We start from the raw sequence: 144,179 nt of genomic DNA, 5'->3' as shown, positions 1-144,179 counted from the left end.
TGAGATTTTGGCCTTCTGAAGTGCTTATCTCGCCGAAATAAGCAATTCAGTGAAACCAGCATCGAAATTTGAGTGGTTTTGTGAAGTTGAGATTTTGGCCTTCTGAAGTGCTTATCTCGCCGAAATAAGCAATTCAGTGAAACCAGCATCGAAATTTGAGTGGTTTTGTGAAGTTGAGATTTTGGCCTTCTGAAGTGCTTATCTCGCCGAAATAAGCAATTCAGTGAAACCAGCATCAAAAGTTGAGTCGTTTGGTGAGGTTGGGATTTTGGCCTTCTGAAGAGCTTATCTCGCTGAAATAAGCACTTCAGTGAGCCCAACATCGAAAGTTGAGTGGTTTTGTGAAGTTGGGATTTTGGCATTCTGAAGTGCTTATCTCACTGAAATAAGCAATTCAGTGAAACCAGCATCAAAAGTTGAGTGGTTATAAGCACTTCATTGAAAACAACATCGAAATTTGAGTGGTTTCCTGAAGTTGAGATTTTGGTCTTCTGACGTGCTTATCTCACTGAAATCAGCATTTGGGTAAATCCAGCATCGAAAGTTGAGTGGTTTGGTGAAGCTGAGATTTTGGCCTTCTGAAGTGCTTATCTGACTGAAATAAGCACTTCAGTGAACACAGCATCGAAAGTTGATTGGTTTGTTGAAGTTGAGATTTTGTCCTTCTGAACTGCTTATCTGACTGAAATAAGGATTTCAATGAATCCAGCATCAAAAGTTGAGTCGTTTGGTGAGGTTGGGATTTTTGCCTTCTGAAGTGCTTATCTCACTGAAATAAGCTCTTCAGTGAAAGCAGCATCGAAAGTTGTGTTGTTTTGTGAAGTTGGGATTTTGGCCTTCTGAAGAGCTTATCTCACAGAGGTAAGCACTTCATTGAAAACAACATCGAAATTTGAGTGGTTTTGTGAAGTTGAGATTTTGGCCTTCTGAAGTGCTTATCTCGCCGAAATAAGCAATTCAGTGAAACCAGCATCAAAAGTTGAGTCGTTTGGTGAGGTTGGGATTTTGGCCTTCTGAAGAGCTTATCTCGCTGAAATAAGCACTTCAGTGAGCCCAACATCGAAAGTTGAGTGGTTTTGTGAAGTTGGGATTTTGGCATTCTGAAGTGCTTATCTCACTGAAATAAGCAATTCAGTGAAACCAGCATCAAAAGTTGAGTGGTTATAAGCACTTCATTGAAAACAACATCGAAATTTGAGTGGTTTCCTGAAGTTGAGATTTTGGTCTTCTGACGTGCTTATCTCACTGAAATCAGCATTTGGGTAAATCCAGCATCGAAAGTTGAGTGGTTTGGTGAAGCTGAGATTTTGGCCTTCTGAAGTGCTTATCTGACTGAAATAAGCACTTCAGTGAACACAGCATCGAAAGTTGATTGGTTTGTTGAAGTTGAGATTTTGTCCTTCTGAACTGCTTATCTGACTGAAATAAGGATTTCAATGAATCCAGCATCAAAAGTTGAGTCGTTTGGTGAGGTTGGGATTTTTGCCTTCTGAAGTGCTTATCTCACTGAAATAAGCTCTTCAGTGAAAGCAGCATCGAAAGTTGTGTTGTTTTGTGAAGTTGGGATTTTGGCCTTCTGAAGAGCTTATCTCACAGAGGTAAGCACTTCATTGAAAACAACATCGAAATTTGAGTGGTTTGCTGAAGTTTAGATTTTGGTCTTCTGAAGTGCTTATCTCACTGAAATAAGCATTTGGTAAATCCAGGATCAAAAGTAGGGTGGTTTGGTAAATTTCAGATTTTTGTCTTCTGAAGTCCTTCTTTCAATGAAAGAAACATTTCAGTGAAACCAGCATCAAAAGTTGAGTCGTTTGGTGAGGTTGGAAATTTGTCTTTCTGAAGAGCTTCATCTCCCAGACATAAGCACTTCATTGAAACCAACATCGAAATTTGAATGGTTTGCTGAAGTTGAGATATTGATGTGCTGATGTGCTTATCACACTGAAATGAGCAATTCAGTGAAACCAGCATCAAAAGTTGAGTCGTTTGGAGAGGTTGAGATTTTGTCCTCATAAAGTGCTTATCTCGCTGAAACAAGCACTTCAGCGAACCCAGCGTCGAAAGTTGAGTGGTTTGGTGAAGTTCAGATTTTGGTCTTCTGAAGTGCTTATTTCACTGAAAGAAACATTTCAGTGAAACCAGCATCAAAAGTTGAGTCGTATGCTGAGGTTGGCATTTTGGCCTTCTGAGGAGCTTATCTCATAGAGATAACCACTTCATTGAAAACAACATCGAAATTTGAGTGGTTTGGTGAGGTTTAGATTTTGGTCTTCTGAAGTGCTTATCTGACTGAAAGGAACATTTTAGTGAAACCAGCATCAAAAGTTGAGTCGTTTGGTGAGGTTGGGATTTTGGCCTTCTGAAAGGCTTATCTCACAGAAGTGTACACTTCATTGAAAACAACATCGAAATTTGAGTGGTTTGGTGAAGTTTAGATTTTGGCTTTCTGAAGTGCTTGTCTCACTGAAATAAGCATTTGGGTAAATCCAGCATCAAAAGTTGAGTCGTTCAGTGAAGTTTAAATTTTGGCCTTCTGAAGTGCTTATCTCACTGAAATAAGCATTTGGGTAAATCCAGCATCGAAAGTTGAGTGGTTTGGTGAAGTTGAAATTTTGGTCTTCTGAAGTGCGTATCTCACTGAAATAATCATTTGGGTAAATCCAACATCAAAAGTTGAGTCGTGCAGTGAAGTTCAGATTTTGGTCTTCTGAAGTGCTTATCTCACTAAAATAAGCATTTGGGTAAATCCAGCATCGAAAGTTGAGTGGTTTGGTGAAGTTGAGTTTTTGGCCTTCTGAAGTGCTTATCTGACTGAAAGAAGCATTTCAGTGAAACCAGCATCAAAAGTTGAGTCGTTTGGTGAGGTTGGGATTTTTGCCTTCTGAAGTGCTTATCTCACTGAAATAAGCTCTTCAGTGAAAGCAGTATCGAAAGTTGTGTTGTTTTGTGAAGTTGGGATTTTGGCCTTCTGAAGAGCTTATCTCACAGAAGTAAGCACTTCATTGAAACCACATCGAAATTTGAGTGGTTTGCTGAAGTTTAGATTTTGGTCTTCTGAAGTCCTTATCTCACTGAAATAAGCATTTGGGTAAATCCAGGATCAAAAGTAGGGTGGTTTAGTGAAGATGAGATATTGGACTTCTGATGTGCTTATCACACTGGAATGAGCAATTCAGTGAAACCAGCATCAAAAGTTGCGTCGTTTGGTGAAGTTGGGATTTTGGCATTCTGAAGTGGTTATCTCTCTGAAATAAGCACTTCAGTCAACCCAGCATCGAAAGTTGGGTGTTTTGGTGAAGTTGAGATTTTGGCCTTCTGAAGTGCTTATCTGACTGAAAGAAGCATTTCAGTGAAACCAGCATCAAAATTTGAGTCGTTTGGTGTGGTTGGGATTTTGGCATTCTGAAGTGCTTATCTTGCTGAAATACGGACTTCAATGAGCCCAGCATCGAAATTTGAGTGGTTTTGTGAAGTTGAGATTTTGGCCTTCTGAAGTGCTTATCTCGCCGAAATAAGCAATTCAGTGAAACCAGCATCGAAATTTGAGTGGTTTTGTGAAGTTGAGATTTTGGCCTTCTGAAGTGCTTATCTCGCCGAAATAAGCAATTCAGTGAAACCAGCATCGAAATTTGAGTGGTTTTGTGAAGTTGAGATTTTGGCCTTCTGAAGTGCTTATCTCGCCGAAATAAGCAATTCAGTGAAACCAGCATCAAAAGTTGAGTCGTTTGGTGAGGTTGGGATTTTGGCCTTCTGAAGAGCTTATCTCGCTGAAATAAGCACTTCAGTGAGCCCAACATCGAAAGTTGAGTGGTTTTGTGAAGTTGGGATTTTGGCATTCTGAAGTGCTTATCTCACTGAAATAAGCAATTCAGTGAAACCAGCATCAAAAGTTGAGTGGTTATAAGCACTTCATTGAAAACAACATCGAAATTTGAGTGGTTTCCTGAAGTTGAGATTTTGGTCTTCTGACGTGCTTATCTCACTGAAATCAGCATTTGGGTAAATCCAGCATCGAAAGTTGAGTGGTTTGGTGAAGCTGAGATTTTGGCCTTCTGAAGTGCTTATCTGACTGAAATAAGCACTTCAGTGAACACAGCATCGAAAGTTGATTGGTTTGTTGAAGTTGAGATTTTGTCCTTCTGAACTGCTTATCTGACTGAAATAAGGATTTCAATGAATCCAGCATCAAAAGTTGAGTCGTTTGGTGAGGTTGGGATTTTTGCCTTCTGAAGTGCTTATCTCACTGAAATAAGCTCTTCAGTGAAAGCAGCATCGAAAGTTGTGTTGTTTTGTGAAGTTGGGATTTTGGCCTTCTGAAGAGCTTATCTCACAGAGGTAAGCACTTCATTGAAAACAACATCGAAATTTGAGTGGTTTGCTGAAGTTTAGATTTTGGTCTTCTGAAGTGCTTATCTCACTGAAATAAGCATTTGGTAAATCCAGGATCAAAAGTAGGGTGGTTTGGTAAATTTCAGATTTTTGTCTTCTGAAGTCCTTCTTTCAATGAAAGAAACATTTCAGTGAAACCAGCATCAAAAGTTGAGTCGTTTGGTGAGGTTGGAAATTTGTCTTTCTGAAGAGCTTCATCTCCCAGACATAAGCACTTCATTGAAACCAACATCGAAATTTGAATGGTTTGCTGAAGTTGAGATATTGATGTGCTGATGTGCTTATCACACTGAAATGAGCAATTCAGTGAAACCAGCATCAAAAGTTGAGTCGTTTGGAGAGGTTGAGATTTTGTCCTCATAAAGTGCTTATCTCGCTGAAACAAGCACTTCAGCGAACCCAGCGTCGAAAGTTGAGTGGTTTTGTGAATTTCAGATTTTGGTCTTCTGAAGTGCTTATTTCACTGAAAGAAACATTTCAGTGAAACCAGCATCAAAAGTTGAGTCGTATGCTGAGGTTGGCATTTTGGCCTTCTGAGGAGCTTATCTCATAGAGATAACCACTTCATTGAAAACAACATCGAAATTTGAGTGGTTTGGTGAGGTTTAGATTTTGGTCTTCTGAAGTGCTTATCTGACTGAAAGGAACATTTTAGTGAAACCAGCATCAAAAGTTGAGTCGTTTGGTGAGGTTGGGATTTTGGCCTTCTGAAAGGCTTATCTCACAGAAGTGTACACTTCATTGAAAACAACATCGAAATTTGAGTGGTTTGGTGAAGTTTAGATTTTGGCTTTCTGAAGTGCTTGTCTCACTGAAATAAGCATTTGGGTAAATCCAGCATCAAAAGTTGAGTCGTTCAGTGAAGTTTAAATTTTGGCCTTCTGAAGTGCTTATCTCACTGAAATAAGCATTTGGGTAAATCCAGCATCGAAAGTTGAGTGGTTTGGTGAAGTTGAAATTTTGGTCTTCTGAAGTGCGTATCTCACTGAAATAATCATTTGGGTAAATCCAACATCAAAAGTTGAGTCGTGCAGTGAAGTTCAGATTTTGGTCTTCTGAAGTGCTTATCTCACTAAAATAAGCATTTGGGTAAATCCAGCATCGAAAGTTGAGTGGTTTGGTGAAGTTGAGTTTTTGGCCTTCTGAAGTGCTTATCTGACTGAAAGAAGCATTTCAGTGAAACCAGCATCAAAAGTTGAGTCGTTTGGTGAGGTTGGGATTTTTGCCTTCTGAAGTGCTTATCTCACTGAAATAAGCTCTTCAGTGAAAGCAGTATCGAAAGTTGTGTTGTTTTGTGAAGTTGGGATTTTGGCCTTCTGAAGAGCTTATCTCACAGAAGTAAGCACTTCATTGAAACCACATCGAAATTTGAGTGGTTTGCTGAAGTTTAGATTTTGGTCTTCTGAAGTCCTTATCTCACTGAAATAAGCATTTGGGTAAATCCAGGATCAAAAGTAGGGTGGTTTAGTGAAGATGAGATATTGGACTTCTGATGTGCTTATCACACTGGAATGAGCAATTCAGTGAAACCAGCATCAAAAGTTGCGTCGTTTGGTGAAGTTGGGATTTTGGCATTCTGAAGTGGTTATCTCTCTGAAATAAGCACTTCAGTCAACCCAGCATCGAAAGTTGGGTGTTTTGGTGAAGTTGAGATTTTGGCCTTCTGAAGTGCTTATCTGACTGAAAGAAGCATTTCAGTGAAACCAGCATCAAAATTTGAGTCGTTTGGTGTGGTTGGGATTTTGGCATTCTGAAGTGCTTATCTTGCTGAAATACGGACTTCAATGAGCCCAGCATCGAAATTTGAGTGGTTTTGTGAAGTTGAGATTTTGGCCTTCTGAAGTGCTTATCTCGCCGAAATAAGCAATTCAGTGAAACCAGCATCGAAATTTGAGTGGTTTTGTGAAGTTGAGATTTTGGCCTTCTGAAGTGCTTATCTCGCCGAAATAAGCAATTCAGTGAAACCAGCATCGAAATTTGAGTGGTTTTGTGAAGTTGAGATTTTGGCCTTCTGAAGTGCTTATCTCGCCGAAATAAGCAATTCAGTGAAACCAGCATCAAAAGTTGAGTCGTTTGGTGAGGTTGGGATTTTGGCCTTCTGAAGAGCTTATCTCGCTGAAATAAGCACTTCAGTGAGCCCAACATCGAAAGTTGAGTGGTTTTGTGAAGTTGGGATTTTGGCATTCTGAAGTGCTTATCTCACTGAAATAAGCAATTCAGTGAAACCAGCATCAAAAGTTGAGTGGTTATAAGCACTTCATTGAAAACAACATCGAAATTTGAGTGGTTTCCTGAAGTTGAGATTTTGGTCTTCTGACGTGCTTATCTCACTGAAATCAGCATTTGGGTAAATCCAGCATCGAAAGTTGAGTGGTTTGGTGAAGCTGAGATTTTGGCCTTCTGAAGTGCTTATCTGACTGAAATAAGCACTTCAGTGAACACAGCATCGAAAGTTGATTGGTTTGTTGAAGTTGAGATTTTGTCCTTCTGAACTGCTTATCTGACTGAAATAAGGATTTCAATGAATCCAGCATCAAAAGTTGAGTCGTTTGGTGAGGTTGGGATTTTTGCCTTCTGAAGTGCTTATCTCACTGAAATAAGCTCTTCAGTGAAAGCAGCATCGAAAGTTGTGTTGTTTTGTGAAGTTGGGATTTTGGCCTTCTGAAGAGCTTATCTCACAGAGGTAAGCACTTCATTGAAAACAACATCGAAATTTGAGTGGTTTGCTGAAGTTTAGATTTTGGTCTTCTGAAGTGCTTATCTCACTGAAATAAGCATTTGGTAAATCCAGGATCAAAAGTAGGGTGGTTTGGTAAATTTCAGATTTTTGTCTTCTGAAGTCCTTCTTTCAATGAAAGAAACATTTCAGTGAAACCAGCATCAAAAGTTGAGTCGTTTGGTGAGGTTGGAAATTTGTCTTTCTGAAGAGCTTCATCTCCCAGACATAAGCACTTCATTGAAACCAACATCGAAATTTGAATGGTTTGCTGAAGTTGAGATATTGATGTGCTGATGTGCTTATCACACTGAAATGAGCAATTCAGTGAAACCAGCATCAAAAGTTGAGTCGTTTGGAGAGGTTGAGATTTTGTCCTCATAAAGTGCTTATCTCGCTGAAACAAGCACTTCAGCGAACCCAGCGTCGAAAGTTGAGTGGTTTTGTGAATTTCAGATTTTGGTCTTCTGAAGTGCTTATTTCACTGAAAGAAACATTTCAGTGAAACCAGCATCAAAAGTTGAGTCGTATGCTGAGGTTGGCATTTTGGCCTTCTGAGGAGCTTATCTCATAGAGATAACCACTTCATTGAAAACAACATCGAAATTTGAGTGGTTTGGTGAGGTTTAGATTTTGGTCTTCTGAAGTGCTTATCTGACTGAAAGGAACATTTTAGTGAAACCAGCATCAAAAGTTGAGTCGTTTGGTGAGGTTGGGATTTTGGCCTTCTGAAAGGCTTATCTCACAGAAGTGTACACTTCATTGAAAACAACATCGAAATTTGAGTGGTTTGGTGAAGTTTAGATTTTGGCTTTCTGAAGTGCTTGTCTCACTGAAATAAGCATTTGGGTAAATCCAGCATCAAAAGTTGAGTCGTTCAGTGAAGTTTAAATTTTGGCCTTCTGAAGTGCTTATCTCACTGAAATAAGCATTTGGGTAAATCCAGCATCGAAAGTTGAGTGGTTTGGTGAAGTTGAAATTTTGGTCTTCTGAAGTGCGTATCTCACTGAAATAATCATTTGGGTAAATCCAACATCAAAAGTTGAGTCGTGCAGTGAAGTTCAGATTTTGGTCTTCTGAAGTGCTTATCTCACTAAAATAAGCATTTGGGTAAATCCAGCATCGAAAGTTGAGTGGTTTGGTGAAGTTGAGTTTTTGGCCTTCTGAAGTGCTTATCTGACTGAAAGAAGCATTTCAGTGAAACCAGCATCAAAAGTTGAGTCGTTTGGTGAGGTTGGGATTTTTGCCTTCTGAAGTGCTTATCTCACTGAAATAAGCTCTTCAGTGAAAGCAGTATCGAAAGTTGTGTTGTTTTGTGAAGTTGGGATTTTGGCCTTCTGAAGAGCTTATCTCACAGAAGTAAGCACTTCATTGAAACCACATCGAAATTTGAGTGGTTTGCTGAAGTTTAGATTTTGGTCTTCTGAAGTCCTTATCTCACTGAAATAAGCATTTGGGTAAATCCAGGATCAAAAGTAGGGTGGTTTAGTGAAGATGAGATATTGGACTTCTGATGTGCTTATCACACTGGAATGAGCAATTCAGTGAAACCAGCATCAAAAGTTGCGTCGTTTGGTGAAGTTGGGATTTTGGCATTCTGAAGTGGTTATCTCTCTGAAATAAGCACTTCAGTCAACCCAGCATCGAAAGTTGGGTGTTTTGGTGAAGTTGAGATTTTGGCCTTCTGAAGTGCTTATCTGACTGAAAGAAGCATTTCAGTGAAACCAGCATCAAAATTTGAGTCGTTTGGTGTGGTTGGGATTTTGGCATTCTGAAGTGCTTATCTTGCTGAAATACGGACTTCAATGAGCCCAGCATCGAAATTTGAGTGGTTTTGTGAAGTTGAGATTTTGGCCTTCTGAAGTGCTTATCTCGCCGAAATAAGCAATTCAGTGAAACCAGCATCGAAATTTGAGTGGTTTTGTGAAGTTGAGATTTTGGCCTTCTGAAGTGCTTATCTCGCCGAAATAAGCAATTCAGTGAAACCAGCATCGAAATTTGAGTGGTTTTGTGAAGTTGAGATTTTGGCCTTCTGAAGTGCTTATCTCGCCGAAATAAGCAATTCAGTGAAACCAGCATCAAAAGTTGAGTCGTTTGGTGAGGTTGGGATTTTGGCCTTCTGAAGAGCTTATCTCGCTGAAATAAGCACTTCAGTGAGCCCAACATCGAAAGTTGAGTGGTTTTGTGAAGTTGGGATTTTGGCATTCTGAAGTGCTTATCTCACTGAAATAAGCAATTCAGTGAAACCAGCATCAAAAGTTGAGTGGTTATAAGCACTTCATTGAAAACAACATCGAAATTTGAGTGGTTTCCTGAAGTTGAGATTTTGGTCTTCTGACGTGCTTATCTCACTGAAATCAGCATTTGGGTAAATCCAGCATCGAAAGTTGAGTGGTTTGGTGAAGCTGAGATTTTGGCCTTCTGAAGTGCTTATCTGACTGAAATAAGCACTTCAGTGAACACAGCATCGAAAGTTGATTGGTTTGTTGAAGTTGAGATTTTGTCCTTCTGAACTGCTTATCTGACTGAAATAAGGATTTCAATGAATCCAGCATCAAAAGTTGAGTCGTTTGGTGAGGTTGGGATTTTTGCCTTCTGAAGTGCTTATCTCACTGAAATAAGCTCTTCAGTGAAAGCAGCATCGAAAGTTGTGTTGTTTTGTGAAGTTGGGATTTTGGCCTTCTGAAGAGCTTATCTCACAGAGGTAAGCACTTCATTGAAAACAACATCGAAATTTGAGTGGTTTGCTGAAGTTTAGATTTTGGTCTTCTGAAGTGCTTATCTCACTGAAATAAGCATTTGGTAAATCCAGGATCAAAAGTAGGGTGGTTTGGTAAATTTCAGATTTTTGTCTTCTGAAGTCCTTCTTTCAATGAAAGAAACATTTCAGTGAAACCAGCATCAAAAGTTGAGTCGTTTGGTGAGGTTGGAAATTTGTCTTTCTGAAGAGCTTCATCTCCCAGACATAAGCACTTCATTGAAACCAACATCGAAATTTGAATGGTTTGCTGAAGTTGAGATATTGATGTGCTGATGTGCTTATCACACTGAAATGAGCAATTCAGTGAAACCAGCATCAAAAGTTGAGTCGTTTGGAGAGGTTGAGATTTTGTCCTCATAAAGTGCTTATCTCGCTGAAACAAGCACTTCAGCGAACCCAGCGTCGAAAGTTGAGTGGTTTTGTGAATTTCAGATTTTGGTCTTCTGAAGTGCTTATTTCACTGAAAGAAACATTTCAGTGAAACCAGCATCAAAAGTTGAGTCGTATGCTGAGGTTGGCATTTTGGCCTTCTGAGGAGCTTATCTCATAGAGATAACCACTTCATTGAAAACAACATCGAAATTTGAGTGGTTTGGTGAGGTTTAGATTTTGGTCTTCTGAAGTGCTTATCTGACTGAAAGGAACATTTTAGTGAAACCAGCATCAAAAGTTGAGTCGTTTGGTGAGGTTGGGATTTTGGCCTTCTGAAAGGCTTATCTCACAGAAGTGTACACTTCATTGAAAACAACATCGAAATTTGAGTGGTTTGGTGAAGTTTAGATTTTGGCTTTCTGAAGTGCTTGTCTCACTGAAATAAGCATTTGGGTAAATCCAGCATCAAAAGTTGAGTCGTTCAGTGAAGTTTAAATTTTGGCCTTCTGAAGTGCTTATCTCACTGAAATAAGCATTTGGGTAAATCCAGCATCGAAAGTTGAGTGGTTTGGTGAAGTTGAAATTTTGGTCTTCTGAAGTGCGTATCTCACTGAAATAATCATTTGGGTAAATCCAACATCAAAAGTTGAGTCGTGCAGTGAAGTTCAGATTTTGGTCTTCTGAAGTGCTTATCTCACTAAAATAAGCATTTGGGTAAATCCAGCATCGAAAGTTGAGTGGTTTGGTGAAGTTGAGTTTTTGGCCTTCTGAAGTGCTTATCTGACTGAAAGAAGCATTTCAGTGAAACCAGCATCAAAAGTTGAGTCGTTTGGTGAGGTTGGGATTTTTGCCTTCTGAAGTGCTTATCTCACTGAAATAAGCTCTTCAGTGAAAGCAGTATCGAAAGTTGTGTTGTTTTGTGAAGTTGGGATTTTGGCCTTCTGAAGAGCTTATCTCACAGAAGTAAGCACTTCATTGAAACCACATCGAAATTTGAGTGGTTTGCTGAAGTTTAGATTTTGGTCTTCTGAAGTCCTTATCTCACTGAAATAAGCATTTGGGTAAATCCAGGATCAAAAGTAGGGTGGTTTAGTGAAGATGAGATATTGGACTTCTGATGTGCTTATCACACTGGAATGAGCAATTCAGTGAAACCAGCATCAAAAGTTGCGTCGTTTGGTGAAGTTGGGATTTTGGCATTCTGAAGTGGTTATCTCTCTGAAATAAGCACTTCAGTCAACCCAGCATCGAAAGTTGGGTGTTTTGGTGAAGTTGAGATTTTGGCCTTCTGAAGTGCTTATCTGACTGAAAGAAGCATTTCAGTGAAACCAGCATCAAAATTTGAGTCGTTTGGTGTGGTTGGGATTTTGGCATTCTGAAGTGCTTATCTTGCTGAAATACGGACTTCAATGAGCCCAGCATCGAAATTTGAGTGGTTTTGTGAAGTTGAGATTTTGGCCTTCTGAAGTGCTTATCTCGCCGAAATAAGCAATTCAGTGAAACCAGCATCGAAATTTGAGTGGTTTTGTGAAGTTGAGATTTTGGCCTTCTGAAGTGCTTATCTCGCCGAAATAAGCAATTCAGTGAAACCAGCATCGAAATTTGAGTGGTTTTGTGAAGTTGAGATTTTGGCCTTCTGAAGTGCTTATCTCGCCGAAATAAGCAATTCAGTGAAACCAGCATCAAAAGTTGAGTCGTTTGGTGAGGTTGGGATTTTGGCCTTCTGAAGAGCTTATCTCGCTGAAATAAGCACTTCAGTGAGCCCAACATCGAAAGTTGAGTGGTTTTGTGAAGTTGGGATTTTGGCATTCTGAAGTGCTTATCTCACTGAAATAAGCAATTCAGTGAAACCAGCATCAAAAGTTGAGTGGTTATAAGCACTTCATTGAAAACAACATCGAAATTTGAGTGGTTTCCTGAAGTTGAGATTTTGGTCTTCTGACGTGCTTATCTCACTGAAATCAGCATTTGGGTAAATCCAGCATCGAAAGTTGAGTGGTTTGGTGAAGCTGAGATTTTGGCCTTCTGAAGTGCTTATCTGACTGAAATAAGCACTTCAGTGAACACAGCATCGAAAGTTGATTGGTTTGTTGAAGTTGAGATTTTGTCCTTCTGAACTGCTTATCTGACTGAAATAAGGATTTCAATGAATCCAGCATCAAAAGTTGAGTCGTTTGGTGAGGTTGGGATTTTTGCCTTCTGAAGTGCTTATCTCACTGAAATAAGCTCTTCAGTGAAAGCAGCATCGAAAGTTGTGTTGTTTTGTGAAGTTGGGATTTTGGCCTTCTGAAGAGCTTATCTCACAGAGGTAAGCACTTCATTGAAAACAACATCGAAATTTGAGTGGTTTTGTGAAGTTGAGATTTTGGCCTTCTGAAGTGCTTATCTCGCCGAAATAAGCAATTCAGTGAAACCAGCATCAAAAGTTGAGTCGTTTGGTGAGGTTGGGATTTTGGCCTTCTGAAGAGCTTATCTCGCTGAAATAAGCACTTCAGTGAGCCCAACATCGAAAGTTGAGTGGTTTTGTGAAGTTGGGATTTTGGCATTCTGAAGTGCTTATCTCACTGAAATAAGCAATTCAGTGAAACCAGCATCAAAAGTTGAGTGGTTATAAGCACTTCATTGAAAACAACATCGAAATTTGAGTGGTTTCCTGAAGTTGAGATTTTGGTCTTCTGACGTGCTTATCTCACTGAAATCAGCATTTGGGTAAATCCAGCATCGAAAGTTGAGTGGTTTGGTGAAGCTGAGATTTTGGCCTTCTGAAGTGCTTATCTGACTGAAATAAGCACTTCAGTGAACACAGCATCGAAAGTTGATTGGTTTGTTGAAGTTGAGATTTTGTCCTTCTGAACTGCTTATCTGACTGAAATAAGGATTTCAATGAATCCAGCATCAAAAGTTGAGTCGTTTGGTGAGGTTGGGATTTTTGCCTTCTGAAGTGCTTATCTCACTGAAATAAGCTCTTCAGTGAAAGCAGCATCGAAAGTTGTGTTGTTTTGTGAAGTTGGGATTTTGGCCTTCTGAAGAGCTTATCTCACAGAGGTAAGCACTTCATTGAAAACAACATCGAAATTTGAGTGGTTTGCTGAAGTTTAGATTTTGGTCTTCTGAAGTGCTTATCTCACTGAAATAAGCATTTGGTAAATCCAGGATCAAAAGTAGGGTGGTTTGGTAAATTTCAGATTTTTGTCTTCTGAAGTCCTTCTTTCAATGAAAGAAACATTTCAGTGAAACCAGCATCAAAAGTTGAGTCGTTTGGTGAGGTTGGAAATTTGTCTTTCTGAAGAGCTTCATCTCCCAGACATAAGCACTTCATTGAAACCAACATCGAAATTTGAATGGTTTGCTGAAGTTGAGATATTGATGTGCTGATGTGCTTATCACACTGAAATGAGCAATTCAGTGAAACCAGCATCAAAAGTTGAGTCGTTTGGAGAGGTTGAGATTTTGTCCTCATAAAGTGCTTATCTCGCTGAAACAAGCACTTCAGCGAACCCAGCGTCGAAAGTTGAGTGGTTTTGTGAATTTCAGATTTTGGTCTTCTGAAGTGCTTATTTCACTGAAAGAAACATTTCAGTGAAACCAGCATCAAAAGTTGAGTCGTATGCTGAGGTTGGCATTTTGGCCTTCTGAGGAGCTTATCTCATAGAGATAACCACTTCATTGAAAACAACATCGAAATTTGAGTGGTTTGGTGAGGTTTAGATTTTGGTCTTCTGAAGTGCTTATCTGACTGAAAGGAACATTTTAGTGAAACCAGCATCAAAAGTTGAGTCGTTTGGTGAGGTTGGGATTTTGGCCTTCTGAAAGGCTTATCTCACAGAAGTGTACACTTCATTGAAAACAACATCGAAATTTGAGTGGTTTGGTGAAGTTTAGATTTTGGCTTTCTGAAGTGCTTGTCTCACTGAAATAAGCATTTGGGTAAATCCAGCATCAAAAGTTGAGTCGTTCAGTGAAGTTTAAATTTTGGCCTTCTGAAGTGCTTATCTCACTGAAATAAGCATTTGGGTAAATCCAGCATCGAAAGTTGAGTGGTTTGGTGAAGTTGAAATTTTGGTCTTCTGAAGTGCGTATCTCACTGAAATAATCATTTGGGTAAATCCAACATCAAAAGTTGAGTCGTGCAGTGAAGTTCAGATTTTGGTCTTCTGAAGTGCTTATCTCACTAAAATAAGCATTTGGGTAAATCCAGCATCGAAAGTTGAGTGGTTTGGTGAAGTTGAGTTTTTGGCCTTCTGAAGTGCTTATCTGACTGAAAGAAGCATTTCAGTGAAACCAGCATCAAAAGTTGAGTCGTTTGGTGAGGTTGGGATTTTTGCCTTCTGAAGTGCTTATCTCACTGAAATAAGCTCTTCAGTGAAAGCAGTATCGAAAGTTGTGTTGTTTTGTGAAGTTGGGATTTTGGCCTTCTGAAGAGCTTATCTCACAGAAGTAAGCACTTCATTGAAACCACATCGAAATTTGAGTGGTTTGCTGAAGTTTAGATTTTGGTCTTCTGAAGTCCTTATCTCACTGAAATAAGCATTTGGGTAAATCCAGGATCAAAAGTAGGGTGGTTTAGTGAAGATGAGATATTGGACTTCTGATGTGCTTATCACACTGGAATGAGCAATTCAGTGAAACCAGCATCAAAAGTTGCGTCGTTTGGTGAAGTTGGGATTTTGGCATTCTGAAGTGGTTATCTCTCTGAAATAAGCACTTCAGTCAACCCAGCATCGAAAGTTGGGTGTTTTGGTGAAGTTGAGATTTTGGCCTTCTGAAGTGCTTATCTGACTGAAAGAAGCATTTCAGTGAAACCAGCATCAAAATTTGAGTCGTTTGGTGTGGTTGGGATTTTGGCATTCTGAAGTGCTTATCTTGCTGAAATACGGACTTCAATGAGCCCAGCATCGAAATTTGAGTGGTTTTGTGAAGTTGAGATTTTGGCCTTCTGAAGTGCTTATCTCGCCGAAATAAGCAATTCAGTGAAACCAGCATCGAAATTTGAGTGGTTTTGTGAAGTTGAGATTTTGGCCTTCTGAAGTGCTTATCTCGCCGAAATAAGCAATTCAGTGAAACCAGCATCGAAATTTGAGTGGTTTTGTGAAGTTGAGATTTTGGCCTTCTGAAGTGCTTATCTCGCCGAAATAAGCAATTCAGTGAAACCAGCATCAAAAGTTGAGTCGTTTGGTGAGGTTGGGATTTTGGCCTTCTGAAGAGCTTATCTCGCTGAAATAAGCACTTCAGTGAGCCCAACATCGAAAGTTGAGTGGTTTTGTGAAGTTGGGATTTTGGCATTCTGAAGTGCTTATCTCACTGAAATAAGCAATTCAGTGAAACCAGCATCAAAAGTTGAGTGGTTATAAGCACTTCATTGAAAACAACATCGAAATTTGAGTGGTTTCCTGAAGTTGAGATTTTGGTCTTCTGACGTGCTTATCTCACTGAAATCAGCATTTGGGTAAATCCAGCATCGAAAGTTGAGTGGTTTGGTGAAGCTGAGATTTTGGCCTTCTGAAGTGCTTATCTGACTGAAATAAGCACTTCAGTGAACACAGCATCGAAAGTTGATTGGTTTGTTGAAGTTGAGATTTTGTCCTTCTGAACTGCTTATCTGACTGAAATAAGGATTTCAATGAATCCAGCATCAAAAGTTGAGTCGTTTGGTGAGGTTGGGATTTTTGCCTTCTGAAGTGCTTATCTCACTGAAATAAGCTCTTCAGTGAAAGCAGCATCGAAAGTTGTGTTGTTTTGTGAAGTTGGGATTTTGGCCTTCTGAAGAGCTTATCTCACAGAGGTAAGCACTTCATTGAAAACAACATCGAAATTTGAGTGGTTTTGTGAAGTTGAGATTTTGGCCTTCTGAAGTGCTTATCTCGCCGAAATAAGCAATTCAGTGAAACCAGCATCAAAAGTTGAGTCGTTTGGTGAGGTTGGGATTTTGGCCTTCTGAAGAGCTTATCTCGCTGAAATAAGCACTTCAGTGAGCCCAACATCGAAAGTTGAGTGGTTTTGTGAAGTTGGGATTTTGGCATTCTGAAGTGCTTATCTCACTGAAATAAGCAATTCAGTGAAACCAGCATCAAAAGTTGAGTGGTTATAAGCACTTCATTGAAAACAACATCGAAATTTGAGTGGTTTCCTGAAGTTGAGATTTTGGTCTTCTGACGTGCTTATCTCACTGAAATCAGCATTTGGGTAAATCCAGCATCGAAAGTTGAGTGGTTTGGTGAAGCTGAGATTTTGGCCTTCTGAAGTGCTTATCTGACTGAAATAAGCACTTCAGTGAACACAGCATCGAAAGTTGATTGGTTTGTTGAAGTTGAGATTTTGTCCTTCTGAACTGCTTATCTGACTGAAATAAGGATTTCAATGAATCCAGCATCAAAAGTTGAGTCGTTTGGTGAGGTTGGGATTTTTGCCTTCTGAAGTGCTTATCTCACTGAAATAAGCTCTTCAGTGAAAGCAGCATCGAAAGTTGTGTTGTTTTGTGAAGTTGGGATTTTGGCCTTCTGAAGAGCTTATCTCACAGAGGTAAGCACTTCATTGAAAACAACATCGAAATTTGAGTGGTTTGCTGAAGTTTAGATTTTGGTCTTCTGAAGTGCTTATCTCACTGAAATAAGCATTTGGTAAATCCAGGATCAAAAGTAGGGTGGTTTGGTAAATTTCAGATTTTTGTCTTCTGAAGTCCTTCTTTCAATGAAAGAAACATTTCAGTGAAACCAGCATCAAAAGTTGAGTCGTTTGGTGAGGTTGGAAATTTGTCTTTCTGAAGAGCTTCATCTCCCAGACATAAGCACTTCATTGAAACCAACATCGAAATTTGAATGGTTTGCTGAAGTTGAGATATTGATGTGCTGATGTGCTTATCACACTGAAATGAGCAATTCAGTGAAACCAGCATCAAAAGTTGAGTCGTTTGGAGAGGTTGAGATTTTGTCCTCATAAAGTGCTTATCTCGCTGAAACAAGCACTTCAGCGAACCCAGCGTCGAAAGTTGAGTGGTTTTGTGAATTTCAGATTTTGGTCTTCTGAAGTGCTTATTTCACTGAAAGAAACATTTCAGTGAAACCAGCATCAAAAGTTGAGTCGTATGCTGAGGTTGGCATTTTGGCCTTCTGAGGAGCTTATCTCATAGAGATAACCACTTCATTGAAAACAACATCGAAATTTGAGTGGTTTGGTGAGGTTTAGATTTTGGTCTTCTGAAGTGCTTATCTGACTGAAAGGAACATTTTAGTGAAACCAGCATCAAAAGTTGAGTCGTTTGGTGAGGTTGGGATTTTGGCCTTCTGAAAGGCTTATCTCACAGAAGTGTACACTTCATTGAAAACAACATCGAAATTTGAGTGGTTTGGTGAAGTTTAGATTTTGGCTTTCTGAAGTGCTTGTCTCACTGAAATAAGCATTTGGGTAAATCCAGCATCAAAAGTTGAGTCGTTCAGTGAAGTTTAAATTTTGGCCTTCTGAAGTGCTTATCTCACTGAAATAAGCATTTGGGTAAATCCAGCATCGAAAGTTGAGTGGTTTGGTGAAGTTGAAATTTTGGTCTTCTGAAGTGCGTATCTCACTGAAATAATCATTTGGGTAAATCCAACATCAAAAGTTGAGTCGTGCAGTGAAGTTCAGATTTTGGTCTTCTGAAGTGCTTATCTCACTAAAATAAGCATTTGGGTAAATCCAGCATCGAAAGTTGAGTGGTTTGGTGAAGTTGAGTTTTTGGCCTTCTGAAGTGCTTATCTGACTGAAAGAAGCATTTCAGTGAAACCAGCATCAAAAGTTGAGTCGTTTGGTGAGGTTGGGATTTTTGCCTTCTGAAGTGCTTATCTCACTGAAATAAGCTCTTCAGTGAAAGCAGTATCGAAAGTTGTGTTGTTTTGTGAAGTTGGGATTTTGGCCTTCTGAAGAGCTTATCTCACAGAAGTAAGCACTTCATTGAAACCACATCGAAATTTGAGTGGTTTGCTGAAGTTTAGATTTTGGTCTTCTGAAGTCCTTATCTCACTGAAATAAGCATTTGGGTAAATCCAGGATCAAAAGTAGGGTGGTTTAGTGAAGATGAGATATTGGACTTCTGATGTGCTTATCACACTGGAATGAGCAATTCAGTGAAACCAGCATCAAAAGTTGCGTCGTTTGGTGAAGTTGGGATTTTGGCATTCTGAAGTGGTTATCTCTCTGAAATAAGCACTTCAGTCAACCCAGCATCGAAAGTTGGGTGTTTTGGTGAAGTTGAGATTTTGGCCTTCTGAAGTGCTTATCTGACTGAAAGAAGCATTTCAGTGAAACCAGCATCAAAATTTGAGTCGTTTGGTGTGGTTGGGATTTTGGCATTCTGAAGTGCTTATCTTGCTGAAATACGGACTTCAATGAGCCCAGCATCGAAATTTGAGTGGTTTTGTGAAGTTGAGATTTTGGCCTTCTGAAGTGCTTATCTCGCCGAAATAAGCAATTCAGTGAAACCAGCATCGAAATTTGAGTGGTTTTGTGAAGTTGAGATTTTGGCCTTCTGAAGTGCTTATCTCGCCGAAATAAGCAATTCAGTGAAACCAGCATCGAAATTTGAGTGGTTTTGTGAAGTTGAGATTTTGGCCTTCTGAAGTGCTTATCTCGCCGAAATAAGCAATTCAGTGAAACCAGCATCAAAAGTTGAGTCGTTTGGTGAGGTTGGGATTTTGGCCTTCTGAAGAGCTTATCTCGCTGAAATAAGCACTTCAGTGAGCCCAACATCGAAAGTTGAGTGGTTTTGTGAAGTTGGGATTTTGGCATTCTGAAGTGCTTATCTCACTGAAATAAGCAATTCAGTGAAACCAGCATCAAAAGTTGAGTGGTTATAAGCACTTCATTGAAAACAACATCGAAATTTGAGTGGTTTCCTGAAGTTGAGATTTTGGTCTTCTGACGTGCTTATCTCACTGAAATCAGCATTTGGGTAAATCCAGCATCGAAAGTTGAGTGGTTTGGTGAAGCTGAGATTTTGGCCTTCTGAAGTGCTTATCTGACTGAAATAAGCACTTCAGTGAACACAGCATCGAAAGTTGATTGGTTTGTTGAAGTTGAGATTTTGTCCTTCTGAACTGCTTATCTGACTGAAATAAGGATTTCAATGAATCCAGCATCAAAAGTTGAGTCGTTTGGTGAGGTTGGGATTTTTGCCTTCTGAAGTGCTTATCTCACTGAAATAAGCTCTTCAGTGAAAGCAGCATCGAAAGTTGTGTTGTTTTGTGAAGTTGGGATTTTGGCCTTCTGAAGAGCTTATCTCACAGAGGTAAGCACTTCATTGAAAACAACATCGAAATTTGAGTGGTTTGCTGAAGTTTAGATTTTGGTCTTCTGAAGTGCTTATCTCACTGAAATAAGCATTTGGTAAATCCAGGATCAAAAGTAGGGTGGTTTGGTAAATTTCAGATTTTTGTCTTCTGAAGTCCTTCTTTCAATGAAAGAAACATTTCAGTGAAACCAGCATCAAAAGTTGAGTCGTTTGGTGAGGTTGGAAATTTGTCTTTCTGAAGAGCTTCATCTCCCAGACATAAGCACTTCATTGAAACCAACATCGAAATTTGAATGGTTTGCTGAAGTTGAGATATTGATGTGCTGATGTGCTTATCACACTGAAATGAGCAATTCAGTGAAACCAGCATCAAAAGTTGAGTCGTTTGGAGAGGTTGAGATTTTGTCCTCATAAAGTGCTTATCTCGCTGAAACAAGCACTTCAGCGAACCCAGCGTCGAAAGTTGAGTGGTTTGGTGAAGTTTAGATTTTGGTCTTCTGAAGTGCTTATTTCACTGAAAGAAACATTTCAGTGAAACCAGCATCAAAAGTTGAGTCGTATGCTGAGGTTGGCATTTTGGCCTTCTGAGGAGCTTATCTCATAGAGATAACCACTTCATTGAAAACAACATCGAAATTTGAGTGGTTTGGTGAGGTTTAGATTTTGGTCTTCTGAAGTGCTTATCTGACTGAAAGGAACATTTTAGTGAAACCAGCATCAAAAGTTGAGTCGTTTGGTGAGGTTGGGATTTTGGCCTTCTGAAAGGCTTATCTCACAGAAGTGTACACTTCATTGAAAACAACATCGAAATTTGAGTGGTTTGGTGAAGTTTAGATTTTGGCTTTCTGAAGTGCTTGTCTCACTGAAATAAGCATTTGGGTAAATCCAGCATCAAAAGTTGAGTCGTTCAGTGAAGTTTAAATTTTGGCCTTCTGAAGTGCTTATCTCACTGAAATAAGCATTTGGGTAAATCCAGCATCGAAAGTTGAGTGGTTTGGTGAAGTTGAAATTTTGGTCTTCTGAAGTGCGTATCTCACTGAAATAATCATTTGGGTAAATCCAACATCAAAAGTTGAGTCGTGCAGTGAAGTTCAGATTTTGGTCTTCTGAAGTGCTTATCTCACTAAAATAAGCATTTGGGTAAATCCAGCATCGAAAGTTGAGTGGTTTGGTGAAGTTGAGTTTTTGGCCTTCTGAAGTGCTTATCTGACTGAAAGAAGCATTTCAGTGAAACCAGCATCAAAAGTTGAGTCGTTTGGTGAGGTTGGGATTTTTGCCTTCTGAAGTGCTTATCTCACTGAAATAAGCTCTTCAGTGAAAGCAGTATCGAAAGTTGTGTTGTTTTGTGAAGTTGGGATTTTGGCCTTCTGAAGAGCTTATCTCACAGAAGTAAGCACTTCATTGAAACCACATCGAAATTTGAGTGGTTTGCTGAAGTTTAGATTTTGGTCTTCTGAAGTCCTTATCTCACTGAAATAAGCATTTGGGTAAATCCAGGATCAAAAGTAGGGTGGTTTAGTGAAGATGAGATATTGGACTTCTGATGTGCTTATCACACTGGAATGAGCAATTCAGTGAAACCAGCATCAAAAGTTGCGTCGTTTGGTGAAGTTGGGATTTTGGCATTCTGAAGTGGTTATCTCTCTGAAATAAGCACTTCAGTCAACCCAGCATCGAAAGTTGGGTGTTTTGGTGAAGTTGAGATTTTGGCCTTCTGAAGTGCTTATCTGACTGAAAGAAGCATTTCAGTGAAACCAGCATCAAAATTTGAGTCGTTTGGTGTGGTTGGGATTTTGGCATTCTGAAGTGCTTATCTTGCTGAAATACGGACTTCAATGAGCCCAGCATCGAAATTTGAGTGGTTTTGTGAAGTTGAGATTTTGGCCTTCTGAAGTGCTTATCTCGCCGAAATAAGCAATTCAGTGAAACCAGCATCGAAATTTGAGTGGTTTTGTGAAGTTGAGATTTTGGCCTTCTGAAGTGCTTATCTCGCCGAAATAAGCAATTCAGTGAAACCAGCATCGAAATTTGAGTGGTTTTGTGAAGTTGAGATTTTGGCCTTCTGAAGTGCTTATCTCGCCGAAATAAGCAATTCAGTGAAACCAGCATCAAAAGTTGAGTCGTTTGGTGAGGTTGGGATTTTGGCCTTCTGAAGAGCTTATCTCGCTGAAATAAGCACTTCAGTGAGCCCAACATCGAAAGTTGAGTGGTTTTGTGAAGTTGGGATTTTGGCATTCTGAAGTGCTTATCTCACTGAAATAAGCAATTCAGTGAAACCAGCATCAAAAGTTGAGTGGTTATAAGCACTTCATTGAAAACAACATCGAAATTTGAGTGGTTTCCTGAAGTTGAGATTTTGGTCTTCTGACGTGCTTATCTCACTGAAATCAGCATTTGGGTAAATCCAGCATCGAAAGTTGAGTGGTTTGGTGAAGCTGAGATTTTGGCCTTCTGAAGTGCTTATCTGACTGAAATAAGCACTTCAGTGAACACAGCATCGAAAGTTGATTGGTTTGTTGAAGTTGAGATTTTGTCCTTCTGAACTGCTTATCTGACTGAAATAAGGATTTCAATGAATCCAGCATCAAAAGTTGAGTCGTTTGGTGAGGTTGGGATTTTTGCCTTCTGAAGTGCTTATCTCACTGAAATAAGCTCTTCAGTGAAAGCAGCATCGAAAGTTGTGTTGTTTTGTGAAGTTGGGATTTTGGCCTTCTGAAGAGCTTATCTCACAGAGGTAAGCACTTCATTGAAAACAACATCGAAATTTGAGTGGTTTTGTGAAGTTGAGATTTTGGCCTTCTGAAGTGCTTATCTCGCCGAAATAAGCAATTCAGTGAAACCAGCATCAAAAGTTGAGTCGTTTGGTGAGGTTGGGATTTTGGCCTTCTGAAGAGCTTATCTCGCTGAAATAAGCACTTCAGTGAGCCCAACATCGAAAGTTGAGTGGTTTTGTGAAGTTGGGATTTTGGCATTCTGAAGTGCTTATCTCACTGAAATAAGCAATTCAGTGAAACCAGCATCAAAAGTTGAGTGGTTATAAGCACTTCATTGAAAACAACATCGAAATTTGAGTGGTTTCCTGAAGTTGAGATTTTGGTCTTCTGACGTGCTTATCTCACTGAAATCAGCATTTGGGTAAATCCAGCATCGAAAGTTGAGTGGTTTGGTGAAGCTGAGATTTTGGCCTTCTGAAGTGCTTATCTGACTGAAATAAGCACTTCAGTGAACACAGCATCGAAAGTTGATTGGTTTGTTGAAGTTGAGATTTTGTCCTTCTGAACTGCTTATCTGACTGAAATAAGGATTTCAATGAATCCAGCATCAAAAGTTGAGTCGTTTGGTGAGGTTGGGATTTTTGCCTTCTGAAGTGCTTATCTCACTGAAATAAGCTCTTCAGTGAAAGCAGCATCGAAAGTTGTGTTGTTTTGTGAAGTTGGGATTTTGGCCTTCTGAAGAGCTTATCTCACAGAGGTAAGCACTTCATTGAAAACAACATCGAAATTTGAGTGGTTTGCTGAAGTTTAGATTTTGGTCTTCTGAAGTGCTTATCTCACTGAAATAAGCATTTGGTAAATCCAGGATCAAAAGTAGGGTGGTTTGGTAAATTTCAGATTTTTGTCTTCTGAAGTCCTTCTTTCAATGAAAGAAACATTTCAGTGAAACCAGCATCAAAAGTTGAGTCGTTTGGTGAGGTTGGAAATTTGTCTTTCTGAAGAGCTTCATCTCCCAGACATAAGCACTTCATTGAAACCAACATCGAAATTTGAATGGTTTGCTGAAGTTGAGATATTGATGTGCTGATGTGCTTATCACACTGAAATGAGCAATTCAGTGAAACCAGCATCAAAAGTTGAGTCGTTTGGAGAGGTTGAGATTTTGTCCTCATAAAGTGCTTATCTCGCTGAAACAAGCACTTCAGCGAACCCAGCGTCGAAAGTTGAGTGGTTTGGTGAAGTTTAGATTTTGGTCTTCTGAAGTGCTTATTTCACTGAAAGAAACATTTCAGTGAAACCAGCATCAAAAGTTGAGTCGTATGCTGAGGTTGGCATTTTGGCCTTCTGAGGAGCTTATCTCATAGAGATAACCACTTCATTGAAAACAACATCGAAATTTGAGTGGTTTGGTGAGGTTTAGATTTTGGTCTTCTGAAGTGCTTATCTGACTGAAAGGAACATTTTAGTGAAACCAGCATCAAAAGTTGAGTCGTTTGGTGAGGTTGGGATTTTGGCCTTCTGAAAGGCTTATCTCACAGAAGTGTACACTTCATTGAAAACAACATCGAAATTTGAGTGGTTTGGTGAAGTTTAGATTTTGGCTTTCTGAAGTGCTTGTCTCACTGAAATAAGCATTTGGGTAAATCCAGCATCAAAAGTTGAGTCGTTCAGTGAAGTTTAAATTTTGGCCTTCTGAAGTGCTTATCTCACTGAAATAAGCATTTGGGTAAATCCAGCATCGAAAGTTGAGTGGTTTGGTGAAGTTGAAATTTTGGTCTTCTGAAGTGCGTATCTCACTGAAATAATCATTTGGGTAAATCCAACATCAAAAGTTGAGTCGTGCAGTGAAGTTCAGATTTTGGTCTTCTGAAGTGCTTATCTCACTAAAATAAGCATTTGGGTAAATCCAGCATCGAAAGTTGAGTGGTTTGGTGAAGTTGAGTTTTTGGCCTTCTGAAGTGCTTATCTGACTGAAAGAAGCATTTCAGTGAAACCAGCATCAAAAGTTGAGTCGTTTGGTGAGGTTGGGATTTTTGCCTTCTGAAGTGCTTATCTCACTGAAATAAGCTCTTCAGTGAAAGCAGTATCGAAAGTTGTGTTGTTTTGTGAAGTTGGGATTTTGGCCTTCTGAAGAGCTTATCTCACAGAAGTAAGCACTTCATTGAAACCACATCGAAATTTGAGTGGTTTGCTGAAGTTTAGATTTTGGTCTTCTGAAGTCCTTATCTCACTGAAATAAGCATTTGGGTAAATCCAGGATCAAAAGTAGGGTGGTTTAGTGAAGATGAGATATTGGACTTCTGATGTGCTTATCACACTGGAATGAGCAATTCAGTGAAACCAGCATCAAAAGTTGCGTCGTTTGGTGAAGTTGGGATTTTGGCATTCTGAAGTGGTTATCTCTCTGAAATAAGCACTTCAGTCAACCCAGCATCGAAAGTTGGGTGTTTTGGTGAAGTTGAGATTTTGGCCTTCTGAAGTGCTTATCTGACTGAAAGAAGCATTTCAGTGAAACCAGCATCAAAATTTGAGTCGTTTGGTGTGGTTGGGATTTTGGCATTCTGAAGTGCTTATCTTGCTGAAATACGGACTTCAATGAGCCCAGCATCGAAATTTGAGTGGTTTTGTGAAGTTGAGATTTTGGCCTTCTGAAGTGCTTATCTCGCCGAAATAAGCAATTCAGTGAAACCAGCATCGAAATTTGAGTGGTTTTGTGAAGTTGAGATTTTGGCCTTCTGAAGTGCTTATCTCGCCGAAATAAGCAATTCAGTGAAACCAGCATCGAAATTTGAGTGGTTTTGTGAAGTTGAGATTTTGGCCTTCTGAAGTGCTTATCTCGCCGAAATAAGCAATTCAGTGAAACCAGCATCAAAAGTTGAGTCGTTTGGTGAGGTTGGGATTTTGGCCTTCTGAAGAGCTTATCTCGCTGAAATAAGCACTTCAGTGAGCCCAACATCGAAAGTTGAGTGGTTTTGTGAAGTTGGGATTTTGGCATTCTGAAGTGCTTATCTCACTGAAATAAGCAATTCAGTGAAACCAGCATCAAAAGTTGAGTGGTTATAAGCACTTCATTGAAAACAACATCGAAATTTGAGTGGTTTCCTGAAGTTGAGATTTTGGTCTTCTGACGTGCTTATCTCACTGAAATCAGCATTTGGGTAAATCCAGCATCGAAAGTTGAGTGGTTTGGTGAAGCTGAGATTTTGGCCTTCTGAAGTGCTTATCTGACTGAAATAAGCACTTCAGTGAACACAGCATCGAAAGTTGATTGGTTTGTTGAAGTTGAGATTTTGTCCTTCTGAACTGCTTATCTGACTGAAATAAGGATTTCAATGAATCCAGCATCAAAAGTTGAGTCGTTTGGTGAGGTTGGGATTTTTGCCTTCTGAAGTGCTTATCTCACTGAAATAAGCTCTTCAGTGAAAGCAGCATCGAAAGTTGTGTTGTTTTGTGAAGTTGGGATTTTGGCCTTCTGAAGAGCTTATCTCACAGAGGTAAGCACTTCATTGAAAACAACATCGAAATTTGAGTGGTTTGCTGAAGTTTAGATTTTGGTCTTCTGAAGTGCTTATCTCACTGAAATAAGCATTTGGTAAATCCAGGATCAAAAGTAGGGTGGTTTGGTAAATTTCAGATTTTTGTCTTCTGAAGTCCTTCTTTCAATGAAAGAAACATTTCAGTGAAACCAGCATCAAAAGTTGAGTCGTTTGGTGAGGTTGGAAATTTGTCTTTCTGAAGAGCTTCATCTCCCAGACATAAGCACTTCATTGAAACCAACATCGAAATTTGAATGGTTTGCTGAAGTTGAGATATTGATGTGCTGATGTGCTTATCACACTGAAATGAGCAATTCAGTGAAACCAGCATCAAAAGTTGAGTCGTTTGGTGAGGTTGGGATTTTTGCCTTCTGAAGTGCTTATCTCACTGAAATAAGCTCTTCAGTGAAAGCAGTATCGAAAGTTGTGTTGTTTTGTGAAGTTGGGATTTTGGCCTTCTGAAGAGCTTATCTCACAGAAGTAAGCACTTCATTGAAACCACATCGAAATTTGAGTGGTTTGCTGAAGTTTAGATTTTGGTCTTCTGAAGTCCTTATCTCACTGAAATAAGCATTTGGGTAAATCCAGGATCAAAAGTAGGGTGGTTTAGTGAAGATGAGATATTGGACTTCTGATGTGCTTATCACACTGGAATGAGCAATTCAGTGAAACCAGCATCAAAAGTTGCGTCGTTTGGTGAAGTTGGGATTTTGGCATTCTGAAGTGGTTATCTCTCTGAAATAAGCACTTCAGTCAACCCAGCATCGAAAGTTGGGTGTTTTGGTGAAGTTGAGATTTTGGCCTTCTGAAGTGCTTATCTGACTGAAAGAAGCATTTCAGTGAAACCAGCATCAAAATTTGAGTCGTTTGGTGTGGTTGGGATTTTGGCATTCTGAAGTGCTTATCTTGCTGAAATACGGACTTCAATGAGCCCAGCATCGAAATTTGAGTGGTTTTGTGAAGTTGAGATTTTGGCCTTCTGAAGTGCTTATCTCGCCGAAATAAGCAATTCAGTGAAACCAGCATCGAAATTTGAGTGGTTTTGTGAAGTTGAGATTTTGGCCTTCTGAAGTGCTTATCTCGCCGAAATAAGCAATTCAGTGAAACCAGCATCGAAATTTGAGTGGTTTTGTGAAGTTGAGATTTTGGCCTTCTGAAGTGCTTATCTCGCCGAAATAAGCAATTCAGTGAAACCAGCATCAAAAGTTGAGTCGTTTGGTGAGGTTGGGATTTTGGCCTTCTGAAGAGCTTATCTCGCTGAAATAAGCACTTCAGTGAGCCCAACATCGAAAGTTGAGTGGTTTTGTGAAGTTGGGATTTTGGCATTCTGAAGTGCTTATCTCACTGAAATAAGCAATTCAGTGAAACCAGCATCAAAAGTTGAGTGGTTATAAGCACTTCATTGAAAACAACATCGAAATTTGAGTGGTTTCCTGAAGTTGAGATTTTGGTCTTCTGACGTGCTTATCTCACTGAAATCAGCATTTGGGTAAATCCAGCATCGAAAGTTGAGTGGTTTGGTGAAGCTGAGATTTTGGCCTTCTGAAGTGCTTATCTGACTGAAATAAGCACTTCAGTGAACACAGCATCGAAAGTTGATTGGTTTGTTGAAGTTGAGATTTTGTCCTTCTGAACTGCTTATCTGACTGAAATAAGGATTTCAATGAATCCAGCATCAAAAGTTGAGTCGTTTGGTGAGGTTGGGATTTTTGCCTTCTGAAGTGCTTATCTCACTGAAATAAGCTCTTCAGTGAAAGCAGCATCGAAAGTTGTGTTGTTTTGTGAAGTTGGGATTTTGGCCTTCTGAAGAGCTTATCTCACAGAGGTAAGCACTTCATTGAAAACAACATCGAAATTTGAGTGGTTTTGTGAAGTTGAGATTTTGGCCTTCTGAAGTGCTTATCTCGCCGAAATAAGCAATTCAGTGAAACCAGCATCAAAAGTTGAGTCGTTTGGTGAGGTTGGGATTTTGGCCTTCTGAAGAGCTTATCTCGCTGAAATAAGCACTTCAGTGAGCCCAACATCGAAAGTTGAGTGGTTTTGTGAAGTTGGGATTTTGGCATTCTGAAGTGCTTATCTCACTGAAATAAGCAATTCAGTGAAACCAGCATCAAAAGTTGAGTGGTTATAAGCACTTCATTGAAAACAACATCGAAATTTGAGTGGTTTCCTGAAGTTGAGATTTTGGTCTTCTGACGTGCTTATCTCACTGAAATCAGCATTTGGGTAAATCCAGCATCGAAAGTTGAGTGGTTTGGTGAAGCTGAGATTTTGGCCTTCTGAAGTGCTTATCTGACTGAAATAAGCACTTCAGTGAACACAGCATCGAAAGTTGATTGGTTTGTTGAAGTTGAGATTTTGTCCTTCTGAACTGCTTATCTGACTGAAATAAGGATTTCAATGAATCCAGCATCAAAAGTTGAGTCGTTTGGTGAGGTTGGGATTTTTGCCTTCTGAAGTGCTTATCTCACTGAAATAAGCTCTTCAGTGAAAGCAGCATCGAAAGTTGTGTTGTTTTGTGAAGTTGGGATTTTGGCCTTCTGAAGAGCTTATCTCACAGAGGTAAGCACTTCATTGAAAACAACATCGAAATTTGAGTGGTTTGCTGAAGTTTAGATTTTGGTCTTCTGAAGTGCTTATCTCACTGAAATAAGCATTTGGTAAATCCAGGATCAAAAGTAGGGTGGTTTGGTAAATTTCAGATTTTTGTCTTCTGAAGTCCTTCTTTCAATGAAAGAAACATTTCAGTGAAACCAGCATCAAAAGTTGAGTCGTTTGGTGAGGTTGGAAATTTGTCTTTCTGAAGAGCTTCATCTCCCAGACATAAGCACTTCATTGAAACCAACATCGAAATTTGAATGGTTTGCTGAAGTTGAGATATTGATGTGCTGATGTGCTTATCACACTGAAATGAGCAATTCAGTGAAACCAGCATCAAAAGTTGAGTCGTTTGGAGAGGTTGAGATTTTGTCCTCATAAAGTGCTTATCTCGCTGAAACAAGCACTTCAGCGAACCCAGCGTCGAAAGTTGAGTGGTTTGGTGAAGTTTAGATTTTGGTCTTCTGAAGTGCTTATTTCACTGAAAGAAACATTTCAGTGAAACCAGCATCAAAAGTTGAGTCGTATGCTGAGGTTGGCATTTTGGCCTTCTGAGGAGCTTATCTCATAGAGATAACCACTTCATTGAAAACAACATCGAAATTTGAGTGGTTTGGTGAGGTTTAGATTTTGGTCTTCTGAAGTGCTTATCTGACTGAAAGGAACATTTTAGTGAAACCAGCATCAAAAGTTGAGTCGTTTGGTGAGGTTGGGATTTTGGCCTTCTGAAAGGCTTATCTCACAGAAGTGTACACTTCATTGAAAACAACATCGAAATTTGAGTGGTTTGGTGAAGTTTAGATTTTGGCTTTCTGAAGTGCTTGTCTCACTGAAATAAGCATTTGGGTAAATCCAGCATCAAAAGTTGAGTCGTTCAGTGAAGTTTAAATTTTGGCCTTCTGAAGTGCTTATCTCACTGAAATAAGCATTTGGGTAAATCCAGCATCGAAAGTTGAGTGGTTTGGTGAAGTTGAAATTTTGGTCTTCTGAAGTGCGTATCTCACTGAAATAATCATTTGGGTAAATCCAACATCAAAAGTTGAGTCGTGCAGTGAAGTTCAGATTTTGGTCTTCTGAAGTGCTTATCTCACTAAAATAAGCATTTGGGTAAATCCAGCATCGAAAGTTGAGTGGTTTGGTGAAGTTGAGTTTTTGGCCTTCTGAAGTGCTTATCTGACTGAAAGAAGCATTTCAGTGAAACCAGCATCAAAAGTTGAGTCGTTTGGTGAGGTTGGGATTTTTGCCTTCTGAAGTGCTTATCTCACTGAAATAAGCTCTTCAGTGAAAGCAGTATCGAAAGTTGTGTTGTTTTGTGAAGTTGGGATTTTGGCCTTCTGAAGAGCTTATCTCACAGAAGTAAGCACTTCATTGAAACCACATCGAAATTTGAGTGGTTTGCTGAAGTTTAGATTTTGGTCTTCTGAAGTCCTTATCTCACTGAAATAAGCATTTGGGTAAATCCAGGATCAAAAGTAGGGTGGTTTAGTGAAGATGAGATATTGGACTTCTGATGTGCTTATCACACTGGAATGAGCAATTCAGTGAAACCAGCATCAAAAGTTGCGTCGTTTGGTGAAGTTGGGATTTTGGCATTCTGAAGTGGTTATCTCTCTGAAATAAGCACTTCAGTCAACCCAGCATCGAAAGTTGGGTGTTTTGGTGAAGTTGAGATTTTGGCCTTCTGAAGTGCTTATCTGACTGAAAGAAGCATTTCAGTGAAACCAGCATCAAAATTTGAGTCGTTTGGTGTGGTTGGGATTTTGGCATTCTGAAGTGCTTATCTTGCTGAAATACGGACTTCAATGAGCCCAGCATCGAAATTTGAGTGGTTTTGTGAAGTTGAGATTTTGGCCTTCTGAAGTGCTTATCTCGCCGAAATAAGCAATTCAGTGAAACCAGCATCGAAATTTGAGTGGTTTTGTGAAGTTGAGATTTTGGCCTTCTGAAGTGCTTATCTCGCCGAAATAAGCAATTCAGTGAAACCAGCATCGAAATTTGAGTGGTTTTGTGAAGTTGAGATTTTGGCCTTCTGAAGTGCTTATCTCGCCGAAATAAGCAATTCAGTGAAACCAGCATCAAAAGTTGAGTCGTTTGGTGAGGTTGGGATTTTGGCCTTCTGAAGAGCTTATCTCGCTGAAATAAGCACTTCAGTGAGCCCAACATCGAAAGTTGAGTGGTTTTGTGAAGTTGGGATTTTGGCATTCTGAAGTGCTTATCTCACTGAAATAAGCAATTCAGTGAAACCAGCATCAAAAGTTGAGTGGTTATAAGCACTTCATTGAAAACAACATCGAAATTTGAGTGGTTTCCTGAAGTTGAGATTTTGGTCTTCTGACGTGCTTATCTCACTGAAATCAGCATTTGGGTAAATCCAGCATCGAAAGTTGAGTGGTTTGGTGAAGCTGAGATTTTGGCCTTCTGAAGTGCTTATCTGACTGAAATAAGCACTTCAGTGAACACAGCATCGAAAGTTGATTGGTTTGTTGAAGTTGAGATTTTGTCCTTCTGAACTGCTTATCTGACTGAAATAAGGATTTCAATGAATCCAGCATCAAAAGTTGAGTCGTTTGGTGAGGTTGGGATTTTTGCCTTCTGAAGTGCTTATCTCACTGAAATAAGCTCTTCAGTGAAAGCAGCATCGAAAGTTGTGTTGTTTTGTGAAGTTGGGATTTTGGCCTTCTGAAGAGCTTATCTCACAGAGGTAAGCACTTCATTGAAAACAACATCGAAATTTGAGTGGTTTGCTGAAGTTTAGATTTTGGTCTTCTGAAGTGCTTATCTCACTGAAATAAGCATTTGGTAAATCCAGGATCAAAAGTAGGGTGGTTTGGTAAATTTCAGATTTTTGTCTTCTGAAGTCCTTCTTTCAATGAAAGAAACATTTCAGTGAAACCAGCATCAAAAGTTGAGTCGTTTGGTGAGGTTGGAAATTTGTCTTTCTGAAGAGCTTCATCTCCCAGACATAAGCACTTCATTGAAACCAACATCGAAATTTGAATGGTTTGCTGAAGTTGAGATATTGATGTGCTGATGTGCTTATCACACTGAAATGAGCAATTCAGTGAAACCAGCATCAAAAGTTGAGTCGTTTGGAGAGGTTGAGATTTTGTCCTCATAAAGTGCTTATCTCGCTGAAACAAGCACTTCAGCGAACCCAGCGTCGAAAGTTGAGTGGTTTTGTGAATTTCAGATTTTGGTCTTCTGAAGTGCTTATTTCACTGAAAGAAACATTTCAGTGAAACCAGCATCAAAAGTTGAGTCGTATGCTGAGGTTGGCATTTTGGCCTTCTGAGGAGCTTATCTCATAGAGATAACCACTTCATTGAAAACAACATCGAAATTTGAGTGGTTTGGTGAGGTTTAGATTTTGGTCTTCTGAAGTGCTTATCTGACTGAAAGGAACATTTTAGTGAAACCAGCATCAAAAGTTGAGTCGTTTGGTGAGGTTGGGATTTTGGCCTTCTGAAAGGCTTATCTCACAGAAGTGTACACTTCATTGAAAACAACATCGAAATTTGAGTGGTTTGGTGAAGTTTAGATTTTGGCTTTCTGAAGTGCTTGTCTCACTGAAATAAGCATTTGGGTAAATCCAGCATCAAAAGTTGAGTCGTTCAGTGAAGTTTAAATTTTGGCCTTCTGAAGTGCTTATCTCACTGAAATAAGCATTTGGGTAAATCCAGCATCGAAAGTTGAGTGGTTTGGTGAAGTTGAAATTTTGGTCTTCTGAAGTGCGTATCTCACTGAAATAATCATTTGGGTAAATCCAACATCAAAAGTTGAGTCGTGCAGTGAAGTTCAGATTTTGGTCTTCTGAAGTGCTTATCTCACTAAAATAAGCATTTGGGTAAATCCAGCATCGAAAGTTGAGTGGTTTGGTGAAGTTGAGTTTTTGGCCTTCTGAAGTGCTTATCTGACTGAAAGAAGCATTTCAGTGAAACCAGCATCAAAAGTTGAGTCGTTTGGTGAGGTTGGGATTTTTGCCTTCTGAAGTGCTTATCTCACTGAAATAAGCTCTTCAGTGAAAGCAGTATCGAAAGTTGTGTTGTTTTGTGAAGTTGGGATTTTGGCCTTCTGAAGAGCTTATCTCACAGAAGTAAGCACTTCATTGAAACCACATCGAAATTTGAGTGGTTTGCTGAAGTTTAGATTTTGGTCTTCTGAAGTCCTTATCTCACTGAAATAAGCATTTGGGTAAATCCAGGATCAAAAGTAGGGTGGTTTAGTGAAGATGAGATATTGGACTTCTGATGTGCTTATCACACTGGAATGAGCAATTCAGTGAAACCAGCATCAAAAGTTGCGTCGTTTGGTGAAGTTGGGATTTTGGCATTCTGAAGTGGTTATCTCTCTGAAATAAGCACTTCAGTCAACCCAGCATCGAAAGTTGGGTGTTTTGGTGAAGTTGAGATTTTGGCCTTCTGAAGTGCTTATCTGACTGAAAGAAGCATTTCAGTGAAACCAGCATCAAAATTTGAGTCGTTTGGTGTGGTTGGGATTTTGGCATTCTGAAGTGCTTATCTTGCTGAAATACGGACTTCAATGAGCCCAGCATCGAAATTTGAGTGGTTTTGTGAAGTTGAGATTTTGGCCTTCTGAAGTGCTTATCTCGCCGAAATAAGCAATTCAGTGAAACCAGCATCGAAATTTGAGTGGTTTTGTGAAGTTGAGATTTTGGCCTTCTGAAGTGCTTATCTCGCCGAAATAAGCAATTCAGTGAAACCAGCATCGAAATTTGAGTGGTTTTGTGAAGTTGAGATTTTGGCCTTCTGAAGTGCTTATCTCGCCGAAATAAGCAATTCAGTGAAACCAGCATCAAAAGTTGAGTCGTTTGGTGAGGTTGGGATTTTGGCCTTCTGAAGAGCTTATCTCGCTGAAATAAGCACTTCAGTGAGCCCAACATCGAAAGTTGAGTGGTTTTGTGAAGTTGGGATTTTGGCATTCTGAAGTGCTTATCTCACTGAAATAAGCAATTCAGTGAAACCAGCATCAAAAGTTGAGTGGTTATAAGCACTTCATTGAAAACAACATCGAAATTTGAGTGGTTTCCTGAAGTTGAGATTTTGGTCTTCTGACGTGCTTATCTCACTGAAATCAGCATTTGGGTAAATCCAGCATCGAAAGTTGAGTGGTTTGGTGAAGCTGAGATTTTGGCCTTCTGAAGTGCTTATCTGACTGAAATAAGCACTTCAGTGAACACAGCATCGAAAGTTGATTGGTTTGTTGAAGTTGAGATTTTGTCCTTCTGAACTGCTTATCTGACTGAAATAAGGATTTCAATGAATCCAGCATCAAAAGTTGAGTCGTTTGGTGAGGTTGGGATTTTTGCCTTCTGAAGTGCTTATCTCACTGAAATAAGCTCTTCAGTGAAAGCAGCATCGAAAGTTGTGTTGTTTTGTGAAGTTGGGATTTTGGCCTTCTGAAGAGCTTATCTCACAGAGGTAAGCACTTCATTGAAAACAACATCGAAATTTGAGTGGTTTTGTGAAGTTGAGATTTTGGCCTTCTGAAGTGCTTATCTCGCCGAAATAAGCAATTCAGTGAAACCAGCATCAAAAGTTGAGTCGTTTGGTGAGGTTGGGATTTTGGCCTTCTGAAGAGCTTATCTCGCTGAAATAAGCACTTCAGTGAGCCCAACATCGAAAGTTGAGTGGTTTTGTGAAGTTGGGATTTTGGCATTCTGAAGTGCTTATCTCACTGAAATAAGCAATTCAGTGAAACCAGCATCAAAAGTTGAGTGGTTATAAGCACTTCATTGAAAACAACATCGAAATTTGAGTGGTTTCCTGAAGTTGAGATTTTGGTCTTCTGACGTGCTTATCTCACTGAAATCAGCATTTGGGTAAATCCAGCATCGAAAGTTGAGTGGTTTGGTGAAGCTGAGATTTTGGCCTTCTGAAGTGCTTATCTGACTGAAATAAGCACTTCAGTGAACACAGCATCGAAAGTTGATTGGTTTGTTGAAGTTGAGATTTTGTCCTTCTGAACTGCTTATCTGACTGAAATAAGGATTTCAATGAATCCAGCATCAAAAGTTGAGTCGTTTGGTGAGGTTGGGATTTTTGCCTTCTGAAGTGCTTATCTCACTGAAATAAGCTCTTCAGTGAAAGCAGCATCGAAAGTTGTGTTGTTTTGTGAAGTTGGGATTTTGGCCTTCTGAAGAGCTTATCTCACAGAGGTAAGCACTTCATTGAAAACAACATCGAAATTTGAGTGGTTTGCTGAAGTTTAGATTTTGGTCTTCTGAAGTGCTTATCTCACTGAAATAAGCATTTGGTAAATCCAGGATCAAAAGTAGGGTGGTTTGGTAAATTTCAGATTTTTGTCTTCTGAAGTCCTTCTTTCAATGAAAGAAACATTTCAGTGAAACCAGCATCAAAAGTTGAGTCGTTTGGTGAGGTTGGAAATTTGTCTTTCTGAAGAGCTTCATCTCCCAGACATAAGCACTTCATTGAAACCAACATCGAAATTTGAATGGTTTGCTGAAGTTGAGATATTGATGTGCTGATGTGCTTATCACACTGAAATGAGCAATTCAGTGAAACCAGCATCAAAAGTTGAGTCGTTTGGAGAGGTTGAGATTTTGTCCTCATAAAGTGCTTATCTCGCTGAAACAAGCACTTCAGCGAACCCAGCGTCGAAAGTTGAGTGGTTTGGTGAAGTTCAGATTTTGGTCTTCTGAAGTGCTTATTTCACTGAAAGAAACATTTCAGTGAAACCAGCATCAAAAGTTGAGTCGTATGCTGAGGTTGGCATTTTGGCCTTCTGAGGAGCTTATCTCATAGAGATAACCACTTCATTGAAAACAACATCGAAATTTGAGTGGTTTGGTGAGGTTTAGATTTTGGTCTTCTGAAGTGCTTATCTGACTGAAAGGAACATTTTAGTGAAACCAGCATCAAAAGTTGAGTCGTTTGGTGAGGTTGGGATTTTGGCCTTCTGAAAGGCTTATCTCACAGAAGTGTACACTTCATTGAAAACAACATCGAAATTTGAGTGGTTTGGTGAAGTTTAGATTTTGGCTTTCTGAAGTGCTTGTCTCACTGAAATAAGCATTTGGGTAAATCCAGCATCAAAAGTTGAGTCGTTCAGTGAAGTTTAAATTTTGGCCTTCTGAAGTGCTTATCTCACTGAAATAAGCATTTGGGTAAATCCAGCATCGAAAGTTGAGTGGTTTGGTGAAGTTGAAATTTTGGTCTTCTGAAGTGCGTATCTCACTGAAATAATCATTTGGGTAAATCCAACATCAAAAGTTGAGTCGTGCAGTGAAGTTCAGATTTTGGTCTTCTGAAGTGCTTATCTCACTAAAATAAGCATTTGGGTAAATCCAGCATCGAAAGTTGAGTGGTTTGGTGAAGTTGAGTTTTTGGCCTTCTGAAGTGCTTATCTGACTGAAAGAAGCATTTCAGTGAAACCAGCATCAAAAGTTGAGTCGTTTGGTGAGGTTGGGATTTTTGCCTTCTGAAGTGCTTATCTCACTGAAATAAGCTCTTCAGTGAAAGCAGTATCGAAAGTTGTGTTGTTTTGTGAAGTTGGGATTTTGGCCTTCTGAAGAGCTTATCTCACAGAAGTAAGCACTTCATTGAAACCACATCGAAATTTGAGTGGTTTGCTGAAGTTTAGATTTTGGTCTTCTGAAGTCCTTATCTCACTGAAATAAGCATTTGGGTAAATCCAGGATCAAAAGTAGGGTGGTTTAGTGAAGATGAGATATTGGACTTCTGATGTGCTTATCACACTGGAATGAGCAATTCAGTGAAACCAGCATCAAAAGTTGCGTCGTTTGGTGAAGTTGGGATTTTGGCATTCTGAAGTGGTTATCTCTCTGAAATAAGCACTTCAGTCAACCCAGCATCGAAAGTTGGGTGTTTTGGTGAAGTTGAGATTTTGGCCTTCTGAAGTGCTTATCTGACTGAAAGAAGCATTTCAGTGAAACCAGCATCAAAATTTGAGTCGTTTGGTGTGGTTGGGATTTTGGCATTCTGAAGTGCTTATCTTGCTGAAATACGGACTTCAATGAGCCCAGCATCGAAATTTGAGTGGTTTTGTGAAGTTGAGATTTTGGCCTTCTGAAGTGCTTATCTCGCCGAAATAAGCAATTCAGTGAAACCAGCATCGAAATTTGAGTGGTTTTGTGAAGTTGAGATTTTGGCCTTCTGAAGTGCTTATCTCGCCGAAATAAGCAATTCAGTGAAACCAGCATCGAAATTTGAGTGGTTTTGTGAAGTTGAGATTTTGGCCTTCTGAAGTGCTTATCTCGCCGAAATAAGCAATTCAGTGAAACCAGCATCAAAAGTTGAGTCGTTTGGTGAGGTTGGGATTTTGGCCTTCTGAAGAGCTTATCTCGCTGAAATAAGCACTTCAGTGAGCCCAACATCGAAAGTTGAGTGGTTTTGTGAAGTTGGGATTTTGGCATTCTGAAGTGCTTATCTCACTGAAATAAGCAATTCAGTGAAACCAGCATCAAAAGTTGAGTGGTTATAAGCACTTCATTGAAAACAACATCGAAATTTGAGTGGTTTCCTGAAGTTGAGATTTTGGTCTTCTGACGTGCTTATCTCACTGAAATCAGCATTTGGGTAAATCCAGCATCGAAAGTTGAGTGGTTTGGTGAAGCTGAGATTTTGGCCTTCTGAAGTGCTTATCTGACTGAAATAAGCACTTCAGTGAACACAGCATCGAAAGTTGATTGGTTTGTTGAAGTTGAGATTTTGTCCTTCTGAACTGCTTATCTGACTGAAATAAGGATTTCAATGAATCCAGCATCAAAAGTTGAGTCGTTTGGTGAGGTTGGGATTTTTGCCTTCTGAAGTGCTTATCTCACTGAAATAAGCTCTTCAGTGAAAGCAGCATCGAAAGTTGTGTTGTTTTGTGAAGTTGGGATTTTGGCCTTCTGAAGAGCTTATCTCACAGAGGTAAGCACTTCATTGAAAACAACATCGAAATTTGAGTGGTTTGCTGAAGTTTAGATTTTGGTCTTCTGAAGTGCTTATCTCACTGAAATAAGCATTTGGTAAATCCAGGATCAAAAGTAGGGTGGTTTGGTAAATTTCAGATTTTTGTCTTCTGAAGTCCTTCTTTCAATGAAAGAAACATTTCAGTGAAACCAGCATCAAAAGTTGAGTCGTTTGGTGAGGTTGGAAATTTGTCTTTCTGAAGAGCTTCATCTCCCAGACATAAGCACTTCATTGAAACCAACATCGAAATTTGAATGGTTTGCTGAAGTTGAGATATTGATGTGCTGATGTGCTTATCACACTGAAATGAGCAATTCAGTGAAACCAGCATCAAAAGTTGAGTCGTTTGGAGAGGTTGAGATTTTGTCCTCATAAAGTGCTTATCTCGCTGAAACAAGCACTTCAGCGAACCCAGCGTCGAAAGTTGAGTGGTTTTGTGAATTTCAGATTTTGGTCTTCTGAAGTGCTTATTTCACTGAAAGAAACATTTCAGTGAAACCAGCATCAAAAGTTGAGTCGTATGCTGAGGTTGGCATTTTGGCCTTCTGAGGAGCTTATCTCATAGAGATAACCACTTCATTGAAAACAACATCGAAATTTGAGTGGTTTGGTGAGGTTTAGATTTTGGTCTTCTGAAGTGCTTATCTGACTGAAAGGAACATTTTAGTGAAACCAGCATCAAAAGTTGAGTCGTTTGGTGAGGTTGGGATTTTGGCCTTCTGAAAGGCTTATCTCACAGAAGTGTACACTTCATTGAAAACAACATCGAAATTTGAGTGGTTTGGTGAAGTTTAGATTTTGGCTTTCTGAAGTGCTTGTCTCACTGAAATAAGCATTTGGGTAAATCCAGCATCAAAAGTTGAGTCGTTCAGTGAAGTTTAAATTTTGGCCTTCTGAAGTGCTTATCTCACTGAAATAAGCATTTGGGTAAATCCAGCATCGAAAGTTGAGTGGTTTGGTGAAGTTGAAATTTTGGTCTTCTGAAGTGCGTATCTCACTGAAATAATCATTTGGGTAAATCCAACATCAAAAGTTGAGTCGTGCAGTGAAGTTCAGATTTTGGTCTTCTGAAGTGCTTATCTCACTAAAATAAGCATTTGGGTAAATCCAGCATCGAAAGTTGAGTGGTTTGGTGAAGTTGAGTTTTTGGCCTTCTGAAGTGCTTATCTGACTGAAAGAAGCATTTCAGTGAAACCAGCATCAAAAGTTGAGTCGTTTGGTGAGGTTGGGATTTTTGCCTTCTGAAGTGCTTATCTCACTGAAATAAGCTCTTCAGTGAAAGCAGTATCGAAAGTTGTGTTGTTTTGTGAAGTTGGGATTTTGGCCTTCTGAAGAGCTTATCTCACAGAAGTAAGCACTTCATTGAAACCACATCGAAATTTGAGTGGTTTGCTGAAGTTTAGATTTTGGTCTTCTGAAGTCCTTATCTCACTGAAATAAGCATTTGGGTAAATCCAGGATCAAAAGTAGGGTGGTTTAGTGAAGATGAGATATTGGACTTCTGATGTGCTTATCACACTGGAATGAGCAATTCAGTGAAACCAGCATCAAAAGTTGCGTCGTTTGGTGAAGTTGGGATTTTGGCATTCTGAAGTGGTTATCTCTCTGAAATAAGCACTTCAGTCAACCCAGCATCGAAAGTTGGGTGTTTTGGTGAAGTTGAGATTTTGGCCTTCTGAAGTGCTTATCTGACTGAAAGAAGCATTTCAGTGAAACCAGCATCAAAATTTGAGTCGTTTGGTGTGGTTGGGATTTTGGCATTCTGAAGTGCTTATCTTGCTGAAATACGGACTTCAATGAGCCCAGCATCGAAATTTGAGTGGTTTTGTGAAGTTGAGATTTTGGCCTTCTGAAGTGCTTATCTCGCCGAAATAAGCAATTCAGTGAAACCAGCATCGAAATTTGAGTGGTTTTGTGAAGTTGAGATTTTGGCCTTCTGAAGTGCTTATCTCGCCGAAATAAGCAATTCAGTGAAACCAGCATCGAAATTTGAGTGGTTTTGTGAAGTTGAGATTTTGGCCTTCTGAAGTGCTTATCTCGCCGAAATAAGCAATTCAGTGAAACCAGCATCAAAAGTTGAGTCGTTTGGTGAGGTTGGGATTTTGGCCTTCTGAAGAGCTTATCTCGCTGAAATAAGCACTTCAGTGAGCCCAACATCGAAAGTTGAGTGGTTTTGTGAAGTTGGGATTTTGGCATTCTGAAGTGCTTATCTCACTGAAATAAGCAATTCAGTGAAACCAGCATCAAAAGTTGAGTGGTTATAAGCACTTCATTGAAAACAACATCGAAATTTGAGTGGTTTCCTGAAGTTGAGATTTTGGTCTTCTGACGTGCTTATCTCACTGAAATCAGCATTTGGGTAAATCCAGCATCGAAAGTTGAGTGGTTTGGTGAAGCTGAGATTTTGGCCTTCTGAAGTGCTTATCTGACTGAAATAAGCACTTCAGTGAACACAGCATCGAAAGTTGATTGGTTTGTTGAAGTTGAGATTTTGTCCTTCTGAACTGCTTATCTGACTGAAATAAGGATTTCAATGAATCCAGCATCAAAAGTTGAGTCGTTTGGTGAGGTTGGGATTTTTGCCTTCTGAAGTGCTTATCTCACTGAAATAAGCTCTTCAGTGAAAGCAGCATCGAAAGTTGTGTTGTTTTGTGAAGTTGGGATTTTGGCCTTCTGAAGAGCTTATCTCACAGAGGTAAGCACTTCATTGAAAACAACATCGAAATTTGAGTGGTTTTGTGAAGTTGAGATTTTGGCCTTCTGAAGTGCTTATCTCGCCGAAATAAGCAATTCAGTGAAACCAGCATCAAAAGTTGAGTCGTTTGGTGAGGTTGGGATTTTGGCCTTCTGAAGAGCTTATCTCGCTGAAATAAGCACTTCAGTGAGCCCAACATCGAAAGTTGAGTGGTTTTGTGAAGTTGGGATTTTGGCATTCTGAAGTGCTTATCTCACTGAAATAAGCAATTCAGTGAAACCAGCATCAAAAGTTGAGTGGTTATAAGCACTTCATTGAAAACAACATCGAAATTTGAGTGGTTTCCTGAAGTTGAGATTTTGGTCTTCTGACGTGCTTATCTCACTGAAATCAGCATTTGGGTAAATCCAGCATCGAAAGTTGAGTGGTTTGGTGAAGCTGAGATTTTGGCCTTCTGAAGTGCTTATCTGACTGAAATAAGCACTTCAGTGAACACAGCATCGAAAGTTGATTGGTTTGTTGAAGTTGAGATTTTGTCCTTCTGAACTGCTTATCTGACTGAAATAAGGATTTCAATGAATCCAGCATCAAAAGTTGAGTCGTTTGGTGAGGTTGGGATTTTTGCCTTCTGAAGTGCTTATCTCACTGAAATAAGCTCTTCAGTGAAAGCAGCATCGAAAGTTGTGTTGTTTTGTGAAGTTGGGATTTTGGCCTTCTGAAGAGCTTATCTCACAGAGGTAAGCACTTCATTGAAAACAACATCGAAATTTGAGTGGTTTGCTGAAGTTTAGATTTTGGTCTTCTGAAGTGCTTATCTCACTGAAATAAGCATTTGGTAAATCCAGGATCAAAAGTAGGGTGGTTTGGTAAATTTCAGATTTTTGTCTTCTGAAGTCCTTCTTTCAATGAAAGAAACATTTCAGTGAAACCAGCATCAAAAGTTGAGTCGTTTGGTGAGGTTGGAAATTTGTCTTTCTGAAGAGCTTCATCTCCCAGACATAAGCACTTCATTGAAACCAACATCGAAATTTGAATGGTTTGCTGAAGTTGAGATATTGATGTGCTGATGTGCTTATCACACTGAAATGAGCAATTCAGTGAAACCAGCATCAAAAGTTGAGTCGTTTGGAGAGGTTGAGATTTTGTCCTCATAAAGTGCTTATCTCGCTGAAACAAGCACTTCAGCGAACCCAGCGTCGAAAGTTGAGTGGTTTTGTGAATTTCAGATTTTGGTCTTCTGAAGTGCTTATTTCACTGAAAGAAACATTTCAGTGAAACCAGCATCAAAAGTTGAGTCGTATGCTGAGGTTGGCATTTTGGCCTTCTGAGGAGCTTATCTCATAGAGATAACCACTTCATTGAAAACAACATCGAAATTTGAGTGGTTTGGTGAGGTTTAGATTTTGGTCTTCTGAAGTGCTTATCTGACTGAAAGGAACATTTTAGTGAAACCAGCATCAAAAGTTGAGTCGTTTGGTGAGGTTGGGATTTTGGCCTTCTGAAAGGCTTATCTCACAGAAGTGTACACTTCATTGAAAACAACATCGAAATTTGAGTGGTTTGGTGAAGTTTAGATTTTGGCTTTCTGAAGTGCTTGTCTCACTGAAATAAGCATTTGGGTAAATCCAGCATCAAAAGTTGAGTCGTTCAGTGAAGTTTAAATTTTGGCCTTCTGAAGTGCTTATCTCACTGAAATAAGCATTTGGGTAAATCCAGCATCGAAAGTTGAGTGGTTTGGTGAAGTTGAAATTTTGGTCTTCTGAAGTGCGTATCTCACTGAAATAATCATTTGGGTAAATCCAACATCAAAAGTTGAGTCGTGCAGTGAAGTTCAGATTTTGGTCTTCTGAAGTGCTTATCTCACTAAAATAAGCATTTGGGTAAATCCAGCATCGAAAGTTGAGTGGTTTGGTGAAGTTGAGTTTTTGGCCTTCTGAAGTGCTTATCTGACTGAAAGAAGCATTTCAGTGAAACCAGCATCAAAAGTTGAGTCGTTTGGTGAGGTTGGGATTTTTGCCTTCTGAAGTGCTTATCTCACTGAAATAAGCTCTTCAGTGAAAGCAGTATCGAAAGTTGTGTTGTTTTGTGAAGTTGGGATTTTGGCCTTCTGAAGAGCTTATCTCACAGAAGTAAGCACTTCATTGAAACCACATCGAAATTTGAGTGGTTTGCTGAAGTTTAGATTTTGGTCTTCTGAAGTCCTTATCTCACTGAAATAAGCATTTGGGTAAATCCAGGATCAAAAGTAGGGTGGTTTAGTGAAGATGAGATATTGGACTTCTGATGTGCTTATCTGATGTGATAAACACTGGAATGAGCAATTCAGTGAAACCAGCATCAAAAGTTGCGTCGTTTGGTGAAGTTGGGATTTTGGCATTCTGAAGTGGTTATCTCTCTGAAATAAGCACTTCAGTCAACCCAGCATCGAAAGTTGGGTGTTTTGGTGAAGTTGAGATTTTGGCCTTCTGAAGTGCTTATCTGACTGAAAGAAGCATTTCAGTGAAACCAGCATCAAAATTTGAGTCGTTTGGTGTGGTTGGGATTTTGGCATTCTGAAGTGCTTATCTTGCTGAAATACGGACTTCAATGAGCCCAGCATCGAAATTTGAGTGGTTTTGTGAAGTTGAGATTTTGGCCTTCTGAAGTGCTTATCTCGCCGAAATAAGCAATTCAGTGAAACCAGCATCGAAATTTGAGTGGTTTTGTGAAGTTGAGATTTTGGCCTTCTGAAGTGCTTATCTCGCCGAAATAAGCAATTCAGTGAAACCAGCATCGAAATTTGAGTGGTTTTGTGAAGTTGAGATTTTGGCCTTCTGAAGTGCTTATCTCGCCGAAATAAGCAATTCAGTGAAACCAGCATCAAAAGTTGAGTCGTTTGGTGAGGTTGGGATTTTGGCCTTCTGAAGAGCTTATCTCGCTGAAATAAGCACTTCAGTGAGCCCAACATCGAAAGTTGAGTGGTTTTGTGAAGTTGGGATTTTGGCATTCTGAAGTGCTTATCTCACTGAAATAAGCAATTCAGTGAAACCAGCATCAAAAGTTGAGTGGTTATAAGCACTTCATTGAAAACAACATCGAAATTTGAGTGGTTTCCTGAAGTTGAGATTTTGGTCTTCTGACGTGCTTATCTCACTGAAATCAGCATTTGGGTAAATCCAGCATCGAAAGTTGAGTGGTTTGGTGAAGCTGAGATTTTGGCCTTCTGAAGTGCTTATCTGACTGAAATAAGCACTTCAGTGAACACAGCATCGAAAGTTGATTGGTTTGTTGAAGTTGAGATTTTGTCCTTCTGAACTGCTTATCTGACTGAAATAAGGATTTCAATGAATCCAGCATCAAAAGTTGAGTCGTTTGGTGAGGTTGGGATTTTTGCCTTCTGAAGTGCTTATCTCACTGAAATAAGCTCTTCAGTGAAAGCAGCATCGAAAGTTGTGTTGTTTTGTGAAGTTGGGATTTTGGCCTTCTGAAGAGCTTATCTCACAGAGGTAAGCACTTCATTGAAAACAACATCGAAATTTGAGTGGTTTGCTGAAGTTTAGATTTTGGTCTTCTGAAGTGCTTATCTCACTGAAATAAGCATTTGGTAAATCCAGGATCAAAAGTAGGGTGGTTTGGTAAATTTCAGATTTTTGTCTTCTGAAGTCCTTCTTTCAATGAAAGAAACATTTCAGTGAAACCAGCATCAAAAGTTGAGTCGTTTGGTGAGGTTGGAAATTTGTCTTTCTGAAGAGCTTCATCTCCCAGACATAAGCACTTCATTGAAACCAACATCGAAATTTGAATGGTTTGCTGAAGTTGAGATATTGATGTGCTGATGTGCTTATCACACTGAAATGAGCAATTCAGTGAAACCAGCATCAAAAGTTGAGTCGTTTGGAGAGGTTGAGATTTTGTCCTCATAAAGTGCTTATCTCGCTGAAACAAGCACTTCAGCGAACCCAGCGTCGAAAGTTGAGTGGTTTTGTGAATTTCAGATTTTGGTCTTCTGAAGTGCTTATTTCACTGAAAGAAACATTTCAGTGAAACCAGCATCAAAAGTTGAGTCGTATGCTGAGGTTGGCATTTTGGCCTTCTGAGGAGCTTATCTCATAGAGATAACCACTTCATTGAAAACAACATCGAAATTTGAGTGGTTTGGTGAGGTTTAGATTTTGGTCTTCTGAAGTGCTTATCTGACTGAAAGGAACATTTTAGTGAAACCAGCATCAAAAGTTGAGTCGTTTGGTGAGGTTGGGATTTTGGCCTTCTGAAAGGCTTATCTCACAGAAGTGTACACTTCATTGAAAACAACATCGAAATTTGAGTGGTTTGGTGAAGTTTAGATTTTGGCTTTCTGAAGTGCTTGTCTCACTGAAATAAGCATTTGGGTAAATCCAGCATCAAAAGTTGAGTCGTTCAGTGAAGTTTAAATTTTGGCCTTCTGAAGTGTTTATCTCACTGAAATAAGCATTTGGGTAAATCCAGCATCGAAAGTTGAGTGGTTTGGTGAAGTTGAAATTTTGGTCTTCTGAAGTGCGTATCTCACTGAAATAATCATTTGGGTAAATCCAACATCAAAAGTTGAGTCGTGCAGTGAAGTTCAGATTTTGGTCTTCTGAAGTGCTTATCTCACTAAAATAAGCATTTGGGTAAATCCAGCATCGAAAGTTGAGTGGTTTGGTGAAGTTGAGTTTTTGGCCTTCTGAAGTGCTTATCTGACTGAAAGAAGCATTTCAGTGAAACCAGCATCAAAAGTTGAGTCGTTTGGTGAGGTTGGGATTTTTGCCTTCTGAAGTGCTTATCTCACTGAAATAAGCTCTTCAGTGAAAGCAGTATCGAAAGTTGTGTTGTTTTGTGAAGTTGGGATTTTGGCCTTCTGAAGAGCTTATCTCACAGAAGTAAGCACTTCATTGAAACCACATCGAAATTTGAGTGGTTTGCTGAAGTTTAGATTTTGGTCTTCTGAAGTCCTTATCTCACTGAAATAAGCATTTGGGTAAATCCAGGATCAAAAGTAGGGTGGTTTAGTGAAGATGAGATATTGGACTTCTGATGTGCTTATCACACTGGAATGAGCAATTCAGTGAAACCAGCATCAAAAGTTGCGTCGTTTGGTGAAGTTGGGATTTTGGCATTCTGAAGTGGTTATCTCTCTGAAATAAGCACTTCAGTCAACCCAGCATCGAAAGTTGGGTGTTTTGGTGAAGTTGAGATTTTGGCCTTCTGAAGTGCTTATCTGACTGAAAGAAGCATTTCAGTGAAACCAGCATCAAAATTTGAGTCGTTTGGTGTGGTTGGGATTTTGGCATTCTGAAGTGCTTATCTTGCTGAAATACGGACTTCAATGAGCCCAGCATCGAAATTTGAGTGGTTTTGTGAAGTTGAGATTTTGGCCTTCTGAAGTGCTTATCTCGCCGAAATAAGCAATTCAGTGAAACCAGCATCGAAATTTGAGTGGTTTTGTGAAGTTGAGATTTTGGCCTTCTGAAGTGCTTATCTCGCCGAAATAAGCAATTCAGTGAAACCAGCATCGAAATTTGAGTGGTTTTGTGAAGTTGAGATTTTGGCCTTCTGAAGTGCTTATCTCGCCGAAATAAGCAATTCAGTGAAACCAGCATCAAAAGTTGAGTCGTTTGGTGAGGTTGGGATTTTGGCCTTCTGAAGAGCTTATCTCGCTGAAATAAGCACTTCAGTGAGCCCAACATCGAAAGTTGAGTGGTTTTGTGAAGTTGGGATTTTGGCATTCTGAAGTGCTTATCTCACTGAAATAAGCAATTCAGTGAAACCAGCATCAAAAGTTGAGTGGTTATAAGCACTTCATTGAAAACAACATCGAAATTTGAGTGGTTTCCTGAAGTTGAGATTTTGGTCTTCTGACGTGCTTATCTCACTGAAATCAGCATTTGGGTAAATCCAGCATCGAAAGTTGAGTGGTTTGGTGAAGCTGAGATTTTGGCCTTCTGAAGTGCTTATCTGACTGAAATAAGCACTTCAGTGAACACAGCATCGAAAGTTGATTGGTTTGTTGAAGTTGAGATTTTGTCCTTCTGAACTGCTTATCTGACTGAAATAAGGATTTCAATGAATCCAGCATCAAAAGTTGAGTCGTTTGGTGAGGTTGGGATTTTTGCCTTCTGAAGTGCTTATCTCACTGAAATAAGCTCTTCAGTGAAAGCAGCATCGAAAGTTGTGTTGTTTTGTGAAGTTGGGATTTTGGCCTTCTGAAGAGCTTATCTCACAGAGGTAAGCACTTCATTGAAAACAACATCGAAATTTGAGTGGTTTGCTGAAGTTTAGATTTTGGTCTTCTGAAGTGCTTATCTCACTGAAATAAGCATTTGGTAAATCCAGGATCAAAAGTAGGGTGGTTTGGTAAATTTCAGATTTTTGTCTTCTGAAGTCCTTCTTTCAATGAAAGAAACATTTCAGTGAAACCAGCATCAAAAGTTGAGTCGTTTGGTGAGGTTGGAAATTTGTCTTTCTGAAGAGCTTCATCTCCCAGACATAAGCACTTCATTGAAACCAACATCGAAATTTGAATGGTTTGCTGAAGTTGAGATATTGATGTGCTGATGTGCTTATCACACTGAAATGAGCAATTCAGTGAAACCAGCATCAAAAGTTGAGTCGTTTGGAGAGGTTGAGATTTTGTCCTCATAAAGTGCTTATCTCGCTGAAACAAGCACTTCAGCGAACCCAGCGTCGAAAGTTGAGTGGTTTTGTGAATTTCAGATTTTGGTCTTCTGAAGTGCTTATTTCACTGAAAGAAACATTTCAGTGAAACCAGCATCAAAAGTTGAGTCGTATGCTGAGGTTGGCATTTTGGCCTTCTGAGGAGCTTATCTCATAGAGATAACCACTTCATTGAAAACAACATCGAAATTTGAGTGGTTTGGTGAGGTTTAGATTTTGGTCTTCTGAAGTGCTTATCTGACTGAAAGGAACATTTTAGTGAAACCAGCATCAAAAGTTGAGTCGTTTGGTGAGGTTGGGATTTTGGCCTTCTGAAAGGCTTATCTCACAGAAGTGTACACTTCATTGAAAACAACATCGAAATTTGAGTGGTTTGGTGAAGTTTAGATTTTGGCTTTCTGAAGTGCTTGTCTCACTGAAATAAGCATTTGGGTAAATCCAGCATCAAAAGTTGAGTCGTTCAGTGAAGTTTAAATTTTGGCCTTCTGAAGTGCTTATCTCACTGAAATAAGCATTTGGGTAAATCCAGCATCGAAAGTTGAGTGGTTTGGTGAAGTTGAAATTTTGGTCTTCTGAAGTGCGTATCTCACTGAAATAATCATTTGGGTAAATCCAACATCAAAAGTTGAGTCGTGCAGTGAAGTTCAGATTTTGGTCTTCTGAAGTGCTTATCTCACTAAAATAAGCATTTGGGTAAATCCAGCATCGAAAGTTGAGTGGTTTGGTGAAGTTGAGTTTTTGGCCTTCTGAAGTGCTTATCTGACTGAAAGAAGCATTTCAGTGAAACCAGCATCAAAAGTTGAGTCGTTTGGTGAGGTTGGGATTTTTGCCTTCTGAAGTGCTTATCTCACTGAAATAAGCTCTTCAGTGAAAGCAGTATCGAAAGTTGTGTTGTTTTGTGAAGTTGGGATTTTGGCCTTCTGAAGAGCTTATCTCACAGAAGTAAGCACTTCATTGAAACCACATCGAAATTTGAGTGGTTTGCTGAAGTTTAGATTTTGGTCTTCTGAAGTCCTTATCTCACTGAAATAAGCATTTGGGTAAATCCAGGATCAAAAGTAGGGTGGTTTAGTGAAGATGAGATATTGGACTTCTGATGTGCTTATCACACTGGAATGAGCAATTCAGTGAAACCAGCATCAAAAGTTGCGTCGTTTGGTGAAGTTGGGATTTTGGCATTCTGAAGTGGTTATCTCTCTGAAATAAGCACTTCAGTCAACCCAGCATCGAAAGTTGGGTGTTTTGGTGAAGTTGAGATTTTGGCCTTCTGAAGTGCTTATCTGACTGAAAGAAGCATTTCAGTGAAACCAGCATCAAAATTTGAGTCGTTTGGTGTGGTTGGGATTTTGGCATTCTGAAGTGCTTATCTTGCTGAAATACGGACTTCAATGAGCCCAGCATCGAAATTTGAGTGGTTTTGTGAAGTTGAGATTTTGGCCTTCTGAAGTGCTTATCTCGCCGAAATAAGCAATTCAGTGAAACCAGCATCGAAATTTGAGTGGTTTTGTGAAGTTGAGATTTTGGCCTTCTGAAGTGCTTATCTCGCCGAAATAAGCAATTCAGTGAAACCAGCATCGAAATTTGAGTGGTTTTGTGAAGTTGAGATTTTGGCCTTCTGAAGTGCTTATCTCGCCGAAATAAGCAATTCAGTGAAACCAGCATCAAAAGTTGAGTCGTTTGGTGAGGTTGGGATTTTGGCCTTCTGAAGAGCTTATCTCGCTGAAATAAGCACTTCAGTGAGCCCAACATCGAAAGTTGAGTGGTTTTGTGAAGTTGGGATTTTGGCATTCTGAAGTGCTTATCTCACTGAAATAAGCAATTCAGTGAAACCAGCATCAAAAGTTGAGTGGTTATAAGCACTTCATTGAAAACAACATCGAAATTTGAGTGGTTTCCTGAAGTTGAGATTTTGGTCTTCTGACGTGCTTATCTCACTGAAATCAGCATTTGGGTAAATCCAGCATCGAAAGTTGAGTGGTTTGGTGAAGCTGAGATTTTGGCCTTCTGAAGTGCTTATCTGACTGAAATAAGCACTTCAGTGAACACAGCATCGAAAGTTGATTGGTTTGTTGAAGTTGAGATTTTGTCCTTCTGAACTGCTTATCTGACTGAAATAAGGATTTCAATGAATCCAGCATCAAAAGTTGAGTCGTTTGGTGAGGTTGGGATTTTTGCCTTCTGAAGTGCTTATCTCACTGAAATAAGCTCTTCAGTGAAAGCAGCATCGAAAGTTGTGTTGTTTTGTGAAGTTGGGATTTTGGCCTTCTGAAGAGCTTATCTCACAGAGGTAAGCACTTCATTGAAAACAACATCGAAATTTGAGTGGTTTTGTGAAGTTGAGATTTTGGCCTTCTGAAGTGCTTATCTCGCCGAAATAAGCAATTCAGTGAAACCAGCATCAAAAGTTGAGTCGTTTGGTGAGGTTGGGATTTTGGCCTTCTGAAGAGCTTATCTCGCTGAAATAAGCACTTCAGTGAGCCCAACATCGAAAGTTGAGTGGTTTTGTGAAGTTGGGATTTTGGCATTCTGAAGTGCTTATCTCACTGAAATAAGCAATTCAGTGAAACCAGCATCAAAAGTTGAGTGGTTATAAGCACTTCATTGAAAACAACATCGAAATTTGAGTGGTTTCCTGAAGTTGAGATTTTGGTCTTCTGACGTGCTTATCTCACTGAAATCAGCATTTGGGTAAATCCAGCATCGAAAGTTGAGTGGTTTGGTGAAGCTGAGATTTTGGCCTTCTGAAGTGCTTATCTGACTGAAATAAGCACTTCAGTGAACACAGCATCGAAAGTTGATTGGTTTGTTGAAGTTGAGATTTTGTCCTTCTGAACTGCTTATCTGACTGAAATAAGGATTTCAATGAATCCAGCATCAAAAGTTGAGTCGTTTGGTGAGGTTGGGATTTTTGCCTTCTGAAGTGCTTATCTCACTGAAATAAGCTCTTCAGTGAAAGCAGCATCGAAAGTTGTGTTGTTTTGTGAAGTTGGGATTTTGGCCTTCTGAAGAGCTTATCTCACAGAGGTAAGCACTTCATTGAAAACAACATCGAAATTTGAGTGGTTTGCTGAAGTTTAGATTTTGGTCTTCTGAAGTGCTTATCTCACTGAAATAAGCATTTGGTAAATCCAGGATCAAAAGTAGGGTGGTTTGGTAAATTTCAGATTTTTGTCTTCTGAAGTCCTTCTTTCAATGAAAGAAACATTTCAGTGAAACCAGCATCAAAAGTTGAGTCGTTTGGTGAGGTTGGAAATTTGTCTTTCTGAAGAGCTTCATCTCCCAGACATAAGCACTTCATTGAAACCAACATCGAAATTTGAATGGTTTGCTGAAGTTGAGATATTGATGTGCTGATGTGCTTATCACACTGAAATGAGCAATTCAGTGAAACCAGCATCAAAAGTTGAGTCGTTTGGAGAGGTTGAGATTTTGTCCTCATAAAGTGCTTATCTCGCTGAAACAAGCACTTCAGCGAACCCAGCGTCGAAAGTTGAGTGGTTTTGTGAATTTCAGATTTTGGTCTTCTGAAGTGCTTATTTCACTGAAAGAAACATTTCAGTGAAACCAGCATCAAAAGTTGAGTCGTATGCTGAGGTTGGCATTTTGGCCTTCTGAGGAGCTTATCTCATAGAGATAACCACTTCATTGAAAACAACATCGAAATTTGAGTGGTTTGGTGAGGTTTAGATTTTGGTCTTCTGAAGTGCTTATCTGACTGAAAGGAACATTTTAGTGAAACCAGCATCAAAAGTTGAGTCGTTTGGTGAGGTTGGGATTTTGGCCTTCTGAAAGGCTTATCTCACAGAAGTGTACACTTCATTGAAAACAACATCGAAATTTGAGTGGTTTGGTGAAGTTTAGATTTTGGCTTTCTGAAGTGCTTGTCTCACTGAAATAAGCATTTGGGTAAATCCAGCATCAAAAGTTGAGTCGTTCAGTGAAGTTTAAATTTTGGCCTTCTGAAGTGCTTATCTCACTGAAATAAGCATTTGGGTAAATCCAGCATCGAAAGTTGAGTGGTTTGGTGAAGTTGAAATTTTGGTCTTCTGAAGTGCGTATCTCACTGAAATAATCATTTGGGTAAATCCAACATCAAAAGTTGAGTCGTGCAGTGAAGTTCAGATTTTGGTCTTCTGAAGTGCTTATCTCACTAAAATAAGCATTTGGGTAAATCCAGCATCGAAAGTTGAGTGGTTTGGTGAAGTTGAGTTTTTGGCCTTCTGAAGTGCTTATCTGACTGAAAGAAGCATTTCAGTGAAACCAGCATCAAAAGTTGAGTCGTTTGGTGAGGTTGGGATTTTTGCCTTCTGAAGTGCTTATCTCACTGAAATAAGCTCTTCAGTGAAAGCAGTATCGAAAGTTGTGTTGTTTTGTGAAGTTGGGATTTTGGCCTTCTGAAGAGCTTATCTCACAGAAGTAAGCACTTCATTGAAACCACATCGAAATTTGAGTGGTTTGCTGAAGTTTAGATTTTGGTCTTCTGAAGTCCTTATCTCACTGAAATAAGCATTTGGGTAAATCCAGGATCAAAAGTAGGGTGGTTTAGTGAAGATGAGATATTGGACTTCTGATGTGCTTATCACACTGGAATGAGCAATTCAGTGAAACCAGCATCAAAAGTTGCGTCGTTTGGTGAAGTTGGGATTTTGGCATTCTGAAGTGGTTATCTCTCTGAAATAAGCACTTCAGTCAACCCAGCATCGAAAGTTGGGTGTTTTGGTGAAGTTGAGATTTTGGCCTTCTGAAGTGCTTATCTGACTGAAAGAAGCATTTCAGTGAAACCAGCATCAAAATTTGAGTCGTTTGGTGTGGTTGGGATTTTGGCATTCTGAAGTGCTTATCTTGCTGAAATACGGACTTCAATGAGCCCAGCATCGAAATTTGAGTGGTTTTGTGAAGTTGAGATTTTGGCCTTCTGAAGTGCTTATCTCGCCGAAATAAGCAATTCAGTGAAACCAGCATCGAAATTTGAGTGGTTTTGTGAAGTTGAGATTTTGGCCTTCTGAAGTGCTTATCTCGCCGAAATAAGCAATTCAGTGAAACCAGCATCGAAATTTGAGTGGTTTTGTGAAGTTGAGATTTTGGCCTTCTGAAGTGCTTATCTCGCCGAAATAAGCAATTCAGTGAAACCAGCATCAAAAGTTGAGTCGTTTGGTGAGGTTGGGATTTTGGCCTTCTGAAGAGCTTATCTCGCTGAAATAAGCACTTCAGTGAGCCCAACATCGAAAGTTGAGTGGTTTTGTGAAGTTGGGATTTTGGCATTCTGAAGTGCTTATCTCACTGAAATAAGCAATTCAGTGAAACCAGCATCAAAAGTTGAGTGGTTATAAGCACTTCATTGAAAACAACATCGAAATTTGAGTGGTTTCCTGAAGTTGAGATTTTGGTCTTCTGACGTGCTTATCTCACTGAAATCAGCATTTGGGTAAATCCAGCATCGAAAGTTGAGTGGTTTGGTGAAGCTGAGATTTTGGCCTTCTGAAGTGCTTATCTGACTGAAATAAGCACTTCAGTGAACACAGCATCGAAAGTTGATTGGTTTGTTGAAGTTGAGATTTTGTCCTTCTGAACTGCTTATCTGACTGAAATAAGGATTTCAATGAATCCAGCATCAAAAGTTGAGTCGTTTGGTGAGGTTGGGATTTTTGCCTTCTGAAGTGCTTATCTCACTGAAATAAGCTCTTCAGTGAAAGCAGCATCGAAAGTTGTGTTGTTTTGTGAAGTTGGGATTTTGGCCTTCTGAAGAGCTTATCTCACAGAGGTAAGCACTTCATTGAAAACAACATCGAAATTTGAGTGGTTTGCTGAAGTTTAGATTTTGGTCTTCTGAAGTGCTTATCTCACTGAAATAAGCATTTGGTAAATCCAGGATCAAAAGTAGGGTGGTTTGGTAAATTTCAGATTTTTGTCTTCTGAAGTCCTTCTTTCAATGAAAGAAACATTTCAGTGAAACCAGCATCAAAAGTTGAGTCGTTTGGTGAGGTTGGAAATTTGTCTTTCTGAAGAGCTTCATCTCCCAGACATAAGCACTTCATTGAAACCAACATCGAAATTTGAATGGTTTGCTGAAGTTGAGATATTGATGTGCTGATGTGCTTATCACACTGAAATGAGCAATTCAGTGAAACCAGCATCAAAAGTTGAGTCGTTTGGAGAGGTTGAGATTTTGTCCTCATAAAGTGCTTATCTCGCTGAAACAAGCACTTCAGCGAACCCAGCGTCGAAAGTTGAGTGGTTTTGTGAATTTCAGATTTTGGTCTTCTGAAGTGCTTATTTCACTGAAAGAAACATTTCAGTGAAACCAGCATCAAAAGTTGAGTCGTATGCTGAGGTTGGCATTTTGGCCTTCTGAGGAGCTTATCTCATAGAGATAACCACTTCATTGAAAACAACATCGAAATTTGAGTGGTTTGGTGAGGTTTAGATTTTGGTCTTCTGAAGTGCTTATCTGACTGAAAGGAACATTTTAGTGAAACCAGCATCAAAAGTTGAGTCGTTTGGTGAGGTTGGGATTTTGGCCTTCTGAAAGGCTTATCTCACTGAAATAAGCATTTGGGTAAATCCAGCATCCAAAGTTGAGTCGTTCAGTGAAGTTTAAATTTTGGCCTTCTGACGTGCTTATCTCACTGAAATAATCATTTGGGTAAATCCAACATCAAAAGTTGTGTCGTACAGTGAAGTTCAGATTTTGGTCTTCTGACGTGTTTATCTCACTGAAATAATCATTTGGGTAAATCCAACATCAAAAGTTGTGTCGTACAGTGAAGTTCAGATTGTGGTCTTCTGACGTGCTTATCTCACTGAAATAAGCATTTGGGTAAATCCAGCATCGAAAGTTGAGTGGTTTGGTGAAGTTGAGTTTTTGGCCTTCTGAAGTGCTTATCTGACTGAAAGAAGCATTTCAGTGAAACCAGCATCAAAAGTTGAGTCGTTTGGTGAGGTTGGGACTTTTGCCTTCTGAAGTGCTTATCTCACTGAAATAAGCTCTTCAGTGAAAGCAGTATCGAAAGTTGTGTTGTTTTGTGAAGTTGGGATTTTGGCCTTCTGAAGAGCTTATCTCACAGAGGTAAGCACTTCATTGAAACCACATCGAAATTTGAGTGGTTTGCTGAAGTTTAGATTTTGGCCTTCTGAAGTGCTTATCTCACTGAAATAAGCATTTGGGTAAATCCAGGATCAAAAGTAGGGTGGTTTGGTGAAGTTGAGATATTGGACTTCCGATGTGCTTATCACACTGGAATGAGCAATTCAGTGAAACCAGCATCAAAAGTTGCGTCGTTTGGTGAAGTTGGGATTTTGGCATTCTGAAGTGCTTATCTCTCTGAAATAAGCACTTCAGTGAACCCAACATCGAAAGTTGAGTGGTTTGGTGAAGTTTAGATTTTGGTCTTCTGAAGTGCTTATTTCACTGAAAGAAACATTTCAGTGAAACCAGCATCAAAAGTTGAGTCGTATGCTGAGGTTGGCATTTTGGCCTTCTGAGGAGCTTATCTCATAGAGATAACCACTTCATTGAAAACAACATCGAAATTTGAGTGGTTTGGTGAGGTTTAGATTTTGGTCTTCTGAAGTGCTTATCTGACTGAAAGGAACATTTTAGTGAAACCAGCATCAAAAGTTGAGTCGTTTGGTGAGGTTGGGATTTTGGCCTTCTGAAAGGCTTATCTCACAGAAGTGTACATTTCATTGAAAACAACATCGAAATTTGAGTGGTTTGGTGAAGTTTAGATTTTGGCTTTCTGAAGTGCTTATCTCGCTGAAATAATCATTTGGGTAAATCCAACATCAAAAGTTGAGTCGTACAGTGAAGTTCAGATTTTGGTCTTCTGAAGTGCTTATCTCACTAAAATAAGCATTTGGGTAAATCCAGCATCGAAAGTTGAGTGGTTTGGTGAAGTTGAGTTTTTGGCCTTCTGAAGTGCTTATCTGACTGAAAGAAGCATTTCAGTGAAACCAGCATCAAAAGTTGAGTCGTTTGGTGAGGTTGGGATTTTTGCCTTCTGAAGTGCTTATCTCACTGAAATAAGCTCTTCAGTGAAAGCAGTATCGAAAGTTGTGTTGTTTTGTGAAGTTGGGATTTTGGCCTTCTGAAGAGCTTATCTCACAGAAGTAAGCACTTCATTGAAACCACATCGAAATTTGAGTGGTTTGCTGAAGTTTAGATTTTGGTCTTCTGAAGTGCTTATCTCACTGAAATAAGCATTTGGGTAAATCCAGGATCAAAAGTAGGGTGGTTTAGTGAAGATGAGATATTGGACTTCTGATGTGCTTATCACACTGGAATGAGCAATTCAGTGAAACCAGCATCAAAATTTGAGTCGTTTGGTGTGGTTGGGATTTTGGCATTCTGAAGTGCTTATCTTGCTGAAATACGGACATCAATGAGCCCAGCATCGAAATTTGAGTGGTTTTGTGAAGTTGAGATTTTGGCCTTCTGAAGTGCTTATCTCGCCGAAATAAGCAATTCAGTGAAACCAGCATCGAAATTTGAGTGGTTTTGTGAAGTTGAGATTTTGGCCTTCTGAAGTGCTTATCTCGCCGAAATAAGCAATTCAGTGAAACCAGCATCGAAATTTGAGTGGTTTTGTGAAGTTGAGATTTTGGCCTTCTGAAGTGCTTATCTCGCCGAAATAAGCAATTCAGTGAAACCAGCATCAAAAGTTGAGTCGTTTGGTGAGGTTGGGATTTTGGCCTTCTGAAGAGCTTATCTCGCTGAAATAAGCACTTCAGTGAGCCCAACATCGAAAGTTGAGTGGTTTTGTGAAGTTGGGATTTTGGCATTCTGAAGTGCTTATCTCACTGAAATAAGCAATTCAGTGAAACCAGCATCAAACGTTGAGTGGTTATAAGCACTTCATTGAAAACAACATCGAAATTTGAGTGGTTTCCTGAAGTTGAGATTTTGGTCTTCTGACGTGCTTATCTCACTGAAATCAGCATTTGGGTAAATCCAGCATCGAAAGTTGAGTGGTTTGGTGAAGTTGAGATTTTGGCCTTCTGAAGTGCTTATCTGACTGAAATAAGCACTTCAGTGAACACAGCATCGAAAGTTGATTGGTTTGTTGAAGTTGAGATTTTGTCCTTCTGAACTGCTTATCTGACTGAAATAAGGATTTCAATGAATCCAGCATCAAAAGTTGAGTCGTTTGGTGAGGTTGGGATTTTTGCCTTCTGAAGTGCTTATCTCACTGAAATAAGCTCTTCAGTGAAAGCAGCATCGAAATTTGAGTGGTTTGCTGAAGTTTAGATTTTGGTCTTCTGAAGTGCTTATCTCACTGAAATAAGCATTTGGTAAATCCAGGATCAAAAGTAGGGTGGTTTGGTAAATTTCAGATTTTTGTCTTCTGAAGTCCTTCTTTCAATGAAAGAAACATTTCAGTGAAACCAGCATCAAAAGTTGAGTCGTTTGGTGAGGTTGGAAATTTGTCTTTCTGAAGAGCTTCATCTCCCAGACATAAGCACTTCATTGAAACCAACATCGAAATTTGAATGGTTTGCTGAAGTTGAGATATTGATGTGCTGATGTGCTTATCACACTGAAATGAGCAATTCAGTGAAACCAGCATCAAAAGTTGAGTCGTTTGGAGAGGTTGAGATTTTGTCCTCCTAAAGTGCTTATCTCGCTGAAACAAGCACTTCAGCGAACCCAGCGTCGAAAGTTGAGTGGTTTTGTGAATTTCAGATTTTGGTCTTCTGAAGTGCTTATTTCACTGAAAGAAACATTTCAGTGAAACCAGCATCAAAAGTTGAGTCGTATGCTGAGGTTGGCATTTTGGCCTTCTGAGGAGCTTATCTCATAGAGATAACCACTTCATTGAAAACAACATCGAAATTTGAGTGGTTTGGTGAGGTTTAGATTTTGGTCTTCTGAAGTGCTTATCTGACTGAAAGGAACATTTTAGTGAAACCAGCATCAAAAGTTGAGTCGTTTGGTGAGGTTGGGATTTTGGCCTTCTGAAAGGCTTATCTCACAGAAGTGTACACTTCATTGAAAACAACATCGAAATTTGAGTGGTTTGGTGAAGTTTAGATTTTGGCTTTCTGAAGTGCTTGTCTCACTGAAATAAGCATTTGGGTAAATCCAGCATCAAAAGTTGAGTCGTTCAGTGAAGTTTAAATTTTGGCCTTCTGAAGTGCTTATCTCACTGAAATAAGCATTTGGGTAAATCCAGCATCGAAAGTTGAGTGGTTTGGTGAAGTTGAAATTTTGGTCTTCTGAAGTGCGTATCTCACTGAAATAATCATTTGGGTAAATCCAACATCAAAAGTTGAGTCGTACAGTGAAGTTCAGATTTTGGTCTTCTGAAGTGCTTATCTCACTAAAATAAGCATTTGGGTAAATCCAGCATCGAAAGTTGAGTGGTTTGGTGAAGTTGAGTTTTTGGCCTTCTGAAGTGCTTATCTGACTGAAAGAAGCATTTCAGTGAAACCAGCATCAAAAGTTGAGTCGTTTGGTGAGGTTGGGATTTTTGCCTTCTGAAGTGCTTATCCCACTGAAATAAGCTCTTCAGTGAAACCAGCATCGAAAGTTGTGTTGTTTTGTGAAGTTGAGATTTTGGCATTATGAAGTGCTTATCTCACTGAAAGAAGCATTTCAGTGAAACCAGCATCAAAAGTTGAGTCGTTTGGTGAGGTTGGGATTTTTGCCTTCTGAAGTGCTTATCCCACTGAAATAAGCTCTTCAGTGAAACCAGCATCGAAAGTTGTGTTGTTTTGTGAAGTTGAGATTTTGGCATTATGAAGTGCTTATCTCACTGAAAGAAGCATTTCAGTGAAACCAGCATCAAAAGTTGAGTCTTTTTGTGAGATTTGGATTTTGGCATTCTGATGTGCTGATCTCGCTGAAATAAGCACTTCAGTGAGCCCAGCATTGAAATTTGAGTGGTTTGGTGAAGTTGAGATTTTGGCCTTCTGAAGTGCTTATCTGACTGAAATAAGCACTTCAGTGAACACAGCATCGAAAGTTGATTGGTTTGTTGAAGTTGAGATTTTGTCCTTCTGAACTGCTTATCTGACTGAAATAAGGATTTCAATGAATCCAGCATCAAAAGTTGAGTCGTTTGGTGAGGTTGGTATTTTGGCCTTCTGAACAGCTTATCTCACAGAGATAAGCACTTCATTCAAAACAACATCGAAATTTGAGTGGTTTGGTGCAGTTTAGATTTTGGTCTACTGAAGTGCTTATCTCACTGAAATAAGCATTTGGGTAAATCCAGCATCAAATGTTGAGTCGTTTTGAGAGGTTGGGATTGTGGTCTTCTTAAGAGCTTATCTCGCTGAAATAAGCACTTAAGTGAGCCCAGCATCGAAAGTTTCAGTGAAACCAGCTTCAAAAGTTGAGTCGTTTGGTGTGGTTGGGATTTTGTCCTTTGAAGTGCTTATCTCGCTGAAATAATCACTTCAGTGAAACCAACATCGAAATTTGAATGGTTTGCTGAAGTTGAGATATTGATGTGCTGATGTGCTTATCTGATTGAAAGAAGCATTTCAGTGAAACCAGCATCAAAGGTTGAGTCGTTTGGTCAGGTTGGGATTTTGGCATTCTGAAGTGCTTATCTCGCTGAAATAAGCTCTTCAGTGAACCGAGCATCGTAAGTTTAGTGGTATGGTGGAGTTGGGATTTTGGCCTTCTGAAGTGCTTATTTCACTGAAAGAAACATTTCAGTGAAACCAGCATCAAAAGTTGAGTCATTTGGTGAGGTTGGGATTTTGGCCTTCTGAAGAGCTTCTCCCGCAGAGATAAGCTCTTCATTGAAAACAACATCAAAATTTGAGTGGTTTGGTGAGGTTTAGATTTTGGTCTTCTGAAGTGCTTATCTGCCTGGAAGGAACATTTCAGTGAAAGCAGCATCAAAAGTTGAGACGTTTGGTGAGGTTGGGATTTTGGCATTCTGAAGTGCTTATATCACTGAAATAAGCATTTCAGTGAACCCAGCATCCAAAGTTGAGTGGTTTGGTGAAGTTGAGATTTTGTCCTTCTGAAGTGCTTATCTGACTGAAATAAGCATTTTAGTGAAACCAGCATCAAAAGTTGAGTCGTTTGGTGAGGTTGGGATTTTGGCCTTCTGAAAGGCTTATCTCACAGAGGTAAGCACTTCAATGAAAACAAAATCGAAATTTGAGTGGTTTGGTGAAGTTTAGATTTTGGTCTTCTGATGTGCTTGTTTCACTCAAAGAAACATTTCAGTGAAACCAGCAACAAAACTTGCGTCGTTTGTTGAGGTTGGGATTTTGGCCTTCTGAAAGGCTTATCTCACAGAGGTCAGCACTTCATTGAAAACAACTTCGAAATTTGAGTGGTTTGCTGAAGTTGAGATTTTGGCCTTCAGAAGTGCTTATCTCGCTGAAATAAGCACTTCAGTGAACTCAGCATCGAAAGTTGTGTGGTTTTGTGAAGTTGAGATTTTGGCCTTCAGAAGTGCTTATCTGACTGGAAGGAACATTTCAGTGAAACCAGCATCAAAAGTTGAGTCGTTTGGTGAGGTTGGGATTTTGGCCTTCTGAAGAGCTTATCTCACAGAGATAAGCACTTCATTGAAAACAACATCAAAATTTGAGTGGTTTGGTGAAGTTTAGATTTTGGTCTTCTGAATTGCTTATCTCACTGAAATAAGCACTTCATTGAAAACAACATCGAAATTTGAGTTAATAAAATGTGAGGCTGGATGAACACAGCAGGCCAAGCAGCATCTCAGGAGCACAAAAGCACATCAGATGAAGGGTCTAGGCCCAAAACGTCAGCTTTTGTGCTCCTGAGATGCTGCTTGGCCTGCTGTGTTCATCCAGCCTCACATTTTATTATCTTGGAATCTCCAGCATCTGCAGTTCCCATTATCTCGAAATTTGAGTGGTTTGGTGAAGTTCAGATTTTGGTCTTCTGAAGTGCTTATCTGACTGTAATAAGCAATTCAGTGAAACCAGCATCAATAGTTGAGTCGTTTGGTGAATTTGGGATTTTGGCATTGTGAAGTGGTTATCTCTCTGAAATAAGCACTTCAGTCAACCTAGCATCGAAAATTGAGTGGTTTGGTGAAGTTTAGATTTTGGTCTTCTGAAGTGCTTATCTCACTGAAATAAGCATTTGGGTAAATCCAGCATCAAAACTTGAGTCGTTTCGTGAATTTCAGATTTTGGTCTTCTGAAGTCCTTATTTTCACTGAAAGAAACATTTCAGTGAAACCAGCATCAAATGTTGAGTCGTTTGGTGAGGTTGGGATTTTGTCTTTTTGATGTGCTTATATCGCTGAAATAAGCACTTCAGTGAAGCCAACATTGAAAGTTGAGTGGTTTGGTGAGGTTTAGATTTTGGTCTTCTGAAGTGCTTATCTGACTGAAAGAAGCACTTCAGTGAACCCAGCATCGAAAGTTGAGTCGTTTGGTGAAGTTGAGATTTTGGCCTTCTGAAGTGCTTATCTCGCTGAAATAAGCACTTCATTTAACCCAGCTTCGAAATTTGAGTGGTTTGGTGAAGTTGAGAATTTGGTCTTCTGAATTGCTTATCTCACTGAACTGAGCATTTCAGTGAAACCAGCATCAAAAGGTGAGTCGTTTCTTGATGATGAGATTTTGCTATTTTGAAGTGCTTATCTCAATGAAATAGGCGTTTCACTCGAACCTGCATCAAAACTTGAGTGGTTTGGTCAAGTTGAGATTTTGGCCTTCTGAAGTGCTTATCTCACTAAAATAAGCACTTCAGTGAACCAAGCATCAGAAGTTGAGTCGTTTGGTGAAGTTCATATTTTGGCCTTCTGAAGTGCTTATCTCGCTGTAGTAAGCATTTCAGTCAAAGCAGCATCGAAAGTTTGTTGAAGCTGAGATATTGGTCTTCTGAAGTTTTATCTCACTGAAATAGCCATTTCAGGCAAACCAGCATCAAAATTTGAGTCATTTGGTGAAGTTGAGATTTTGGTCTTCTGAAGTGCTTATCTCACTGTAATATGCATTTGGGTAAATACAGGATCAAAGTTGAGTCGTTTAGTGAAGTTCAGATTTTTCTCTTCCTTCGTGCCTATCTCACTGAAATAAGCATTTCAGTGAAACCAGCATTAAAAGTTGAGTCATTGGTAAAGTTGAGATTTTGGCCTTCTGAAGTGCTTATCTCACTGAAATAAGCACGTCAGTGGACTCAGCATCAAAAGTTGAGTGGTTTGGTGAAGTTGAGATTTTGGTCTTCTGAAGTCGTTATATCACTGAAATAAGCATTTCAGTGAAACGTGCATCAAAAATTGAGTCGTTTAGTGAAGTTCAGATTTTTGTCTTCTGAAGTGCCTACCTCACTGAAATAAGCGTTTCAGTGAAACAAGCATCAAAAGTTGAGTCGTTTTGTGAAGTTGAGAGTTGGGTCTTCTGACATGCTTATCTCACTGAAATAAGCAATTCAGTGAATCCAGCATCAAAAGTTGAGTGTTTTGGTGAAGTTGAGATTTTGTCCTTCTGAAGTGCTTATCTCACTGTTATATGCATTTTGGTAAATACAGCATCAAAGTTGAGTCGTTTGGTGAGGTTGGGATTTTGTCTTTTTGAAGTGCTTATCTCACTGAAATAAGCACTTCAGTGAACCCAGCATCGAAAGTTGAGTGGTTTGGTGAAGTTTAGATTTTGGTCTTCTGATGGGCTTTATCGCACTGAAATAAGCACTTCAGTGAACCCAGCATCGACAGTTGAATCGTTTGGTGAAGTTGAGATTTTAGTCTTCTGAACTGCTTATCTCACTGAAATACGCACTTCAGTGAACTCAGCATCAAAAGTTGAGTGGTTTGGTGAAGTTGATATTTTTGTCTTCTGAATTGCTTCTCTCACTGAAATAAGCATTGCAGTGAACTCACCGTCATAAGTTGAGAGGGAGGGCAGTGTGGAGCGAACAAGGGAGTCACGGAGAGAGTTGTCTCTCCGGAAAGCAGACAGGGGTGGGGATGGAAAAATGTCTTGGGTGGTGGGGTCGGATTGTAAATGGCGAAAGTGTCGGAGGGTGATGCGTTGTATCCGGAGGTTGGTAGGGGGGTGTGTGAGAATGAGGGGGATCCTCTTAGGGCGGTTGTGGCGGGGGCGGGGTGTGAGGGATGTGTAGCGGGAAATACGGGAGATGCGGTCAAGGGCATTCTCGATCACTGTGGGGGGAAAGTTGCGGTCCTTGAAGAACTTAGACATCTGGGATGTGCGGGAGTGGAATGTCTTATCATGGGAGCAGATGCGGCGGAGGCGGAGGAATTGGGAATAGGGGATGGAATTTTTGCAGGAGGGTGGGTGGGAGGAGGTGTATTCTAGGTAGCTGTGGGAGTCAGTGGGCTTGAAATGGACATCAGTTACAAGCTGGTTGCCTGAGATGGAGACTGAGAGGTCCAGGAAGGTGAGGGATGTGCTGTAGATGGCACAGGTGAACTGAAGGTTGGGGTGGAAGGTGTTGGTGAAGTGGATGAACTGTTTGAGCTCCTCTGGGGAGCAAGAGGCGGCGCCGATACAGTCATCAATGTACCGGAGGAAGAGGTGGGGTTTGGGGCCTGTGTAGGTGCGGAAGAGGGACTGTTCCACGTAACCTACAAAGAGGCAGGCATAGCTGGGGCCCATGCAGGTGCCCATGGCCACCCCCTTAGTCTGTAGGAAGTGGGAGGAGTCAAAAGAGAAGTTGTTGAGGGTGAGGACGAGTTCAGCTAGGCGGATGAGAGTGTCGGTGGAGGGGGATTGGTCGGGCCTGCGGGACCGGAAGAAGCGGGGGCCTTGAGGCCATCTGCATGTGGAATGCAGGTGTATGGGGACTGGACGTCCATGGTGAATATGAGGTGTTGGGGGCCAGGGAATTGGAAGTCCTGGAGGAGGTGGAGGGCGTGGGTGGTGTCACGGACGTAGGTGGGGAGTTCCTGGACCAAAGGGGAGAAAATGGAGTCCAGATAGGTGGAGATGAGTTCGGTGGGGCAGAAGCAGGCTGACACGATGGGTCGACCAGGGCAGGCAGGTTTGTGGATTTTGGGAAGGAGATAGAAACGGGCCGTGCGGGGTTGGGGAACAATGAGGTTGGAGGCTGTGGGTGGGAGGTCCCCTGAGGTGATGAGGTCGTGAATGGTGTTGGAGATGATGGTTTGGTGCTCGGGTGTGGGGTCATGATCGAGGGGGCGGTAGGAGGTGGTGTCGGAGAGTTGGCGTCTGGCCTCGGCGATGTAGAGGTCAGTGCGCCATACTACCACTGCGCCACCCTTGTCTGTGGGTTTGATGGTGAGGTTGGGGTTGGAGTGGAGGGAGCGGAGGGCTGCCCGTTCTGCGGGGGAGAGGTTGGAGTGGGTGAGAGGGGTGGAGAGGTTGAGGCGGTTAATGTCTCGACGGCAGTTGGAAATGAAGAGGTTGAGGGAGGGTAGGAGGCCTGGGGGTGGTGTCCAGGAGGAGGACTTGTGTTGGAAGCGGGTGAAGGGGTCAGTGGAGGGAGGGTTAGGTTCCCGGTTGAAGAAGTAGGCATGGAGGCGAAGACGGCGGAAAAACTGCTCTATGTCCAACTGTGACTAGTATTCGTTGATGTGTGGTTGTAGGGGGACAAAGGTGAGCCCCTTACTAAGGACTGACCGTTCGTCCTCAGTCAGTGGGAGGTCCGGGGGGATGGTGAAGATGCGGCAGGGCTCGGTGTGGCTGTCTCCTCTGGGGTTGCTGGCTGTGGAGGTTGTGGGCGGAGCAATGAGGTCGTTGGCCATGGGCGGGGTTCTGTCGGCCGTGGGCGGGGTTCCAAAGTTTGGTCTGAGGAGCATTTGTTTTACTGCAAGAAGTGTGTAGTGAGCTATCAACGCAAGGTAGCTCAACTGTGGGGTCCTTACAAAAGTAATGTCAAAACTGAACAAGTTGAACTGCTGGGACAGGACAGATTTAGCAAATATCATGTGTGGCACAGCACAATTTTTGACAAAAAAATCTGAATTCTCAGATAAAGATGCATGAAAACTGATGCTATCATAAATCATGAACTATATTCAGAATTTTCATAAAGCTCAATGATAAACTGTATTCATCAAGAACTACAGTAATATTTATATTTTATCAACAATTTGACAATTTCACAAACAACGAAAATGCATATTTTTTTCACATTTTTCATTTCAATGGTTCAGCCAATTATTTTCTAACCACCATCTTTATCAGGCCAGAAAGCCATAACTCGTGGAGTGCCACACGGATCAGTCCGAGGACTACAATTATTTACTATCTACATTCATAACTGAGAGGAGGGGACAAGGCATAAATCCATCCAAATTTGCTGATGCTACAAAAATAGTGGGAGGGAATGTTCTCATGAGGACAAAGAATCTGCAAGGGGATAGACAGGTTGAGCAAGTCGGAAAAAGTTGGCAGATAGAGTTTAATGTAGGAAAGTACACTTTGGTAGGAAGAATCAAAAGACAGACTATTACTTAAATAGGGGGAAGACTCTAAAAAATTGCAGGTTAGGGGACTTGGATGCTGTAGTCCATGAAACACATACTAGCATGCAGGTGACTGATTGATTTATTGCTGTCACATGTACTCAGATACTGTGAAAAGTGTTGATTTGCATGCTGTAGAGGCAAATCATACCGTACAACGTGCAGAATACAGTGTTACAGCCACAGAGAAGATGCTGATAGAGAGAGATCAGAATTAACATTTGAGAGGTCCGTTCAAAAGTCACAACAGAATAGAGGCTGTTCTTAAATCTATTTGTACGCGTTTTCAAACTGATGTCCTCTGCCTGACAGAAGAGGACGGAAGAGAGTATAACCAGAGTGAGGGGGTATTTTGATTATGTTGGTTGTTTTCCCAAGGCAGTGGGAAGTGTGGATGGAGTCAATGGATGGAAGGCTAGTTTGCGTGACGGATTGGGCTGTGCTCATGATTCTCTTTAGCTTCTTGCAGTCTTGGGAACAGCAACTGCCATACCACACAGTGATGCATCTACAAAAATAGGTAGGGTCCTCATGGACATGCTGAATTTCCTTAGCCACCTTGACCATTGCGTCGACATGGGTAGACCAGGACAGATTGTTGGTGAGCAACATTCCCAGGAACTTGACACTGTCAACCATCTCCACTTCAGCACCATTGCTGCAGACAGAAGCTTCCTGAAATCAATGACCAGCTCCTTCATTTTGCTTATGTTGATGGAGAGACTGTTATCTTTCCATCATGCCAGCAAGCACTCAATTGTTTTTCCTGTAATCTGACTTATTGTTGTTTGAGGTCCGACCGACAATGGAAGCGTCATCAGCAAAATTATAAATAGAGTTGGGACCACACAGTCATGATTGCATAAGGAGTATAGAGTAGGGGCCTGAGTATGCAGCTTTGCTGGGCACCGGCGTTGAGGCTTACGGTGGAGGAAGTGTTGTCACCTATCCTTACTGATTGCGGTCTCTGGGTCAGGAAGTCGAGAATCCTGTTACAGAGAGGGATGCTGAGGCCGAGGTCTCAGAGTTCAGAGAGGAGTTTGTTTGGAATTACAGTGTGGAAGGTGGAGCTCTGATCAATAAGTAACAGCCTGATGTAGGTATCCTTGTTATCCAGACATTCCAAGGATGACTGTCAGGCCAGGGATCAGCTGTAGACCTGTTGCAGTGGTAGGTGAATTGCAGAGGATCAAAGCACTTTGGTAGGTTGGAGTTGGTGTGAGCCATGATTATGGTGATGCAAGTAATTAAGAAGGCAAATGGAATTTTGGCCTTTATTGTAAGGAGGTTTTAGTTCAAAAATGGGGAAGCTTTTTTGCAACTGATCAGGCTATTGAGGAGGTCAGACTTGGAGAAATACAAGAAAGAATACACAGCCATGGGAAGCAGTTCAAAAGAGATTCACCGGGCTGATTCATCGGATCATGATTTATCAAGAATGGTTACACAGAAGGTCTTTATTCATTCAAGTTTAGAAGAATGAGGGGTGATCTTACTGAAACACAAAATTTTGAGAGGCATCTTTATCTCCAAGGATTTCTCATCAGCTTGATGACCGAAATATGAGGTGGAAATTCATACAGGTAACAGTGAAAACATTTTCAAAGCCAGCCAATCTGTTGTAGAAAGCATGTACAAATAATTTGGCTTCAAACAGATGAGCAATCTAGATGTGAAGACAATGTTTCCATTAGTGTGGAAATCTCAAACTCAGCGACATAGTTACAGAAGAAGGGAACATTTATTGAAACCTGAGATGCAAAGGAATTTCTTCTTTCAGCAGGTAGTGATTGTTTAGAATACAAGAGAATTGTGAAAGGTAGATCACTGAAAGTATTTAAAGAAGGTGGTCGATAAGATTTTTGAAATAGAGAAGTTGAGGGCTCTGAGAAGCTGGTATGGAAGAGGAGTTGAATCCTGGGGCAGTCAGCCATGTTCTTATAGGATGGTGAGGCAGGGTCGAGAGGTAGAACATCCAGATCCTGGTGCTATTTCTTATGTTTTTGTCTGCTTTCTAGAACCAGTAAGGAGTTTTATTGTGCTACATGGCCAAGCGAGCTACTGACACAGAACAAGACTGAAATAATTTGCTCAATAAAACATTTCATGAGGCTTTATGGGATAAAGGAAATTTTCATGTACTACTTTGCTGACATCAATCAAAATCTGCTCAATTGAAAGAAATACATGCAGTTCATAAAATTTTATGTTGTTCTTCCCTTCAATGCATCAAGTATATCTTTGTTGTAATTCATTAAAGTTTGTCTTTCTCAGGGACTTAAAATATATGAAACAATACATAATACTGAAGTGCACAGCAGTTATCACAATGTTCCAATTCCAAATTCTTTTAGATGGATCGGGAAAAATATCTGCTACCTGCAGCTTCATCCTGAATATATTCAAATTGTCCAGTCCTGAACCATTTCAGACTGTGGTTTGGATGCTCACATCTCTCACTATTTGGATTTTGTTTTGCGAATACATTCTAAAGTGCAGACTGCAGACCAGAACATTGTATTTTTGAAAAAGAAATATTATAAAATTGAATAACTTTATAAACCATGATAATAAAATATTAATTGCTTGCTTAAATTGAAAGGGTTCTTTATCTTGCTCATCTGTTTGAAGCCAAATTATTTGTACATGCTTTCTACAACAGATTGGCTGGCTTTGAAAATGTTTTCACTGTTACCTGTATGAATTTCCACCTCATATTTCGGTCATCAAGCTGATGAGAAATCCTTGGAGATAAAGAGACATCAAGTGGAGATAACTGATTGGCCAGATCATTTAATATTTTGACTTCTTGTTTCACTGGGGCAATTTCTTCTTTAAAAGCCTAATGGAGAGGAAGCATATAAAATCTGAGAAACATCCTGAAATTAATGATTAAATGTTAATAAGAAATTAAGTTAAAACGAACATCCTACTATTAAATACAAAATACAAAAGCATCTGCTGGAAATGACATTCAATTAATGAAGATTTCGAGCTAAAAGTAACAGTGTCGATGAGAGAAAAAATGCTCTGCTCATCTGTCCTTGAGTGGCAACTTCAAATTTTGCATGTGTCCCTCGTTCTGCGCTCGCCAAAGTATAGGAAAAATCTTTCTACATATTCCTTGTGAAGACCATTCAGAATCATATATTGTTCAAGGAAATCACCTCCTTACTCTTCTCAATTTCAGCAAAAACAAGTCCAGTCCTTCTAAGATAACAAAGTGTGGAGCTGGATGAACACAGCAGGCCAAGCAGCATCTCAGGAGCTCAAAAGCTGATGTCTCGGGCCTAGACCCTTCATCAGAGAGGGGGATGGGGGGAGGGAACTGGAATAAATAGGGAGAGAGGGGGAGGCAGACTGAAGATAGAGAGAAAAGAAGATAGGTAGAGAGGAGAGTATAGGTGAGGAGGTCCTTCTAATTCCTTCCCAGTCCTTCTGATCTTACTTCATAAGACAACCCATTAATTGCAAGTATTGTTCTTGTAAACCTAAATCTGAACTGCCTCCTTAAATGAGGCAACTTATATTATATGCCATAATTGAGGTACGGCTTCAATGCTATGTGTAACTGTGGCACAAAATCCTTACTTGTACGTTCATTTCCTTTTGTAATAACATATAGCATCCATTAGCATCCTTAATCACTTGCAGTTAATCAGAAAGCCTGGTACAAACATCAGATAACATGACAGTCCTCACAGGATGCATTTTCCAATGCTTTCAATATATAGTCATGTGTGTCTCAGTGAATAAAAATCCTCCTCATTTTACCCCAATTAAATCTCACAATAAAGGAAGTATGTCTGAAAGTCATCTCATCCTGAGGAAAACAGACTTGCTCCAGGAAAGCTGCTAAAATATATCAAGAAAAATATATATGAAATGGTTCTAGAAATTTCTGCAACACAAAGATCAAAGGAAACAATAGTTTGATGAACACACTGTTAAGTGTTGCACTTGCACATCACATTTTGGAAAACAAACAACACTGATTTTCTGCTTTTTTAAAAAAAGAATGTTGAATGTCTTCATTATGCAGCACTGCAGTGAACTGAAAAAGGTATAGACTTTTAACCTGCAAAGAAAGTATGTGCAGAAGTTAAAACAAACAAAAAAAAAGCCACTTCTGCCCTAAAAAGACAATATTACATCACAAAAAGACAGGGAAGTTGGAGAATGCAGCATCATGCTACCTGCAGAGATCAAGTTTTGTCTGTGTCATAAAAAACAAAAGAACTGTGGGCACTGTAAATCAGGAACAAAAGCAGAAGTTGCTGGAAAAGCTCAGCAGGTCTGGCAGCATCAGTGAAGAGTGAGATCTGAGGAAGGGTCACAGGACCCGAAATGTTATCTCTGGCATTGTCTACGTCAGAGTGAGTTATGTCTATTGCTTCAGCAAAATCCAACCAACTTTGAATGAAAATCAATGCTTAAGAAACATCCAAAACATCCGCTGTACCCGTTGTGGCTTCCTCTGCATTGGGGAAACGATGCGGAGGCTTGGGGACTGCATTGCAGAACACCTATGCTCAGTTTGCAAGAAACAACTGCACCTCCCTGTCACGAACCATTTCAACTCCCCCTCCCAATCCTTAGATGACATGTCCATCCTGGGCCTCCTGCAGTGCCATAATGATGCCACCCGAAGGCTGCAGGAACAGCAACTCATCGTCCGCTTGGGAACCCTGCAGCCCAATGGTATCAATGTGGATTTCACAAGCTTCAAAATCTCCCATCCTCCCACTGCATCCCAAAATCAGCCCAGCTCGTCCCTGCCTCCCTAACCTATTCTTCCTCTCACCTATCTGCACCCCCCACCTCATGCTGCACCCCCATTTCTTACCTACGAACCTCATCCCGCCCCCTTGACCTGTCCGGCCTCCCCAGACTGACCTAACCCCTCCCTACCTCCCCACCCATACTCTCCTCTCCACCATCTTCTCCTCTATCCATCTTCAATTCGCCTCCCCCCTCTCCCTATTTATTTCAGAACCCTCTCCACCTCCCCCTTTTCTGATGAAGGGTCGAGGCCCGAAACGTCAGATTTTGGGCTCCTGAGATGCTGCTTGGCCTGCTGTGTTCATCCAGCTCCACACGTTGTTATCTCGCATTCTCGAGCATCTGCAGTTCCCATTATCTCTCTAAAATAAAGGCTGATGTCTTTCAAAACCCAATGTCAGATTTTGCAGGTCATCCTTACCCTGAAAAAATACCAAATAGGCATAAAGAAGAAAACTGGAGGTGAAACCATTCAAAAAATTTTCATTAGCATAATAAATGTTCAAACTGTAAAAGCAGGTTAAGCACCTGTACAGAAGGAAACTGTACTCAAACTTTACACAGACACTTAGAGCTAACAAATGCGAGAAACCAATATCCATTTCTTTCTGGATTACCAATTTTGCTGTTGGGAAAATAGGCCTCTACTGAGCAATGTAAATTCAAACAAGATAGCAACCTCTCAGAACGCAACACTCACAGTCGTAGAGTTCTGTTTTCACAGGTTGGAGTATAATAGGGTAAAGTACAATACACCAAATCTTCTTTGGTACCCTTTTCCTTCCATAAAGCTGCTTTTAGTAGATGCGCACAGAATTCATTTTATACACATTTAAAAGTTTCTAAGTTCAAGAGGCCAGTTCCAGCACTTTGACTTGCATCTTCTTCATCATCACAACAGAACAAAATAAACTCTCTCTTTGTAAGTCACGTTTTCAATTTTTAGTGACAAGGTGAAGTGCGAGAACTGCTCACTTGATGTTAAAATGTCCTAAGTATGTACCTATATATTTCAATTCTGTGAAATAGGTGGAATGAGTTCGAGAAAAGGATTAATTTTGTTGCTCTGGGAGAGAGCTGGTACAGATAAAATAGGCTGAATGGCCTCCTCCCATGCTAAAAATGTCCATAACTGTTCTTGGCGCTGCTAAATTGAAGTGGGCATCCTTTCATTATGACTGTGAGACGTAGCATGTTACAATAGATGGCATAATGGAGAAATCCTTTGTTATTAATGAATTTGTCGACACGAGGCATCCTTCCGAAGTCAAATGTTCGACATATACCTGTTGCACTGACTTAGTTCCAAACACTTACAATATGGAGGTGCTGGTGTTGGACTGGGATGGACAAAGTCAGAAGCCACATGGCATCAGGTTATAATCTGACAGGTTTATTTGAAATCACACAAGCTTTTGGAATGCAGTCCCTTCATCAGGTGCAGTCAGAGAGGAAAACACACAGACACTCAATTTATAAGCAAACAGATCAAAAGATCATACAACTGGTGTGAGTGGAGTGTCAGATAATAAGTCTTCATCCAGGATGTCTGTTTATTTGCAGATGTTTTGTTGAAGAAACACACAACTTGTAGTTACAGTCAGTGTGGTATCTTATAAATTCCTGCTTTGGAAATAAAGCTTAAAACTCTAAGACAGATTCTGAACACAAGCCTCTCAACTACAAGTCAGAGTCTGACCTGAGATGTCACCTTTTGTACATTCCTGTTGCGCTGCCCGATTATCATGACAGCACAGCACTGACATTGACTTCATAAACACTTTACTTGCCTCTAACACTCTTGGTCACCTGTAGAGAGTTATTATCTGACACTCCACTCAGGCCAATTCTATGATCTTTTGATCTTTCTGCTTATAAACTGTGTGTCTGTGTGGTCACCTCACTAACTGCACCTGATGAAGGGGCTGCACTCCAAAAGCTTGTGTGACTTGAAATGAGCCTGTTGGACGACAAACTGGTGTCATGTGACTTCTGACTTCAAACAGTTATAGAATATGTTTTCAATCCTACCTTGACTTGATAATAAGACAACTTCCTAAAATTTATAAAATGAGAAATATGTCTAACCCTGAGCCTTTTAAAAAGGAAATATTACAACCATAGTACAGTCAGACAGTAAAGACAGAAGGAACTGTGTCTGACACCACACAATTAATCCCCCTTATGGAAGAAAGGTTGGCTGCGTTCTCTTTCTTCAGGAACATCCAGCTAATACCACCTTACTACTGCTTGTTTTATTCAGCTGGTGTTCCATCTAATTCCTTTCGGTCTTGGTCAAACCCTCATGTAATTTATTTAAATTTTCAATAAAATAAATTTAACTTTATATTCCACAATTTGAACATTTCCTTTTAAGGTTTGAATGGTTCACTTTGTACAGTGCACATGTGGTGTTCATAATTGGAGAACATGGTGGAAAAATCAAGATATATTGACAAGCTAACTTCTGCGTTCTTGTCAGTAATGCCCTTTGAACAGAACATGAAGTTGCGGAACGATGTGGAGACAACAATTTAAAACTGGGAAGACCACTGTTTGTGGTCTGACCACACATTCATGCAATCCCTAAAGCTGTCTCTTTACATCTTTTTAATACTCTCTACCTGTCTCTTGTCTTGGCTCATTAGCAGTGAAACCTTCATCTGGAACTACTTCACTTCTGGACCTGACAATTCCAATTTATTCCCTGCTGGAGTCCCACATTTGCCCATGGCATCTAAAACACTCTAAGGCTCAGGGTTAGACATACTTCTCATTTTATAAATTTTAGGAAGATGTCTTATTATCAAGTCAAGGTAGGATTGAAAACATATTCTATAACTGTTTGAAGTCAGAAGTCACATGACACCAGCTTGTCGTCCAACTGGTTCATTTGAAATCACACAAGCTTTTGGAGTGCAGCCACCTTCACCAGGTGCAGTTAGTGAGGTGACCACACAGACACACAATTTATAAGCAGAAAGATCAAAAGATCATAGAATTGGCTTGAGTGGAGTGTCAGATAATAACTCTCTACAGGTGACCAAGAGTGTTATGAGGTCATCTAAAACTCCACTGCCTGAGTCTCATCTTGAAACAAATCCTATTCTCCGTACTTTCTAACTCACTGATACTATTAACAGTAAATTTATTAAATTCTCATTTTTGTTTACACATCGTTCCTTGGCTACGCCTATCGCTATTTTGGTAATCTCCACCAGTCCAACCATACTTCAGGATATCTGCACTCGTCTAATTATGTCCTCTTGCCCACTCTTGATTTTAAATGGCCCACTACTGGTTGTCAAACATTTAATTGTGTAGGCTTCAAACCCAACAAGAGACTTCCTCCACCTCTTCGCCGCTGTACCTTTCCTCTTTTAAGGCACTTTTTAAAACAATCCTCTTTGATCAAGCTCTTGATCATCAGAACTAAGAACTTAATAAGGCTCAGTTGTATTCTGGGATCGTTAATACTCCTTTCAGATGCCTTCAAAACTTTGCCTCCATTAAAGAGATATAAAGTGGTTGAAGACATTGCACAGCAGACAGGGATGAATTGGGGAGTTATTTCAAAGAGCTATGATATGCCAGAAGACCTCCTTCCACACGCCAACTCTGATTCTACGTAACAAAAATGATTTTCAGACTTGGGAAGAGCCTTCAAAAATGTCACTGGTAACCAGCTTTTGGGCAGAGTAGAGCTGCTGAGATGATAGACCAGGAAAGAGGGGTACCAGTAGTGATAATATGCTGAACACAATCAAATTTTGAGGTTGTAGAATGATGTGGTCTTCAGCATTTTTGAAACTTTGACCCTTTTCCTTCCTCTTCACGGAGCAAGTCAAATAGCGGCAGCACAATGTTGCATGGCTGCTCAAGCCTGCTCCACCGTTGATGATGATTGTGGCTGGTCTTCTCCATCAATTAAACTTTTGCTCGTATCTCATCCTCTTTTCAAAACATCGGTCTATTCACGTGTAGTATCCCTCTCGCTAATTTAATGAGAATTCATTCCAATCACTGAACTCCTAACGCTGACCCACCCCAGATCAAAAAATTCAGCTGAGATCAGGAACTCATCTAACCTGTACGGCTGAGCTGGCTTTTAAAAAGTTTGCCAGTGAGAGAGTCCCAGTTAGAAACATTCATTCAAAAAAATACAATTGCATGGATTACTCTACAATCCTAAGCTCCATTCAAATTCAGTTGGCTGAACGGTTGGTTTGTGATGCAAAGTGATGCCCTGCAGAGAGGGCTCAATTGCCACACCAGTGAGCTTACCACAAAGGATCTTTGCCTCAACCCCTCTACTTGCCCGAGGCATGGTGATCTTCAGGTTAAATCATAACCAGTTGTCTCTCTCTAAGGAGTGGCCAAATGGCGTGCTAAGACTTTACCTTTAATCCTGATAACATAGCAACAAGCAGATAACTCAGCTGATGTCACTGACTAATAGAATCCTCAATTATACTAATATTACCGATGTGATATCATCAGAAGGCATGCTCAACTAAGTTTTAATTTTCAAATTAAGTTAACAACCATTCAATCAATATTACTTAAGTACTCATATTACTGATCGTCTCGATACAACATTGCAGTTACATCTGTTCATAAGTGAAGTGCAATGTAATTGCACTTATTTTGGTTTTATCAATGTGATCCTGCAATGAGTCAATAAGCAGGTCACCCACAGGTTGCCAATCAGTGTGGACCCCCTCAGCTGTTATCACATGAGCCTCAAGATCATCCAGAGCTTTCTGCAGTTCTTGAAGTTTCTCCAATGCCTTTTCCACCTGTTTCTGCCAGTTGCTTGCATGGATTTTCAATTGCTCCCAATTTTCCTTCACTTCTGTTGACTGTTTGAGGACAGCTTTGGCAATTCTCTGGGCTCTCTCTTCCGGGTTAGGTTCTGGAAATATGAAATGCAAATAATTTATCAACTATTCATGACTTTGATCGTTGGAACTGAAGTTTTCTTTCGAAACCCCTTTCCTTTAAAAGGTCTCTCTGGACTTTATCCTGAAATTGGGAATATATAGTATAAGACTAAAGATTTTGTTACAGGCACATCAATGATAAATTCTGTAATGAGCTAGCAGGTCATGGAGCCATTAACAGAAAATCTCAGAGAACCAATACAAAGCCAAATAAAATTGTGCAGATATTTGAAATTTATGACTACCAAGGAAACTTTAAAAAAGGAAAAAGATTAGAGCGACTAAATGGGTAAAATTCTCAACAAAAGATTTGACATATCCTTTCAGGATATCTTTCATAGCTATTAAAACAAACATCCAACACAAACCAAGTTTCATCTTTCAGGACTGGCAAGTTAGAATGATAAACCCTAAGTCTACCCTGCACAATTCGCTCTAGAACTCACTCAATGAGGTTGTTACGAGATACAGAGATAACAAAGTGTGCAGCTGGATGAACGCAACAGGCCAAGCAGCATCTTAGGAGCACAAAAGCTTACATGTTGGGCCGAGACCCCTCATCAGAAAAGGGGGAGGGGGAGAGGATTCTGAACTAAATAGGGAGAGAGGGGGAGGTGGATCGAAGATGGATAGAGGGGAAGATAGTTGGAGAGGAGACAGACAAGTTGAAGAGGTGGAGCTAGTAGAGGTGAGTGTGGGTGGGGTGGTAGGGAGAGGATAGGACAGTCCGGGGAGGATGGACAGGTCAAGGGGTGAGGTTAGTAGGAAGGAAATGGGGGTGTGGTTTGAGGTGGGAGGAGGGGATAGGTGAGAGAAAGAACAGGTGAGGGAGGCGGGGACGAGCTGGGCTTGTTTTGGGATGCAGTAGGGGGAGGGGAGATTTTGAAGCTTGTGAAATCCACATTGATATTATTGGGCTGCAGGGTTCCCAAGCAGAATATGAGTTGCTGTTGCTGCAACCTTCGGGTGGCATTGTTGTGGCACTGCAGGAGGCCCAGGATGGACATGTCGTCGAAGGAATAGGAGGGGAAGTTGAAATTGTTCGCGACTGGGAGGTGCAGTTGTTTGTTGTGAACCGAGCATAGGGACTGCTTTGCAGAACACTTAAGTCTCTCCTTGGTTTCCCCGATGTTGAGGAGTCCACAACGGGTACAGCGGATGCAGTATACCAGATTGGTAGATGTGCAGTTGAACATCTGCTTGATGTGGAAAGTCTTCTTGGGGCCTGGGATGGGGGTGAGGGAGGAGGTATGGGGGCACGTGTAGCACTTCCTGCAGTTGCAGGGAAAATGTCGGGTGTGGTGGGGTTGGAGGGAAGCGTGGAGCCAACAAGGGAGTCATGGAGAGAGTGGTCTCTCCAGAAAGTAGACAAGGGTGGGGATAGAAAAATGTCTTTGGTGGTGAGGTCAGATTGCAGATGGTGGAAGTGTTGGAGGATGATGCGTTGTATCCAGAGGTTGGTAGGGTGGTATGAGAGGATGAGGGGGTTCTCTTTTGGTGCTTATTGCGGGGATGAGGTGTGAGGGATGAGTTGCAGGAAATGTGGGAGACATGGTTCTTGACCACTGTGTGTGGTTGGGTGGGGGGGTGGGGGGTTGCGGTCGTTGAAAAACAAGGACATCTGACGTGTACGGGAATGGAATGCCTCATCCTGGGAGCAGATGAGGCGGAGGTGAAGGAATTGGGAATAGGGGATGGAATTTTTGCAGGAAGGTGGGTGGGAGGTGGTGTATTCTAAGTAGCTGTGGGAGTCGGTGGGCTTGAAATGGATATCGGTTTCTGGGTGGTTACCTGAGATGGAGACAGAGAGGTCCAGGAAGGTGACAGAGGTGTTGTAGATAGTCCAGGTGAACTTGAGGTTGGTGCCTGAGATGGGGACATATATAGCTCCATTCATATTCACAAATCTCTGTTTCAAATCTAATCTTCTGAAGCACGTACGTAATTTTTCATTGTCAATGAATGTTGTTATGTTGATTGCATAGAGAAAGTGTTTCAAGAGACTGATTGGCCTCATACTTTTCATCCAATTGTATTTGGCAAGTTGACGTTCAGCACTTCTGTAACAAGTCCAATTCCAGTAAGTGGAGCAAATGGCATGGTCAACATTTCAATATAAATACAAGAGAGAAAAATTAAGACAATGGCCTGAGTGTTTCGCCCGATTACAGCAGAGGCATTAACACATACTAGGTTACATTAATTTATCTCTGAATCTACCAAGGAATGAATTCTTTGACAATGTCATGACAACATTGAGACATTTGGCAAGCTCAGGGGCAAGGGGACTGGTTCAGAACTGTGCACAGAAACGTAATGAACAGAAACACTGTATGGTGAGAATGGTACTAAAAAGGAAATGGTACAATTTCATCTGTATCAATCTGTAGTTGGAAAACACATGGTTTGAACCGGCACCAATGCAAAATTGAATTGCCATTGCGTGACATACCATGTGTTCAGAATCAGAATGAGGAAGAGATGAAGCTTAGTTATGATTCATTTCATTAAAATGAATCTTAACTAACTAATCTAATTAAACGAAGCAGTTTTACATACAGAACGCTTGTTTACAAACAAAATCTGCACTGATTGACTTCCAGATAGTAAAATGAAAGCTGTTGATCTCAGACTTTGATTATACACAGAATTGAAAGATGAAGTGACAATCTTGGATTCAGGATTGCAAACTGACATCGGGGATTAAGCAACTGATAGAGACCATCCATGTAGTTAATCTTGAATTGGCAGCATTACAAGTGACCAGGACAATACCTGCTCTATAAAAATAAGAAAAATTAGAAACAGAAGACAACTAAGATACAAAAATGCGACATTCAATTCGAATTACAAAATACTTTAAGCAAACAATTTTATTTAATTCACATATATTATCTGCAATAATATCCATTTAATATTGGTTCTTCCAAACTGTTGCAGCATTTTGACATTAAAAGAATATTCCATCACAAGTATTGCTTGCTATAAAAATCCCAGCATGTTCTGAAATTCTTAGAATAAAAGTATTTCAATCCGATGGTGCTCCTGCATTATTCATCAGTTCCCCACTCAATGGGTATGTTCTGATATGCAGGAAACTTCTATTGTTCGATATGGGGACGGGTATTTACTTGGCATTGTTCTAATGGAGGCAGCACTGACAGATTATAATTTTCTTCCTGTGGGCTCTATAGTCCAGATTTTTCTCTCCTCCATTATATTGCATTAAAGATCAACAACATTCACCATTTCCTCAGTCTGAGAACCTGCCATGTTAAAAAGTGACCAATTAAAGTGTTGCATTGCCTTCAATTTCACAAGGACTGAACTAATCTGCTGCTTACGACACTGATTGCAAAATTAAAAACCATGAATTGATAACAAAAACAGCGGGATTTTGTACTTTCCCTTGTGGCAAGTTTGAAAATAGAGGACATTTAATCAGGTGGAAGGATGGCACCACCTACAATTCTGCTTAGAGCCAGATTAAATCCATGGTGAGAAGACTTGTGCATAACTTCCCAACTTCATTGCGAGTTAAAGTCCCCAATTGAGCAACTGACGTACACATACATCATCCCACAACAACTGGTATTGAGTCAACAGTGGGCAGGGGAGTCACCATTAAGAAATGTAACAGGCTTTCAAAGGCATTCAATGTGCAACATCAAGAAGGGGAAGTGGCGTGCTAATGGTGTTTCACTCAATCCTGGTCCGAGATCGAGCAATAATCGTAGGTTGGTTGCCAATGGTAACAGAGATCATCACCTCCCAAGTGACACTGCTGCTTAGTACACATGCTGGGTTCTGGTTAGCCAACCGCTCATGGAAAGTGACATCCCACCAGGTTTTCCACCGGTCTATTATGTGCCAGAGGGGAGAAAGATGTAGCTGCCTACGCATGAGAGGAGCAAGGTCAGGATGACATACCCCTTGAGGGGAGCGACCTGAGGCTGGCGTTCCCCTGAAGGGAAGCTGGTTGGGGCAAGCCGTTCCCTCATCAGTTCTCGAGTCAATGACCTAGACCCTCGTCGCTTCCACAGGATTCCATCCAGAGGCTAAATAGCTGCCTATTCATCAGTGCTTGCAACTACTTCAACTCCGATTCACAGCTGGACCTGCAGGTAAATCTGAAAAACCACTGTCCCAGAGTACAGTTTCTTTGCATAAAAGGCACATTTTCAAGCTAGGAAGTCAAGGTAAACCAATCTCTTCCAACCTTTAGAACTTTTGATGTTGGAAATCAGTCAAGTACAAAGTCGCAGCTCATCAGGAACTAAAACAAAGTTGCTGGAATAGCTCACCGGGTCTGGCAACATCTGTGATGGAAAACAAAAACAGCGTTAACGTTTCGGGTGCGGTGACCGTTCCGCAGCTCATCAGGGATGTTTATTACTGGAATATTAATTAAGTAGAAACTAAACAAAATTGGATAAAAGGCAGGAGATGGAGAGTGGTGATGCAAGGAAGTTTTCCATACTGGAGGCCTGTTGCCAGCAGTGTTCCACAGGGATCATTGCTGGGTCTGCTTTTGGTTGTCATTTATATAAATGATTTAGATGAGGATATAGAAGGCCTGGTTAGTAAGTTTGCAGATGATACCAAAATCGGTGGTACAGTGGACAGCAAAGAGGGGAAATGCCAGTTTTGAGGAAAGGTCACCAGACCCGAAACGTTAACTTTGTTTTTTCCTTCAAAGAAGCTGCCAGACTTCCTGAGATTTGACAGCAACTTTGTTTTTGTTCGCGATTTACAGCATCTGTAGTTCTTTCGGTAGTTAAGAAGGTGTTTCATGACTCAGACCTTTGAGGAGAAGAGTTGGAATGCCATGTTGAAGTTGTACAGGATATTGGTGAGGCCTCTTCTAAACTGTTGTGTCCAATTCTGGTCGGTGTTCAAGGAAGGATATTATTAAGCTGGAGAGGGTTCAGAAAAGAATTACCAGGATGTTGCCAGAAATGGAGGTTTTGAGATTTAAGGTGAGAATAGACTGGGGCTTTTTTCACTGCATCTTAGGAGGTTTCGGGGTCACCCGATGAATGTTTATAAAATAATGAGGGATCTAGATAAGGTGAACGCCAAATGTCTTTTCCCTACTGTGGAGGATTTCAAAACTATGGGGCATAGTTTTAAGATGAGAGGAGAAAGATTTAAAAAGGAAACGAGGGGCAATATTTTTATACAGAGGATTGTTCATATGTGGAATGAACTTCCAGAAGAATTGGTGGATGCGGGTACAGTTTCACTATTTAAAAGACATCCAGGTAAGTACATGAATGGAGGGATATGGCCGAGCGCAGGAGGCAGGCAGGACTACTTTAGTTTGGGATTATGGTCAGCATGGACTAATTGGACTGAAAGGTCTGTTTCGTGTTGTATCACTCTCTGACTCTATAAATACAATTTTATTTAAATGCTAGTGTATCTTCTTTAGCATTGATCAAGGGTAGGTTATGGACAAAATAGAGCTTTGTAATTAGTCTGATCTCAGCTGTTTAAGGAGACTGGTGAAGTCTTTGTTGTCAGAAAAGTGGCCTAAAAAGGAAACAAATACAAGATTGGGTTGCCTCTTGAGGTTAACCACAGATCTATGTAAATGTCTGGCTCACATTCAGGAGGACTTTGCAATGTGTGACTTACTAGTGTTTTATACCACTACAACAATCGAATATGATGGATTTGCTTTACAAGAAAAATGGTGAAGGGCTATTTTGTTTCACTTTATAATTTACAACACACTATCAAGGTCATTCATGTATGACAACTGAATGAATCAAATTCCATTTTAGTTGAGGAATCGAGTGGTAATATCAGGTTTGGCCTTTGAAATGACAAGTGTTATGATCCCAGTTGATGGTGATACTGGACAATTCAGATTCCAGGGTGAGATAAATTTTCGTTCTCTTTACTGTGGTATTCAATTACTGAAAATGCTCACAAACGGATGCCTATGTATATTTATAACAGAAGAACACAGAAAATTATTAGATTAAAACCCACGTCTTGTCCTTCTCACTACACACGGTATAGGTGGACAATTCAAACTTAAAACTTGCGCAGCATTCCTCCAGTATAGAATCCAAGCTCACAAATAACATTATTATGTGAAGCCTGTTCAATATTGCTCTCCAGAGAGAGAAAAATGTTTTCATTTTCTATTAATGTCCTCTTATCATTATTTTAATTTTACTTGGATGGATTTCATTTTAACAGCATTGAAACCTTCATTTTTTTTAGTTTTATGAATCACAGAAACTCAGTAAGCAGGTACAGCAGGTATTAAGGAAGGCAAATGGAATTTTGGCATTTGTTGCTCAAGAAAGAGAGTATACAAATACAAAAGAAGGTCGCTGCAACTATGCAAGGCATTAGTGAGTCCACACCTGGAGCCCTGTGTACAGTTCTGGTCTCCTTACTTAAGGAGAGATGTCATTGTATTGGAGGCAGTCCAGTGGAGGTTCACCAGGATGATTCCAGAGACGAGAATGCGTCTTAAGACAGACAGAGTAGTTTCGGCCTACATTCTCAGGTGTTCAGAACAATGAGAAGGGATCTAATTGAGGGATATAATATGTTCAAGCAGATTGATAAAGTTGACGTGGAAAGGATGGTTCCTCATGCGGGCAATAGAACAAGAGGTCATAGTTTTAGCATAGGGAAAGAAGGTTTAAAGGGATGATGAAAAATTTCTACACTGGAAGGGTCATGAATCTCTGGAATTCACTCCCTGAGAAGGCATTGGAGGGCTGTGACATTGAGCAAATTTGAAGAGGAGATAGAACGATTTTTGAGTTCATAATGGGTTCAAGAATTATGGAGAGCAGGTAGGAAACTGAAGTTGCAGCAGAGATAAGATCAACCACAATCATATCAAACAGCGGGGCTCAAGGAGCTGAATTGTCTTACTCCTCCTAGTACTTAAGTTCATTATCATTTTTGGTTTGGAGCTGTGAACTGTGAGCTGAGAGTGACCTTTGGACTGTGAGCAGCAGCTTATGTGAAAAAAGAAGAAACAATTTGATATTTGTTTATGAGGCTAGGTCTGGATGTTAATTGCAGGTCAATTCTTCTTCCAAGAAAACTCTATTGATGAGTCATTAGCAAAGAGAAACCAATATTGAACTGTCTTTAAATCAGAAGGATTGTCCCTGCAAAAGCTACAGGACAGAGATTTGATTGCCAACTGGTTGTCCTCCCATTATCAACTTATTCTAAGTTAAGAGGTCCTCTGTTACAAGTAATAATTAAATATCCCCCAAAGCCTACTGAAAGGTATTTGCATAGCTCAATGTTTTCAGAAACCAAGACAGAAGCTCAGAAATTACTGGAAATGCTCAGCGAGTCTGGCAGCATCTATGGACAGAAGTTAGAATTAACGTTTCAGATCCTGTGACACTTAGAAATAAGGAATTCTGAGGAAGGGTAATACGACCCAAAATGTTAACTCTGTTTTCTCTCCATAGATGCTGCCAGATCTGCTGGTTTTTTACAGCAACTTCTGTTTTTGTTTCTGATTTACAGCATCTGTAGATTGTTCAGATTTTAACTTAACATACAATCTCATCTGACTGTGAGATTTTAGATGATGGACAAAAACAAAATTTCTGGAAAAGCTCAGCAGGTCTGAAAACATCTGTGAAGGCAAAAAAGAGGTACGATGTCAGATCTGGTGGCCCTTCCTCAGACCTGATCAGAAGAAGGGTTAACAGATCTGAAATCTTACTTCTTTTTTTCCTTCACAGATGCTGCTGGACCTGCTGAGCTTTTCCAGCAGCTTTGTTTTTGTTCCTGATTTGCAGCATCCACAGTTCTTTCCATTTTAAAGATCATGCAGTCTGGTTAAGTAAACTGGCCAGTTACACTTGATTTAGTTTTTTCTCTTTGATACATTCCTTAATTATAATCTGTTTGTCTGTCTTTCTGTCTTTGCTAGAATTGGGGCTAGAATCAAAAAAGATGATGTTTAAGTCATAGGCGTTCGTCAGAATACCTTTTTGCTTAACTTTTTTTAAAAAAGATACTATATTGTTCATAAACTGTAAAATCTTTTGTTTTAGCTATGAACCTGGTGTCAGGTATTGTTATTCACAAAGTCTGGCACTGGCTTTTCAAAAAATCTGATTAGGAAACATTGGGATCAATTTTGAACGTCACTAAATACTTTATGTCAATGAGTTGCAAATATAGACAGTGAAGCTGATTGAATACGGCTGTGACTTCAGGTCATAAAATCAGTAATAACATACTTATATTAAATAAATAAAGACATTCCATCACATTCTCTTACTAATCAAGTTCACTTTGATTGTGACATTAATTTCTCTCCGTATTTGTTCTTGATAAAGCAACCACATTGATATTGTCTCTAATTCAGATAAGTGGGCAAGGTAAGGGCACTGTGACAGTCAGCCAGTGTTACTCAGAACAGCGGATGAGGGCTCTGTGACAGGCAGTGTTACTGAGAGGAGGGAGTGAGAGGCCTGTGACATTCAGTCAGTGATTCTGAGAGGAGGGGTTTAAGGCCGGGAGATAGTCAGAGTTACCAAGAGGAGCAGTTGAGGGCCCTGTGACGGGCCGTGTTACTGAGAGGAGTGGGTGAGGGCCCTGCGACAGGCAGTCTTACTCAGAGGAACGGCTAAGGTCCCTGTGACGGGCAGTGTTACTGAGAGGAGCGGGTGAGGGCCCTGTGACAGTCTGTCAGTGTTACTGAGGGCAACGGGTGGGCACCCTGTGACTGGCAGTGTTACTGAAAGGAGGGGGTGAGGGCACGGTGGCGGAGTGTGTTAAAGAGAGGAGGGGGTGAGGGCCCTGTGGCAGACAGTATTACTGAGAGGAGTGGGTGAGGGCTCTGTGACAGTTGTGTTACTTAGAGGAGTGGGTGAGGGCGCTGTGACGGGCAGTGTTACTGAGAGGAGCGGGTGAGGGCCCAGTGACAGTCAGGGGATGTTACTGAGAGGAGTGGGTGAGCGCCCTTTCCAATCAGTCAGTGTTACTGAGACGAGTGGGTGAGGGCCCTGTGACAGTCAGTCAGTGTAACAGAGGAGCGGGTGAGGGCCCTGTGACAGTCAGTGTTACTGAGAGGAGCGGGTAGGGGCACTGTAACAGGTAGTGTGACTGAGTGGAGCGGGTGAGAGCCCTGTGACAGTCAGTGTTACTGAGAGGAGCAGGTAAGGTCCCTGTGACGGGCAGTGTTACTGAGAGGAGCAGGTAAGGTCCCTGTGACGGGCAGTGTTATTGAAAGGAGCGGGTGAGGGCCCTGTGACAGGCAGTGTTACTGAGAGGAGCGGGTAAGGTCCCTGTGACAGGCAGTGTTACTGAAAGGAGCGGGTAAGGTCCCTGTGATGGGCAGTGTTACTGAAAGGATCGCGTGAGGGTTCTGTGACAGGCAGTGTTACTGAGAGGAGCACGTGAGGGCCCTGTATATGGCAGTGTGACTGAGCGGAGCGGTGAGCGCTCTGTGACAGTCTGAGGGCACTGTGACGGAGTGTGTTACTGAGAGGAGGGGGTGAGGGCCCTGTGACAGTCAGTCAGTGCATAACTGAGAGGGGCAGGTGAGGGCCCTATGGCAAGCAGTATTACTGAGAGGAGTGGGTGATGTCCCTGTGACGGGCAGTGTTACTGAGAGGGGGGCGCGAGGGCCCTGTGACGGGCAGTATTACTGAGAGGAGGGGGTGATGTCCCTGTGACGGGCAGTGTTACTGAGAGGGGGGGGGGGGGCGAGGGCCCTGTGACGGGCAGTGTTACTGAGAGGGGGGGGGGGCGAGGGCCCTGTGACGGGCAGTATTACTTAGAGGAGGGGGTGAGGGCCCTGTGACGGGCAGACAGTGTTACTGAGAGCAGAGGGTTGGTGTGTGGGGTGGGGGCGCTGGGATATGGGAGAGTTTAGGCCCTAACATTGCAGAACTCAATGTTAAGTCTGGAGGGCTGTCAGGTCCCCAAGTAGAAAATGAGGTGTTGTTCTGTCTGCTTGTGCTGGGCTTCACTGGAACACTGTAGCAAGCCGGAGACAGAGATGTTGGCCAGGTTGGTTGATAGTATATGTTTCAGGGTGTTGTTTTGTGATTGAATGCAAGTTTTATGAGGAGAAACTGGTAGGCTAATTGCGTTTTCCATGCAGCAGAGGAGGCTGAGGGGAAATCTGATCGACGTATACAAAATTATGAGAGGCATAGATTGATTGTGAGAACCAGTAGACGAGTTTAAGTCAGGGGGCATAGATTTCAGGTAAACTGTCAGCTATTTAGAGGGGATCTGAGGCAAGTGTTTTCACCAAAAGTGATACAAACATGTAATATGCTGCTTGACAAGGTGGAGAAGGCAGATACGCTTGCAATATTAAAGAAGCAACAGATGAGCATTTAAAGGGCCAGGGTATGGCAGGTAATGACTCAGTGCAGGTAAATGGGATCAGTAGTTTGATGTTTGTTAGTTGGCATTGATGTTGATCAAGTGAGCCTGTTTCTATACTGCATGACTTTATGAAGCAGGGGAGGAGATATCAAAAGGTCCTGGCAAAGATTTTTCAAGTCATTTCTGGCCACAGCTAAGGTGCCAGAGGACCGCTCATACTTTTATATAAAAGAAGAAAGGACAGATCCAGAAGTTACAAGCCAGTCTAACCTTGGTGGTAGGGAAGTTATCAGAAAGAATTTTAAGGGACAAAATGTCGCTGCACTTGGAGAAACATGGAATGTTCGGGGATAGTCAGCATGGCTTTGTTGAGGTAATGCCATGGTTTGCAAATTTTATCTAATTTTTATTGAGGAGATATCAGAAGTGTTGAAGAGGGAAATTCATCTGATGTGGTCTATATGTTTTTGATAAGGTCAGTGATAGCAGACTGGTCAACAAAACAAGAGCTCATGGGATCTAAGACTCAGTGGAGTGTTGGATCCAACTTTGCCTGAAAGGCCAGAAGCAGAGGGCATGAACTCTTGCTTTTGGACATCAAGGTCCCTTTGTTTCTCAGTGCTCTCTAGGGATCTACTAGTCATTGTGAACATCTTTCACTTACCAGAGCTCCCAAAATGCATCACTACACATTTGCACTCTATCAATTGAGATTACCAGATCAAATTGTTATCCATTCAGATGCCACAAAGCTGTCAGATCAGAAAGTAACTGGATTCATGAATGATTCTCCATTTCCCCAAAGTCAGTTGATCTTCCCTGTCTCAGGCAAAGGCAGCATTTTGGTATGGCTGATATACATCTCGTGGCACGCAGAAAAGTGTCCTCTGAAAATGAGACACATCAATACATCACCAAAATATGGTAGGACAGTAAACACATGCTTTTTGCTTTTGAATATGGTAATTAAGAACACATTGCAGAACGTAAAGTCATGTAACGTTTTGTGAAAATGAACAAAAACATATTTCAAGATGCTGATCTATAAATTTTCTAATAATTTGAAGTTACCACGATCACTAGGTGAGTGGAAACATTTTCAATTGTTCCCACAACAAACAATTCTAAGTAACTGTCACAGAATCTTCTGTCATGCGCTGTAACATGTTTCTTTAAATAACATACGAGTCCCTGCATTATTTCTCACTCTCCAGCTTAGCATTACTTTATTTCTAAAATCTTACTCCTCTATAAAGCCAAGTGTTCTGCAGAAAAGTGGTTGTTCCTGCAATAGATGAAGTGGCTGACCTGTTTAAACATGAAGGTGTCAGCGCGGCTCCTCTGGCCCTTCTATGGGCTGAATCCAAAGCAGTTATGATTGTCTCCTCCTTATCCATTAGTTCATGTCTGAGTGCCTGCACGTGAAATTCCATTGAGAAATTATCACCATTTGAAAGCAACACTGTACATTTCCATTTAGTAAATCCAATCAATCAGCACTGTCAAAAAAAACACTGATAATTGTATTAGGTTCCAATGAAGTAGTCAATCACTTAAGTTTCTAATATTGAAAGTACATTTAATGCAGAAAGACTAATTACCACCGCAACCTTAAGCAACAGTCAAGCAATGCTGACACAACATGTTAATGCCCATTAGAAGGCCTCTATTTATCAGATATCAGAAGTATTGAAGAGGGAAATTCATCTGATGTGGTCTATATGTTTTTCATATTATGTTCTTCATATTAAATGTGCTAATCTGTGGATGGGGACAAAGGATGAAGATGGGCATATTTACAGAAAAACACCGTGACTGACAAATCACATCACTGGTTGGAAATGAGAATTGAGAGGAAGATACAAAGATGCTTCAAGAGGATTTGGAGTGACTAAGAGAGAGGGCAAAAAAAATTGTTTGATTCACTTTTTTTTTGAGCAGCTCATGCTGGGTTCATCCTCACCTTCACCAGCTCTCACCTGTGGCTCCAAATAGTTACTAGAATCTGACAGAAGCCACATAATTGTAAAAAAAATTTCAATAGTAAGGTCAAATGCAGGGAAGGTAAACACTGCATCTCTTACAATTGGTGACTTTATGATTGGTCTATTCTAGCAGGCAAAGGCTGATTCTCCAATACTGGACAGATGAGACCAATCTCAAGGCCAATGGTCACGAGCACAGAACCATGTTGTGGAACATCTGGTTTCCGGGACAATTCACTCTAGATCTCCCAAACATACTGAAGAACTTGCAGCTTCTAATGTTGCTGTTCCAGTTTCAGAAAAACAGAGCTTGATTTTTGTTTTTTCATGAGATAAGACCCCTAACAAACAAAAAAAAATTCTGAAGAGACACAGTTTGTTTCTTGTGATTCAGGCCAGGATTTGTTCACACAACAATGATGGGAAAGTTAGAGGAAAAGTTTCCATATAATGGAATAGGGAATGCTTTTACTGTAAGTGATTATTCAAGCAAAATCTAGTGCTTCACTTAAAAGGGAACTGGGTGAAATATTTACAAGAAAAGAAAATTAAAACAAAGGAAACAAGTAGGGAATTTGGATGAAAAGTCCCCCTTCCTCCATTGGGAGGGTAGCACCAGCACATGCAAGACTAAACTAATCATCCTCAGGGCAAATTTTGTTTTAAATCAATTAGAGAAGGAATATAAATGTGGTTCCATTGTTTATAAAGGGTACGAAGGAAATGCCAAACAATTAAAAGCCTGCTTGTCTTACGTTAGTGGTGGGAAAATTTTAAAATCGATCTGAGAGATCAAATAAACTAACTGAGAAAGGCATGGACTAGTCATGGATAGTCAGCACGGCTTTGTCAAGGTAAGGTCATTACTTACAAATTTAGTTGAATTCTTTAAGAAAGTGGCAAGGAGGATCGATGAGGGTTGCGCAATGAATTTGTCGACATGGATTTTAGCAAAGCAATTGATAACGTCCCACCTGAGAAGTGCAAAAAAGTGAAAGCTCATGGGTCATGGGATACGGAGTAATGTGTTGACTAATCGGCTTAGTGGCAGGAAACAAGGGTAATTGTTCATGGCTGTGCTTATGAACAGAAAGCAATTTCCATTGGTGTTTCACAGGGCTTGATTTTGGGGCCCCTTTAATTTATTTTATAGATGAACGATTCAGACTTGAACATGGGGGGCACAATTGGTAAATTGGCAGACAACTGAAAAATTGGATGTAAGGTGGCTAGGACAGAGGATAGCTCCAAGTTCCAAAATGATATTAGATGGGTTGGCGGAGAAGGCAGGAAAGCAACAGATGGAGCACAACTCTGACAAGTGTGATGCATTGCTTTTCATGAGGACATAAAGGGAATACACAATAAATAGGAACATACTGAGAGGGGTAGATGAAGTGGGGGATCTAAGCATGGAAGTGAACAGGTTCCTAAAGGTAGCACTACAGGTCAGTAATGTTCTGATGAAGGCACAGGGAATGCTTTGCCTCATTGGGAAAAGTGTAGATTACCAAAGTAAGGACATCATGATAAAACTGTACAAGATACTGATGATGCCACAACTGGAGTAGTGTGTGCAGTTGTGTTCATCACAATCCAGGAAGTATATAATAACTCTGGAGACAGTGCAGAAAAGATTTACTCAAATATTGCCAAAGCTGGAGAATTGTAAATATGAGGCTGTTTTCCTTGGAACAGAAAAGTCTGAGGGATGACATGATTGAGGTATACAAAACAGTGAAGGGCAGAGATAGGGTAGAGTTAGTGTAGACAGGAGGAAGCTGCTTCCCTTGGCAGAGAATTCAAAAATCAGCAGTTACAGAGTCAAGCTAAGTGGCAGAAGGGTTAGAGGGGATGTGGGAAAATCCGTTTTATGCAGAGGGTGATGGGTGTCAGGAATTTGCTGCCTGAATTGGTGTTGGACTAAGAGATTCTAAACTCTTTTAAGAAGTACCTGGATCTGCACTTTAAGTGCTGCAGGTCCATGTACGTTTGTAACAATTTGGGATTAAAAAAGGCATCAGATGTCTATGGGTCAGTATGGACAAAGATGGCTGAATGGCTCCCTTCTGGTTTATATCATTTGTATGGCTCTATGTTGGTCCTGCGCAAGGCCAGCATACATTGGTCACACATTATCACTGTTGCAAAGGCACTGAACTAACTTCATGGACCGCAAGTGTTCATCTGGGATAGATACCCTGCACAAGGCTGATAGATAGGGATGGCCAGGATTCTGGCCCAGCATTTGATCTGATTTATTTGATTTATTGCAGTCACACGTACCCAATACAGGTGAACTACCCTTGTTTTTCCAGTGGGAACTGCTGTCAGATGAGTTATTGCAGTGCATTTTGTAGATGGTACACAATGCCCCCATTGTCTATCAGCAGTAGACAAACATCAATGTTGAGGTGATGGAAATGGTGCCAATCAAGCATGGATGGCATCAAGCTTCTTGAGTGTTACTGGAGCTGCGGCATCCAGGCAATCATATTCCATCACACTCCCAACTTTGCCTTGTCAGAGATGGACAAGCTTTGGGGAGAAACGAGAGGAGATACTAACCACATGATTCCCAGACGTGCTCTTGTAGCCACAGTATTTATATGGCTTATCTCATGCAGGTTCAAGTCAGTAGTAACGCCCATGAAGTTGATAACAGAATTTCAGTGTTGAAACTCAACAAAGGAAGATGGTGAGATTCTCTCTTGTTAGAGATGATCATTGCCTGGCACCTCTGTGGTGCAAACATTATTTGGCACTCATCAGTTCAAGCCCGAGTATTATCGACATCTTGCTGTTGATGCTAAACACTGTGCAATTATTAGTAAACATCCCCAAGATTCATCCTTGAGTTGACCATTTTGCCATCCTTCCACTGTGTCCTTCCACTGTGAAACAGTGAATAAATATAACTTAGATACATAAATGGAACTGTCCTGTTCAAAGGTCAAATCCAAAACTTCCAAAATATACAGCTTCTGTCTCACTGAGCTGAACCAGACACTTGATTCTTCCTCCTTGTAACCATGCAGCCAATGCACAGGAAGGGTCATGTGCTGGCTGATTGGTGACCTCAGTGCAATTGTTTCACTTATTTAATTTTGATCAGCAAACAAGCAAGCATACAAGCATCCAAAGTTGGTGTATTATGTGATTTTATGAAGGGAAGGTCGTGCCTCAGAAACCTTATTGAGTTCTTTGAGAAGGTGACCAAACAGGTAGATGAGAGTAAACCGTTTGATGTGGTGTATATGGATTTCGGCAAGGTTCGATAAGGTTCCCCACAATAGGCTATTGTACAAAATGTGGAGGAAGGGAATTGTGGGAGATATAGCAGTTTGGATTGGAAATTGGCTTGCTGAAAGAAGACAGAAGGTGGTAGTTGATGGGAAATGTTCATCCTGGAGACCAGTTACTAGTGGTGTACCGCAAGGGTCGGTGTTGGGTCCACTGCTGTTTGTCATTTTTATAAATGACCTGGATGAGGGCGCAGAAGGATGGGTTAGTAAATTTGCAGATGACACTATGGTCGGTGGAGTTGTGGATAGTGATGAAGGATGCTGTAGGTTGCAGAGAGACATAGATAAGCTGCAGAGCTGGGCTGAGAGGTGGCAAATGGAGTTTAATGCAGACAAGTGTGAGGTGATGCACTTTGGTAGGAGTAACCGGAAGGCAAAGTACAGGGCTAATGGTAAGATTCTTAGCAGTGTAGATGAGCAGAGAGATCTCGGTGTCCATATACACAGATCCTTGAAAGTTGCCACCCAGGTTGACAGGGCTGTTAAGAAGGCATACAGTGTTTTAGCTTTTATTAATAGAGGGATCGAGTTCCGGAACCAAGAGGTTATGGTGGAGCTGTACAAAACTCTGGTGTGGCCGCACTTGGAGTATTGTGTACATTTCTGGTCACCGCATTATAAGAAGGATGTGGAAGCTTTGGAAAGGGTGCAGAGCAGATTTACGAGGAGGTTGCGTGGTATGGAGGGAAGGTCTTACGAGGAAAGGCCGAGGGACTTGAGGCTGTTTTCATTAGAGAGAAGAAGGTTGAGAGGTGACTTAATTGAAACATATCAAATAATCAGAGGGTTAGATAGGGTGGATAGGGAGAGCCTTTTTCCTAGGATGGTGACAGCGAGCACGAGGGGGCACAGCTTTAAATTGAGGGGTGAAAGATATAGGACAGATGTCAGAGGTAGTTTCTTTACTCAGAGAGTAGTAAGGGAATGGAACGCTTTGCCTGCAACGGTGGTAGATTCGCCAACTTTAGGAGCATTTAAGTCATTGGACAAGCATATGGACGCACATGGAATAGTGTAGGTTAGATGGGCTTAAGATCAGTATGACAGGTCAGCACAACATCAAGGTCCGAAGGGCCTGTACTATGCTGTAATGTTCTATAAAAACTCTGTATTGCAAGAAAAGACAAACAAAACATTGTATCGTATTATCCTACGTGACAAGGCAAAGGGATCCTTTTATCAAATGGAAAGAAAGAATAGATATAATGTTGCAAAGATTAATCACAAGCCAGAGGATCGAGAAATTCTTAAAAGGCAGAAAACAACCAAAAAAAGAAGGGGATTAGGTAAACTTTGAGGATGGACTTGCAAATAATATCAGGACAGGCAACTGGAACTTTGTTAAATATATAGAAAGGAGGACAGGCCAAAGTTAATACAAGCCCCTAAGAGAATGAGGTTGGAGAAATAATATTGGGGAACCAGGAAATGGCTGAAGAGTTAAATAAATTCTTTGCATGAGTCCTCAAGGCCTACTGGTATTATCATTAACCTATTAATCCAGAAACCCAGAAAATGTTCTGGGGACCTGGGTTCGATGGTGGAAGTTTAATTTTTAAAAGAAGTCTGGACTTAAGAATCTACCGATCACCATGAATCCATTGTCACTAATGTCCTTCAAGGGAGGAAATCTGCCAACCTCACCTGGTCTGGCCCACATATGACTCCAGACCACAGCAATGAGCTTGACTCTCAACTGCCCTCTAAAATGGCCTCGCAAGCCACTCAGTTGGACCAACCACTACTTAGACTCAAAGAAATGAAACTGGATAAATCACACAGCATTGACCTAGGCACCAGAAAAGACAATGGCAGAAACTGCCCTGTCGACCATGCAAAGTCCTCCTCACTAACATCTTGGGGTTCGTGCCAAAATTGGGAGAACTGTCTCACAGATTAGTTAATCAACAGTCTGACACAGTCATAATATCTTTCACACAATGTCCCAGACTCCACCATCACCATCACCATCCCTGGATATGTCCTCTCTCACCGGCAGGACAGACCCAGCAGAGGTGGTGGCACAGTGGTGTACAGTCAGGACAGTGTTGCTCTAGGAGGCCTCAGCATTGACTCTGGACCCCATGAAGCCTCATGGCTTCAAGTTAAACATGGCCAAGGAAAGCTCTTGCCGATTACCACGTACCGTCCTCCCTCAGCTGCTGAATCAGTACTCTGCAATGTTGAACAACACTTAGAGGAAGCACTGAGGATGGCAAGGGCACAAAATGTATTCTGGGTGGGGGATTTCAATATCCACTGCTAAGAGTAGCTCAGCACCAGTGCTACTGATCGAGCTGGTCAGATCCTAAAGGACACAGCTGCCAGACTGGGTTTGCGGCACGTGGTGAGGGAGCCAACAAGAGGGAAAAACATACTTGACCTCATCCTTACTAATCTGCCAGCTGCAGTTGCATCTGTCCATGTCAGTATCAGTAAGAGTGACCATCGCACAGTCCTTGTGGAACAACGTCCCGCCATCACATTGAGAACAACCTCCATCATGTGTGTGGCACTATCACTGCAGTAAATGGGACAGACTTCACATAGATCTAGCAACTCAAGGCTGGGCATCCATGAGGTGCTGTGGGCCATCAACAGCAGCAGAATTGAACTCTAGCACAATCTACAACCTTCGTGGCTCAGTATGTCCCTCACTCAACCGTTACCATCAATCCTGGTTTAATGGAGAGTGCAGGAGGGCATGCCAGGAGCAGCACCAGGCTTACCTGAAGATGAGGAATCAACTTGGTGAAGCCACCAAACAGGACTACTTGCATGCCAAATAGCGAAAGCAGCAAGTGATAGGCAGAGCTAATCAATCTCACCATGGATCTGATGTAAGTTCTGCAGCCCTGCCACATCCAGTCATGAATGGCAATGGACAATTAAACAACTCACTGGAGGAGGAGGAGGCACCACAAATGTCCCCATCCTCAACGATGGAAGAACCAAGCACATCAGTGCAAAACATGAGGCTGAAGCATTTGCAGAAATCTTTAGCCACAAGCGCTGAATGGGTGATCAAACTCGGCCTCCTCCAGTGATCCCCACTATTGCAGATACCAGTCTTCTGTCAATTCAATTCACTCCATGTGATATCAAGAAATGGTTAGGGACACTGGATACTGCAAAGGCTATGGGTCCTGGCAACATTCCAGCAACAGTACTGAAGATTTGTGCTCCAGAACTTGCTGCTGCCTGAGCCAAGCTGTTCTAGTTTGTTTCAACACTGGTATCTACCTGACAATGTAGAAAATTGCCCAAGTATGTCCTGTACAGAAAAAGCAGGACAAAACCAGGCCAGCCAATTACTGCTCCATTAGTCTACTCTCAATCATCAGTAAAGTGATGGAAGGTGTGATCAACAGTGCTATCAGGCAGCACCTGCTCAGAAATAACCTACTCAGTTACGCCCAGTTTGGGTTCTGCCGTGGCCACTCAGCTCCTGACCCCATCACAGCCTTGGTTCAAACGTGGACAAAAGAGCTGAATTCCAGAGCTGAAGTGAGAGCGACAACCCTTCACATCAAGGCTGCATCTGACCGAGTGTGGCATCAAGGTGCCCTAGCAAAATGGGAATCAATGGGTTTCACAGGCAAACTCACCGGTGGTTGGAGTTATACCTGACACATGGGAAGGTGGTTGTGGTTGCTGGCAGTCAATCATTTCAGCTCCAGAAGATCTCTGCAGGAGTTCCTCAGGGTAGTGTCCTCGGCCCAACCATCTTCGGCTACTTCATCAATGACCTTCCCGCCATCATAAGGTCAGAAGTGGGGATGTTCGCTGATGTTTGCACAATGTTCAGCACCATTTGACTTCTCAGACACTGAAGCAGTCCAAGTTCACGTGCAACAAGATCCGGACAATATCCAGGCTTGGGCTGACAAGTGCCAAGTGACATTTGCGCCACACAAATGCCAGGCTCTGACCATCTCTTGACTTTCAAGAGTGTTACCATCAATGAATCCCTCACTGTCAGCTGGGCGTTACCATTGACCAGAAACTCAACTGGTCATCACATTAAGATAGTGGCCACATGAGGAGGCCAGATGCTGGGAATATCACATCAAATAACTCACCCCCTGACTCCTCAAAGCCTGTCCGCCATCTAAAAGGCACAAGTCAGGAGTGCGATGGAACACTCCCCACTTGCCTGGATGAGTGCAGCTCCATCAACACTCAAGAAGCTTGACACCATCCAGGACAAAGCAGCCAGTACAACATCTACAAGTATCCACTCCCTCCATCTGCAATGCTCAGTAGCAGCGGTGGGTACTAACTACAAGATGCACTGCAAAAATTCACCAATGCTCCTCAGACAGCACCTTCTAAACCCAAGACCACTTCCATCCAGAAGGACAAGGGCAGCAGACATATGGGAACACCACCGCCTCCAAGTCCCTCACCATCTTGACTTGGAAATACATTGCCATTCCTTCCCCTCAAAATCCCGGAATTCCCTCCCTAATAGCGCTGTGGGTCAACCCACAGCAGGAAGAATGCAGTGGTTCAAGAAGGCAGCTCACCATCACCTTCTCAAGAGGCAACTCAGGATGGGCAAGAAATACTGGCCAGGCAGTGACACACATGTCCCACAAATGAATACAGTCACAGTAAAAGACACTGACAGTGTTCCAAAATTCCTGCATAATCAAAGGGCAAATGATAGGACAGGATATAAAACAGCAACTATCCCTAAAGAAAAGATATGAGGGAAACTAACTGGGTTAAAGACCATTAGGTCCCCTGGGCCCGAAGTGCTGCATCCCAGGATATTAAAAGTAATAGCTATAGTGATAGTTGATGCACTGATCACAATCTCTCCAGTATCCTTGGCTTTTCAAAAAGTCCCAGTGCCCCACAGGGCAGTATGGTGGCTCAGTGAGTAGCATGCTGTTTCACAGTGGCAGGGACCTGGATTCAATCCCATCCACAGGTGATTTTCTGTGAGGAATCTGCACCTTATCCCCGTGTCTGTGTGGGTTTCTTCGAGCTGCTCCGGTCTCTTCCCACAATCCAAACATGCACAGATTAGGTGGATTAGCCATGGGAAATGCAAGGTTGCAGGGGCTGGGCAGCTGGTTGAATCTGGGTGCCATGCTCTTCCGAGAGTCAGTTTGGACACAATGGGCCAAGTGGCCTGCTCTCATGCTGCAGGGATGCTATGACTAGTACCTTTATTTTAGAAAGGAAAGGAGACAAAAAAGATAACTACTGGCCAGTTAGCTTAATGTCTGTTATTGGAAAATGCAAGAGCCTATCAGAAAAGATGTAATTGCAGAGCACTTAAAATACGTAATACAATCACAGTCACTACGGCTTGATAAACAGGAAATTGTGCATGACAGATTTATAAGAATTCCATGAGGAGATTACAAGTAGTACAAATAAAAGGGTGTGACATTCAAAAAGGTATTTGTAAAAATAATCACACTTCAAGCAGATAAGACTTTTAATAAGACCACATAGTTTTGGGGAAATATATTAACATGGATAGGGGATTGACCAAATAATAGAGAACAGACATTTGGTACAGGGGGAGTCATTTCCAGGTTGGCAAGCTGTAAAAAGTGAACTGCCATACGGATCAATGCCACGGCCATTCTTGTTGCGAATAAATATTAATGACATAGTGATGAAAGTGAATGTACTATTACTGAGCTTACAGAAAACACAAAAATAGGTATGGAAGACAAGTGATGAGACTGCCAGACTGCCTGCAGAGGGATGTACAAAAGTTAAGATGCTCAGACTGGAGTATTTTTAACAGTATGGGAATGAAACGCTATAGGGAAACGGCAGGAAAGTGGTATCGAGGAATATCAGTATTTTATGATCTCATTGAGTGGCAGACTCAATGGACTGAATAGCCTTCTGCTCATTCATCATATTTCAAGAGTAAAACCTAGAGTCAATGAAATTCTAATTGAATTAAATATGGAAAATCAGCAAGGACATGTTACATTGCTTAACCCAAAGTCAAAGTACAAAAGCAGATTCCACAAAAGCACAGATAGCACATTCTTTGAGATGCCTCTTACTTCCAGACCAAAACGTTGCAACAAAAACTCACTAATGTAGAACCAAGAATACAAATATTCATGCAGCTACTTTCATGATGTGAAATGTCAATGTGATCTGTCACCCGCCAGTGACACAATAAGCAATGCTGCAGTAAGGTCAAGACAGACAATTAGGATGATTATTATTGATCAGTTTGGGTATTCAGAGACAGTGAGGGGGTTCTCAGACAATGTTGAACCTCAAAGCACTTACAATCTGGGATTATGGTTTCCCTCCAGCACTACATTACAAAAGAAGAAGAAATGCTGAGAAATCAAAGGTCGAAAAACATGGCATACGTTTTAGGCAACACAGGAAGAAACCAGAGTGTGTCCAAATTCTGTGACAGAATATAATTTTCATACAACGCTTTCCTTAACATTTGGAAATGAGAAAGTATCTTTCATCAATGTTGTGTATATGGCTGCATTATTTTCTCTCAAACTGTGTTCTGTCATTGCTGTGAACAAAACAAAAAGTGTTCTGGAGAGATAGCAGGAACTGCACATGCTGGAGAATCGGAGTTAACGAGGTGTACAACTGGATGAACACAGCAGGCCAAGCAGCATCAGAGGAGTAGGAAAGCTGACGTTTCGGGCCTAGACCCTTCTTCAGAAACATCAGCTTTCCTACTCCTCTGATGCTGCTTGTCCTGCTGTGTCCATCCAGCTCTCCACCTTGTTGTCTCAGAAACAGTGTTACAGTGATTAGTATGAGTCCTAGCTCTGACCAACTTTTTGTGCGAAAGGTTGAATATTCATCATTCTAGTTCTTGTACTCATTTTGCAGGACCTAAATGCCACAGCACAGTGGCTGAGTGGTTAGCACCACTGCCTTACAGTGACAGGGCCCCAGGATCGATTCCAGTTGTGGACAACTGTCTGTGTGGAGTTTGCGCATTCTCCCCATGACTGTTTGAGTTTCCTCCAGTTACTCCCATTTCTTCCCACACTCTAAAAGATATTGCTGCTACGGGATTGTACGACATAATAAATGTGTTAGTGAGAATGGGGGGAAAAGAGTCCCTTAAGACACAAGGGTAGCCTTGGAGAAAGTCTCAAGGGCAACAAGGTGGTGCAGTGGTTGGCACTACTGCCTCACAGTACCAGGGACCTGGGCTCAATTCCACCCTTGGGTGACTCTTCGTTTACACATTCTCCCCATGTCTGTGAGGGTTTTCGCTAGGTGCTCCAGTTTCCTACCACAGTCCAAAGATGTGCAAATTAGGTGGATTGACCACACTAAATTGTCCATAGCTACCAGGTTTGTTAGCCTTGCAGGGGTAGGTGTGGACCTGTTGGGCTGAATGTTTCTACACTGTAGGGATTCAGTGAACCCTCTTTCTACCGATGTCGTTGGCAGAAATGTGCACAATGAGCTATGTAGGAATCCTGCTCATTGACTGCAGCTCCACCTTCAACACTATTATCCCCTCCAGACTGATCTCAAAACTCTATGACCTAGGTTTCTGCTCTGCCCTCTGCTACTGGATCCTTAACTTTCTGACCCAAAACCACAGTGAAGATAGGTAACTGCCCCTCCTCCACAATAACACTAGTGCCCTCTAAGGATGTTTCCTCAGCCCCCTACTGCACTCCTTGTGCACCCATGACTGTGTTGCCAAATTCCAAATTAACGCCATCTGCAAGTTAACTGACGACACCACTGCAGTGGGATGGATATCTAACAATGAATCAAAATACAGAAGGGAGGCAAAGGGTTTGGTGACGTGGTGCAGAGAACAACCTCTCTCTCGATGTCGGCAAAACTAAAGAACTGATCACTGATTTCAAAAGACAGGAGGAGAACACGCCCTGATGTATATCAATGGAACTGAGGTTGAGAGGGTGGAGCGTGTCAAGTTCCCCGGTATGACGATAATCAACAACCCGTCCTGGACTTTCCACGAAAATACGTTGGTCAAGGCGGCACAACAATGCCTCTCCTTCCTCGGGCGGCTCAGGAAATTTGGCCTGACCAATTTCTACAGATGCACCATTAAAAGCACATTGTCCAAGTGTATAATGGCCTGGTATGGCAACTATTCTGCCCAGGACTGTGAGAAACTACAGAAGCGGGTGTGCACAGCCCAGATCATCACGGAAGCCAACCTCTCATCCAAGGACTCCATTTACATGGCTCACTGCTGCGGAAAGGTAGCCAGCATCACCAAAGACCCATCGCACCTACGTAATGATCTCCTACATCCTCTTCCATCAGGCACCAGGTACAGAAGCCTGAACACATGCACACCAACAGTTTTAGGAACAGCTTCTTCCCAGTTGTTATCAGACTGATAAATAGACTCTCTAACCTGAAATAACGCTGATCTTGCTAACATTGATCTCACTGAGCGCATGCTCTGTTCAATGTAACCTGCATGCCTCTGTCATTTTCATCTGTATATCCTTCGCTTACTATGATCTGCCTGTACCACTCATAAATAAAGATTTTCACTCTACTTTGGTACACGTGACAATAAATCAATCAATTAGTCAACAACCTTAATACAAGTTTGAGGAACAAGACTTCATCATCTGTCTTGTCACTTTCTAGCCTTCTGGTCCAATATTAAGTTCAACCAATTTAGATCAGAACCTACGCTTCCATCTTGCTCCTGTATCCCTTTTTGCATTCAGATGCCTATGTAGCTATTCACACCTCTTCTGGACACAACCTTTGATTTTTTTAAAAAAAATTACCATTGTGTTACCAAGCTTTTGCAAAAAATAATGTTTCGTAACATAATTTCTTCTACCCTCCACCTCATCACAAGCATTCCCTTGAGAATTTTTGGGAGTTTTCCGACCTCCTGTCTACCAGCCGGAAATACCTTACATTTGTGTCTTTCATTTCAGAGAGACTTTTATTACCAAAGCAGTTTTGTCTTACACCCAATGGAACAAACGCAAGAACATGATATTTCAAACAATTGGAATAATTTATACGAGAAGAAAAACATGTCGTGTGGTTGACAAGTCCACTCTTGTGGACTGAATGAGGGTGTACCGCAGGATAATCACCTAATCAATGTATCATTTCCCCTTTGCAGAGAAAACACTGGAAAAATTGAATATACCTGTATGTTTGAACAGATGAAGTACGGGTAAATCGCTGTTTCACTTTACAAGTGTATTTGGGACCTTGCTTGGTGACTGAGGAAATGGTCACTTTGGAATGCTGAAAGGGGATACTGGTGAAGATGCTGGAAGATAATCTGCTGAACGCAGAGGTTGATGGAGGGACAAGCTGAGAATAAGGAGAATTTATGATTCTGGGATAGGTGGAATGGATGAGGGCCGAATTTTGTGAAATGGATCAAAGTGAAAGTTCTGCGAACCATGTTGGGGTCCTTGGTTGTGGAAAAGAGAAAGCATCTCACACGTGCCGGTGCGGTGTGCTCTGCTCATTACAAACAAGCAGTTTTCAGTCGGCCAATCATTATCATATATGACCTATATGTCTGGCATAATACTGGCTGCAAATTTCATAGACAATGTTGGTCAATGCAATGAGGATTATTTTTGGACTGACAACAGCATCCTGCTAGGGGAAAATACCATTCACATAACCACTATACAGCAGCAGCATGAATTACTTGCTTAAGCTCAAACTTTTGAGAAGCTTTGGTTTTCCATGGCAATTTGAGGTAGACCAGGCACTTTTCAGTTCTAAAATTTGAACCATTTGACAATGCACAGTATACACATCAGTCATCTACTTGTGATATCCATTATAGAACATAGAACATAGAACAATACGGCACAGAACAGGCCCTTCGGCCCTCGACGTTGCGCCGACCTGTGAACTAATCTAAGCCCCTCCCCTGACACAATCCCATCATTATCCATATGCTTATCCAAGGACTGTTGAAATGCCCCTAATGTGGCTGAGTTAACTACTTTGGCATGCGGGGCATTCCACGCCCATAGCACTCTCTGAGTAAAGAACCTGCCTCTGACATCTGTCTTAAATCTATCACCCCTCAATTTGTAGCTATGCCCCCTTGTACAAGCTGAAATCATCATCCTCTGAAAAAGACTCTCACTGTCCACAATATCTAATTTTCTGATCATCTTATATGTCTCTATTAAATCCCCCCTTAGCCTCCTTTTCTCCAATGAGAACAGACCCAAGTCTCTCAGCCTTTCTTCATAGGGCCTGTGCTCCAGACCAGGCTGCATCCTGGTAAATCTCCTCTGCACCTTTTCCAATGCTTCAACATCCTTCCTGTCATGGGGCGACCAGAACTGCACGCAATATTCCAAATGAGGCTGCACTAGCATTTTGTACAGTTGGAGCATGACATCATGGCTCCGGAAGTCAATCCCTATAAATCCCGTGACTGTACAAAACGCTAGTCGAGTAGCCTGTATCTCAGTATTCTCCTCGACAACATTGTCGTTTTCCAGAGTGAATACTGTCAAAAAATATTCAATTAGTGCTTCCCCTATCTCCTCTGACTCCACACACAACTTCCCACTACTGTCCTTGATTGGCCCTCATCTTACTCTCGTCATTCTTTTATCTTTTATCTTATTTATCTTCATGATGTACTTTATGAGCAATACCACACATCCCCACATCACTTTAAACCTTTGGAACCTTAACAAGTTGTAGATATCTCCAATTAGCTCACTTCTTCGCTTGAAGCAGAGCAAGGACTAAGTCCTGCACGGTGAAAATGTTAGAAACAACAATGAGCACTGTCCTGCCGAGCCTTACCTAACTTCGTTACTGACCAAACTACCAGCACCCAGTTCAAAGTTGCACAATTGCTCAAGCTTTGCATTTCAGAGAGTGACTATTGTAAACATGGAAGCTAGGAGGAGGGAGGAGGCCAAATGGCTCTTTGAGCCTGCTCCACCATTCTTCATGATCATGACTGATCATCCAACTCAACAGCCTAATCCTGCTTTCTCTCCATAACACTTGATCCCATTCACCCCAAGTGTTATATCTAGCCATATCTTGAATACGTTCAATGTTTTGACATGAACTGCTTGCTTTGGTAATGATTTCCACGGACTCACCATTCTTTGGGTGAAGAAATACCTCCGAAATCGTCTATCCTGAATCCTCATACTGTGACCCCTGGTTCTGGACACACCCACCACTGGGAACTGCATCTATCCTGTCCAGTCCTGTTCGAATTTTATAAGTCACCTCATTCATTTGAATTCCAGCGAGAACAATCCTAACCGAGTCAATCTCTGATCATACATCAGACCTGCCATTCCGGGAAACAGGCTGATAAACATGCGCTGCACTGATAAACTATGAGAGCAACAGCATCCTTCCGCAGAAAAGGAGCACAAAACTGCACACACTATTTTAGGTGCGGCTTCACCAAGGTGCTGCGTAACTGCAACACCACATTCTGGCTTCTGTACTCGAAACCTCTCGGAACGAAGGCCAACAGACCATTTCAGAGACGGGAGGAACTGCCAATGCTGGAGAATCTGAGATAACAAGGTGTGGAGCCGGATGAACACAGCTGGCCAAGCGGTATCAGAGGAGCAGGAAAGATGACGTTTCGGGTTTGGGCCCTTTTTCAGAAATGGGGGAGGGGAACGGGATTCTGAAATAAATAAAGAGAGAAGGGGAGGTGGATAGAAGATGGATAGAGGAGAAGATAGGTGGAGACAGATCAAAGAGGCGGTGCTGGAGCCAGTAAAGGTGAGTGTTGTTGGGGAGTTATGATGGAGGTTCATCAGTCAAGGGAAGACAGACAGGTCAAGGAGGAGGGGATGATGCTGGTAGGTAGGAGGTGGGGTGGAGATTAGGGTGAGAGTTCGGGTTAGGGTTACACCCTAACCCCACCCCACCTCCTACCTACCAGCGTCAGCCCTGCCTCCTTGACCTGTCTGTCTTCCCTTGACTGGTCAACCCCCTTCCTAACATTTGTCTTTACCAGTCTCTTTCTCTTCACGTATCTATAGAAACTCTGTCAGTCTTTATGTTCCCTGTATGCTTACTTTACTGCATTTACCCCTTCTTAATCAATCCCTTGGTCCTTCTTTGCTAAATTCTACTATGCTGCCAATCCTCAAATGTTGTTTCCATGGATCAGATACTATCGCTAATTGCCTTTGTTAAGTCATGGATTGGTCCTCTTACCCATTTTGCTTTCATGCCAGACAGGAATAAACAGTTGTTGTAGTCCGCCCACGTGCTCCTTAAATGTTTGCCATTGCCTATCCACTGTCATCCCTTTAAGCAACTCTTTGTGATCTATCAAGGCTAATTTCATGCCTCATATCTTCAGCTTTCATTATTAAGATGCAGCACCCTGGTCTCCAAGTCAACTCTCACACTCTCCATCTTGATTGAAAAAATTCTATCATGTTGCGGCCACTCATCTCGAAGAAATCTTGCACAGCTAGATTGGCAATGATTCCCTTCTCATTACACAGCACCCAGTCTTAGATGCACTGCTTTCCAGTTGGTTCCTCAACATATTGCTCAAGAAAACCATCCCGTATCCATTCCAGGTCTGTTCTAGTTCTGTTATAAACTAGTAGAGCTCTCAACAATAAATTAGAAGGTTATGGCTTCAAGCTGTAATTTATATTTAAGCATAATTTTTAGGGTAATACTTCAATGAAGTACTGAGGAATTTGGATTGTCGGAGATGCCAGCATTCAGAAGAGGCATTAACTTGAGGCTCCACCTGCTGTTAAGAGCTCAGATCAACTGAAGTCGTGACACACTTTGCCTGGGTAATAAATTCTAGTGACAAACCAGTCCATATCAATAGTGCAAGATAACAAAGTGTGGAGCTGGATGAACACAGCAGGCCAAGCAGCATCTCAGGAGCACAAAAGCTGACGTTTCGGGCCTAGACCCTTCATCAGAGAGGGGCATGGGGAGAGGGAACTGGAATAAATAAGGAGAGAGGGGGAGGCGGACCGAAGATGGATAAAAAAGAAGATAGGTAGACAGGAGTGTACAGGTGGGGAGGTAGGGAGGGGATAGGTCAGTCCAGGGAAGACAGACAGGTCAAGGAGGTGGGATGAGGTTAGTAGGTAGGAAAAGGAGGTGCAGCTTGAGATGGGAGGAAGGGATGGGTGGGAGGAAGAACAAGTTAGGGAAGCAGAAACAGGCTGGGCTGGTTTTGAGATGCAGTTGGGGGAGGGGAAGAACTGGGCTGGTTTTGGGATGCAGTGGGGGAAGGGGAGATTTTGAAGCTAGTGAAGTCCACATTGATACCATTGGGCTGCAGGGTTTCCAAGCGGAATATGAGTTGCTGTTCCAGCAACCTTCGGGTGGCATCATTGTGGCACTGCAGGAGGCCCATGATGGACATGTCGTCTGAGGAATGAGAGGGGTAGTTGAAATGGTTCGCGACTGGGAGGTGCAGTTGTTTGTTGCGAACCAAGCGGAGGTGTTCTGCAAAGTGGTTCCTAAGCCTCTGCTTGGTTTCCCCAATGTAGCGGAGGCCACACCGGGTGCAATGGATACGATATACCACATTGGCAGATGTGCAGGTGAACAAAACGAAAATGAGCTCAAAATTCATACTGGCAAGTAGACCCGCTTGACATTATGAATTGGTGCAGAGCACACTTACATGTTGGAAGCAACTGCGGACACTTGGTTCAATGGTGCTGCCTCCAAATGAAGCTACCTCACCCAGCTGCCGAGGGATCTGGACTGCATCGTGAAGCAAAAGGCTCAGGCTTCGTTGGTCACATAAATCTGTGGGTTCAGCTACTTGTTTGAAGATATCTGCAAAAGTTATCCAGAAGAAAAATACTGACATTCCTAAACTTAAGGGAGGTAGTTGAGAGTTCAATACATCCAATACATCTTCCTCAATTGCCTTGCTTTGTAAATCATCTTAAAACATTATTTTTATGATCTTGATTGGCTATTTGCAAACAACTGTGGAAACAAAAACTTCTGTTTGTTTACAACAATGGACAATGTATGTTGTCTGATTCTCCAAGGAAGTCATTTTGTCAATTTCTTTCTTGATTGTAAATCTCAAACCTCTCTAATAGCTCCTCGTTCATTTCACAGAGGTAATCTTTGTGTGGACCTGGAAAACATCGGCACGGTCCTCAATGAATATTTTGTGTCAATCTTTACAATGGAAAAGGACACTGCAAGTAAGATATCAGGGCAGAGGACCTCGGAGCATCAGAGGTTAAGATACAGGGAGATGCAGCTGGTTGAGCAACTTTAAAAGTGGATACATCTACAGGGCGAACTGAAACGTATACCAGCTAGCGGGGGAAGTGAGGGAGGAGATATCTGGGCCGCTGGCAGCAATTTTCAAACCCTTGTCAATCACACGTGAAGTAATGAAACACTATTAACATTGTCCCACTATTAATAAACGGAGAGAGGAACAGACCAGGAAATTAAAGGCCAGTCAGAATAATCTCAGCACTGGTGAAGCTATAAAGAGGCATTCTTAGGGGTAGAATGTACTTGCAAGAAATAATCAGGGATAAACACTATGGATTTGTTAAGATGAGGTCACATTATGCATTTGATGTGGGCTTAGTAAAGTCCCCCTTGGCAGATTGAGCAAGAAAACAACAGCCATGGGATCAAAGGCAAAGAGGCACACTGGAGCCAAAACTGGCTGTGGCAGAGAGCACAGGGTGATTGATGGTAGAGGGATATCTATTTGACAGGATGTTTGCTTTGAGTGGGGTTGTGCAGGGCTTTCCACAAGGACCCTTGAAATTTGTCAAGTTAATTCATCATTTGGGCTTAAACACAGGATGTATGACTGTATTGCTAGCGAATGGCTAATTTAGTGAGGAGGATATCGATGGAATGGCCATGTAAATAACAGCCATGGGATCAAAGGCAAAGTGGCACACTGGATCCAAAATTGGTTGACAGACAGGAAGAATAAACTTCAGGAGGAGATCAACAGACTGGTCAGCTGAGCACAGCAATTGAACTCAACCAGGAAAAGTGTGAGCTAATGAACTTGGGACGGCGAACAACGCAAGGGATCACACTATGAAGGGTGTAATCCTGGAGATGACTGAAAAAACCAGCTGCCTGGGCTGGGGGTTGTCATGGAATCATATAGTACAGAAGAGGTCCTATGGCCCACTAAGGCTGTACCTCTAAAAATACACTGCAACATATACTAGTCGCATTTTTACACACGAGACCATTCTCTTAAATATTACGACATGTCAACTGCTCATCCAAGTACTTTTCAAAGGTTGTGAGGTTTCCTGTTTCAACTTCCCGCCCAGGCAATGCGCTCCAGACCTTCACCACACTCTGGATGAAAACGATTTTCCTCAAACCTCCTCAATATTCCCGTCTTTCTCTTTAAAATTATGCTCTATTGTTATTGATGCTTTAACTAAGGGGAACAATGCTTTCTATTCAACCCATCTATACCTCTCATAATCTTATATGCCTCTGTCAGGACCTCCATTCACCCACCAAACCTTCTCTGCTTCACAGAAAATAATGTGATTTTTTCCAGTCTTTCTTCACAGCTAAAATGCTCCAACACATGCAACATCCTTTTCATTCCCTCCAGTGCAATTACATCCTTCCTAATGGGTGGTGACCAAAATGCCACACACGACTCCAGCTGTGGCCTAACCAAACTTTTAAACAACTCCAAAGTGACCTTCCCACTCTTACAATTTATGCCACAACTGATAAAGGGAGGTGTCCCATATGTCTTTGTAACAACCCTTACTAGCCTGACCTGACCCCTTCAGGAATTCATGAACAAGCACTCCAGGGTCCCTTTTCTCCTCTAAGCTTCCCAGTGTCCTGCTATGCATTAGAGTGAGATTTTATTATCACATGCATTCAATACAGGGTACAAGAGTACAAAGAAAAGAGTACAAAGTTGCCTTAGACGGTGCCATCTCAGGTACAAAGTACCTTGGTACGCAATTTTAGTTGCAGAAGTAGAAAATTTATCCATCCTTCTTTACTCAGAGTCGTAGGGGAGTGGAATGCAATGCCGGAGAGGGGAGTGGAGTCAGCCTCAATAGGGGCATTTCATCGGCTATTAGACAAGCACATGGATGATAGTATAAGGTAGGGGCGGAGGTTAGATTGACCACAGGATTAGGGTAAAAGTTCGGCACAACATCGTGGGCTGAAGGGCCTGTACTGTGCTGTACCGTTCCATGCTCCATGTGATAAAAATAAATGAATAAGTTAAAAAATTCAGCACTACAGTCTTCTTAGTATAACAGTAGAAGAATAAAAACAAAAGTTTAAAAAGTCAAACATCACTCTCCACTGGAGTCGTACCTGAGGACTGGAGGGAGGCAAATGTAATTCCTCTCTTCAAGAAAGGAAATAGGGAAATCTCCGGCAATTACAGACCAGTAAGTCTCACGTCTGTCGTCTGCAAGGTGTGAGAAAGGATTCTGAGGGATAGGATTTACGACCATCTGGAAGAGCATGGCTTGATCAAATACAGTCAACACGGCTTTGTGAGGGGTAGGTCATGTCTCACAAAACTTATCGAGTTTTTTGAGGATGTGACTAGAAAAGTTGATGAGGGTCGAGCTGTCGATGTGATGTATATGGACTTCAGCAAGGCATTTGATAAGGTTCCCCATGGTAGGCTCATTCAGAAGGTCAGGAGGAATGGGATACAGGGGAACTTAGCTGCTTGGATACAGAATTGGCTGGCCAACAGAAGACAGCGAGTGGTAGTAGAAGGAAAATATTCTGCCTGGAAGTCAGTGGTGAGTGGGGTTCCACAGGGCTCTGTCCTTGGGCCTCTGCTGTTTGTAATTTTTATTAATGACTTGGATGAGGGGATTGAAGGATGGGTCAGCAAGTTTGCAGACGACACAAAGGTCGGAGGTGTCGTTGACAGTGTAGAGGGCTGTTGTAGGCTGCAGCGGGACATTGACAGGATGCAGAGATGGGCTGAGAGGTGGCAGATGGAGTTCAACCTGGATAAATGCGAGGTGATGCATTTTGGAAGGTCGAATTTGAAAGCTGAGTAAAGGATTAAGGATAGGATTCTTGGCAGTGTGGAGGAACAGAGGGATCTTGGTGTGCAGATACATAGATCCCTTAAAATGGCCACCCAAGTGGACAGGGTTGTTAAGAAAGCATATGGTGTTTTGGCTTTCATTAACAGGGAGATTGAGTTTAAGAGTCATGAGATCTTGTTGCAGCTCTATAAAACTTTGGTTAGACCGCACTTGGAATACTGCGTCCAGTTCTGGGCGCCCTATTATAGGAAAGATGTGGATGCTTTGGAGAGGGTTCAGAAGAGGTTTACCAGGATGCTGCCTGGACTGGAGGGCTTATCTTATGAAGAGAGGTTGACTGAGCTCGGTCTCTTTTCATTGGAGTAAAGGAGGAGGAGAGGGGACCTAATTGAGGTATACAAGATAATGAGAGGCATAGATAGAGTTGATAGCCAGAGACTATTTCCCAGGGCAGAAATGGCTAACATGAGGGGTCATAGTTTTAAGCTGGTTGGTGGAAAGTATAGAGGGGATGTCAGAGGCGGGTTCTTTACACAGAGAGTTGTGAGAGCATGGAATGCGTTGCCAGCAGCAGTTGTGGAAGCAAGGTCATTGGGGTCATTTAAGAGACTGCTGGACATGCATATGGTCACAGAAATTTGAGGGTGCATACATGAGGATCAATGGTCGGCACAACATTGTGGGCTGAAGGGCCTGTTCTGTGCTGTACTGTTCTGTTCTGTTCTATGTTCTATTACAGTCCTTTCCTAAGCCACGAGTTTGCAGACACTCTGAACGAGGCTTCCCCCGTGATGGTTTGTATTCCCTGCGCTGGGCTAAAACCCGCCCATCCTTGCCAGTGGACTTCACTGCTGACTGCTGTAGCTGACCTCCATCGGGCACGACAGGCTTTGCCACATTAAGTACTCTCTTATCTTATTCCTTCTTCAGGCTATATCAATCTGCCACTGACCTGCCCATCTGACTGATGACAAGATTGGAGCAGACAAGGGGACCTGGTAAAAGGTGTTTAAGATTTTGAAGGGCATAGAAAGGATAACTGGAAGCTGCTTTTTCCATTAGTTGACATGAACTCACTGACTGAAAGTGTGGCTGATTCAGAAAGTGTCTGAATATTTAAGCAGTATTTAGATAATCACTTGTGTTGCTGTAGGCTCCAGGGCTATGGGTCAAACAATCAAAAAGGAAATAAATGCCATGTGAGTTCAATGTAGACAGATCTTTGTTGAGTAGTGCAGTAACGACAGACCGCACGGCCTCCTCCTGTGCAACAAACATCCATGACTCTACAATTACACAGCTTTTCTTTGAGACATTTCTCCACTTGACTGATTCTTTGTAAATGCAAGGCCGACAAAATAAATCCTTTTATTAAAAGCTTCCATCTCACTGAGAAAGCTTCAGGCCAATTTGATAATCTGCTCTGAAAATTCTGCTCATATTTTGATAGTTATGAAAAATTCTACTATCAGGGCTGTCACAATCCACAACATTCTAAATCAATCAACAATATTCTAGAAAGATGATCATTTGCCTATACAACAAATTTTAACTGATGTTTTTAAAAAATAGAGAAATAAATCTAGATCTGTCAAAAACTAATCAGTTCTTCCTTGGACCATACCTGTACAGACCAGGTTTCAATGAAATATGCCCATTAGTTGTGAGATACATTGTTGATAATAGAACATCAAATGGGGAAAAACATGACCTCACATTAAGTGTTATCACTGCTGCAAGTGAGCAGTAGAGTCATACAGCACTTCTGAATATTTTCCAAGTATTCTAATGATGAAAACATTATTGGTAACAAAAACAGCTGCTAAGATGGTGTCGTTGAGAAGCAATGGCATCAGACAGATGTAGTGCATCATTTATCCAGCAGGAATGCACTGTGCAGATTCTGCAAAGACCACGCTATAACTTAACATTAATAGTGGCAGTGACTAAATAGAGAAATATACTAAGACAGCAAACCTTTTGTTAAACAGTACCCGTGGTACCAGGAATGGGCTGAATAATCAAAAATTCCAGTTGATCAATAGGTCCACACACACAAAAAACACACACTCAATAACAGGAACATAATGCATGGGATATACACATTACTGTTCTCCTTCATTTACAGCATAAATAACTTCAGTAATGATGCAACTTCGCCTTAACTCAAACTTACTGGCAGGGAGCCTTCTCACTTGCACCCTCACCAGACATCACAGAGATGATGAGAATACAGTAAACACCTGGTGTGTAATTTTTGTCAGTTTATTGAGTGGGCTAGTTTGTTAAACAAAGTTTACGTACAGTTAAATCTACAGTTTACATGTGTATCAGCAATGATAGATTTAGTACTGACACTTGTATTTTTTCCTCCAGATGACCCTTGGACAGACACATCAAGCCAATTTTCAAAGAAACACTCTGATTCTTCCACTCCTACCCCTGGAAAAGGAAGTTACAGAATGTCACTGACTGACTTTACTTATTTGAATACAGCATAAGATACATAGAACATAGAACAGTACAGGCCCTTCAGCCCATGATGCTGTGCTGAACTTTTACCCTAAACCTCAGGTCTATCTAACCTCCACCCCTATCTTGTATTATCACCCATATGCCTGTCAAATAGTCACTTAAATGCCCCTGATGAGGTTGACTCCACAACCCACTCCAGCTGAAACAAAGATCTCTTTGAATTGTCATTTGTCAGACATGTATTGAATCAAAAAACAAATTTCTCACTTCCACAGATTTCTACAGCATGTTAATATGATTTGTGAAAGTTAATATTTCACCCTTTTATTTTACAAATACAACTTTAAACAAAATGCTACTGTAAAGAACTTCTACGCTGGTATTTGTGCATATGCCATTTCAGTTTTGTGATCTGTTTCTATGCAACGAGTGATAAATACTTCGATTAAAACGGTTGAGAGCAGTATATGTGAGATTTAATACCATGCTTTATCTGCAGATAGTTCATCTGCAGGTAGTTATTCATGAGGCTCAACTAACATCATGTCTCAGGGGAGCTTGTGACCTCTGGGTTACGTACTGTTTGACCGTTGCCTACTGGTCACTAGTTGAGACGAAAGAGAACTACTAGCTGCTATCCATTTTCAACAAGTGATCATGATAATCTACCTGCATTTCAACGTCCCATCAACATTCAAGAATAATAAAATGTGAGGCTGGATGAACACAGCAGGCCCAGCAGCATCTCAGGAGCACAAAAGCTGACGTTTTGGGCCTAGACCCTTCATCAGAGAGGGGGATGGGGTGAGGGTTCTGGAATAAATAGGGAGAGAGGGGGAGGCGGACCGAAGATGGAGAGAAAAGAAGATAGTTTGTGGAGAGGAGAGTATAGGTGGGGAGGTAGGGAGGGGATAGGTCAGTCCAGGGAAGACGGGCAGGTCAAGGAGGTGGCATGAGGTTAGTAGGTAGGAGATGGAGGTGCAGCTTGGGGTGGGAGGAAGGGATGGGTGAGAGGAAGAACAGGTTAGGGAGGCAGAGACAGGTTGGACTGGTTTTGGGATGCAGTGGGTGGAGCGGAAGAGCTGGGCTGGTTGTGTGGTGCAGTGGGGGGAGGGGACGAACTGGGCTGGTTTTAGGATGCGGTGGGGGAAGGGGAGATTTTGAAGCTGGTGAAGTCCACATTGATACCATTGGGCTGCAGGGTTCCCAAGCTGAATATGAGTTGCTGTTCCTGCAACCTTCGGGTGGCATCATTGTGGCATTCAAGAATTGTTGCTCGAAGAGGCTTCTGTGTAACAAGTAGGAGTAGAATCAAGATCAACCATGTTGTTTTCCCAATGTGAACCAGCTGCCAACACCATATATATGCGACCATCTTAATCATTCTTCTACAATTAACTTTTACAACAGACAACAGGTGCAGGAGTAGGCCATTCGGCCCTTCAAGCCAGCACCACCATTCATTATAATCATGACTGATCATCCACAAACCGTATCCTGTCCCTGCCTTATCCCCATAACCCTTGATTCCACTATCTTGAAGAGATCGATCCATCTTTTTCTTGAAACGATCCAGAGACTTGGCCTCCACAGCCTTCTGGGGCTGAGCATTCCATATATCCACCACTCTCTGAGTGAAGAAGGTTTTCCTCAACTCTGTTCTAAATGGCCTACCCCTTATTTTTAAACAGAACCTCTGGTTCTGGACTCACCCATCAGCGGAAACATGCTTCCTGCCTCCAGAGTGTCCAATCCTTTAATAATCTTCTGCATCTCAATCAGACCCCCTCTCATCCTTCTAAGCTAGGTCCCTGTACAGCTGCAGAAGGACGTCTTTGCTCCTATACTCAATTCCTCTTGTTATGAAGGCCAGCATGCCATTGGCTTTCTTCACTGTCTGCTGTACCTGCATGCTTGCTTTCATTGACTAATGTACAAGAACACCAAGATCACATTGTACTTCCCCTTTACCAACTTGACTCCATTGAGATAGTAATCTGCCTTCCTGTTCTTGCTACCAAAAAAGTGGATAACCACACATTTATTAACATTAAACTGCATCTGTCAGCCATCCGTCCACTCACCAAGCCAATCCAAGTCATCCTGTATTCTCATAACATCCTCCTCACATTTCACACTGCCACCCAGCTTTGTGTCATTGGAAAATTTGCTAAGATTACTTTTAATGCCTTCATCTCTATCATTAATGGATATTGTAAACAGCTGTGGTCCCAGCACCGAACCTTGTGGTACCCCACTGGCCACTGCCTGCCATTCCGAAAGGGACCCGTTCATCACGACTCTTTGTTTCCTGTCAGCCAGCCAATTTATAATCCAAGTCAGTATTTTGCCCCCAATAACATGTGCCCTGACTTTGCTCACTAGTCTCCAATGTGGGACTTTATCAAAGGCTTTCTTAAAGTCCAGGTTCACTACATCCACTGGTTCTCCCTTGTCTATATTCATAGTTACATACTCAAAAAATTCCAGAAGATTCGTCAAGCACAATTTCCCCTTTGTAAATCCATGCTGACTCTGACCTATCCTGTCACGGCTATCCAAATGAGTTGTAATTTCATCTTTTATAATTCACTCCAGCATCGTTCCCACTACTGACATCAGTCTAACCGGTCTACAATTTCCTGTTTTCTCTCTCCCTCTTGGACTCACCCATCAGCAGAAAAATGCTTCCTGCCTCCACAGTGTCCAATCCATTCATAATCCTATCCGTCTAAATCAGATCCCCTCTCATCCTTCTAAACTCGAGAGGACACAAGCCCAGTCGCTCCAATCTTTCAACATATGATAGTCCCGCCATTCCGGGAATTGACCTTGTGAACCTACGCTGCACTCCCTCAATAGCAAGAATGTCATTCCTCAAATTGGGAGACTAAAACTGCACACAGTATTCCAGGTGTGGTCTCACCAGGGCCCTGTACAGCTGCAGAAGGACCACTTTGCTCTTATACTCAATTCCTCTGATCTGATTGAGGCATAGAAAATTATGACAGGCACAGGCAGAATACATTGTGAGAATCCTTTCCCCAGGGCACATGTGTCTAAGACCAGATGGCACAAGGTTAAGGTGAGGATGAAACCAGATGGCACAAGTTTAAGGTGAGGAAGTCTGAGGAAAAGCTTTTTCATGTCAAAACTGGTAGACGTATGGAGCACGCTGCCTGAGAGGGCAGTAGAGGCAGGTATTCTCAACATTTAAAAAGCATCTGGGATGAGCATTTAAAATGCTAGGTCAAAGTAGGCTCTGGACCAAGTGTAGATAAATGAGATTAGTGCAGTTTGGTGTTTGTTGGTAGGCATAGATATGGTGTTTCTATGCTGTATGACTCTACGAGATTGACGGTCACAAAATTTTATTCAACATCTGGCCGTTTATTCCTTGACATTAACTGGATGATGTTCATATTGTGCGCATTATACACATCATTCTCCAGCACTAACATTTGTAACCGTGAAGAACCGTGAGGAAGAAAGGCTGAGGGTCTTAGGTCTGTTCTCATTGGAGAGAAGGAGGTTCAGAGGGGATTTAATAGAGACATACAAGATGATCAGTGGACTAGATAGTGTGGACAGTGAGAGCCTTTTTCTGAGGATGATGGCATCAGCTTGTCTGAGGGGGCAGAGCTACGCATTGAGGGATAATAGATTTGAGATAGATGTCAAAGGCAGGTTCTTTAGTCAGAGAGCGGTAAGGATCGCCCTGCCTGCTGATGTAGTTCACTCAGCCACATTGGGGGCATTTAAACAGTCCTTGGATAAGCATATGGATGATGATGGGATAGTGTTGGGGGATGGGTTAAGATTAGTTCACAGGTCGGCGCAACATCGAGGGCCAAAGGAACACTGGCTTTGTGTCCCAGAAATAGGTCCAGCATTGCACTGTCCCTTACAAGCTCATCTCCATGTTCATGTAAAATAATCTATCAAATGTATTTAAAGAATTATTTCCCAAGTCAAACTTTTATCTAATCTCAATTAATGTTGTGCAGTTGAAATCCCAGAATATAATTATTATTTTATTAGCTTCTCACCCCTCAGTGAATTCCCTGCTCTTCAACTGCCCACTGCTTGCAAGGCCGATAGCTTAAATTCCTCACAACATTAGCAAACCCTTGTGCAAGGATTTTGGTTCCTTTCTGCTTCAGCTGCAGACCAGCCCACTTGTAGAGGACATACCATCCTCACAAATTCTCCTTCAGATCCAGGAGTCTAAATCCCTCCCCAAACACAAACACTTGAGCCAAGCATTCATCTGTTTTCTTCCCCTTTTTCTTGCCTTCTCAGCATGTGGCACCAGGAATAATCCAGAGATTACAACTTTACAGGTCCTGCTATTTAATCCACTGCCTAGCTCTCAGAACGCTTGGTGCAAGCGTTACCCCAAACCAAATCACTCATCTTACCAATGTGTACATCGAGCTGTGTCTTACGGTCCTCCTCCTTCAGGATCCCCTTAATGACATTGTTGACCTGGTTAATATGCCACAATGGAGTCACAGGTACGACTGTGAAAAATCTGGTCCACCCAGATCGTTGCAATGAGCAAAAAAGCACACCATTTGTCTCTACTTGCCAGGGGGCTAAGGCAGTTTGGTGTGTCCACAAGGACAACTTTCATTGATGTACCAGAGAAAGCATCCTATCTGGATGCATATCACAGCATGGTTCCTCTAGCTGAACAATCCCTATTTATTATGGCTCTTGCCTTTCTTCTTCCAGGCAGAATTGGAGAGAGCGAGCGCGCGACAGACAGAGCGAGAGAGATGGGCAATGAGGGAGAGAGAGACAGACAGACAGACAGAATGGGCGACAGAAGGTGAGTGTGAGCACGCCTGCATCAGACAGTGAGAGAGATGTTGCTGAGGTGGAGATAGTTGAGAGTGTTGATCACCAACGATCTCTCCTGGTCCACCCAGATCGTCACAATGGGCAAAAAAGCACACCAATGTCTCTATTTCCCCAAGAGGCTAAGGCAATTCAGTGTGTCCACAAGGACAACAATTATTGATGTACCATAGAAAGCAACCTATCACGGCATGGTTTGGCAACAGCTCATCCTCAGGTCATAAGAAACTACAGAGTCGTGAACACAGCATAGTCCATTATGCAAACCAGCCTTCCATTCTTCTGTTTGTGCCTGTGAGTCAAGTGATGGGGGATAACAGGGAGAGGAGAGATAATGACAGGGAGAGAGGGAGGGAGAGAGGGAGAGAGGGAGAGAGGGAGAGAGGGAGAGAGGGAGAGAGGGAGAGAGGGAGAGAGGGAGAGAGGGAGAGAGGGAGAGAGGGAGAGAGGGAGAGAGGGAGGGAGAGAGGGAGAGAGGGAGAGAGGGAGAGAGGGAGAGAGGGAGAGAGGGAGAGAGGGAGGGAGAGAGGGAGAGAGGGAGAGAGGGAGAGAGGGAGAGAGGGAGAGAGGGAGAGAGGGAGAGAGGGAGAGAGGGAGAGAGGGAGAGAGGGAGAGAGGGAGAGAGGGAGAGAGGGAGAGAGGGAGAGAGGGAGAGCATGAGAGAGAGAGAGAGCATGAGAGAGAGAGAGAGCATGAGAGAGAGAGAGAGCATGAGAGAGAGATGAGATGAGGAATAAGAAATGATGAGTGGTCAATACCTGGAGGAAAAAAAGAACCGTGTGTGAGCATTAAGAGAAGCCGCTGGCTGTAATATGGAGGCTATTGTTTTACTGATTGTACGAAACGAAAAGCAAGTGTCACCTCTTGGTGTTAGGGGACAGGAGATGCGCATTAGAGAAGGAGATATAGTCAGCCTGGTTAGAGACAGCAGACACGTTGCAAATGCATAGAAACTGAAATTAAAGCTTTCTTGTCAATGTGTAAAGAGGTGAGACAAATATGACCGGCTAATATTGTACCTTTGCGCTCAGTAAAATGATAGAATCATGATTCAGGGAATCCTTACAGTGTGGAAACAGGTCCGTCAGCCCAACACGTCCACACTGCCCCTCAAAGCTTCCCACCCAGACCCATCCACCTATAACTCACCTAACCTACACATCACTGAACACCTTGGGAAATTTAGCATGGCCAATCCACCTAACTTGCACATCTTTTCACCGTGGGAGGAAACTCGAGCACCCGGAGAAAACCCATGCAGACACATGGACAATGTGCAAACTCCACACAGACAGTGACCTAAGGGCGGAATTGAACCCAAGTTGTTGGTGCCATGAGGCAGCAGTGTTAACCAGAGCCCCTGTGCTCTTTATTATGCCAATTAAGCTGCAAGCATTTTTTTTTAAGAAAGTAAACTTACCATCGTCACAGGATGCGAGTGCTTTCAATTTCTGTCAGCTTGGAGAACTTTATCCGCATCTGCAAGGGCAAGGTGATGGCAATGGTGTGAGACTGGTTAATATTCTGCAGCTCGCCGTGCAAAAAATTAACAGCATCTCCAATGCTTTTTACCTCGGGGCATAACAGAAAGACAAGAACATGAAAAAATCCTGAAATCTTCCTCCAATTTCAATCTCAGTTGGACCATCCCTTCATCAAAAGCCACAACCAAACTGAACAGTAACTTGGTTCACTCCAAATCAACTATAACACTAATTTCCAAAACTCAATGTCCTGTTTTTCGAAGATATCTGCATGTTCCATGGAAAATCATGTATTTTCCACTGCCTACCAGGCCAATCATTTGTTCACTATGATCTCTGTCTCTCTCTCTCTCTCTCTCTCTCTCTGTATCTTGCCCTCTTTGATTTCTGTAATTCACGCCCTCCCTACCCTCAGCTACCTGTGCTCATATGCTCGAGGCTTCTCCAATTTTCTGATGTTCGTGCTAATGCTTTAAGATCCCCGCACTGAATGTCAGCAATTTTTTTCAAAAGCCTCAATGACTACTGCCCAGTGGCTCTGACATCCATATTTATAAATATGAAGTGCTTTGAGAGGTTGGTCATGGGCCACATCAACTCCAGCCTCCCACATTACCTTGATCCACTGCAATTCACCTACTGATGCAGCAGATCCATGGCAGATGCCCTCTCCTTGGCTTTACACACATCTCTGGAACGTCCAGATAACAAGGGCATCTACGTCAAGCTCCTACTTATTGAGCACATCTCCACCTTCAACACCATAATTCCATCTGCCCATCCTGGGCCTCCTGCAGTGCCACAACAATGCCACTCAAAGGTTGCAGGAACAGTACCACTTATTTTGCTTGGGAACCCTGCAGCCTAATTGTACCAGTGTGGACTTCACAAGCTTCAAAATTTCCCCTCCCCACCTACATCCCAAAACCAGCGCAGCTCATCCCCACCTCCCTAACCTGTCATTCCTCCCACCTATCCACTCTCCCACCTCAAGCCCTACCCCCATCTCCTACCTACCAGCCTCAGCTCCACCCCCTTGGCCTGGTCGTCCTCCCTGGACTGACCGATCCCCTCCCTAACTGCCCACATACACTCATCTTTACTGGCTCTATCCGCCGCCTCTTTAACCTGTCTGTCTCCTCTTCACCTACCTTCTCCTTTATTCAGAGACAAAGGGAACTGCAGATGCTGGAGAATCCAAGATAACAAAGTGTGAAGCTGGATGAACACAGCAGGCCAATCAGCATCTCAGGAGCACAAAAGCTGACATGTTGGGCCGAGACCTTTCATCAGAAAAGGGGGAGGGGGAGAGAGTTCTGAAATAAATAGCGAGAGAGGGGGAGGTGGACCGAAGATGGAGAGAAAAGAAGATAGGTGGAGAGGAGAGTATAGGTGGGAAGGTCGGGAGAGGATAGGTCAGTCCAGGGAGGACAGACAGGTCAAGGAGACGGGATGAGGTCAGTTGGTGTGAAATGGAGGTGCAGCGTGAGGTGGGAGGAGAGGATAGGTGAGAGGAAGAACAGGTTAGGGAGGCGGGACAAGCTGGGCTTGTTTTGGGATGCAGTGGCGGGAGGGGAGATTTTGAAGCTTGTGAAGTTCACATCGATACCATTGGGCTGCAGCGTTCCCAAGTGGAATATGAGTTGCTGTTCCTGCACCCTTCGGGTGGCATCATTGTGGCACTGCAGGAGGCCCATGATGGGCATGTCGTCTAAGGAATGGGAGGGGGAGCTAAAACCGTTCGCGACTGTGAGGTGCTGCTGTTTACTGCGAACCGAGCGGAGGTGTTAGCTTGCACTCACTGGAGCACTGCAGCAAGCCTGAGACAGAGATTTTGGACAGGGATCATGATGGGGCGCTCAAGTGACAGGCAATTGGAAACCTGGGGCCATTCTTACGGCCAGAAAAAAGGTGTTCTGCCAAGCGGTTGGTCAGTCTGTGTTTCGTCTCCCCGATGCAGAGGGAGACCATATTGAGAGCAGTGAATACAGTAGACTAGATTGAGTGAAGTGTGGGTAAATCGCTGCTTCCCCTGGAAGCCTTGGATAGTGAAGCGGGAGGAAGTAAATGGGCAGATGTTATGCCTTCTGTGGTGGCATGGAAAGTGCTGTTGGGTTATGGGGAGCTGTTGGGAATGGATAAGGAGTGGATCGAGGTGTCCCGATGGAATGGTCCCTGCGGAAGGCTGACAAGAGAGGGGAGGGGAATATATGCCTGGTGGTGGGATCTTGTTAGAAATCGTGGCTGATGTTCTTCTCGATGTGGATATTGATGGGTTGGTCATTGAGGACCAGGGAACCTCATCAGGGGTGAGGCCAAAGTGTAGGACATGGGTTGGACATGGCTGAGATCTCTGTCAACCACGAACGCAAGGATGCTCAGGTGAGGAAGAATGTAGACATTTCGGAAACCCTCCAGCAAAAGATGATATCATGAGTTCAAGTGGATCTGTCTGGACAGTCCTGTCTGAAGATTTTGTGATGTAAGACTCTGTTGTTTGTCATAAAGGATATGGTTGAGTGATCATATTCAAATAGAAGAGACCAAGAATGTGAGGCTGGAGAATGGGTTGAGAACCATGCCTCTAGGATTCCTCTGCATGTCTATGCTTGGCTTGGGCTACTATGGTTACCTTGTCCCAGTTTTGTATGAGAGGCGTGATTCTCCACCCATAATGCAACCAACAAGCAGATACAATTGGGCCCCCACATACAAACCCATATAGATCAAAACCGGAAGTGACAGTACTCATGGTAACAGACCGGACAGTATAAATTCCAGACAGAGTAGAGTAACATTGTTTTGTTGGAGGCTCTAGTGATGATGTCATTGATCATGGTGACGAAACGTCTGAATGAAAACAAGCCAACTCGGCGAGCAAGTCAACAACCGCAATTTGAACTATCTTGTTCAAGTGTTTCATTTTTGATCTTGAATGTTAAATCTCGCTCCAACACAGGGATGGAAGATGACAGTCAACAGCTGCATTCTAATTAATTCATATCGAATCATTGTTTTGACCAGTCCAGAAACATGTAGGTTAGGCGGATTGGGAATGCTGAATTACCCACATTGCCCACATACGTGTAGGTTAGGTATATTCGCCATTGGAAATGCAGGCTGACAGGGATAGAGTAGGGAATGGGGATGGGTCTGGGTGGGATGCTCTTTGTAGGGTTGCTGTGGACTTGTGGAACTGAATGGCCTGTTTCCACACTGGGGATCCTATAAACCTAGGTTTTACTCAATTCAAGAGAGAGTGAGTTTATCAATTGCTAAACGCAAGAAGTCATAAGGCACCACAAATATGCACAAGTTAGACACAAGAAATTAGCTCAAAAAACATAAAAGTTAAGAGGGATACGGATAGTTCAGAATTTGGATTGTTTGTGAAGAATAGAAAGTGGGATGTTGTGGCCACTAAGTTGGGCGATCCCTGTAATGCTGATATGAATTCAGCAGTTAATTTTGAGATTCTTGTTGAAATTCTTTTGACCTTGTTTCCTTTTTGACATCGCCCTGGTTTGCAGAGCTCAGAGCAAAAGATTGTCTTTTCTTCTAACCTGCAGCGTAGGCCTATGAAATGGCTGTCCTAGAACTGCGACCTCCACAACTCCGTAGACCACATGAGCGTATTCGCCCAGGAATACACACACACTGACATTAAAGAACTATTGGGATAACAATACTCAGCATGGGACTGGAAAAGACAGCATGTAGAAACAGAAAACAGCTGTAAATAATGTCAAGAGGTCAAATAAAGTTATAAAGCAAAATTAATGGCTCTTTGCTTGCGTGCTCATTGTATTCAGAACAAAATCAACAAATTAAGAGCACACATACAGGTTGACGGGCATGATTTGAGAGCTATTACAAAGACATGGTTCTAAGGAGATCAACACTGGAGGTAAATGTGCAGGGCTACGTGACATTCAAAAAAGACAGGCAGGAGGGAAACTGACTGTAAGCGATGAAATTACTGTGAGAATAAGAAACAATCTTCAATCAGAAGATGTAGAATCCAATTTTATTTATTTGTTAATGGGAGGAGGACATCACTAGCTACGCAGTGTTTATTGTCCATCCCTCGTTGCCCAGGGGACAGTTCAGAGTCAATCATATGGCTGTGGGTCTGCAGTCACAAGTAGGCCAGACCACGTAAGGATGGCAGTTTGCTTTCCTAAAGGGCATCAGTGAAGCAGTTGGGTTTTTCTGACATTTGGCAATGATTTCATGGTCATCATTAAATTCTTCATTCATGATTTTCTTTTATGTTCAATTCAAATTCCACCATCTGCTGTGCTGTGATTTGAACACAGGTCCCCAGAATGTTATCTCAGTCTCTGAATTAACAGTCCAGCAATACCACCACTGGGCTATTTCCTCCCCAATCTTGGAACAAGAAAACCTGTAGCTGACTCCCACATGGGGAAAAACACTGAACCAGGAGCTTCTTCAAACGGGGTGATCGCCTCTCCTTACATTTTAAAATAGCTATGAACAATCAGGAACTTGTGGGAAGCTACTAAATTGGGGGAAGGAGTATTAGGTAGGAGCTGAGCAGTATTCATTGGGAGGAGCTTTTATTGAACAAGTCGACATTTGATACGCGGGAGTTATTTAAAGACCTACTGATCAGCATTCAGAACTGGCCTATTCCAGGGAAGGAGGAATGACAAGGATGGCAATCTAAGGACATACGGACATAAGAAATAAAGCAGGAGTAGGTCATCTGTCTCTTTCAGCTCACTCCGCCATTCAATAAGGTCATGGCTGATCTTTGTGCGGACTCAGCTCCACTTAGCCGCCATTCACCATAACCCTCAATTCCTTTCCTGTTCAAAGATCTACCTGTCTTGGCCTTTAAAACATTCAATCAGGGAACCTCAACTGTTTCACTGAGCAGAGAATTCCACAGATTCACAACCCTTTGGATGAAGCAGCTCATCCTCAACTCAGTCTTAAATCTGTTCACCCTTATTTTGAGGCTGTGCCCCCCAGTTGTAATTTCACCCATCAGTGGAAACAACTTCCGTGTTTCTTTCCTATCTATTTCTTTCATCATTTTAAAAGTTGCTATTAGAACACCCCTCATTCTTCGAAGTTTCAGTGAGTGCAATCCTAGTCTCCTCAATCTCTCCCCATACAGCAACATTTTCAATTCTGGAATCATTCTTGTGAAGCTCCTTTGCACCCCCTCCAGTGCCAGCACATCCTTTTTAAAGTGAGGAGACTAAAACTGTACAAACTACTCTACATCAAGCTTTACCAGCACCCTATACAACTGGAGCATCCCCTCCCGATTTTTAAACTGCATCACTCGAACTATAAGGGACACTATTCCATTTGTTGCCTCAATTACCAGCTGCATCTGCAAACGTTCTGTGATTCATACACAAGGTTGCCCAGCTCCCTCTGCATAGCAGCATGCTACAATTTTTCACCATTTAAGTAATACTCCATTTTGCCCTAATTGCTACCAAAATGGACAGCCTCACATTTACCATCATTGCACTCCATCTGCAAGACCCTTGTCCATTCATTTAAACTTTGTGTCCATCTGCAGATTTTCATTATCCTCTTTACTCTACCACTCATTTTAGTGTTAAATGTGATCTGTGAACTGTAATAGTACATGGAACAACACAGCGCAGAACAGGCCCTTTGGCCATCCATGTTGCGCTGACCTGTGAACTAATCTAAGCCCATTCCCCTACACTATCCCATCAGCATCCATATGCTTATCCAAGGGCTGTTTAAATGCCCTTCATGTGGCTGAGTTAACTACATTGGCAGGCAGAGCATTCCACCCCCGTACCACTCTCTGAGGAAAGAACTTGCCTCTGACATCTGTCTTAAATCCATCACCCCTCAATGTGTAGCTGTGCCCCCTTGTACCAGCTGAAGTCATCATCCTCGGAAAAAGACTCTCACTGTGCACCCTATCTAATCCACTGACCATCTTGTATGTCTCTACTAAATCCCCTCTCAGCCTCCTTCTCTCCAATGAGAACACACCCAAGTTCCTCAGCCTTTCTTCATAAGACCTTCGCTCCAGACCAGGCAACATCCTGGTAAATCTCCTCTGCACCTGTTGCAACGATTCCACATCCTTCCTGTAATGGAGCGACCATGCAATATTCAAAGCGAGGCCGCACTAGCGTTTTGTAGAGTTGCAGAATGACATCACGTCTCCGCAACTCAATCCCTCTACCAATGCAACCTAAAACACCATCAGACTTCTGAACAGCACTATCAACCTGGGGGGCAGTTTTCAGGAACCTATGTACATGGACACCAAGATCCCTCTGTTCATCTCCACTACCAAGAATCTTTCTGTTGACCCGGTGTCCTGCCTTCCTATTATTCCTCCCAAAGTGAATCACCTCACATTTATCCGTATTAATCTCCATTTGCCACCTTTCGGCCCAATTTTGCAGTTTATCCAAGTCTCCCTGCAACCTGCAACATTCCTCCACAATGTCCACCACTCCATTGTCTTTAGTGTCATCTGCAAACTTACTAACCCATCCACCAATGCCTGCATCCAAGTCATTTATAAAAATGACAACAGCAGTAGTCTCAAAACAGATCCTTGAGACACACCACGAGTAATCAGACTCCAGGCTGAATATTTTCCATCAACCACCACTCATTGCCTTCTCAGTGAAAGCTAGTTTCTAATCCAAATGGCTAAATCTCCCTCAATCCCGTGCCTCTGTATTTTCTCCAATAGCCTACCATGGGGAAACTTATCAAAGGCTTTACTGAAGTCCATGTACACCACGCCAACTGCCCGACTCTCATCCACATGATTGAGTTTTTTGAGAAGGTGACCAATGAAGTTTGTGAGACACGACCTGCCCTTGACAAATCCATGTTGACTATCTCCAATCACATTGTTGCTTTCTAGATGATTATAAATCCTATCTCTTATAATCCTTTCCAAAATTTTTCCTACAACAGACGCAAGGCTCACAGGTCTTTAATTGCCTGGGTCATTCTTACTGCCCCTCTTGAACAAGGGCACAACATTTGCACTTCTCCAGTCCTCTGGTACTAAACCTGTAGACAATGAGGACTCCAAGATCAAGGCCAAAGGCTCCACCACCTCCTCCCTAGCTTCCCAGACAATCCTCGGAAAAATCCCATCAGGCCCAGGGGTTTTATCTACCTTCACACGTTGTCGAATTGATAACACTTCCTCCTTACTAACCGTAACCTTTGCAATTCTAGTAGCCTCTAACTCAGTCACCTCCTCTGCAATATTCTCCTGTCGCTCAGTGAAAACAGATGAGAAATATTCATTTAGCACCTCTCCAATCTCCACAGCGTCCACACACAACTTCCCACTTCTGTCTTTGACTGGCCCTTTGCCTAGCCCAGTCATCCTCTTATTCCTCACATACCTACAGAGAGCTTTAGGGCTCTCCTTTATTTACCTGCCAATGTCTGCTCATGTACCCTCCTTGCTCTTCTTAACTCTCTCTTTAAATCCTCCCTAGCTAATCTGTAGCTCTCCATCACCTCATCTGAACCAACTGGTCTCATCGTCACATCAGCCTCCCTCTTCTGCTGAACAAGAGATACAATTTTTTTAGTAAACCACGGTTCCCTTAGCTGATCGCTTCCTCCCTGCCTGACAGGGACGTACCTCTCAAGGACACGCAATATCTGTTCCTTAAACCAGCTCCACAATTCAATTGTCCCCATCCCCTGCATTTTGCTAACCCATTCTATGCCTCCTAAGTCTTGCCTAATTGCACTACAAGGGAGGAATGGAGAAGCAGACAGTGAAGGGGACTATCAGAGATTACAACAGAACAGAGATAGACTGGAGAGTTGGGCAGATAAATGGCAGATGGAGTTCAATCCAGGCAAATGCGAGGTGATGCATTTTGGAAGATCAAATTCAAGGGCAAACGAAACAGTAAATGGAAAAGTTTTGGGGGAAATTGATGAACAGAGAGATCTGGGTGTTCAGGTCCATTGTTCCCTGAAAGTGACAATGCAGGTCAATAGGGTGGTCAAGGCGGCATATGGCATGCTTTCCTTCATTGGACAGGGTATTGAGTACAAGAGTTGGCAGGTCATGTTGCAGTTGTATAGGACTGTGGTTCGGCCACATTTAGAGTACTGTGTCCATTACCAAAAGGACGTGGACGAGAGGAGGAAAATTTAGGGGAGATATGCATGGCAAGTTCTTTACACAGAGGTTGGTGGGCACCTGCCAGCAGAGGTGGGCGACGCAGACACACTAGCATCTTTTAAGATATATTTGGACAGGTACACGGACGGGCAGGGAGCAAATGGACACAGACCGTGAGAAAATAGGTGACTGGTCAGACAGAGGATCTTGGTCGGCGCAGGCTTGGAGGGCTGAAGAGCCTGTTCCTGTGCTGTAATTTTCTTTGTTGTTTTGACTGACTGGAGTGAGGGAGGGAGGGTGCGACGGCTGGAGCGAGGGACAAATGGATGGCTGGAGGGACCGAGCGAGGGAGGAATGGATGGCTGGAGGGAGGGAGCGAGGACTGACAGGAGGAAGGAATGGATGAATGGAGGGAGGGAGCAGGAGGACGGGGCAGGGGGGTAGGAGGAGGGGGTTGGGGGGGAAGGAGGAGGGGCGGGTAGGGAAGGGAGGAGGGGGCAGGGAGAGAGGAGGGGAGGAGAGAGGGTGGGTTCGGTGCCAGGCAGCTGTTCAGGCAGGTACCAGAGATAGTGGGAACTGCAGATGCTGGAGAATCCAAGATCTTGGCCTGCTGTGTTCATCCAGCCACACATTTTAGTGTTCAGGCAGGTAGCTGTGCCCAGGAGCCGGGCGAAGAGGCCTTCTCCCAGCTCGGATCCCCGCTCCCGGCCAAGGCGGCGCAGGGCCGAGCCACTGAGCAGCGAGCTTTCCAGCAGCCTGGATGCCTGCTCCTCGCCCAGTGGTCATGCCGGAGGCTGTAGGGGTCCGGGATCGTGGTACGCTGATCCCGATGCAGAACAGCTGGGTCCTCAGTCCCCTCCCGGGAAAAGGGTTCCAGACAGCGGACTCGTCACCGAGGCAGAGGGGGGGGGAAAGGCGTGAGTAGGAACAGGAGAGGAAGGGGATTGACTGAGAGGGAGAAAGAGACAGACTGTGTGTGTGAGAGAGAGAATTAGAAATGCAGTCTGATTGCGGATGGGTTGGGTTTAAACAGATTTTTAAACTTTTAAAAAAAACTCAATGCTCCCTGCTGAGCGGGTGGAGATGCACGGATAGATAAACACACGGCGAGAGGAAGAGAGACACAGAGAAAGACAGAGCGCCGGGGGCGGGGGCAGGGGAGAGGGAGAAGTTCACAGGGAGAGACGGAGAGAGAACGGCAGAGCACACACAGAGGGAGGCAGAGACAAGACGAGAGACAGAGAGGAGCGCGCGCGCGCACGCGCACACACACACACACACAAGAGACAGAGTGAAAGAGAAAGAAAGAGAGACAGAAGTGCACAGCGAGGTGGCAGAGACAAGACAACAGAGAGAGAGAGAGACGTAGACACAGAGTGAGGCACACACAGAGATGGAGAGACAGAGATTGTGGGTGTGGCGAGGGGTGGGTTTTTGAGAAAATGGGAGGGGGGAGCGAGGGCGAGAGAGAGAGACACAAAGAGACAAAGACAGAGTCGTAGAGTTGTGCAGCAGGGAAACAGACCCTTCAGTCCAACTCCTCCATGCCAACCAGATATCGTAAATGACTAGTTCCATTTGCCAGCATGTTGCCCATATCCCTCCAGACCCTTCCTATTCATGTGTCCATGCAGGTGACTTTTAAATACTGTGATTATAATAGCCTCTGGCACTCCTCTGGCAGTTCATTCCATACACAAACTATACTAGGGAGGACACATTGGCTCCAAATCCATCCACCATCCTCGGAGAAAAAGAACAGGAAATGACATCACCAACACAAGGAAACCGAAACACTTGAATAGAAAGCGGGACCGAACACCAGCGCTTCACTGGAGGCTCACTGATGATTTTGCCTGGAATGGTGACGAATCATCTGAAAACTAACCTTCCAGCTCAGTGAGCAATCTTACATCCAAAACCTCAAACCTGAGCTAAAAATCTTCTCAAAAATCGATAATACTTGGCCACTTGATTGACAGATGCATCCTATTTTCTTTTAAAAATAAACTTTTTTTGTTTGATGTATGACTGACCAGTGTTTATTGTCCTTCCTTAACTGAGGCTTGGGAACTCTGCAGCCCAATGGTATCAATGTGGACTTCACAAGCTTCAAAATCTCCCCTCCCACCACTGCATCCCAAAACCAGCCCAGCTCGTCCCCACGTTCCTAATCTGCTCTTCCTCTCCCCGATCCCCTCCTCCCAGCTCAAGCCAAACCCCCATTCCTGACCTACTAACCGCTTCCCGCCCCCTTGACCTGTCTGTCCTCCCCAGACTGACCTCTCCCCACCTACACTCACCTCGATTGGCTTCATGTCCGACCCTTTAACTTAAGACCATAAGATATGAGTGTAAGTAGGGCCATTCGACCCATCAAGTCCACTCCGCCATTTAAATCATGGCTCATGGGCATTTCAACTCCACTTCACTGCACGCTCCCCGTCGCCCTTGATTCCTGTGAGATCAAGAATTTGTTGATCTCTGCCTTGAAGGCATCCAACGTCCCGGCCCCCACTGCACTCCGTGGCAATGAATTTCACAAGCCCGCCACTCTGTCTTCAGAAAAGTCGTCTCATTTCCGTTTTAAATTTACCCCCTCTAATTTTAAGGCTGTGCCCACGGGTCCTAGTCTCCTGGCCTAACAGAAACAACTTCCTAGCGTCCACCCCTTCTAAGCCACACATTATCTCGTAAGTTTCTATTAGATCTCCCCTCAACCTTCTCAGCTCTAATGAGTACAATCCCAGGATCCTTAGCCGTTCATCGTATGTCAAACCTACCATTCCAGGGATCATCCGTGTGAATCTCCGCTGGACACGCTCCAGGGCCAGTATGTCCTTTCTGAGGTGTGGGGCCCAACATTGGACACGGTATTCTCAAAGGGGCCTAACTAGACCTTTATAAAGCCTCAGAAGCACATCACTGCTTCGAAATTCCAACCCTCTTGAGATAAACAACAACATTACATTCGCTTTCTTAATCATGGACTCTACCTGCAAGTTAACTTTTAGAGAATCCTGGACCAAGAATTCCAGATCCCTTTGTACTTCTGTTTTACGAATTTTCTCACCATTTAGAAAATATTCCATGCCTGTATTCTTTTTACCAAAGTGAAAAACCTCACATTTACTCACATTGAATTTCATCAGCCATTTCCTGGAGCACTCTCCTAAACTGTCTAAATCTTACTGCCGCCTCTCCACCTCCTCAGTACTACCTGCCTGTCTACCTATCTTCGTATCATCGGAAAACTTCGCCAGAATGCCCCCAGTCCCTTCATCCAGATCATTAACATATAAGGTGAACAGCAGCGGCCCCACCACTGAACCCTGCGGGACACCAATCGTCACTGGTTGCCATTCTGAAAAAGAGCCCTTAATCCCAACTCTCTGCCTTCTGTCAGACAGCCAATCCTCAATCCAGGCCAGTATCTCACCTCGAACACCATGGGCCCTCACGTTGCTCAGCAGCCTCCTGTGAGACACCTTATCAAAGGCCTGTTGGAAGTCTTGATAGATAACATCTGCTGGGTTTCCCTGGTCTAACATACCTGTTACCTCTTCAAAGAATCCTAACAGGTTTTTCAGGCACGACCTCCCCTGACTAAATCCATGCTGACTTGTTCTAATTTGACCCTGCACTTCCAGGAATTTCGAAATCTCATCCTTGACAATGATTCAAGAATTTTAATCAACTACCGAGGTCAAGCTAATCGGCCTGTAATTTTCCATCTTTTGCCTTGATCCTTTCTTAAACAAGGGAGTTACAACAGCAATTTTCCGAACATAGAACATAGAACATAGAACAGTACAGCACAGAACAGGCCCTTCAGCCCACAATGTTGTGCCGACCATTGATCCTCATGTATGCACCCTCAAATTTCTGTGACCATATACATGTCCAGCAGTCTCTTAAATGACCCCAATGACCTTGCTTCCACAACTGCTGCTGGCAACGCATTCCATGCTCTCACAACTCTCTGCGGAAAGAACCTGCCTCTGACATCCCCTCTATACTTTCCACCAACCAGCTTAAAACTATGACCCCTCGTGCTAGCCATTTCTGCCCTGGGAAATAGCCTCTGGCTATCAACTCTATCTATGCCTCTCATTATCTTGTATACCTCAATTAGATCTCCTCTCCTCCTCCTTTTCTCCAATGAAAAGAGACCGAGCTCAGTCAACCTCTCTTCATAAGATAAGCCCTCCAGTCCAGGCAGCATCCTGGTAAACCTCCTCTGAACCCTCTCCAAAGCATCCACATCTTTCCTATAATAGGGCGCCCAGAACTGGACGCACTATTCCAAGTGCGGTCTAACCAAAGTTTTATAGAGCTGCAACAAGATCTCACGACTCTTAAACTCAATCCCCCTGTTAATGAAAGCCAAAACACCATATGCTTTCTTAACAACCCTGTCCACTTGGGTGGCCATTTTAAGGGATCTATGTATCTGCACACCAAGATCCCTCTGTTCCTCCACGCTGCCAAGAATCCTGTCCTTAATCCTGTACTCAGCTTTCGAATTCAACCTTCCAAAATGCATCACCTCGCATTTATCCAGGTTGAACTCCATCTGCCACCTCTCAGCCCATCTCTGCATCCTGTCAATGTCCCGCTGCAGCCTACAACAGCCCTCTACACTGTCAACGACACCTCCGACCTTTGTGTCGTCTGCAAACTTGCTGACCCATCCTTCAATTCCCTCGTCCAAGTCACTAATAAAAATTACAAACAGTGGAGGCCCAAGGACAGAGCCCTGTGGAACTCCACTCACCACTGACTTCCAGGCAGAATATTTTCCTTCTACTACCACTCGCTGTCTTCTGTTGGCCAGCCAATTCTGTATCCAAGCAGCTAAGTTCCCCTGTATCCCATTCCTCCTGACCTTCTGAATGAGCCTATCATGGGGAACCTTATCAAATGCCTTACTGAAGTCCATATACACCACATCCACAGCTCGACCCTCATCAACTTTTCTAGTCACATCCTCAAAAAACTCGATAAGGTTTGTAAGGCATGACCTACCCCTCACAAAGCCGTGTTGACTGTATTTGATCAAGCCATGCTCTTCCAGATGGTCATAAATCTTATCCCTCAGAATCCTTTCTAACACCTTGCAGATGACAGACGTGAGACTTACCGGTCTATAATTGCCGGGGATTTCCCTATTTCCTTTCTTGAAGAGAGGAATTACATTTGCCTCTCTCCAGTCCTCAGGTACGACTCCAGTGGAGAGCGAGGATGCAAAGATCTTCGCAAGTGGCGAAGCAATTGCATTTCTCGCTTCCCAAAGCAGCCGAGGACAAATCTGATCCGGGCCTGGCGACTTGTCAATCTTAATGTTTGACAAAATTTTCAGTACATCAGCTTCCTCTATCTCTATCCATTCCAGCATGCACACCTGCTCTTCAAAGGTTTCATTCACTACAAAGTTCGTTTCTTTCGTAAAGACAGAAGCAAAAAACTCATTTAGGGCTTCCCCTACCTCCTCAGGCTCCACACACAAGTTCCCTATGCTATCCCTGATCGGCCCTACTCTTTCTTTGACCATTCTCTTATTCCTCACGTAAGTGTAAAATGCCTTTGTGTTTTCCCGGATTCCTTCTGCCAAGCCTTTCTCGTGCCCCCTCCTGGCTCTCCTCAGACCATTTTTGAGCTCCTTCCTTGCCTGCATGTAATCCTCTCTAGCTGAACTTGACCCTAGCTTCCTCCACCTTATGTAAGCTACCTTCTTCCTTTTCACTAGAAGCTCCACCGCTCTCGTCATCCAAGGTTCCTTAATCTTACCCCTTCTTGCCTGTCTCAGAGGGACATATTTACTCATCACTCCCAACAACTGTTCCTTAAACCGTCTCCACATGTCTATAGTTCCCTTACCATGGAACAACTGCTCCCAGTCCATGCTTCCTAACTCATGTCTAATCGCATCATAGTTTCCTCTTCCCCAATTAAATATCCTCCCATTTTGCCTAATCCTCTCCTTCTCCATAGCTATCTAGAACGTGAGGCAGTTATGGTCACTATCACCAAAATGCTCTCCCACCACAAGATCTGATACCTGCCCCGGCTCGTTTCCGAGCACCAAGTCTAGAATGGCCTCTCCCCTCGTCGGCCTGTCAACGTACTGCGTTAGGAAACCCTCCTGAACACACCTTACAAAAACAGCTCCATTCAAATCTTCTGCTCGAAGGAGGTTCCAATCAATATTAGGAAAGTTAAAGTCACCCATTACAACAACCCTACTGCGTGCACACTTTTCCAAAATCTGTCGACCTATGCTTTCTTCAATCTCCCTGCTGCTATTGGGGGGCCTGTAGTAAACCCCTAACGAGGTGACTACTCCCTTGCTGTTCCTAATTTCCACCCATACTGACTCAGTAGGCAGATCTTCCTCGACAAAGGAAGCTTCTGTAGCTGTGATACCCTCTCTGATTAGTAGTGCTACACCCCCTCCTCTTTTTCCCCCCTCCCTATTCTTTTTAAATGTTCTAAACCCTGGAAGATCCAGCAACCATTCCTGCCCATGAGAAACCCATGTCTCTGTTATGGCCACAACATCATAGCACCAGGTACTGATCCATGTTCTAAGTTCATCACTTTTATTCCTGATACTCCTTGCATTAAAGCAAACACACTTTAACCGATTCCTTGGTTCCTTCCCAGGAAAATCCTTCCCACTAGCTGGTCTACCTCTTGCTACTGCCTCACCTGCATCAATGCTCACCTCTGGTATACAGCTCAGGTTCCCACCCCCCTGCCATACTAGTTTAAACCCTCTCGAACTACTCGAGCAAACCTTCCACCCAGGACATTGGTCCCCTTCCAGTTCAGATGCAACCCGTCCTTCTTGTACAGGTCCCACCTTCCCCAGAAGGCATCCCAATTATCAACATATCTGAAGCCCTCCCTCCTACACCAGCTGCGAAGCCACGTGTTCAGCTGCGCCCGCTCCCTGTTCCTCACCTCGCTATCTCGTGGCACCGGTAGTAAACCAGAGAACACTACTCTGTTCGTCCTGCTCTGCAGCTTCCATCCTAACTCCCTGAAATCACTTTTTATATCCTCAAACCTATTTCTGGCTATATCATTTGTGCCAATATGTAACACGATTTCTGGCTGTTCGCCCTCCCCTTTTAGAACTTTATACACCCGATCGGAGACGTCCCGGACCCTGGCACCAGGGAGGCAACATACCTTCCGGGAATCCCGATCTTGCCCACAAAATCTCCTGTCGATTCCCCTAACTATCGAGTCCCCTACCACGAGTACTTTTCTATTCTGCCCCCTTCCCTTCTTTGTCACAGTGTCAGGCTCAGTGCCAGAGAACTGACTACTATGGCTTTCCTCTGGTAGGTCATCCCCCCCAGCAGTATCCAAAATGGTATACTTATTGCTGAGGGGAATGCCCACAGGGGATCTCTGCACTGTCTGTCTGTCCCCTTTCCTCCCCCTAACTGTAACCCATCTATCCTCGTCCTGAGCCTTAGGAGTGACCAACTCCCGGTAACTCCTCTCAATTACCCCCTCTGCCTCCCGAATGATCCGTAGTTCATCCAGCTCCAGCTCCATTTCCCTAACACGCCTTGCTGATATATATGGTCACTGCTTTCCTTCCCGGCTGCCCCTCTGGTCCTCGTCACTTCCTCTGCTGCTCCCGCTCCTTCTCTGAAAGAGGAAAAACACCGCTGCCCGCTACCGGTAAGTAATTTTAAAAATAAACTGCTTTACCTTAGCTGCAGTCTTCCGGGTCCATCTTGCCTCTGCTGCTGCTCGCACTCATAATGGCCGTTGGCGTCGAAGGGTGAGTATTTATACTCACTGCTTTCCTTCCCGGCTGCCCCTCTGGTCCTCGTCACTTCCTCTGCTGCTCCCGCTCCTTCTCTGAAAGAGGAAAAACACCGCTGCCCGCTACCGGTAAGTAATTTTAAAAATAAACTGCTTTACCTTAGCTGCAGTCTTCCGGGTCCGTCTTGCCTCCGCTGCTGCTCGCACTCAAAAAAAAACTACACTGACTTTTGAAAGATCATAGCCAAAGCCTCTGCTATTTCCTCAGCCACCTTGTTCAGAACTCTAGGATATAGCCCATTGGGGCCAGGAGATTTATCAATTTTTAGACCTTTTAGCTCTTTTAGCACTTGCTCTTTTGTAATTCCTACCATCCTCAGCTCTGCCCCCTGGCTCTCCCTAATTGTTGGCATATTACTCATGTCTTCCACTGTGAAGACTGACGCAAAGTACTTATTAAGTTCTTCAGCTACTTCCTTATCTCCCACCACTTGCCTTCCAGCATCAATTTGGAGTGGCCCAGTGTCTACTTTTGCCTCACGTTTGTTTCTTATGTATTGAAAGAAGCCGTTACTATGATTTCTGATATGACTAGCTAGCCTACCTTGATATTTGATCCTCTCCTTCCTTATTGCTTGTCTGTCTCCTCTGCACCTATCTTCCCCTCTATCCATCTTCAATCTGCCTTCCCCTCTCCCTATTTCTTTCAGAGCCCTCTCCTCCTCCCTCTTTTCTGATGAAGGGTCGAGGCCCGAAACGTCAGCTTTTGTGCTCCTGAGATACTGCTTGGCCTGCTGTGTTCATCCAGCTCCACACTTTGTAATCTTGGATTCTCCAGCATCTGCAGTTCCCATTATCTCTGATGCCAATTGTTTTTATTTTGTGGACAGCTGCTATCAATAGCAAACCAAACAAAAGCTTCATTTGTCATTGTCAAAATTGGTAATAGCCCACGAGCTGCAGAGTGAACAAAAAAAAGTTACCCATTTGCTTGTGACTCTCAGATGGATTTCTTTCCGATTTATTTATTCTTTAATGAGACATAGCTGTTGCTGATTGTCCAGCACAAATTGACTTCTTGAACAGCTTCATGTTGCTGTACACAGACCCACAATGCTGTTCCAAAAGAGATTACTAATATTGACTCAGGAACAATCATTCATTTCCAAATAAGTTTGAGAGTAGCTTGGAGGTGATTTTTACTGGGATTAGTGCTACCATGTCTGATGTCCTTGACCTTGAAGATGAGTTTTCTAAGTCTGGAAAGGCGGGTGTAAGAATAGTTGGAAAAAAATGTGGCAGTGCATCTTGTATATGGACACATTATTGTGTCTTGGAGTTGGTTGTGGAGAGAATGGATACGGTGCCAATCAAGGGGCTGCTTTGGTCTAGACTCAAGATCGTTTCCAGTGTTGTTGGATCTGCACCATCATTGGCACACTTCTGACTTGAGAATTGGAGGGCGGCTGCAGGCTTCGGAGTCAGGAGTTTCTACATCAAATCGCAGAGTCGTTTTGCTTTGTTCCTTTGTCTGTTAGTCTGTGGTCCCAAGTGATATCTAAAACCAAGCTCTTGTGAGCTTGTTATTCTAAACTTAAAATTTATGTTGAATATCAGATGGAATTTGTTTTATTGACTCCATTCTGCAATCATGTCAATCTGAAAATGTTAACTGCATTAATTAATACTAAGCAGAAACAGACTTTGTAGTAAATGGTTTGACGATTTTCTGTGTCTGGAACATCCCTCTTCCTTCTCGAACGAAGATCGTACCAACCTATGGTGCCAAACTGCGGGTCAAACGGACGGGGCTCATAATCTTTAAATTCCTCATCAAAATTAGTGTAATCGTATGGTTCTGTGCAATAAAAGAGAAAGAATAAACAGGTTCCCACAATTTTGCTGATGTTTATGAACAGAATGCACAAATTCAAAAGTTTGCGCTGGCATGTCTGCTTCCTCCAGCCTGTTTAAACTGTTCCATTCAATGTGAAATTTGTGATAAGTTTTAGCACACAGGTCTGTTTCATCTGTGCCACCGCCTTCAGAGTGTATTCAATTCTAATAGACATACATGCTTTCCCCCTTTTCCAGTAATACATTTCTTGAAGAGTTCAATGATATTTGGATTTTAAATCTTATCCTCATATTCTTTAGATTCTCAATCATCACTGAATCTGATGTCACCGCCATTCCATCCAGTGTCAAACAGGAGTCAACTGGCATATCCAAATTTTAATTTGAGTTTAGTGCTACACAAATATATTACTTTTTTAAAAATTATATTCAAGTCAACATTAACATTTCATTCCCTGACACCGGGTGAACTTACTTTTAAACTCCAATTTTCCTTCAGTATTAACAGAGAGGTGAGCCTTTTTGCAAGCGCCGAAAGTCTCCACCAGTTTATGCTAAAGCTTGAGGAACTGTAAGTTTCACAAATATGTTCCTATTAAACACTAATTCCTATTGAAGCAGTATTCAGCTACACTTGTTTAACTAGACAGCAGAAATGGTCAAGATTTTAAAAGCGATTAAGTACTTTGAAGAGGAGTCACTCTTTGAATTAAATTCCATGTTGGTGTGTGTGAGTCCATAGGTTCCTCACTCTCAATGAACCATTCAAACTGACATGCAATTACTGAAACACACAGACAAAAAAAACATGAACGGTCACTAGGATTTTGAGAGTGATTTGGAACTTGTATTCAATACCTTCTGGGGTAAATCTGTTCCAATCTGGATAGTACTCATTTATCACCATCCCACCTACCTTCCCCAGCACCTCCTCCCTCTCCACACTATTTGTTTCTGAGCTCCCGTCCACCCTCCATTTTGGAGGAAGGGTCCTGACCCAAAACATCAACTTTCTTGAGCCTCTGATGCTGCCTGCTTTCCCCCAGCTCCACAATGTGTTATCTCAGACACCAACTTTGGCAGTTCTTACTATCTGGATAACTCATTCTCACCTTGTAACAAGTGATTTATCGTCATTTTCTTTTCAGATTACACATGTACATGTATATACATAAATATACATGTGACACCTTTATGCCTGAACCACGAACCGAGAGGATTTTTAAAATAGTCTCTTCATATCTGCATGCAAGAGAAATCAAGGTCATAATTTTCATTTTAGGAATCACTTAAACACTCAAAGTACTCACAGTCAGTGTCCCATTTCCTTGACCAGTCAATTTGATGAGAATATTTCGTCCAAGAGGAAACCGTAACAGTAATTATATTTTATCATCAAACTCTTCATTGCATCACTAATATTTCCTCGTCTGTTTGAAATGTAAGACAATGAAATAATCATGGACAGATTGGCCAACAATGTAATTTAATGTGTGTTATGGCAACTGAAAATCACAACCATTGAAGAGTGTTCTTTAAAATGCTGTTATCATACAACAGAGTACTTTTTGAGATGCAGTGATGAATATAATTCCTGAGATGCAAATAATATATGCTTAATTAATTCCAGAGAATAACTTTACAATTAAAAAGAAGCTAAGAATCTCTTTACATCGTGATGCTTGTCAGATTGCCACTAGTCAATGGAAATCGTTCAGAACGATTATTTATTGCCAGATGAAAAGGAAGCGTACACATTTCATTTTTACATCTCATCCAAGAGACAAAAACAAACACCTTTACGAATTCATTGTCAAACAACAAGACTCACTCAACAAGTCATTTGGCCCATTGAATTTCCTCCACCATTCGGTGAGATCATGGTTGATCTCATTACATTTATTATTATACAACATTTCCACCAAGCCCTCCTGAAAGCTAATACATTCCAATCCAAGTAACATCCTGGTAAATCTCTGTTTCTGTTCCATGCCTTGTCTTTCCAAATATTTTTGAGTCATCTAAAAATTTAGCCACAGCACATTCACCTCTTCCTCCAAGTCATTAATAAACAAGCTCAAGACCTGTGGTTCCTTCAGCGCTGCCCCATTTCTTACTCACAAGCCAACCCTGGCATCTCTGTCCATTTGTCTGTTCTTTCTATAGGACATGTATCATTGGATATTTAGTTCCCAACACTTATCCCCTTACAACCACATGTCTGTGATACCCAGAACAATACATCTGTCAATTTCCATCTGCACCACAAACTCATTCACTTTGTTTTATACACTCCCTACAATTAAATAAAAGACCTTCAGTCTGGCATTTACGGCCACCCTTCTTATCTGCTGCACCTGAAATGAGACTCCTGACTATTTCCATACTTTTTGTCCTATTACTTGCTCTGGAAACTTTGCTGAGCACTTACTAGCTTCTAACTTTTTCCATAATTTTCCATGCAACTGGACTCACCCGCTCCACACTTTTCACTTTGATGCCCTACCCCAGACCTAGCTATGTCTTTTGCCAGGATATTTGTCCCAATATGATTCTCATCAAGCCTATGCCACCGGAACAACTCCCTCCTTCCCCATACCAATGCCAATGTCCCATGAATTCAAACACATTTCTGCCATGCCATCATTTGAACAATGCATTTACATCTTCAGTTTTGTTCACACCGTGCCAAATTGCTCAGATAAGAATCCCGAGATTATTACCTTTTGGTTCTGCCTTCTCACTCAGCACCTCAGTGCTCGTAATCCCTCAGCAGAACCTCTTTCCTCTTTCTTCCATATCAATGGTACCTGTGTCCACCACGATAGCTGGATTTCTACACCTCCCACTTCAAATTCCTTGGTAGCCAAGACGGAATATCCTAAACCTGGGCGCCAGGCAGGCAACACTACTTTCGAGACTCTCGATCCTAGTCACAACCAACAATGTTCATTCTCCTAACTATACTACCTCTGATTATAACTACATTTCACTTTTTATCCCCTCTTGAATGTCCCCCTGTACCACCGTGCTATAGTCAGTTTACTCATCTTCCATATACCCTGACCTCTCATCCACACAGGAAGAAAGAATCTCAAACCTGTTCGATAAGATCAAAGGCCAAGGTTCCTTCTGCACGACATCCTGGATCCTTCCACCTGCCCTGTTCTTAGTCACAGTCTCACGTCCCTGGCCACTGACCGAGCTTCAGGTAGTTAATCTAAGGTGTGTGACTGCCTCCGGAAACAGAGCATTCCCTGGTAACTCTCCCCCGCATGATTTGTTGATTGGTCGAAACTGAGATTCCAGTTCATCAACCCTGAGCTGGAGTATGGTGTCTGACCACTCCCCCGTCATGTAGGTTTAAATCATCATTGGCCCGGCATCTCCATTTCAATTACTTATATCTTAATTTGATTTCAAAACATTAGTTTGTAGCCTGTATATATTTCTCCGATTTACTTTCAATCTGAAAGTTACCGATAATAGATTCTTAAACCAGTAGCTATCACCAACCAATGAACCGGGTTCACCTTCTGGGTCCCCGCTTCTGGCTTCAATTTGCCCTGTCTCAAAAAAAAAGCTTACCAACTATCAGGCAAAAAAAGCAAGCAAATAGCACCTCTTACCCTCTGCACTGACTTACCACATGGCCACCAAATTCCCCAAAATATCTATTCACTTGGTGCATTTCACTGTAGATGTGATCTCTCCTTCCTGGCCATGCAAAGCATACTGATCCATAGCAATATACTACCTTCAAAACCTCAGCTCTTAGCTTATTACTTTTGAGTACATTCTCAAATGCTTGCTCAAAGTCCAAATACAACACATTTACTGGTTTTCCTCTACTAATTCTGGTTGGGACTTCCTCCAAAAACCCAAACAAATTAGCCAGACATAATTTCTCTTTCGTCAGGCTATGGTGATTCTGTTTGATTAGATTCTGATTTTCCAAATGTCCTGCTATTATTTTCTTCACAGTTGATTGCCACATATTTCCAACAATTTGCCTTTCTCCTTTTTAAATAGGGATGTCACATCGGCAGTTTTCCAGCCCTCAGATGCTTCTTGAGAATCGAAACCTTTTTCAGAAATTACAATCAATGCATACACCAACTCTGAAGCTCCTTTGTTTGGAATCATAGAAAGTAAACCATCAGGGCAAAGAGTCTAATCTGCTTTCACTCCATTAGATTGTCTACTACTACTTCTGTAATGGGAGTGATGGTGTGGTAGTGATGTATTTAATTCATTACTAAAGAATACAGGGATAAGGGGATCCTTGAAGTAGCTTCCACTGTGAAAACTACCCTTTTCTCATTATTGTTGTTTCTTGATTTGAAAATTAAACTGGCCATCTCAGCCTAGCATATAATTGATGGCATTACCTCGAAAACCTTCTCTGCTAAAGTGTTGAATAGATTGCTACCACCTGAAAGAAGTAATTCTTCCCCTGAATTAACAGGCAACCAATATGAAAATGTGGCCTCTGTGGTCATAAAATATTTCACAAATGGGAGCATTCTCTACGGATATACACTATCAAGCCTCTTAAGAATCTTAAATGCTGAAAAAATAAGATTTCTTTCAATCTTATAAATCCCATCCGCCCAACATTCCTAAGCATGGCAATCCCCTCCTCCATTTCCAAAATCAACCCAGGGAACATTAGGTGTACGGCCTCCGCAGCAGGGACCCTGTGGCCGGACACCAGTTATAAGTTACCATCCTGCTGCCCCTTCTCTACTTCTGTTTGCGATGCAGTCCTCTGTCCATCCTAATATACTACCCTTGAACTCATGGGCTGCTTTCTTTTGAGTCACCTTATGAGTTGTAATTTATCAAATGCTTTTTTGAAATCTAAACGTACTACATCAACTGGTGGACCTTCATCAGTCATGTTTGTTTCCATCTCAAAGCACTGTAGCAGGACCGCGGGGGCACATCGCCGCGAGCGGCTCAGGACCAGTGAATTCAAATATGAAATTACACGAAAGACAGCATTGAATTTAAAGCATCAAGAGAAAAGGGATTTGGAATCGAGCATTAGTTTGTGGGGATGGAGCAGCGCTTGGAACATTGAGTTCAATTCTGGTTGCTTCATTATAGGAAGGATGTGGAAGCTTTAGAGAGGGTGTAGAGGAGATTTAGCAGGATGCTGCATGGAATGGACGGCAGGTCTTATGATGAAACATTGAGGGGGCGAGGACTTTTTCCATTGGAGCAAAGAAGAATGAGAGGTGACTTGGTAGAGGTATGCAAGATGATGAGAGGCATAGCTGGAGTGGATAGTCAGATTTTTTTTCCCAGGGCAGAAATGACGATTACGAGGGGGAGAAATTTTAAGGTGACTGGAGGAAGGAATAGGGGAGATGTCAGAGGTAGGTTCTTTACACAGAGAGTGGCGGGTGTGTGGAATGCGCTGCTAGCAGTGGTAGTGCAGTCAGATACATTTCAAGACTTTTAAACGACTCTTGGATCGGCACATGAAGGATAGTAAAATGAAGGGTATGCAGGGTAGTTTGATCTGAGTGGGATAATAGGTCGGCACAACATCGTGGGCCGAAGGGCCTGTACTGTTCTTTGTTCTCTGTTCAGCCAAAGGTTCTTTCCTTTTAAGGAGAGGGTAATTGATTGTAGTTTTTAAAAGACAGAACTGGAGGACAGAGAAAGATATCAAGGAAGGTTGCACGTTAGTGACAGTATCAACAAGTCCACAGCAGATGCACTCTGAGTAACTACACTGTTTTGAAGGCGAGAGGACCAATGATATCAGTTAAGCCCCTCTTGTTCTTGTATTGTGTACTTCTGATATCGGCGCAAATGGACAACCTCACTCTCCTGCTCAGCTGCAGAGCGAATAATGCTGCAATATTTGTCAACTCCCAAATGGGCATTGATACATTAGTAAATCTCACATCAATAAACTTACATCTCAAGGTTCTCACCTTCTAGGACTGTTTGTAGTGGTAAATAACCCAAGCGAGGATGTTTGGCAAAGTATTTCTTTGATCTGAAGTTATTTTTCAGCACCTTGGTGAAATCACGCACATCTTCACCTGATGTTGTCTAAAAATGTAAAATAAATCAAATTTAGTTAAGAATTAATAATGAACCAATCTACTCAACTCACTCTATAATCCATGCTATTCCTGCTAAATGTCTTTGAGGATGTAAAATTGAAGAGTCTGCAACTCTGAGGGATAAAGTCGGCTATCTTTCTGTAAGATTATGATCAAGGTTAGATATGTCTGAATGTGAGTTTCGGACAATTAAGCTTGAGTTTCATAGAGTCATACAGCATGAAAACAGATCCTTTGGTCCAACCAGCCTTTGCTGATCACAATCCCAAACTGAACTAGTTCCACCTGCCTGTGCTTGGCCCATATCTCTCCAAACATTTCTATCATCTTTCTATCTTCTGGGTACATCACCTCAGCAGATTTCTCCATCTTGTGGCCAAATACTGAAACTATCCAATTAAATAATTTCAAATGATACACAGATCCAGGATTCACATTAGTGGCCTTTCTGGTTGAATTCCTAATTATTTTAACAATAGTGCATTTCGTTGTCCAATTATGCCATGTAATCCAGTGATCCAAAATTCATCTCATTGGGTTTAATTTGTTTGTTTTTTTGTCTTGTGTCAAAGATGAGATCAATACATTGGTGAGAAATTATCTTGGTTTGGAGATTCAAAGTCACTATAGTCCCAGATGAGACCACAGGTCTGCTCTCACAGTCGAGAGATATAACTGGAGGTGGTTTAAATTGAAGGTTACCGCACCTCAGATGAGGAGAGAGGTTGAGAAGAAGATTCCTTCATTAACTTCAGACAGTGTCGGATCCCAGGCTGTTGGTATCACTCTGAATTACAAACCAGCCAACTGGCTCCCAGGCAAAATAGGCAATCAGTTTGGGTAGAGATAAGGAACAGCAAAGGAAAGAAGTCACAGCTGTGACAGTTTCAGATTCATAGATCCCCTGACAGAAGATACAGTCCAGGATAGCATACAGTCGATAGACCAAGAAGTAATGGGATCTTGTAAGAAAGATGTTACCATAAACTGTGAATCCAATTGGCACAGATAGCCTGGAAGATTCTTTTTTATTCACGGGATGTGGATGTTGCTGGCTAAGCCCAATTACCCTGGAGAAGGTGGTGGTGAGCTGCCTTCTTGAATAACTGCAGTCCCTAGAGTAGTGCTGTTCAGAAAGAAGCTCCAGAATCTTAACTCAATGACTATTAATGAACAGCGATATAGTTCCGAGTCAGGATAGTGTGTGTGGCTTGGAGGGAAACTTGCATGGGGCACTAATTATACATTACTGATGATAGAACAGATGTTGAAGGTGGTGGGTGGGGTACCAATCCAACAGGCTGCTTTGTCCATATGGTTCAAGCTTCCTGAGTGTTGATGGAGCTGCACCAGTCCTGACCAGTGGATATTACATTCCTGACTTGGGCTTTATAGATGGTGGACAGGCTTTGTGTAGGTAGGGGGCTCATTATTCACTGCAGAATTCTTAACCTCTGACCTGCTCTTGTCGTCACAATAATTATAAGTTTGGTCCAATTCAGTTTCTGGAAACCTGATAAGCCTCAGCATATTGGCAGTAAAGGAGTGTAAGTCATGGGGCAATGGTTAGATTCTCCTTAATGGTGACGTTCATTGCCCGTAAGTTGCACAGCACAACTACCACTTGCTTCTCATCACTTATGTTCCGTGGACATGGACTACTTCAGCATCTGAGGAGCTATGAGTGGTGCTGAACATGACACAATCAACTGAGAACATCCCCACGTATGGCATTCTGACGGAGGGATGGCATTTGGCATTTGATGAAACAGTTGAAGATGGTTGAGCTCAGGGCACAAATTTACGTAACCCCCGCAGTGATGCTTTGGAGTTGGGGCAACTGACTTCCAACAACCACAACCACTTGCTTTATGGTAAGGTTCCAGCCAGCAGAGGGTTTTTCACCTGATTCTTACTGACTGCAGCTTTGCGACGGCTCCTTGATGTCATATTTGGTTGAATGGCACCTTGATGTCAAGAGAAGTTATCTACCCCTCAGGATATATTCATAGAGTGCATTCGGAGTCTTAAAACTGTACCACTGGAACCAAGCAGGGATTAAGATATTTTAGACCTGGTAGTATGTTTTGAGATACAACTCATCAACCATAACATAGTACAGGATTCTCTGGATAAGAATGATCAGGATGTGGTAGAATTTTACATCAAGGATGAGGATGAGAATTTGGTCTGAAACTGTTTAATATCTTTAACTTTCATTGACGATAACTCAGGAGTATAAAGGCAGAGTTGAACTGGGAAAATAGTTTAAAAGGTAAGACCATAGAGAAGCAATGGCAGATGTTTCAGGGGATATTTCATAACTCTGAACAAAAATATTGTCAATTTAGAATGAAAGGATGTACAGCTAGAATGCACCATGGTGCCATCTGTTGCTATCTAACAAAGTTAAAGATAGTATAAATTGAAAGAAAGATTGGAAAATTGTGGAACTGAAACTATTTCAGATGTGAACAAAAGATGACCAAAGTAATAATGAGGGAGACATTAATATAAATCCAGTAAAGGCTTCCACAAGTGTATCAAAAGGAAAAGAGTAAATACAGTGAATTATGGCTCATGAGAGGTTGAGACTGGGGAATTGATGATGGGAAATGAAGGTCATGGCACAAGCTTTGAACCAATATTTTCTATCTGATTTCACAGTAGAAAACATACAAAAAAAAATCAATGGGCGAAAAGTAGGGAGCGAAAGGGAGAAGGAAATCCTCAAGAAAACATTGAGGAAAACTGAGAAGACTAAGTTAATAGGTTCCCTGGACCTGAAGAATTGGATTCCAGGTATGCAAAGAGTCCAACCCAACATCGTACCATCAGAGCTTTATTTCTTTTAAAAATACTCCATAAACGTCAACCCCTAATTACTAGCTCCCATATTTATACAGCCAACTCACAATCAATTCATCCTCAAATAATACAGACATAAAACCTGTTCCCTCACTTCATTAGTTGTCAGGCATCCCTTCAGACTAAATTAGATGATAACATGGAGGATTATAAGAGTTGACTGCAGACATTAGATTAGATTCGGTTCCCTACAGTGTGGAAACAGGTCCGTCGGACCAACAAGTCCACATCGCCCCTTGCAGCATCCCATCCCACCCCTATAACCCACACACACCCCTGAACACTACCGGCGATTTAGCATGGTCGATCCACCTAGCCTGCACATCTTTGGACTGTGGGAGGAAATTGGAGCACATGGAGGAAACCCATGCAGACACAGGGAGAATGTGCAAACTCCACACAGACAGTTACCCGAGGCTGGAGTCGAACCCGGGCCCCTGGCGCTGTGAGGCTGCAGAGCTAACCACTGAGTCACCGTGCTGCCCAAATGGATGTATCAGCTGTAATCTTTTCTAGATTCTTAAAAGATCCCAGCAGAACGCAGCAAGAGGCATGTACATGAAGCACAAAAATTTAGCTTCTATGCACAGCATGTATTTTAGAAGGCACGTGAGGTGCAAATCTTTATTTCAAGGAGGGGAGGAGTGAAAATCTTTCCACACAAGACTGGTGACACCACTCAAGGAGCACAGCGTACAGTTTTGGTCTATTAAGCTAGGATATGCTTACAACAGCGTTCTCAGAAATCCCCTCCCTAATCGTATTGTATCTACCGAAAGCAAATGTACTTGTAGCAGTTCAAGAAGGCAGCTCACCACTACCTTCCTAAGGGCAACTAGGGACAGATAATAAATGCTGGCCGAGCCAGTGATGCCCACATCCACAACAGAGTTTTCAAAAAAAACGTCCATATAAGTGACAGATAATGACCATCTCCGACAAGTGAGCATCTAACCGTCCCCCCTCAACATTACCTTTGCTGAAATCCCAGCCTCAATATTTTAGCAGTTACAACTGACTCTCTGCTCCACCATCCAATCTCCCGCTTTCTCCCCCTAACTCTTGATCCCCTTACTAACCAAGAGCCTATCCAACTCATATCTTCAACAGACTCAATGACTTGGCCTCCACAGCCTTCCGCAACAACGAATTCCACAGATTCACCATCCACCGGCTGAAGAAATTCCTCATCTCAGTTCTAAAGGGTTATCCATTCGACTCTGAGGGTGTGCCCGAAGATTTAAGTCTCTCCTACTCATGGAAACATCTTCCCCACATCCACGTCTCTCCAGGCCTCTCCACATTCTCCCCTCATCCTTCTAAACTCCATCGAGTACAGACCCAGAGTCCTGAACCACTCCTCGTAAGACAAGCTCGTCATACTCAGAATGATTCTTGCCAACTTCCTCTGGACTCCCTCCAATGTCAGCAGATGGAGGGACAAATAGTAGTGAGGAAGTGGGGAAGCTGCAGAAGGACTTGGACAGGCTAGGTGAGTGGGCAAAGAAGTGGCAGACTCCTTGTTTCGATATGGAGCCAAACATTGGTCACAATGTTCCAAATAGGGTCTGACCAGAGCCATATACAGCCTCAGCAGTACATTCCTGCACTTGTATTCTAGCCCTCTTGAAATGAATGCTAACATTGCATTTACATTCCTAACTGTCAAGTGAACCTGCATGTTAACCTGAAGAGGACTTTGAACAAGCTTACAGTTTTGGTCTATTAAGCCTATTAAGATATGCTTACAACAGCGGTTTTCAGAACGTTCATAATGTTAATTCCAGGGGTAAAAAAAGGGTTGTTTTGTGCAGATTGACCTGGACAATGTTCAGGCTCAGCTGATAACACGCTGGGTCAAAATCCAAAATTCCCTCCCTAGTGGCATTGTATCTATCTCGAGCAAATGTACTTGTAGCAGTTCAAGAAGGAAACTCACTACCACCTTCTCAAAGGCAACGAGGGACAGTTGTGCTTCAGACTTCAAATGCCCTTTCTCATTTAGAAAATAATCTATGCCTCCATTTTTCCTACCAAAGCACATAACCTCACAGTGTCCCACACAGTGTTCTGTCTGCCACTTCTTTGCCCACTCTCAGAGTCTATGCAAGTCCTTCTGCAACTTCCTCACTGCTATCTCTCCCTCCATCTGTCA

General features: G+C 42.1%; 1 protein-coding gene and 1 long non-coding RNA gene across 3 annotated transcripts; both read right to left on the bottom strand.

The window, feature by feature from the left end:
* Window positions 1-73,348: 73,348 nt before the first annotated feature.
* LOC132209277 (utrophin-like) lies at window positions 73,349-80,069 on the bottom strand. Its single transcript, XM_059644409.1, has 2 exons — window positions 75,579-80,069; window positions 73,349-73,759 (listed from the first exon to the last, which is right to left on the bottom strand). Exons 1-2 carry the CDS (start codon window positions 75,811-75,813, stop codon window positions 73,449-73,451), a joined length of 546 nt encoding a protein of 181 aa, XP_059500392.1. The 5' UTR covers window positions 75,814-80,069; the 3' UTR covers window positions 73,349-73,448.
* A 3,479-nt stretch (window positions 80,070-83,548) lies between these two features.
* Window positions 83,549-132,874, bottom strand: LOC132209279 (uncharacterized). Of its 2 annotated transcripts, XR_009445371.1 has the most exons (6): window positions 131,157-132,874; window positions 115,213-115,271; window positions 108,811-108,896; window positions 103,067-103,224; window positions 85,446-85,552; window positions 83,550-85,024 (listed from the first exon to the last, which is right to left on the bottom strand). It is a non-coding gene; the product is annotated as an uncharacterized LOC132209279 (long non-coding RNA). The 2 variants fall into 2 exon arrangements; XR_009445372.1 differs by lacking the exon at window positions 103,067-103,224 and having other exon boundaries at window positions 83,549-85,024.
* Window positions 132,875-144,179: the final 11,305 nt, after the last annotated feature.

This window comes from Stegostoma tigrinum, unplaced genomic scaffold (genome assembly GCF_030684315.1).
Source record: "Stegostoma tigrinum isolate sSteTig4 unplaced genomic scaffold, sSteTig4.hap1 scaffold_80, whole genome shotgun sequence".
NCBI lineage: Eukaryota > Metazoa > Chordata > Chondrichthyes > Orectolobiformes > Stegostomatidae > Stegostoma > Stegostoma tigrinum.
Note: the sequence above shows the minus strand (reverse complement) of the source record. Positions and strands in the feature narration are given on the sequence as shown.

Bases quoted from the DNA above. Each gene is read 5' to 3' on its own strand.
- LOC132209277 (XM_059644409.1), bottom strand. From the start codon at position 75,813: ATGAAAAGTATGAGGCCAATCAGTCTCTTGAAACACTTTCTCTATGCA. The intron at 73,760-75,578 runs GTAACCACCCAG...TCATATTTCCAG, and splicing joins CCTCTCTGTCTCCATCTCAG to AACCTAACCCGGAAGAGAGA.